Source organism: Pleurodeles waltl, chromosome 6, assembly GCF_031143425.1.
Source record: "Pleurodeles waltl isolate 20211129_DDA chromosome 6, aPleWal1.hap1.20221129, whole genome shotgun sequence".
In the NCBI taxonomy this organism is placed as follows: domain Eukaryota; kingdom Metazoa; phylum Chordata; class Amphibia; order Caudata; family Salamandridae; genus Pleurodeles; species Pleurodeles waltl.
The window spans coordinates 1,324,453,159-1,324,597,337 of record NC_090445.1 but is presented as its reverse complement, the minus strand read 5'-3'; the positions used below and the strand labels follow the sequence as shown (position 1 = coordinate 1,324,597,337).

The 144,179-nt window shown below is 43.2% G+C and overlaps 1 protein-coding gene across 1 annotated transcript; it reads right to left on the bottom strand.

Annotated features, from left to right (window-relative positions):
- Positions 1 to 26,997: 26,997 nt before the first annotated feature.
- ECHS1 (enoyl-CoA hydratase, short chain 1) lies at positions 26,998 to 137,915 on the bottom strand. The gene is made up of 8 exons (XM_069240630.1): positions 137,766 to 137,915; positions 122,060 to 122,257; positions 121,800 to 121,927; positions 86,886 to 86,985; positions 77,033 to 77,137; positions 76,330 to 76,449; positions 71,985 to 72,052; positions 26,998 to 27,167 (listed from the first exon to the last, which is right to left on the bottom strand). Exons 1-8 carry the CDS (start codon positions 137,830 to 137,832, stop codon positions 27,102 to 27,104), a joined length of 852 nt encoding a protein of 283 aa, XP_069096731.1. The 5' UTR covers positions 137,833 to 137,915; the 3' UTR covers positions 26,998 to 27,101.
- Positions 137,916 to 144,179: the final 6,264 nt, after the last annotated feature.

Sequence of the window (144,179 nt, the reverse complement as noted above, 5' to 3'; positions counted from 1 at the left end):
TGGCAGAGGTCTGGAGCACACTGGAGGAGCTCTGGACACCTCCCAGGGGAGGTGCAGGTCAGGGGAGTGGTCACTCCCCTTTCCTTTCCTTTGTCCAGTTTCGCGCCAGAGCAGGACTAAGGGGTCCCCTGAACCGGTGTAGACTGGCTTATGCAGAATTGGGCACATCTGTGCCCAAGAAAGCATTTCCAGAGGCTGGGGGAGGCTACTCCTCCCCTGCCTTCACACCATTTTCCAAAGGGAGAGGGTGTAACACCCTCTCTCAGAGGAAGTCCTTTGTTCTGCCATCCTGGGCCAGGCCTGGCTGGACCCCAGGAGGGCAGATGCCTGTCTGAGGGGTTGGCAGCAGCAGCAGCTGCAGTGAAACCCCAGGAAGGGCAGTTTGGCAGTACTGGGATCCCACTGGGATCATGGGATTGTGCCAAATATGCCAGGATGGCATAGAGGGGGCAATTCCATGATCATAGACATGTTACATGGCCATATTCGGAGTTACCATTGTGAAGCTACATATAGGTAGTGACCTATATGTAGTGCACGCGTGTAATGGTGTCCCCACACTCACAAAGTTCAGGGAATTGGCTCTGAACAATGTGGGGGCACCTTGGCTAGTGCCAGGGTGCCCTCACACTAAGTAACTTTGCACCTAACCTTTACCAGGTAAAGGTTAGACATATAGGTGACTTATAAGTTACTTAAGTGCAGTGTAAAATGGCTGTGAAATAACGTGGACGTTATTTCACTCAGGCTGCAGTGGCAGGCCTGTGTAAGAATTGTCAGAGCTCCCTATGGGTGGCAAAAGAAATGCTGCAGCCCATAGGGATCTCCTGGAACCCCAATACCCTGGGTACCTCAGTACCATATACTAGGGAATTATAAGGGTGTTCCAGTAAGCCAATGTAAATTGGTAAAAATGGTCACTAGCCTGTTAGTGACAATTTGGAAAGAAATGAGAGAGCATAACCACTGAGGTTCTGATTAGCAGAGCCTCAGTGAGACAGTTAGTCACTACACAGGTAACACATTCAGGCACACTTATGAGCACTGGGGCCCTGGGTTACCAGGGTCCCAGTGACACATACAACTAAAACAACATATATACAGTGAAAAATGGGGGTAACATGCCAGGCAAGATGGTACTTTCCTACACACTGCAGCTGCTGCCAACCCCTCAGACAGGTTTGTGCCCTCCTGGGGTCCAGCCAGGCCTGGCCCAGGAAGGCAGAACAAAGGACTTCCTCCGAGAGAGGGTGTTACACCCTCTCCCTTTGGAAAAAGGTGTCAGGGCTGGGGAGGAGTACCCTCCCCCAGCCTCTGGAAATGCTTTGATGGGCACAGATGCTGCCCATCTCTGCATAAGCCAGTCTACACCGGTTTAGGGATCCCCCAGCCCTGCTCTGGAGCGAAACTGGACAAAGGAAAGGTGAGTGACCACTCCCCTGACCTGCACCTCCCAGGGGAGGTGCCCAGAGCTCCTCCAGCGTGCCCCAGACCTCTACCATCTTGGATTCAGAGGTGTGCTGGCACACTGGACTGCTCTGAGTGGCCAGGGCCATCAGGTGACGTCAGAGACTCCTTCTGATAGGCTCTTACCTTTCTTACTAGCCTATCCTCCTTCCTAGGTAGCCAAACCTCCTTTTCTGGCTATTTAGGGTCTCTGCTTTGGGGAATTCTTCAGATACCGAATGCAAGAGCTCACCAGAGTTCCTCTGCATCTCCCTCTTCTTGTTACACACAAGCTTTATTCGGCCAGCAGGCCATCAAAGCAATCCAATGCAAGGTAAAATAATCATCATAAAAACAATACAAATCCACCATTATCCAAATATATAAAAAAAGTAAAATCCGTTCTGCCCAAACTAAAACCAGTTAAGATCATTATAGGTAAAAGTTACGTATACGCCATGCCTCTACTAAAAACTTGCTTACAGCATAAATTAACACACTTGAATTGAGACTTTTCAGAATCCTCAAAGCTAAAGCACATTTTCTTAACTTCAATTCCCGACAAATGCTACGGATCCATTTCGACCTTGGAGTTAAATAAGCAGGACAGAAAAACATAAAATGCTCTACTGTTTCCGGGGAATTGCAACACACAGGACAAATATCAGATGTTAAATTGGATCCCAATCTACTTGTCAAGGCCATTAATGGTAATGTTCCAAATCGGAATCTGGCATACAGTCCTTTGCCTAAAAGGTCAGGTATTATATCTAGATATAATTCAAATTCTGGGTACCATTTAAAGTCAATGAAAAGATTAGTTAAACGACCACTAGATTTGTGGGAAATATAATTATTCCGTACATAAGACCAGTAGGCCTCCTTCAATACTTTAACATGGGATTTCTCAAGTTGATAAGGGTTCTCCCATAAATCTCTCAGTCCCAATGTGCAAAACCAGCTGGATACATGTTTGATCCATGGGATAGAAGTAGAATTAGTACATTTTAGCAATTCTAGAAGTGAGGACCTATATACGACCAATTCTGGGACTACCCATAGCCTCACCCAATACAACAAGGGTCGTAGTATAATTAAGTCAGCCATTCGTTTTAGGCCTAGGTCTAAAAATAAAGGAATTAATGGGGTGCTGGTGGGGCATGCACATAAAGACCGAGCAAAGCTATTCTCAATTTTAGTTATTCTACTACTATCAGCCATGCCCAAAATCTCTGCACCATAGGGAGCAGCACCCTGCGCCTTAGCCACATAGATCTTTATTGCTGGAGATACAGCTTTGGCAATCGTACTCCTATAAAGGCGCAATATGGATGCTGCCCGGTGTTGCAAAAGCCCAGCGCTCTTGCTAACCTGGTCCTCCCAGTGAAGTAAATCTGTGAGCCTTACACCCAGGTAATCAATGGAGCTAACCTGGTCCAAAATTTCACCATCTATCCTTATAGTGCATCTCTTCCGAAGTCCGGAGCGGAGCACCATCAGTTTAGTTTTCTTCAGATTCAGCTCTAGGCCAGAATTCCCACAAAATAAATTGAATTTATCCACCAGAATTTGTAAACCCATCGGCGTTTTTGAAATAAGTAAGGAGTCATCCGCAAAGAGGAGAATAGGAATTTTCTGATTGACTAAAGTGGGAGCATCATTCCGACATGTCCTTAATTCTTGCACCACCTCATTAATAAATAGGGAGAACAAGAGTGGTGCTAACACACATCCCTGTCGGACGCCTCTTTTAATAGGGAATTTATTAGTCAATTCACCTTGTTTGCCCCACCTCACTTGCGCATATGTATCTTCATGCATGCGTTTCAATAGGAGAATTGTATGAGCTGGTATCCCTATTTTATATAGCACTTCCCAAAGTGTTCCCCTTGGGACCAAGTCAAAGGCGGAACGTAAGTCAACAGAGGCAACATATAAGGGTTGCTTTGCCAGAACCACGTATTTCCAATGTAACACAGCCAACCTAAATGTCTGATCTACCGTACTTATTTTAGGCCGGAACCCCGCCTGTAACGGTGAAAGAATCTGCTGCTCCGTAACCCAACTCGATAGTCTATATAGAAGCTGTTTTGCGAAGATTTTTTGCAGATTATCAATTAGACTAACCGGTCTATAGTTGGTTGGGAGATTTGGGTTACCCTTTTTAGGGTCGAGCCTGCTTTGCATGCGCTCGCGCATGCGTATGCGTATAGCAGGGAGACTCTTATGTATTTAGAAAAGGGCTCCGAGCCCTGTCAACTTCACGTCAGTGCTTTTTATTGGTTCGTGGGCTTCCCTAATTAAATCGGCTTGCTTTCATTAGTCGAGGCACGCATATGGCATGCCTTTTCCGGTGGCAAGCCCTCCTCGACCGCAGCGACCAAGTACAGAAAACATGCGAGGCTCGCTGTTTTCCATCGGGCTCTAACACGAGCAAACGCGAGACCCGATGCATTGTAAATGCTGGTTATAGATTGGGATAATTTCGGCACCCTTCCACGTTTCAGGAATCTGTCCTCCTTTCATAATTTTATTTGACAATAAGTTGATATACCAGGTCCATATAAGTGGCTCAGATTTATATAGTTCGCCTGGGATTTTATCTGGTCCTGGGGCTTTGCCAGATTTCAAAGAGTTAATAGCATCAGCAGTTTCTTCTAAGTTGAAACAAATATAACTCTCAGGGTCATTTGGTAAAGTGGGTGGGTCTAAACCCACATTTTCACAAAGGCCACATAGGAGGTAGTTTCCTCATAGAGAAGAGAAAAATGCTCCACCCAACATTCAGGTTGAATATGATTCCTTAAATTAGATCTGTCCCCTCTCTCATGTTTAGTCAACAGTTTCCAAAAAAGCTTATTTTTATTAGTTTTTGAAGCATCCAACAGCTCCTGCCAAATAGAGTCTTCCCAAGATTTCTTTGAGTGTAAAATTGTCTTTTTATACATACATCTTGCTTGTTTGATCCCCCCCCGGAGTCCCAACCTTTAAGGCCTTTTTTAGACCATACTTGGCCCTCATACATGAATCGTTAAACCATCTACTGTTGTTCAAGGCCCTGCCTTGCAGGCTTACCTTAGTCTTTTTGTAAAAAATACTTTGGAGTTTAACCATCATGTCTGCATGAATACCAAGAAGTGGAATAGCCTCAGGATCAAAATCTTCATAGGCTGACAAGTTGTCAGAAAACATTAAGTAAATTTCGCGTAACAAATAAGGATTCAACATCACTTTTGGCCAGCCTACCTTTGAATAAGCATTGTTAAAAATAGGGGGAGGGACCATTGTAAATTGCATGTTCGAGGTTCTACCAAAGATATTCCCAGAGAGGGTGAGTAACAGGGGATAATGATCGCTCTCGCACCTGGAATCCACCCTCATATCCCGCAATAGAGGCCAAAGTTGCACGTCCACTAAAAAATAATCAATAACACTAGTCAGAGAACCTCGTTGGAATGTAGGAGCAAGGTTTAAATCCGAAGGAGTGCGCCCATTACAAGCCCTGAGGCCAAATTTTAAATATAGTGAGACTAGCTGTGCTGCAACCGAGAACGTGGGCAGAGGCTATCACCATCCAGTTGTGCAATCCCCCATAATTCGTCCTCCTCCCTGGTTAAATCACTAAAGAACTCAAAGGGTTCAAAAGTACAATTTACATCCCCAGCAATAATTAAACAACATTTAGTTTGTATAGTGTCTAAAAAATCTGTAAGTAAAGTTAAAATATGTGATTCTGATCCACGTGAGACAGATCGTGCGTATACATTAATAAGAATTATGTTAAAATTCTGCTGGAAAGAAATGTGTAAACCCATCAGATCAGGACAATCGAATTTTAAAACCTTGTACTCGCATTGCAGTTTTAAATTTAAAAGAATTAAAAGTCCCCCTTTTGCTCGACCTGTTGCTTTCTCAGAGGGTAATGCAGGGACATTAAAGGAAAGGAACCCATCTATACTAGTTTGACCCTCAACCCATGTTTCTTGGAAAAGACACACATCTTGGGACTTTATGTAAGTAACCCAATCAATATCGTCCAATTTCCTAGCAAGGCCAGCAAGATTCCAAGTCATTATGGATAAACCAATAGCGTCTAATTTAGTATCATAGGTTGTGGGAAACACATCCTTGTAATTCAACTCATCAATGGTCTTATCAAATCTAATTATTTGAGCTTCCTCTATGATGTCCCTATTAAGGACTTCCTGGGCAGATGACAGTCATACAGAGTCATGTTGCATGAATTTGCCTTCCTCCCGGAAGTCTCTCCTATTAGCATAGGCATTGTGACCAGACACCGGGACCTGTTTTAAATCAACTAGTTTGGGGACTAGCATAATGCCTTCTCCTTTTAGCCCCTTGAGCTGGCATATATGCGTGCAACAAAGTCAATGAGTTGGTCTGCCATGGTTTTGTCCAAAAACACAATTGCAATTACATCAAAGCTTGACCCAGAGGGGCTCCATCTTTCGGTTTTTAGGATATCCGAGCGTATGACCGAAAGACATCCTTGTCGATGACGCAAACAATGGATAACCTTATTGGGCCTAGACTCTTGGTCCTCAGCAGACCTGTATGACAGCTTTGGAACATTAGTTAAGTAAAGAGTATTACCTCCATACCTTGAGCCTATGCTTGATAAAGGCATATCTAGGGCGCGAAGAGCTCTTTGGGAGGGAGTGATGCAGATTGAGCCTTTAATCAGAGAGTTGATAGGATATCTATCAATATTAGGAGGAGGGCAGTCCATTTTCTTTGGAATATTAGTAGTGACATTATGCCTCGTAGTAAGATGGCGATTCGGTGGAGCAAGGGAGCTACCAACAGAGTCAACACCACTCGCCGCCATAGTTCCACCAGAAGTGGAATTATTACACCCTATATAATTACTTTTAGGATTGGCTATATAAGAATTTAAATTAGCCTCTGTGGCACCCAAATAGGACCCAGAGCTTTGGGAAGAGACGGCCTGCCCCTTGCACACATTGATATTAGGTGAGACTCGTTCAACTGCCAAAATTCCACCTTCCTCGATTGTCTCTAACTTTTGGCACTTACATCTCGATTGCTGGACCATTTTTCCCTGTAAAAGTTTGGTTAGCTGAAATACTAGATTCCTAACTTCTTCAACTCTATGGAGAATTGGAGACAAGTTAACTTTGCTAGGGGATGGTTCAGAGCACGTAACAGTAATGGGGGGGGAGATGGCAGCCTTGATATCTGTCTTGGCAAAAAGGAGGTCATGGGTCTCAATCAAATCACCCTCCTCGGTCAAGAGCTCAAAACGATTTCTGCATGGTATATTAGAGACAAGCCTTATCTCAGGGCTCAAAGGTAGGGGAATACGTTCTATTTCCTCTGCATGAAATGACCCCTGAGTGTGTGGAGAATTGGGGGAGCTGCTATAAGCCACAATGCCCTGCTGAATAGAGGGAATAGTGACATTGACAATGGGCAGTTTCCCTGCACCATCGGTTGGTTCCCCGGAGACAACTGTTTGGCTCTTCTCCTTCTTGTTAAAAAAACTCCTGTATCTTTTTGGGATGGAGTGAAGGCTTCCTCTGAGGCAAGGTTTCGTGGGTGCCTAATTCACTATTAAGTATGGCCTCCACCTCCTCAAATAAGAGGTCAATCTCGTTAAGTGATTTTGGGCCACCTTGTACGGGCTTATTAGTTAATTTCCTTGGGCGCTTTTTCTGTTTTTTTTATGACATCCAGCAGTGCTGGTGGGTCAACAGCTTTCCTTTTCCCCATAGCTTTTAAATGACAGAAGTAGCCAAAAAAAGGAAAATATAGTTTTACTTGAGAGCTCCCGATGAGAAGACCGTCCTGTCCCGGCCTCGATCAAGCAATGACGGGCGAGGGTAGGTCCGTTCGACAAAACAGAGCCACTCAAGTTAAACTGTGCAATTTCTCTAGATATCAACTAGACTCTTATTGCAGATGAAAGAGAGGGGGCCCAGCCCAGCCTCCTCTGGGCACAGGACGGGCCCGCCCTTGGCCCGGGCGCCGCCCGCGAGCGGGAGCACAAGCAGAAAGTTTAAAGGGCTCCTGCCCTAATTACCCAGGTGGTGGTGATGCCGGTCTCTCCCGCGGCCCCCTGGCTGCCGCTCTGCACGTCCCGCGAGCGGGAGCGCAAGCAGAAAGTTTAAAGGGCTCCTGCCCTAATTACCCAGGTGCTGGTGATGCCGGTCTCTCCCGCGGCCCCCTGGCTGCCGCGATGCGCGTCCCGCGAGCGCAAGCAGAAAGTTTAAAGGGCTCCTGCCCTAATTACCCAGGTGGTGGTGATGCCGGTCTCTCCCGCGGCCCCCTGGCTGCCGCGATGCGCGTCCCCCTCTGCCAAAGGATCAACCGCTGACTGCTCAGGACACCTGCAAAACTGCAACAAAGTAGCAAAGACGACTACTGCAACCTTGTATCGCTTCATCCTGCCGGCTTTCTCGCCTGTTTCCTGGTGGCGCATGCTCTGGGGGTAGCCTGCCTCATTCTTGCACCAGGAGCTCTGAAGAAATCTCCAGTGGGTCTTCCCCCTGCAACCGCAGGCAACAAAAGACTGCATCACCGGTCCTCTGGGTCCCCTCTCAGCACGACGAGCTTGGTCCCTGGAACTCAGCAACTCTGTCCAAGTGACTCCCACAGTCCAGTGACTCTTCAGTCCAAGTTTGGTGGAGGTAAGTCCTTGCCTCCCCACGCTAGACTGCATTGCTGGGTACCACGTGATTTGCAGCTGCTCTGGCTCCTGTGCACTCTTCCAGGATTTCCTTCGTGCACAGCCAAGCCTGAGTCCCCGACACTCTAACCTGCAGTGCACAACCTTCTGAGTTGTCCTCCGGCGTCGTGGGACTCCCTTTTCTGACTTCGGGTGGACTCCGGTTCACTCCTCTTCCAAGTGCCTGTTCCGGTACTTCTGCGGGTGCTGCCTGCTTCTGTGAGGGCTCCCTGACTTGCTGGGCGCCCCGTCTGTCTCCTCATCCAAGTGGCGACATCCTGGTCCCTCCTGGGCCACAGCAGCATCCAAAAACCCTAACCGCGACCCTTGCAGCTAGCAAGGCTTGTTTGCGGTCTTTCTGCGTGGGAACACCTCTGCCAACTTCTTCACGACGTGGGACATCCATCCTCCAAAGGGGACGTTCCTAGTCCTCTTCGTTCTTGCAGAACACAAAGCTACTTCCATCCGGTGGCAGCTTCCTCGCACCTTCAGCTGGCATTTCCTGGGCATCTGCCCACTCTCGACACTGTTGCGACTCTTGACCTTGGTCCCCTTGTTTCACAGGTACTCAGGTCCGGAAATCCACTGTTGTTGCTTTGCTGGTGTTGGTTTTCCTTGCAGAATCCCCCTATTACGACTTCTGTGCTCTCTGGGGGTTGTAGGTGCACTTTACACCTATCTTACAGGGTCTTGGGGTGGGCTATTTTTCTAACCCTCACTGTTTTCTTACAGTCCCAGCGACCCTCTACAAGCTCACATAGGTTTGGGGTCCATTCGTGGTTCGCATTCCACTTTTGGAGTATATGGTTTGTGTTGCCCCTATACCTATGTGCTCCTATTACAATCTACTGTAACTTTACATTGCTTGCATTACTTCCTTTTGCTATTACTGCATATTTTTGGTATTGTGTACATATATCTTGTGTATATTTGGCATCCTCATACTGAGGGTACTCGCTGAGATACTTTTGGTATATTGTCATAAAAATAAAGTACCTTTATTTTTAGTTTATCTGTGTATTTTGTTTTCTTATGACATTGTGCATATGACACCAGTGGTATAGTAGGAGCTTTGCATGTCTCCTAGTTCAGCCTAAGCTGCTCTGCTATATCGACCTTCTATCAACCTAAGCTGCTAGATACACCTCTTCTACACTAATAAGGGATAACTGGACCTGGTACAAAGTGTAAGTACCCCTTGGTACCCACTACAAGCCAGGCCAGCCTCCTACACAATATAACTAAGCAGCTTCTTGTTAGACAAAGACATAACATCAGGTAAGACTTAAAAAGGGCTCCATCGCCCTTCTCCCAGATACTTACCTCAGGCCCAGGAAGTGAGGGAATGAGTGTCTATACCATATCTAATGTCCTGTCCCTCTTAGCTTCCACTCTCCAGTCCCAGTGTGCTTGATGTTTCAACGGAATCTAGACACAAAGAAAATCAACTTACATGGTTGGGGACGTCTGTCCCATGGCCCTACTGCCCCCACCCATAATCGGCAACTGAAACTGAAATGGGTCAAGGGCTAGGAGCAGAAAGGGGGCGGGGGGTCTTATTTGAAGCAGTAAACTATTGCAATTTTTTTTTTTAGAAACTCTGCTCAAAAGACAATTGTCTATAAAAACAAATGTGACAGTAAATCTACCCTGTTTACTTAATAGGTCACAAAATGGTTGTATTTAAAACATCTAACTGGGTTAAGGCACCTTGTGCAAATATCGCTATGTACCCAGCAAGGTCCAGGGTACAATAGCAGGAAGCTAACGATGGTGGTTAATGCACTAAGTAAAGAGATATGTGTGCAGTGAAGTTACAAGTTTGACCCAACATAAAACATTATGGATTGCAAATGTGCCTGATGCACAGCTAAATTTGTAAAATGTAGGTCACACATTTGTATTTTATGTAGATGGCTCAGTGGTGACAACTTGTGTTATTTGCCGGTCGCAAATTACAATCCTTCTAATAGTTGAATGCAATCTGCACGGCCTAAATTAAGAACTTTAAGACGTCAGTCTGTTTTTCCAAGATTGTGAAGAAGAGTTCCATTGCTACATTACTACTGCTTTAATACTCGTATTGCCAGAAACAGCTGACAATAATACAGTACATCCATATCTTTTACCTTAAGGGTTGGAAGAGTCAAAAAGTTACCCCAAATCATTTTTTATATCTTGAGGCCTTGTCATCGTTTTCCCAACTTTCTTTCCCTGCTTCTTTCTCCCTTTTTCCGCATTTCTCACGCGTGCTCTTGGGTCAAAGTCTGATGACGTAAAACACGTTTCAGTAAGATTTGTGTCCATCCCCACCATCACACACCACTGGCAAAAACTGACCAGGGTAGCCGAAGGCCCCATATGTATTCTGAAGCTGCCAGCCAGTTTCAGCTATAAATCCTAGAGTGGATCATGACGCGTCATTATAAATGGTTTATGTCATGATGGTTTATTTAACCTGTTTGTGTTAAAATCTGTATGTGTTTTGAAATAGGTATTTTGCCAACAGGATGCAAGTGGTTAACGTTGTGGAGTAAGATCAAATCACACTGATGAGTCCTCATGGGTGTTAAGAGACTGCCTGTGTGCAATAATTGTAACATGTAATCTGTGAGGCAGCAAATCGTGTTTTTCTCATGTCAGTTTAGCAGTTACACAGTAATACGTGACAATCGGACTTTAACATTGTAGTAATAACTGTGTGAATTTGCACTTAGTGGAGTTGCTCTAAATAAATGTATTATTGGGCATATTTACTTTTACTTTTTTACTTATGTGGCACAAAATATGTATAGGCAAAGTGTAATAGGCTACGTATTTCCATTGCTGTGTAGGGAGGGATCACAACTCCAAGAGGCAAGTCTTGAGTGGGTTACAATCCACATTTAACAATGGTACTAAATAGCATGTTACAATCTGTGCATCTGCATGTATCATTTGTGTCATGACATTATTTAAAACAAATACAAATGGAACAACAGCTCAGGTCAGTTGAGTCACGTGGAGCTCCCGTCATGCTCCGTGACTGAGCCAGTCGGAGTGTGGTAAGATGGCCGGCTCATGCTATCCGTGCGCGTCTGGCTCGATGTAAACCTCCATGAATGCCAGGCGGATATTGCTGCAAGATATAGCGGATTAGCAAAGAGCCGCTGCTAGATGGAACACAGCCCTTTGACTCCAGGACCTAATGACGATACAGCTAACCAGCAGTGCGAGGATGCCAGCCGGAGTGGATCAGGAGCAGCGGTGAGCCAGGTGTCTGCGGAAGAGAAGCGCGAGAAGGCGCAGGGCAATTAACAGCTTGATTAGCGAGCGTGGTGAGCTGTAGCTGCGCGCAAGACTGCTACTGTGCAAGACTTTGTTTAAGGAGCGTTTCAGAGCTGGAGTTTTTTTTCTTTGAGAAAGGGCCTGCTGATCGTGGACTTTTTTTTTTTTATCACTAACACGCTTCCAGTCGCTCCCAGTCATCTCGAACTGGAAACTGTTAAGGAGACTCTCGTAGTGCAACATCAAGGATTTTGGCAAATTGGCTGGGGGCAGTGGGACGAGAGAGGAGAGAAGCATGTACCATCATATGGACCAGGAACTGGACAGTGAATAGATCAGACTGCTAAGTAAAGAGGCAAGTTTAATAAATAGAGGCTGTAGGAAAATGCCACTGTTGGCATGGTTACCCCCTAACCTTTTGCCTTTTGTTGATGCTAGTTATGACTGAAAGAGTGCTAGGACCCTGCTAACCAGGCTCAAAAACCAGTGTTTTTTCCCCCTAAAACTGTACCTTTGTCTCCACAATTGGCACAGCCCTGGCACACAGATAAGTCCCTTGTAAATGGTACCCCTGGAACCAAGGGCTCTGTGGCCAGTGAAGGTCTCTAAGGGGTGCAGCATGTATTATGCCACCCTGTGGACCCCTCACTCAGCACATGCACACTGCCTCACAGCTTGTGTGTGGTGGCGGCGAGAAACAAACTAAGTCGACATGGCCCTCCTCCTCAGGGTGCCATGCCCACAAACGACTGCCTGTGACACAGGTAAGTCACCCCTCTAGCAGGCCTTACAGCCCTAGGGCAGGGTGCACTATACCACAGGTGAGGGCACAGCTGCATGAGCACTATGCCACTACAGTGTCTAAGCCAATTCTTAGACATTGTAAGCGCAGGGTAGCCAAAAATAGTATATGGTCTGGGAGTTTGTCAAACACGAACTCCACAGTTTCATAATGGCTAAACTGAATACTGGGCAGTTTGGTATCAAACTTCTCAGCACAATAAATCCACACTGATGCCAGTGGGGGATTTATTGAGAAATGCACACATAGGGCATCTTAGAGATGCCCCCTGCATGCCAGCCCAACTACTAGTGCTAGGCTGACCAGTTTCTGCCAGCCTGCCACATCCAGATGGGTTTCTGGCCACATGGGGTGAGTGCCTTTGTGCACTCTGTGACCAGGAACAAAGCCTGTACTGGGTGGAGGTGCTTCACACCGCCCCCATTAGGAACTCTAACACCTGGCGGTAAGCCTCAATGGCTTAAGCCTGGTGTTACAGCACCCCAGGGCACTCCAGCTAGTGGAGATGCCCGCCCCCGGACACAGCCCCCACTTTTGGCGGCAAGTCCAGAGGAGATAATGAGAAAAACAAGGAGGAGTCAACCTCCAGCCAGGTCAGCCCCTAAGGTGTCCTGAGATGAGGTGACCCCCTTCCTTAGAAAAACCTTCATCTTGCTTTGGAGGATTATCCCCAATAGGATTAGGTATGTGCCCCCTCCCCAAAGGAAGGAGGTACAAGGATGGTGTAGTCACCCTCAGTGACAGTACCCATTGGCTACTGCCCTCCAGCCCTAAACACGCCTCTTATTTTAGTAATTAGCGGCGACCCTGAACCCAGGAAAACAGATTTCTTGATGACCTGAACGAGAAGGACTGCTGACCAGAAAGCCCAGCAATGAGAAGACAGACAACAACTGACTTGGCCCCAGACCTACTGGCCTGTCTTCAGACTCAAAGAACCTGCAACAGCGACGCATCCAGCGGGACCAGCAACCTCTCCTGACTCAGAGGACTGCCCTGCAACCCAAGGGACCAAGAAACTCCTGTGGACAGCGGCTCCGTCTGACCTACAAAGAAGAAACGATCTTTAAACGGACTCCAGCCTCACTCCGGAAGCGTGAGTCCCCAACACTCTGCACCAGACTCACTGGCTTGTGTCCAGAGAAACCAACACTGCAGTGAAGACCCCCAGGTGACACCCACAAGGTGGACACCGTGAGATGACCTCCCTGCACCCCCACGGTGACGCCTGCAGAGAGAATCCAGAGGCTCCCCCTGACCACGACTGCCCGATAACAAAGAACCCGACACCTGGAAGAAGCATTGCACCCGCAGGCTCCAGGCCCAAGAGAAACCAACTACCAAGGCAGGAGTGACCAGCAGGCGGCCCTCATCGTTGCCCAGTCAGTGGCTGGCCCGAGAAGCCACCCTGTGCCCTGCCTGCATCGCCAGAGTGACCCCCGGGTCCCTCCCTTGATTTCAATACTAAAACTGATGCCTACATGGCACACTGCACCCAGTCGCCCCGGTGCCAATGAGGGTGTATTTTGTGTGCCTGTTTGAGACCCCCTCCAGTGCTCTACAAAACCCCCCTGGTCTGCTTCCAGAGGACGCAGGTACTTACCTGCTAGCAGACTACAACAGGAGCGCCCCTAGTCTCCATAGGCGCCTGTTATTTGGGTCCTAGTTTGATCTCTGCACCTGACCAGCCCTGTGTTGCTGGTGCTGGGTGTTTGGGGTTGCCTTTAACCCCCAATGGTGGGCTGCCTATGCCCCGGAGACTGAATTTGTATGTGCTTTACTTACCTGCTCAACTAACTTGTACTTACCTGCCCGAGGAACTGCTGATTTTTGCAGTGTCCACTTTTGAAATAGCTTATTGCCATTTTTGCCAAAACTGTGCACCTTACTGTTTTACTTCAAAGTTCCATTCTTACCTATGCCAAGTGCCTTACAATGTATGTATTTACTTGAATTCTGAATCTTATGGTTCTAAAATAAATTAAGAAAATAATATTTTCTATATAAAAATCTATTGGCCTGGAGTTAAGTCTTGAAGTGTGTGTTCTCATTTATTGCCTGTGTGTGTACAACAAATGCTTAACACTACACTCTGATAAGCCTACTGCTCAGCCATATTACCACAAAATAGAGCATTAGTATTATCTAATATTGGCACTATCAACCTCTAAGGGGAAACCTTGGACTCTGTGCACCACTACCCCTCACTTTGAGATAGTATATACTGAGTCAACTTCATACAGAGGCTTAAAAGTGGCAAGAGACCAAGGCAAAGCAAAGCAAGCACCAGCAAGGGTTTAAAAGGAGGCGAGGCATCATAAAAGTGGGACTTCGGATAGTTGTTCGACGAAATTGTAACTGCCCGGATAATAGTGGTCAGTACTACGTACAAAAGCCTTTTTTTTATGCAATAGCACAAGCGGACTGGGAGCTGCAGGCATGTTTTTTCCTCTTTCTTATTCAAGTTGTAATCATTATGAAACGCATGGCTCGAGATACTGTTTCAAAGTCATGCTTGTTTAATAGAGCTCCCAAAGTCAACAAGACACAGTTTACGCCCCTGGGATGCGAAAACAAAGACAAAGGACGGGGTCTAGCAAACAGGACCAACTACAGCGCACTCTAGGAGACTCCTTGAAGGAGCAAAAATCTATTATGCCCCTAGGCTTTCTTACTCCCCAGCATCTGCCCCAGCCAGGTCCACAAGCACAGTACTTAATCACAGTTATGGCAAGAAGTGGACCATGGTATTATGACCCTACAGCCGAGCATGGAGACTGCATTATTATCTTCTACGTCAGGGGATATTCGCTCTAGTCTAGTCCAAGACTAGAGTCCTTTCCAAGCTCTCAACATTGACATCTCTCCACCTCCTCATCCTCCACTCTCTTCTGCGGTCCTCGGCTTCATGGATGTTACAGACTCAATTATAAAGTCCCTAGAGAAACCTGTGGATCCCCTGTTTTTAACAGGCAATACTAAAGGGGGTGATAAAGAGTAAGAAAGGGAAAAAGCTAGGACAGTGCCTAACGCACTTCTTAACAGCCAATCAACACTAATTTTGGAAAACATAGGTATGGGAGCGGCTTGGGGCAGATTACAGAGACAATCTCTAGTAGCAGAGCTGGCAGCACTCTGGCTGGACTTAATAATCCAGTCAGTACTAGTCTTGTAGTCCTTTTGGGACAGTTATCAGTAGAAACAATGCTGGACCAGATTCTCAGAGAGCTACATGCTATGAAAGTCTCACAGGAGGAGGCCCACAAGGAAATTAATAAACAACTGGACCATCTAAATTCCAACTTGATCCTTCTTTCTGCATGTGCTTCTCAGGCAGAGCAGAGCGTAGGCAGGCAGAGCAGACTTGGAGGATGCTCAGACTCGCTATAGCACAACAACTTATAAAATGTAGGCTGAACTTGAAGAGCTACAGAGAAACAACTATTTTGAAAAAAGGACAAGACGCTCAAATCTGAGATTCATTGGGATCCCCGAACAGCTAGAAGAAACTTCCTCTGTAACTGAAGTGAGATCAGACCTCATTTATAAATATGTTCTTCCTGCGAAAGCTACAGCTAATATGGATCCGTCCATCATGCGGGTACACAGGGTTCCCGCGATGAGAATTTCAACAGCAAAGTATCCACAAACTATTCTGGTCAACTTTGGGGACTACAGAATTAAAGACCAGGTCTTATTGCAAGCAATCAGAGCCAAAGTGTTCAACACTACCAATTTTAGTTTCTGCGCCTTCTCCGATATGTCCGTCACAGCAGCACGCAGATGGCGCAAATTTATTACTCTCATTGATGAGTTTAAGCAATATGGGGCTCCAGCAGACATTGTGCAGCTTGCCAAACTAAAGATTTTTTCACAACAGTTGAGCTCATATTTTTCAGAACATTCAGCAGGCGAGGGATTGCTTGGGGACACTTAGAAAATAGGCTTCAACGTTTTTTTTTACATATGTGATTTCCAGGATGTACAAGTAGAGCGCAAGCAGTCTGGTTCGATCTTGCTCTATCGTAATGCGGCTCCAGAGTGCCATGTCACTGCACTCTTACCTACGGGGTTTCAAGGGGAAGAGAGGGGTGTCACGAGGATGCAAGGTCATGACGAGTTTGGCCTTATTGGGCTGGTGTGGGAGAGCACTACATGGTGAGGGTTTTTTTTCCCCACTGGGTAGCAGTAAAAAAAAAAAAAAAAAAAGCAGGGGATATCTGTGTAGTTTCATATAAGAACTGGTCTGGAACTATGGAGTTGAGACAAAAAAGGGCATTATAAGCTAGGTTGCAGGCCTCTAATAGTCTTGATTCACTCCCCTTAGGGTTAAACAAAAGCAATGGCAGGGAATAATCTAAAAATAGCATTGTGTAATGTGAATGGGGCTAACAATAATGTGAAATTTCAAGCAATACTCAATTGGTTAAAGGTATTGCAAGCTCAGGTGTTTTTTCTTCAGGAAACTCATCTAAAACTCCATAGGTAGTTGCCCAAATTCCCTAAATTCATTACCCAGTCATTTTTTGCGTCAGTTAACTCAGCAGTTCGGGGAATAGCCAATGTAATCAAACAGGACTTTCCTGGGGTGGTCAAACAGGCATTTAGGGACCCACAGGCATGATGGATAATAATCAGCTCATCAGCAGCAGACAAGGATATTCATTTCGTGAGCTTTTATCCCCCTATTGAAGACGACAACTTCTTTACAAGCAACTGTCTGTACTTTCTGGTTTTTATATTTTAGGAGGGGACTTTAATATTATACCAAACATACAGAAACGATACATCAAGCAGGAACCAAAAGCAGAATAAACCAAAAGCATCTCGGTTGCTGGTTAAGATGATGTCGGACCTAGCACTGGTAGATGTTTGGAGCGCTGACCATCTTCAGACAAGGGAATTTACCCGCTTTTCCAAAAGGTTTAATACAGCTTCAAGGATTGATTTTATTTTAGTCTCATTCGGTTTGGCAAGACAGGGGTCAGGTATTCTTGCCAATCCGTTTTCGGATCACTCAGTACACTGGGCTAGTTTTATTTCGAGTGATAATCAGACGAGTCGGCCACGTTGGAGTTTTGACAAGTCCCTTCTAGTAGACGAAGGCTGGGTTGCAACCTTAAAAACATTGGTTACTGAATTTTTGAATATTAACAAAGGCTCAGCTTTTCTCTTTAGTGTCTGGAAAGCCATCAAAGCCCAAATACGAGGGGAACCGATCTCTTACAAAGCTCATAGGGATAAAGCAGCTAGAGAGAAAAATGCTCATATTACATCAAGCATCTAGGAGTTATCAAAAACAACATAGCCAAGAGTCAGCTTCGAAACTCGAAAGGGCACAGAATAGTCTGAAAGACTTTTATATATCACAGGAAACACTTCATCGGCACACAATCTTTCAGAGGCAGAACAAGGGGAATCAGCATGTAGGGAAATTTTTGGCCTGGTCTGTAAAAAGAAATTCTAATTCTAATTTGATTAAAGCTATATGTGGTGGTGATCAAGGCGTAATCGTGCATCAGCCTAAAGACATTGAGAAGGTTTTCCTCTCCCATTATACAAATCTCTATACTGCCACACCGCATGTTAACTCATATCAGATTACGTGCTATCTAAGTTCACTGGAGCTACCAAGGCTAACTAGAGAGGCGCAAGCTCTGTTAGCAGCTCCTATCACTTATTCCAAAGTCACCAAGGCAATACGAGACTCACGGAGCGGAAAGGCCTCCGGAGAAGATGGTCTTCCAGTCGAAGTATATAAAATATTGCTGAGCCAAGTAGTTAAATCTTGGTCAATTTATTTAATGAAATACTTGAAGGAGTAGAAGTCCCCCTCTCCTTTACAAGGGCCACAGTTGTTAGTTTAAAAAAAAAAAAAAAAAAAAAAAAAAAAAAAAAAAAAAAAAAAAAAAAAAAGGATAAGCCACCTGATAATCCAGGCTCGTATTGCACGATTAGTCTGTTAAATCCTGATAAAATCTTAGAAGTCCAAACGACACAGGTAGCTCAAGGACTTATTCACGAGGACGAGTGTGGGCTTCTTCCTGGCAGGCTGTTGTCTACAAATACAAATCTTTTGGTGCAGGCGATCGATTATTTTTCGCACAATAAATATCCGGTAGCAATTATCAGGCTTGATGCAGAGAAGGCATTAGACTTGATCCAATGGGAGGTCCTGTTTACAATTTAGGAAAGATATAGATTCCCAGAGAAGTATAATCAGACCCTGCGTAGCTTATACTTCAAGGCCGAAGCCAGGGTTTTAATCAATGCGAACATAGCAGGATCAGTGTAAATACCACGGGGTACGCAGCGGGGTTGCCACCTTTCTCTAGTGCTTTTCGCACTCTTCCTTGAACCTTTGACTATTCGGCAAGATAATTTTATTAATCCACCTGTTACTCAAGCACCCAAACTCAAACTGTTCGCTGATGATATGATTCATCTTTGTGCGGTCCCGCTTAATATAGCCAGAACCTTTGCAAATATTAAGACTTTTACGGATCTTGGTGGTTATAGGATTAATCATTCAAAGTCTGAGGCTCTTTTGTATAATGCTGAAATGCTGGTTCTGCCAGCAGGAGTATGAGTCCAGTCCCAGTCCTATTAGATACTTAGGGGTATTTGTCTCACATAATGTTTCGATCTTTTTTAGCTGAATTATGGAGCAGTTCTCAAAAAAGCTCAAAATCTATTTGTGAAATGGAAAGCTTCTTCCTTGACAATCATAGGGTGAGTGGCATTATTCAAATTGATGACTCTTCCCTTGTTTCTATTTGTTTTCTTGAGTATAATCCTTAAAACGTCCCCAAAAATTATTTAAAGATATAGACTCGCTGATTAGAGAATTCGTATGGGCCAATAAAAAACCTTGATTACAGCTCAAAAAATTAGCGCTTACAGTTTAGGATGGGGAGTTGGCGCTCCCTAACCTCAAATCTTATTATGAGGCCTCCTTTCTGGACTGGGCATCAAGTGCTTCCATAGCACCTAACTCCTATTTTATCTTAAATGCATGCTAAACAGTGGCATCCAGCTTCCACGATTTCTTAAGATACCTTGTCTCCCCAAGCGTGTGAGATACAAACTGCCAGTAATTATTTGTGATATGATTGTATCAGTGCATGAGAAATATCAAATCCCGAGTTTTCATCTGACATTTAGGCTTCGAGGTTCTTGGATTTTAGGCTTAGAGATAAATCAGGCGTGTGTTCAAAATTGGGAACAGGTGGGGTTCAAGAGCCTATCAGATTTCAAATTAGGTAAATCACTTGGGCCCAAAGTTCAAATTGAGAGGGGTACGATCTCAGATGATCTTAGGTTCTCCTTCACCCAAATCCAGCATTTTCTTCTGACAGCCGAGATAGCGTCAGAGGCATCTAGCTCCAATATACTTCAGGCCTCTTATGGGAATTTACGAGTTATAGGCCAGCTGGTATAAGATTCTTTATTCTCAGCTCTTGTTGGAAATTATCTCTCAGTTTTGATGAAAATTCAACAGGGTGCAAGATCGATCTACAGCAGTGGAAAAATCATAATATCCTATCACATAAAGCGACATAAGGTGCAAACTTGAAAAAAAAAAACCTGCAGTTTATTGCAAATGGTTGTTATTTTACACCCCAGTTAAACTTAAAGAAACCTACCTGGAGACAACCACTTCGTGTCAGCGCTGCCAGGAAAGCCAGGAGGACTTGCTAGCTTCACTTGCAAATATCTGGCAGAATTTGGGGAAAAAATATTTTTTGGGGTTAGCTCTGCAATCTTGGTTACTCTTACCCCTGAGCCGTCTGGAGCACTGTTTAGTATTTCATGACTCCCAGGTCTGTCAGTCCGTGCAAAACAAATCTTGTCTATAGCATCCCTTACAGCTAAATCTTTGTTTCCTCAAGCGTGAAAATCACCTGTACCTCCTACGTACACAGCATCGGAAGCAAAATTGAAAGTCGCGCAATCGAAAGAGAAAGTATATCTTCAGCGGGTAGGTGCTATGCACAAATATGAGGGTATTTAGGGAAAAAACAGGGGTATGTGAGCAATGGAAGAGGGGGCAAGCTGGTATCATGAGCCATCGGTTCTTAAATGAATGAACCCAACTGGAGGATCTTATAAGTTGACTAAGAATTGTATGTTACTGTACAATGTTGTCAAAATGTATTCTATGTCAATGCATCTCCTAAATTAAGAAATAAACACTTAAAAAAATACAAATATGAAAATAAGGTATTTAAGTAAAACCAGGAAGCAAAGGGTTGCATTCCTACAGCAAGGTAAAATCAAATTTAAAAGGCCTCATGACAATTAGTGATGTTTCCCTGTACAAAGTAATTGTAACACACAGTCTTCTGAGGAAGGGACAGTGAATTTCTACTGTTAAGTTCACACCTTCTCTGGTAATGATTTTCACTTTTACTTTTCTACTGTTACAATAAATGTGTGAATATGCATTTATTCTTCGCCTGTTATTGAGTTGCAAGTTTTTGCATTATATATATATATATATATATATATATATATATATATATATATATATGGAAAATGTCACTTACCCAGTGTACATCTGTTTGTGGCATGAGTCGCTGCAGATTCATATGCTTTGCACATCCCGCCATCTAGTGTTGGGCTCGGAGTGTTACAAGTTGTTTTTCTTCGAAGAAGTCTTTCGAGTCACGAGATAGAGGGACTCCTCCCATTTCGGCTCCATTGCGCATGGGCGTCGACTCCATCTTAGATTGTTTTCTTTCCGCCATCGGGTTCGGACGTGTTCCTTTTCGCTCCGCGTTTCGGTTTGGAAAGATAGATAGATATATAATGTCACTTGCCCAGTGTAAACTTGTTCGTGGCATGTTCCGCCGCAGATTCACATGCTGTGCATTTTCCTGCCATCTAGTGTTGGACTAGCAGTGTTACAAGTTGTTTTTCTTTGCACAAGTGTTTTCGAGTCACAGGATCAAGTAACGACTCCTCTTCGGTTCCATTGCGCATGGGCATTGACTCCATTGTTAGATTGTTTTCCCGCAGAGGGTAAAGGAATGAGTGATAGAGTATATAGATACAAAGTAAGAGATGTCCATGCTAATGTAAATGTAAACACATATGTACAAATGTTTGTAACTTTAACGACTACAGGCTTCCGGGGAAGAGGGAGGGTGCATGTGAATCTGCAGCGGAACATGCCACAAACAGATGTACACTGGGTAAGTGACATTTTCCGTTCGATGGCATTGGTGTCTCTGCAGATACACATACTGTGCATAGACTACAAAGCAGTTTGCCCTCCCATAAATGAGTAGTGGTTAGCCTGTAGGAGTTAAGTTGTTTGAAATAATGTTCTTAGTACAGCTTGGCCTACTGTGGCTTGTTGTCATGCTAACACGTCTACACAGTAGTGTTTCGTGAATGTATGTGGTGTTGACCAAGTGGCAGCTTTACATATCTCAGCCATTGGTATATTCCCTAATATTCCCTAAAAAAGCCTTTGTTAGCACCTTTTTTCCTTGTGGAGTGTGCTTTTGGAGTAACTAAAAGCTGTCTGTTTAGTCTTTCTAAACGGTTTAGTTCTAGGTATATAGTACATTAAAGCTCTTTTGATGTCTAATGTATGTAGAGCTCTTTCTGCCACAGAACACAGAATCTGGCTGTGGGAAGAAGACTGGCAGTTCCACTGTTTGATTTATATGAAATGGTGATACAACCTTTCGGAGAAATTTTGGGTTTGTTCTTAGTACAACTTTATGCTTGTGTACTTGGAAGAAAGATTCTTCGAGAGAAAAGGCTTGGATTTCACTTACTCTTCTTAAAGAAGTAATTGCCACTAGGAAGGCAACTTTCCATGTTAGAAATTGAATTTGGCACGAGTGCATAGGCTCAAATGGTGGTCCCATAAGTTGTGTAAGCACTAGATTTAGATTCCAAGAAGGAACTGGTAGTGTTCTGGGTGGAATGATGCATTTTAAACCTCCCATGAAAGCTTTAATGACAGTAACTCTAAATAAAGAGCTATGTTGTATATTTTTTAAATATGCTGAAATTGCAGTAAGATGAATTTTTATTGAAGAGAATGCTAAATTAGATTTTTGTAAATGAAATAAACAACATACAATATCTTCTATTGATGCTGTAAGAGGGTCTATATTTTTGGTTTGACAGTAACATACAAATCTTTTCCATTTGTTTGCATAGCACTGCCTAGTAGTGGGTTTTCTTGCTTGCTTAATCACTTCCATACATTCTGACGGGAGTCGTAAATATCCAAACTCTATGACCTCAGGAGCCAAATTGCTAGATTGAGTGTGTTGGGATTTGGATGCCTGATTTGACCTTTGTTTTGTGTCAACAGATCTGGTCGGGAGTTTGGAGTGTGGTAGTACTGACAGGTCTAATAATGCTGTGTACCACGGGTGACATGCCCATGTTGGTGCTATGAGTATCATGTTGACTAGAAACTGAAGGAGTGGGAGAGGGGGGAAAAGCATATGCAAATATCCCTGACCGATTGATCCATAGAGCATTGCCCTTGGATAGGGGATGCGGGTGTCTGGATGCAAAGTTTTGGCATTTTGTGTTTTCGCTTATAGCGAACAGGTCTATGTTTGGTGTTCCCCACTTTTGAAAGTATTTTTGAGGTACTTGAGGATGAATCTTCCATTTGTGAGTTTGTTGGTGATTTCTGCTGAGGATATCTGCCAATTGATTGTCTATCCCTGGAATGTATTGTGCTAATAGATAAATTTGGTTGTGGATTGCCCATTTCCAAATTTTCTGGGCTAAAGGGACAGTTTGGATGAATGTGTCCTTCCCTGTTTGTTGAGATAATACATGGCTGTCATGTTGTCTGTTTTGATAAGAACATTCTTCTGTGTGAGAAGAGGTTGAAAAGCTTTGAGTGCTAGAAAAACAGCTAATAACAAGTAGTTTATGTGTAGCTGTTTGCCCTTGAATGTTGTGATTGTTTAGGTGAGCTCCCCAACCAATCACTGATGTGTCTGTTGTGATTATGGTCTGAGGCACAGGGTCTTCAAATGGCCGCCCTTTTTTTAGATTTGTGGAATTCCACCACTGAAGGGACATGTACGTTTGGCGGTCTATCAATACTAGATCTTGAATTTGACCGTGTGCCTGTGATCATTGTTGTGCAAGGCACTGTTGTAAGGGCCGCATGTTTTATCTTGCTTGTGGCACAACTGCAATGCATGATGCCATAATTCCTAAATTTTCATGACAAATCTGACAGTGTATTGTTGATTTGTTTGTATTTGTGTGATTATATTTTGGAAAGCTCGAATCCTTTGTGTATTTGGATATTCTAGAGCTTGCAGAGTTCTAATATTGCGCCCAAGTATTGTTGTATTTGTGCTGGTTGAAGGTGTGATTTTTGGTAGTTTATTGAGAACCCTAGTGTGTGCAAAGTTTGTGTTACATAATGCATATGATTTTGGCATTGTGTATGACTGTTTGATTTTATTAGCCAATCGTCTAGATATGGAAAGATATGTATATGTTGTCTTCTTTTTAGGCTGCCACTACCGCTAAGCACTTTGTGAATACCCTTGGAGCTGTTGTTATTCCAAAGGGCAACACTTTGAACTGGTAGTGTTTTCCCTGAATGACAAACCTGAGATATTTGTGTGCAGGATGGATGGGCATATGAAAATACGCATCTATGAGGTCTAAGGCTGTCATGAAATCTTGTTTTTGTAGTAGTGGGATGACATCCTGTAAAGTTACCATGTGAAAATGTTCTGACAGGATGTAAAGACTGAGGGGCCTGAGGTCTAATATTGGTCTGAGGGTGCCATCTTTTTTGGGAATTAGAAAATATAGTGAGTAAACTCCGGTCCCTATTTGAGACTGTGGCACCAATTCTATTGCTTGTTTGAGTAGTAAAAATTGGACTTCTTCTTGTAACAGAATGGTGTGTTCTGTGGATAGTTTGTGTGACCTTGGTGGGATATCTGGAGGAGTGTTTATTAATTCTAGGCAATAGCAATTGCGGATAATTGATAGCACCCAATTGTCTGTGGTTATATTTTGGCAATTTGTGTGAGACTGTTGTAGTCTTCCTCCCACAGGAGATGTGTGGAGTGGAAGGGAATGAGAGAAGTCACTGTTTTGGGTGCTGTGGAGGCTGCTTAGAGGCCTGAAATGTTCCTCTATTTCTAGGGTACTGTCCTCTATATTTGCCCCTAACACCACCCTGTTGGAAGTGCGGTTTGTAGGCTGGCTTTGCCTGTGAGGTGGATGCCTCAGTGGGCTGTGGTCTGAATCCACCTCGAAACTGAGGTTTTCGAAAGGACCCCCTGTATGGTGCAGAGTAGAGTGCACCCATTGCTTTTGCTGTGTCAGTCCTTTCTCAATTCTTCTATGGCTGTATCTACTTCTGGCCCAAAAAGATGTTTTTTTATTGAACGGCATATTTAATACAGCCTGCTATATTTCTGGTGTGAATCCAGAAGATCTGAGCCATGCATGCCTGCGTATAGTGACCGCAGTAATGACACTTCTAGCAGCAGTGTCTGCTGCATCTAGAGCAGATCATATTTGATTGTTAGTAATGGCTTTCCCTTCCTCCATTACTTGTTGTGCCCTTTTTGGTGTTCTTTGGGGAGATGCTGGATTATGTTGTGCATCTCGTCCCAATGGGCTCTGTCATAGCAAGCTAATAGTGCTTGCGAGTTGGCTATCCGCCACTGATTTGATGCCTGGGACGCAACTCTTTTCCCTGCAGCATCGAATTTCCTACTCTCTTTATCAGGAGGGGGTGCATCTCCTGATGACTGACTATTTGCTCTCTTCCTGGCAGCGCTAACTACCACTGAATCAGGAGGTACCTGATGGGTGATATAATCAGGGTAAGAGGGTGTAGGTTGATATTTTGTCTCTATCCTAGGTGTTATGTTATGTGCTTTAACAGGTTCACTAAATATCTGATCAGCATGTTTTACCATGCCTGGGAGCATCGGAAGACATTGATATCTAGAATGAGTTGAGGATAGAGTCTTAAATAAGAAATCCTCTTCTAGGGGTTCTGTATGCATGGTGACACCATGATATGCTTCAGCCCTAGCAATAACTTGGTTATAGACAGTACTATCCTCAGGTGGTGATGGTTTAGAAGGATAGCTATCTGGATCATTACTAGGAATGGGATCTGGGTCATAAAGGTCCCATGGATCCACACTGTCTTGTTGTGAATCATAAGAGTGACTGGGTGACTGCACTGGTGTAGGACTATTAGGAGGAGAGGTAGGTGTGGAGAATGAGGAGAAGATTGAGGAGGTGGTAGTTTCTCCTTCTGCTTTGGCACTTTTGCTGGAGGCTGCATAGTGTCCAATTCGTCCTGAAAATCTAGCTTCCTTTTTGTTTTTAAAGGAGGTGCTGTCAGAATTCTCCTGGTTTCCTTATGGATGTGGATCCTGGATTGCCTTTTATCCATAACCTCTTGTATTTGTTGTATCTCTAACTCCTCTTCAGAGGTTTTGTGGCTTTCCTTAAGTCTGTTTGAAAGTCCAAGTTCCTCTGTGTAAGTTGGCCTTCTCGGCGCCGAAGTATGCTTTTTCGGGATCGAAAAAGATGATGAAGACGAGGGTTTCGGCTCCGAAAGTGGTTTTCTAATTTTCAACTCCAAAAAATCGTGTCTACTGGAGTCTGACACAGAGCTTTTTGTTGTCTCCGATGTTTTCGGAGGAGTGGCCTTTTTCGGTGCCGAACTGGTAAGCTGGGCACCGCCAGTCTTATTTCAGGCCGAGCCGTGGCCTTCTGGCAGTGGCGTACCCTAGGCCTTGTGTTTTTTCTTTTGTGAGGGTACAGGGGCAGACGTACTCACATGTTGTCCTGCTGTGACCGGTCTGTGTTCTTCTGATTCCTGTTCAGACTCGGAATCTCAAACCGAGACTGTGGACTGTATCAGTTCTTCTTCCTCTATGTAGAGATGTTCGCCGCTTCTCGACGCCATTTTAAGTCTTCAAGCCCTCCTGTTTCAAAGAGTCTTTTTCGATCAGAAGGATCGACAGGTCTCACAGTTTTCTTCCCAATGATCTGGGGAAAGGCAAAGGTTGCAAACCAGATGCTGGTCTTTGTACGGGTACTTTGCGTGGCTCCGAGGAATGGTAGTCCGATCCATGAGGCTTCCACGCGGTCGGCCAGCAGAGGTCCGAGATGGGCGCGCGCACGCGCCACGAAGGGCAAATAAAGTTGTTTTCCAGACGCTACTGCTGTGTCGATGGAAGGATATAAACCCGATCTATACAATACCTACGAAAAGAAAGTTTTACACCGTCCGAACCTGATGGCGGAAAGAAAACAATCTAACAATGGAGTCGATGCCCATGCGCAATGGAACCAAAGAGGAGTCACTCGATTCCTTGACTCGAAAACACTTCTTCGAAGAAAAACAGCTTGTAACACTCCGAGCCCAACACTAGATGGCAGGATAATGCACAGCTAGTGTATCTGCAGCTACACATGCCATTGAACACCCACACATATATATATAACCAACATCTCTTAAGAAATTGCATCCATTGTCTCTCAAAGAAAAAATTAACTATTTTCTCACTGTTGCAAGGTCCCTCATATTTATCGCATATTTTCTATACAATGGAATCAAAGTTTCATTAACCAGTGGCAAACTCAGATTCTCCAATTCTCACCAGACTGCTGCCCCTCCAGCATCACTAGTACTCCCACCAGCCTCTTATTTGATTACTCAAAGCATTTTCCAGATCAGTACCTAATTTCTCTCCTTTTAGCAGAAACAGGCAGCAACTCCATGTACAGAAAAAGCAAATTTATTAAGTGAACCTTTCATTTTCTATTTGATATACTCCAGTTATATTCAATATTATCATTCTTCATGGGTAAGGTGTATGTTTATAATCATTTATCAGTAAAGTTGGGTTTCCTCTTCTCCACAAAGGCAGTCATTCCTTCTTTGCGATCATCCTTAAAGTAGAGAAAAAGAACAATTCAGCATTTTGAAGATACTTTGCATTCCATTCACTCACTAGACACATAATGAACCCTCCAGCAGATGACATTCAAATACTCTCATTACTGATCCTCTCCAGGGACATCCATGCTTGGACAAAACTTAAGAGGACAGACAGCCCTCCCCATCTCATTTAAGTGTCTATGTTAAAAAAGGTCAGAAACTGTCACAATCTGCGAAGGCAGCTCATAACCCAGCTGTACTTTTACCACAAAACTGCTTCTACATTCCAACTTCTTTCTTTGTGCTCTGCATTACTGTAAGCTATTTAAACTTACAAATGTTATTCCCAAAGCACTCAGTGATGATGATAGTTCAGAGTGAATACAGTCACTAATCACACATGAATGCTCTTTCAAGTCAGCACTCAGATCATTCTGAGAACAAATGTAAAAGCAAGGGTATTTTGGTCTCTGATGAGCAAAAACTCCTGGCAGAAGGCTGCCACTCTCATGAGTACTTTAGGACCTAGGTTTATGCATATTGTTTTGAACAGCACACACCTATGAATTAAAGTACTTTTAGGTTCTTCTAAGAGAAATTCTTTAGATGGAATGGAATAAGGGTTGTCAGTTATTCTAAGCCCTCAGCATGACATTAAATGATCGGCCAATAGAGGGCCTGAGGCAATATGAACGTCTCATAACTGTGACGCAGTATATCCACTTTCAAACATTTCAATTGTAGTACGTAGTGACTGGAAGGGAGAGCAATCCTCCCTGGCCATATAAGGAGAGAGACATTGTAAGCATTTGTATATGAGACAGAATATACTAAATAAGATTCTGGTAAGCATGAAGAGCCACTGAAGGCTACTTACTTGGTTAATTAGTGGTTGGTGTTTTTTCAGCCTACCACAATGGGGATTTAGGTTAGAAAGTCTTCAGGAGCCAGTCTGGGCAGTAACAGCAAACAATGGTTACTTATTTTGAAGAAGTCTCAAGACAGTTTCTATATTCATCTATCATGCTACATAAAGTATACATTCTCCCTTTGGTAACTTCTTCAGAGACAGGGCTTAACATAGTATCTCAGTTTAATTTTGCCTTTGGAAGGCACAATGAAACTCGCTCTACTCCTATCTTCAATAAGGTCATTCCCCTTTCTAAAGAGGGATTTAGACAGCAATGATCTACATCTCCTTCACTTCTACTGAAGTGAGAGGATATAGTGGATCTACTAAGCAACTATGGTCCGTATTAGGCGTGCAGAGTAAATGGTCTGGATTTTCCCCACATCTGACATTACCAATGCCTTGGTACCATTAACTACACCGTGGGGAATGCCCAGCCAACTACAAGCCCGGCCCTAAGGGTCCACAAAGAATTGAGGAATTCCAAATGGCATAAGTAATTCCACATCCAATTCCTCCAGTATTTTTTCGTTTTGTGCTGCTTTTAGCAACCGAAATTAGAGTTAAAGTTAAGTGATCTGCAGTGTTTCTGTAGATCTCATGATTTGAATGGGGATCATAACTGCTTTTACTGGCCCCAAGGAATTATGAGGCTCCTCAGAATGAGGAACCATGATAAGAAAATCATACCAAACAAACCCAAACAGACCATGCCTACCCACGTTTGGGACAGAAAAAAAGAGCAAAGCAAACAAAGGTGCTACAGTTAACCCCTGCTATGAGATCAAAATGAATACCACTTTACACAACACATCACATTCTTTCTTCAGGGGCCCCTTATACAACTGCAGATCAGCTCCAAAACAGTCTTGAGGTCTCACATTAAATTAGAACCTACAAACCTGATGCCCTGTTACCCAGAGAAACATGTTTGAATGATATATACCAAACAACACAGAACTTCTTTGTTCCAAATAATTACTCCAGGATATGCCTGGATCAGAAAGAAAAAATAGGAGGGGTAGCATTTATTCACAACAACTCAATTTGATGCCTGACTCTAAATAACCACTGATATCCATTTTTTCTAATGGCCTCATTATCAATAAAAACAACTGATCTGACTCCTACAAAAGCGCATGTCATCTATAATCTGCCGAAAGACAGCATACCCTTTATGGAACAGTTAATCAAGTCCATGACTGGTAACCTGATCTCACATGGGAACAATATTTTTCTATGAGATTTCAAATGGCACAGGGGAAGACCTTAATGAGACGGCAGTAACAAAACTGGTTAGAAGACCCCGTTATCCCCTTCACTCTTCTTTCCTCTAAAACCCTAACATCAGGTCAATCTAGAACTAAACAATGGGTTAGACTTTTTAATCACATCTATGAGGCTGATAAAGTTACATCTGTGAATTTCATCCCATTCCAACAGGAGTCATTTAATATTAGTTTCCCCAGTCTACTGAAACTCTGACAACAATCATGGGGAATTATCCACCAAAAAAAACTAAAATGAAGGAAAGAAAAAAAGAAATCAGCTCAATCGTTCTTTAAATACTTAAATGAAGAAAGGAAGAATCTTATAGCTATGACCATCAACGATGTAGGAATCCTGCCTCCAAGGATGCTGGTTAAACAGACACTCCTCAAAAGAATAGTAAACACATTTTTGAAGCTTCATATTCCTCAGTCAGAAAAAAAATGTTACGGGCAAAAAAAGGCAAAGAAAACATTTTTAAATAGACAGCAAATTCAATCAGCCTCAAAATGAGGGAATCACATACTATTACATGGATGAGTCTGAGAAATCCTTTGCTTTGTTGATGTCTGACAAAACATTTTTTTATACTTTGGTAGTCACCCTTTGTCCCATGTATTTCATCCCCCATTGCTAGATCGCAATAGGGGTTGGTAAGATATCATTATTAAGAAATGTACTGCCTTGGATCCTTTCAAGCACACTGAATTTTCTTGGATTCAGTCTCACTCTCCACTTTCTCCTCTTAATTTAGTTTATTGGTTTACCGTCCTCCTGATCTAGCATCACAGTTCACCTCTCCCTTCTTTCATCATTTAACTCCCTTGCTTCTTAGTCACTATCAACACCCCTTACTATTAGGGATTTTAATTTGTGGATGGAGTCTTACTTTTAAATTCAGCCAGTTTCACTGATTCTTGCTGTCCTTTTGATCTTTCCTAATTAGTAATGTGTCTGAGAACTAGCTGGATTTGATCCTGGCTTTGAGTTCTCATTCCTTTCCTCCATTCAAGTCCACTAGCTTGGTATAATCATCTTGACATATGTTTTAGCTGGGTTCTACCAATTTCTGTCCATCCAGACGCCTCTGCTCCGCTTCGTATAGTCAAAAGGCCATGGCTCAAGTGAAACCACTATGACTTCTGTTCAGAGCAAGTTCCTCCCTTTATGCCTTTGTTTAGGTAGAGGTCAGAGAGTTCAACTCTTGGCTCACTAGTTCTCTTGACTCTGTTAGCCCTTTAAAATCTGTCAACACTTCTACACACAACACTGGCAGCTTGGTTTAGTCCGGAACTTTGTGGGCTTAAATTCAATGCAGAAGGATCAAAGATTCCTGGAATAAAGCCTATTACCCTTCTGGCCACGCTATTTATGGAACGTCATAAACATATCCGACCAAACAGCTTTGCTTTTAATGCCAATCAGATCACTGGTGCATTCATTAATCGTAAAGAGAATTTCAAAACTGTTGACACCTAGTGCTGCTTCCCAGTCTTTAGTCCCCTCCTGATCTTTGTTCTGACAGTTTCCCTTTTTCAAATGACAAGTTCAGTATCAGCCAAACATTACCTCCTAAGTCTCCACCCCTTTTCACCTGCACAGTCTGGCACAGCAAACATTCAATCTTCTCAATGGTAGTAAATATTTTCCCAATGATTCTTGTGCTGCCAGATATTTTTTTTTACTCTTTTGCTAACACTATCTGCCCCCAGTCACAGGATTTCTGCAATCTTTCCCTTTAATTCGGGACGCTGCGCTTACAACATTTGCTAGTCTCGGAGGTGAGAACTTACCACCGTCCTCTGCGGGGTCAGTCTTGTGACATTTTGGGACCCCCCTCTAACTTTTTGGGATTTTGTGTGTGTGAACACTATTATTTATACGGTTAGCTCTGGTAATTAAGCCTTTTCAAAGAAGTTCCTCCAACAGCTCTTGTACAGCCAGGCACCCGTTTGAAGCAAACTTTAGCCAACTCATTTGGCCGTCTATCACGTTCCTTGAATATCTTTAACTTTAGTCCTTATACAGGTTTTTGGTGACTTCCTTTTGCTCTGTGACTCTTCCTAAAGAAGACATTTGTTGATTTTATTTAAGACACTTCATGACTGACTACATTCAAATCACTAGTTTGTTGCTTTCTTGGACGTCTTTGCGGTTATTCTACTTTAATTGGGAACACTTCTTGTAAATACTAGCCTTGAAAAAGTCACGAGGGTGAAGAAACATGAGTTGGCTGTTGAAGTCCTATAGAATTTGCTTTGTGAAGAACGGATGCTTCCGCATACTAACAAATGAGTTGAAATTGACCTGCTGTCATCGGACCCTTACTCTGAGGACTTACCAGAATTGTGGAATTATCTTGAGTGCTGTGGTAAATTTCTGTTTGTGTGTACACAGTGGAGCTGTTTCACCCATCACTGTTTATACCTTATGGTAGAAGGGCATATTATACCAAATAGCACCACTCAAACATATCTGTTCAGATTAATTTTACCCACGTAGACTAGGATCACTTGAAGGTGCGATCGCCTTACTGACACATTTTTCCCTTTCTAGTTCTTCGATACCTCTTACCAGGGTCTTCATGTTTCACTATTAAAAAAAAACTAAAGCTGACCCCACTATCAAGTAATTTCACTTCTGCTACCAATCAACATTTTAGAGAAGGAAATTAATAACAATCACCTGTATTTAGAAACCAAAGGTCTCTTGGTAGGTTTCTATTCCTTTCCTAGCACGAAAATTGCTCTGTTGTGTTTTCGGAATCATCAGCTTATTGTTGATCAAGGCGGCACTGCTGTTTTGATTCTTTTAGACTTACCTGCTTTTGGCATGGTACCCAATTCTTTTGGCTTGTTCCTTTCATCTTCCTTGAGTCATTGACCAAGTTTTGTCTTATATTTCTTCTTCACAGGACATTCACCTTCCACCTTTTAGATCATTGTTTAAGCCACCCTCTCACATGGTTCCTCTCAGAGTCCTACACTTTTAGGTTATGCTCTTTCTGTCCCTTGGATTTGCCTTTATGACACATGCTTCCAACACCCAACTACATATACAACCCAATTCTTCTTTTCCACCCCTCACCAAAAAAACTGTTTTCCTGCCTTTGGGGGTTGTTGGCTAGATGTGCAATAACTCATTAATGATCATCCCAGATGAACCTAAGATTTTAATGGCCGACAGAGAAGTATCCAACTAGTCTTATGACTGGTGCCTGTCTAAACTTGCACGCCTTCTCATTTATCAGTTAATTCAGTTAGAAACTGAGGTTTCTAGTCTGATCAACCACTCTCTCCGTCTACTCAATTTGCTAAAGTCTTTTCTTCATGCGTTTATCATGTGTGGATACTCATAAAAATCCTTTCTTTCTGCTCAAAACACTGAGGTACAAGCAGCTATTTGATCTCAGCTTGACTATTGTTATTCCCTGAATCTCTGTATCCCATCTTCTTCTCTCAGCAGGCTGACAAGGTTTAAAAATGCTGCTGCCCAGGTAGTCTATCAATTTCATCACCATTTTAATTTATTTCCCCACTATGCTATACTCTTTTGGTCTGTTTTTAGTTGAATTTAATTCAAGGCACTCAGCTTGGTCCACAGTGCCTTTCATGGTTCTGGTCCTGACCACCTTAAATCTTGCCTAGTTCATTCCAGAATTTCCAGAGTTCTTCGTTCCTCCTCACAAAGACGTCTTTCCTTTCTATCCCCAAAATGTTTCTAGCCCGCACTGGAGGCAGATGTTTATCCTTCCTGGAAACTAAAGCCTGAAACATTTTTTCTCTTACGATGCAGCTGATAGATGACCATCTTACTTTTGGCAAGTCTTTAAAACTCCAGCTTCTATTAGTTTCTTCCTTAAACCTACTTCCGCTGGAATTCCATTACTTTATTTAGCTCCCTGATGCCCTTCTTGGGTGTCAACGTGCTCTATAAGTTTCAAATAAATCATTCAAGCTCCCTGAGACAGTCTATTAGCGCAAGGACATAGTCCAGCAATTCTTGACCGCTTTATCCTCTTTTAGAGCCGAACGTTTGCTTGGGGCATCAAGGACTTTGTTTCCCAGTAGCACTTTGGCCAATAGGAGGTCCATCGACACCTGCACACCTGGGAGCACTATTAAACATGTTGCCTGTCCCCATGGCGCAGGAGCCTGAACTTTAGCTTAGGGCAGCAGGGACTTCATGTCCCAATAGCACTTGGGCCAGGAGGTGGCCCCATCAACACTTGCACACTTGAGAATCGCTAGTAAGTGCCTTTCTCGTCCCTGTGGCGTGTGAGCCTGTACTTTTGCTTGGGGGAGCAGAGACTGTGTCCCAGGAGCACTTGGACCAGGAGGTGGCCCCATCGACACCTGCACACCTGGGAGCGCTATCAAGCGTGCTGCCCATCCCTGTGGATCGGGACGCCCCTGAGCAAGGGCGGGCCCCACGTGCCCGTCAGTGGCAGGGCAACCCCTCTTGGTTTTGAGGTACTATTTTATTTTTTATTTTATTCATAAGTGTGCTGCCCTTATTACTATCTGCTGATTTTCAGCTTTGACTGGGCTATCAGGACTTGCCCTTGATGCTCATTCTTTGAGCACAAGACAGTCCTCTTGGGGAGGCTGCACAATCTAAAATCTCGAAAGCATCCCACAAACTTACTCGCAGGACATCAAACTGCGTCTCTACGGAAACTGACACATTCATTGAAGAGGTGGAAACTATTCTCAAAGGAGAGGACATGGGTTTGGGGAAGTGGCCCAAGAGTGGTACCATGACAGCTTTTTTCAAAACAAAACCATCTAACAAAGGGGCATCAGATAATGTTACCATTGTTCCCTTGCCGTCTGGGGCCCAAGAGTATGCCTGCGTAGCAATGAACAATTCGAGTTCTGCCCAGGATGTTGCTACCAGCTCTCTCCATGACAGGCACATAGTAGTGCATGAGATGCCTTGTTCTAACCATTTTACAGTACAAGAAAGTATGGATCTCCCAGAAAACAACACTGTTGCTGCAGTCAACCCCACAATTTCTATTTTTAAGGATAACAAAGCCATCTCTTGGAAAAGGGCTGTTGGCCACAATATCGAGTTAAAGAATGAGGTTACTGTGATGAAAAACATTATCAGAGGTTGTCAGTTTACTGCGCACAGCGGCTGAGGCTCCAAATGTGGGGAAAGAAGACCTAGAAAAAAACTTTTGCTAGGGACACTAACCTTACTCTGCGCACTCCTTTGAAATCAACGCGGCCTCAGGGCACTAGTATTCAGCAATTCGTTAATGCCAAAAGTATGATTTTGGAAAATCGAATAATGAGGAAAAAAAGGGAAGATAGGCCAAGTCAGCCTCGGGCAGGACCTACAGTACTCCTGTGCTAGTCCCAAATTTTATGGAAAGATAAAGACATATGCAACATGCCTAAATTACCAACAAATTCCCTTGACGGCAGCATGTTGTTAAAAAACAAGGTCACTTACTGGATAAGACAATGTCGATCGATTGTTGATTCAGACATATTATTTGCAAAGCACCACTCAGTGAGAACAGTACAATGGGACATGATTGAGATAAAGCTGTCTAGCCTGGATTTGGTGGAAGGCTGATTATCCATGGATGCCCGTTCCTTGCCCCCTAACAGCTCAAACATTGCTTTTAAAAGACAGTGGCTGAATGTCAGCTGCCAGTGCAGAAGAACAAAATGATAATTAGCACAGGGTCAGCACGAGAAGATGAGACCAGGAGCTCGGGGCAAATTCCAAATATCAATGATTATTGGATGTTGATTGACTACTTAAAATGCACATTCTACATGAGGATGTGAATGCATTATTTCAATGGGTGGATGCCCGAGCCCAAATGACTAGGTGTCCGTCATATATACGTGAAAGTGAGTTCCACTATTATATTGCTGCAAACGACACACCAAAAGACAACTTGAGGAGACCAGATATTCAGCTGGACACTAACTCCTAGGGTCTGTGGACTTTCTACATTGTCCATAGAAAAGCATTTTTTACCTTCTCTATAATCTCATGGAATATTGCAGGTATAAGGAGCAAGGCTGACTATGTGGACTTGGGTTTGTATATTGATAACTTTGACATATGTTTATTTCAGGAGACTTGGGCTACCACAAATGTGTTTAAGAAGGGCTTTAATTCCTATTGGAATGAAGCTTTTCCATCTAAAGCAGGAAGGGCAGTGTGGGGGCGGGGGCTTATCTTATGGATAAAACATTTTTTAGGCTGCACTGTAAAGGAAGTTAATATTGATTAGTCTGACATTCTAGCACTTAGTATTAGACCAAAACAGGCCCCTCGCTTTTGCTTGGTAATCTTTATAATAGACCTAGTCCCTTTCATCAGATCTCTAAAATCTTTAGACTCAAACACATTTTTGGCAGAGTTATCTTTTAAGCACCATGGTATTATTGCAGGAGATTTTAACATGTCATTGGAACCGTTACCCTCCATATTTAGATTTCATACAGGTAGAAGATCTATTATGGGGTATTCCACCCTTCTCTACAACTTGCAAGCCATTAAAAATCAGTGATACCCATTCCAAGTTATAGACTTAATAGACTTGTATGGTTTGTGACAGGGATTGGATGCTTCCTTTGGATAATCCTTCCAAGTCCACCTTTACTCAGGGGAATTATAGTAGTTTTAGTGACTACTTTCTCATTGATTTAAGGATATGGCATAAGACTATTTATCTGAGGATAGGTAATCGCCAAGATAGTGGCCACTTTAATATCATGGTGAACTGGGACATGTCATCCTGTAACAAGGGGCAAGGTCTGGGTGAGCTTGATTCCATGCTTCCAGTAGTGGTGTCTAGCGAAAAGGAGTTCGACAAGGATGTGTTTTGGCGGCCACACTCTTTCTTTTATACATTAATGCCTGTATACCTTATATGTATGATTGAAAAAATTACTTCCCCAAAATAGGCGAATCCAAAACACCATGCTTATTATTTTCCGATGACAACTTACTTTTATCCAAAACAGTGACTGGCTTATCCAAGCTTTTGGAAAATGTTTTGGAGTTTTGTAAAATTCACAGCCTTCAAATAAATAGTTCAAAAACCATATACATGGTGTTTGGACACTGAACAAAAAGTGAAAAAAGCTATACCTTTGGATGGAGAGGTCCTTAAGAGTCCTTGAGTTAGATTACTTTGGCATTCGACTAGAGAACTCGCAAAGGTGGGCAGGCCATTTAGCAAAATGCACCATGCCCTAAAACAGCGAGCAGGGGGAATTTTAAGCGTTGCCAGCAGAACACCTGCTTTCCCTACTTCTCCTGCTATGGAGATTTATAAAAGCAAAGCCCTTGGCGCAGCTGTCTATGGTGCTGAACTCTGGGGGCATTGCAATTTTGATTCTATGGAAAAAGCTGAGAATCTTTTTGTAAAAATGTTATCTAAGATTCCTCAGAGTTCACCAACTCTCCCTATCTGCTTTGAGTTAAACATAATATTAATTAATAGCGGATATTGCTGCCCTAAGGTCCCTGCAATATAGGATAAGAGTTTGGTCCACAGAGGAACTAGAGGCTTACAGGGCATGGCTGAGGGGCTTATGGAAAAGTTAATTTGCTGATAAAAGTCTTTGGTGCCTTTATGTGAAGAACTCCTTTTTCAAGTTAGGTTTGGGTACTTCCTGGTCAGACTCCTTGACTCTTCCCAGTGATGCACTCCAGAAACTTAAGGATATTTTTTAGGCAAGAGTCCAAGGCGAGGAATTAGCATTTGTGCCCTCGGGCAGTGTGACTGATAGTTTTCTGTCTACAAAATGTTTTTATGAATTTGTACTTTTTTTTTTTTTTTGCATTGTTCTTCAGCCTTTTACACCAGCACTTTATGTGAGATTCAGAATAGGGTCCATGCTTTACCAGTAGATGGAAAATAAATCTTTGAGCATCGGACTCTTGCTCTGTGGGATGTGGGACTCAGGAGAACGTTGAACATTTCTTGTTTTTTTGTATAGCTTACAAGAAACAGAGGGCACGCTGGGACTTATTGATTGTCATTCTGCTTTGCAGATATGTAGAACCAGCACACATGGTCCTGTTGTGTTTGCTGTAGGGAGATTTCTAACAGCTTTTTGCCATATTAGGATGAAGAAACGAAGTGCCAAGGAGAACAGTTAACAATGGCTGAATCAATGAGAAAAATCTGAGTTTGTGTTTTTGTATTTTCAATGTATTTTGAATAAGCCTACAATTAATTTTAATGAGTTTTATTCTGGTTCAGTACTATATTTTAATTATATGCATGTTTCTTTTTTCTGATAGCTTCTTCTATAACTCTAATGAAATGAAATAAAAGAAATGATTATGATAACAAATCATCTCAATCACTGCCAGGACCAAACCATCACGCCACTTCTTGAAGCCTAAACCTTCATCACACATTACTTAAACATAATCAACACCTCCACATCAAAGAGCAAAGTTCCCAACTGCTTAAAAATTGGTCAGACTTTCTTCCAAAAGGAAAAAAAAAACAGTACTAACATTAATGTTCTGAACAACTTCTGCCCTATCTCTAACCTACTCTCCTTATAAACGTCTCGGAAAACTGAAAGGAAACTCAGCTTAACGTTTCACACAAAACAACACTCTTGTGAACTATAGTAAGCCCTAGAGAACGTCCCAATACAGAAATAGCAATTCTAATAATAACAGGTGATTTACGAATTTTAGATCAAAGTGACCCTGTCACTTAACCCTCTTAGCCCTGTTGACAGCTTCTGACAGAGTAAATTAATCAACCAGCTGGAAGTTTTATAGACAGAATTGCAGATTCTGTTCTGAGCTGGTTTTCTACCTACTTGGGAGATAGCTGCCAATAATCAAAACTGGGGAACCTTCTACTCAACCATTTAATGTTAAAATAATGTGTTCTGGTAGGTTCCATCCTTTCTCCCACCCTAATCAACATATACACTCAGTCCTCAGCCTTCTCATTCAAACAGTCTCAGAGTATCTACCAAGTTTATGCAGAAGGCACGATAACAGAATATGAAAATCACTGGAACTTAAAACAGCAACAAGGCTTCTCAACATGTTGTCAGAAATCTAGCAGAAAATGAAATAACCTTAACGAAGGCTCAACACACTGCAAATAGAATTCCAACCCATCATGCAACCATAAAGCACTACCCCAGAAACGTTTTTGTTCGAATCTTTCTCTGCGTTGAATTGATAGCCTGCCACAGTGGAATGGGCAAAATCCCTACACTTTTTTCCTGGACAAAAACTTGAACATACACAATATTATAAATGCTTTTGCAATAGATCCTCAGAAGCAACTTTAAACAAGTGAACCAAGCCTTGGCACTATTAAGGCTCAACTATGGCAACTCACTTTTGGTTCCAATACCTCAGATTCATTGACGTGGCACTACAACGTGGCACTACATATACCGGTCACCAATTCAGAAAATGTGATGCCATGTTTTTAACAGGTATCTCACTTAACAGGCTTCTCACAACGCCTCAACATATCTTGAAGCAAGCCTGCATTAATCACAAGGCTGTGCAAGTTCGCTTCCCAGAAAATCGAACACAGAAACTATCTACGTATCTAAAGGTGCAAGCACCATCTGAGAAATGCAGTCTCTTTGCATTTAAAATCTGAAATACTTAAAACCTCTTTCTCTGGAAAACTCCATACTTCCAAACATCAGGTTCATCTCTTTCTGCAAAACTTATAGCAAGGAATTAAATTCTACTTTGGGAACATCAGCTCCAAGAGGAATTATTTGGGACCTTCAATTCTAAGAAAGATGCTGTACCTAGATACACTAATTCTCTATGGTAAACTAATATTGAATCACCAAATTTAGTTTCCGTCCTTACAATTACATGTGTATGGAGCTATATTATATTCTGTGTGTGGCACTGATGGAAGGGAGGACAGGTCACTAAACTGTTTTTACCACTTTTGTTATTCTCGGTTCCTTTATTGTTTCACCTCACAGTATAAGAATATCAGTAACTTGCTCTTTTGTGAAGGGCTCTGTCATCCATGATGACTAGTCCAAACTATTGAAAAACTTTACGAATTAAATACATAAAAGAGAAATAATTCACTTGTCAATGTAATCAAATGTGTCAGAGAAATAAAATGTGTGAGTGGGAAGGGGTGTGTCTTAACCTCACTAAGAATGCAAGAAGCAAGTGTTTGTCACAAGGGCTGTTTCTTTAAATAATGTTAATTTAAAATACATAAACAGTATTGGATCGAGGGAGAGGTTGGAGCTAATGGTTGTTCGGTCCAGACTTTAGAAATGAAGAGAATAATGGTGAACAATTCTAGATAGTTTGCCAATCTGAAACAATGGTGTGCCTTTAAGAACACAAAAACCAGAACACACATCTCTATGCAGTCTCCAAGGATATCAGATTGTATATCTCGGAAGCCTAAGTGAGCGAAGTTGTCATTTTAACTATTCCTTAACAGATACTAAGTTAATGTAAAAATGAATCACTCTTCTTTACTTGCACGAGCTAACCAGGAGTATTTTATTTTCTAGTCTGTATGATTAGCATTATTTTGCCCCAGAGGACGTATAGAGGAGTTGTGCGGGCCTTCACGGAATGCAAAGCGCACACAGATGCTACCCTGAAGTGAAGGACCAGTTTTGGTCATGCATCTTCTGTTTAAATTTTAGAGAGAGATCCAACTGCGGAGCCACAGGTCAAACTCTTTATGGACATTCCCAGACATCCCACCCAAGCTTGACATAGTTGTGGAAAATCATCCTGTGCTAAGACAGTGGAAAATCTAGGTGCCTTTAGTGAATGGCCTAAACTAATGTGCGATGCTTTCTATAGGTTGCTGGTGCAGCTATGAAAAGGAGCAGTAACTGATATATAAAATTCACAGGCCACTATCACCAGGACTGGTGAAGTCCGCCGCTGCAGAAAAACTTTTATTACCTGTGGTACTATTTCACTATGGAACTTCTAAACAAGATGATCTGAAGGCATTAGTGAGGTATCAGTTATCAGCTAAAACTAAATTTTGCAGAAAACGTTGGTGCTTTCACAAGTTATTTTTTCAACACACTAGAGGAATTAACAAGGGTCTCATATATTTAATTTGAGATAACTGTGATGCCTCTATTTCTGCAACAATTCTTTGTATTATGATCTTTTCTTTTTGGACCCTGTAATTTTCTTCCCCAGCCTGTCCAAAATAAGCTATGCTGTCTGTACAACTGTACAGAAATTTACAACAACTATTTTCATTTTTATTCTGACTTAAAACAAGTCTGTTTAAATGTCACCATACTGTTCAATCTCATCACTTTCAGTGCCATTATTTAGAAAATAAAGAAACTACTGCTTATCGTTAGGTGTGTGCCCCTGCCTCAAGTTCATCATAGCAATGCGTAGATATCTGACCACCACCTCAGCACACACAACAATCGTGTGCACTCGAGGGATTTGCTACATGGACTTAGATTAATAATGGGGCTTTGTTGTCTGGAGGGTCATTCCATGTGAACTCCTCGTTAGTGGAAAGCGCATCAGCTCACAGGGCTGTACAGAATTGCCAATGGTAGTAGCCACAAGACGCATTATAGTGGTAGTTGAGGCCTTTTAACCAGATCATACTTGAGAATAATCCCCACATGTGCTGCATTTGAAAGTGGTCTGCCAGACCACTGCAATGAGGTAATTCGCCCATGCATGGTAAACATGGACATCATGTTTGCATACTCATCTGTAATTGCAGAAGATGCTTGTCTAGCAGATGATACATGTAACCCTAGCCACACAGAAATATAGTATTTGTTATATTCAAGTAGTACCTTAGATGGAAGGTTGAAGAGAGCCCACAGAGTGGATATGAACTGTAGTGCTCCTCCAGGCCATTCCAGTAATACAGGGTAGTGGGTCAGACTCCTGGACAAGAAGAGGAGACCGAGGACCAGCTGAAGCTTAGGGAGTGCCCCATCTTTCCTGGCCCTTTGTTAATGGAAGAGGCTACCCACCACATACTAACTGGCAGTGAAGTGAGACAGCCTACCTTTCTTTTGTATCCTCGTTTTAGGTTTCTCCTGACAGCAGACTTACACGGTCCACCCCATCTTGCTGTTAAAACCTTGTACCAAAGATTTAGCCAGGGCCTGTCTGAGCGGAACAAGCAAAGGAAGAGAACTGCCTAGTTAGAACAGACTGTTGGAATTTACAACGATTGTGTGCAACTTTTCCAGCCAGTGTGCGATATTTTCTCCTCCAGACCCAGGATCCCACACCAGCAGCAACCCAGGAAATCTTCTGTGCTTCAGTTCTGGTGTATCCAGCTACCAACTCCCATTACTAGGATGGGAACCAGAAGCTGTGAAAATTAGACAGCTTACAAGTTGCCTTTGAGATAGCACTGAAGGAAGGAGCTGACCAACTGCTGAGGACAGTGACTAGAGATGGCCTTGCAAGGCACTGTCTAGAAAAGGGAAGGCAGCGAAGGAGCTGAGATGGGCACAGTGCACCACTGTAACAGGGAAGGCTATGCACTGTTACAACAATGGGTTAAGTCAGTGGTTCCCAAACATTTTCGACCCACGGCTCCCTTGATCTATTGGCCACTGGCTGCGGCTCCCCATTATGTTACTTTTTGTTGGCGGGTGGGGGATGTAAGCCTGGCCTAGGGAGTACATCCATTTTTCTCCCTGAAAAGAATTGGGATGACGCCAATGAAGGTATTGTAATTCTATATATAACTGTAAAAAATAAAAATGTAACAGTTGTTTAATTACAGCATGCATAGGGTTTTTTAGTAAGGGGAAAATATTGGTTGACGGTAACCCTAGTAAAATGGGCAGGTCTCATTTTTATGTAGTTATAACATAACTGTTTAAATATTGTGAAATGTAGAATCCCTTTAGTTGTGTTTAACCACCAGAGGGCGCTCAGGGACAAAATTAAAAAAGAACTGCTACAACTGAGTAGTTTTATTTTGTACGAACTGGCCCAAGGGCTATAAATAGCTCAGTGGTTCCCAAACTGTGTGCGGCGCCCCTGGCTAGTTCTGATGGCGCACCAGCGAGCCGCGGCGCACAGATTGGGAACCACTGGGTTAAGTCATTGGCTGTCCTATTGAAGCGTCCAAGAACGAGGACCCTTCCTGGAGATCCATGAAGTGTTAGTAGGCGATTCCATTACTATAAGCTACCGCACAGAAACAAAAGATGCTCATCAAGTCACAACTGCAGTCGGCAGTTGCACCAGACTGAGCTGTGCCAAAAAGGAAGGCGGGCCCATGTTCATAGATGAGAACACTGGATGTCGCCTAACTCACTTCTGCAACACCGGCTGGCTCCTAGTTCTGTTTCTGAATAGCTGTAGCCTCGGCCCGAGGAAGCACCAGAGGAGCAGGACTCACCTGACCATGAGCGGAGTGACTGCTGCACAGCAGATTTACTTTTCACTAGTCAAACCCGCCTCCAAAACTAACAACTGATGTTCTCCTTATCCATTTTCCTTTCAGATCTCAAGAATCTACAACTAATGGAAAACCAAGCCAAGAGATTTACTTAACCCCAATACAAGAAAATCTTTTAAGTCACACATGTTAACTTACGGTGTCTGTCAAGTGCAAGCAAGAATTATCATGAAATTTCTTTACATTACTCGGAGCTTTCAAAACCAAAATGTCACATTGGGTATGTTCTTTCAGTATCCATCAAAAGATCTTAGAGGAGGTTCAGTTAATAGGTCTTTATTGTTCTATGTCAGTATTCCTTAAGAAGGCTACACATCCTGGCACAATTGCTTATAGAGGGGCAGCTTATTACCTTATCTTATTAACAGCAGATACATCCCTAATCATGCTATAAATATATGCAGTTTGCTGCTGGAAGATAAATCGGACTTTATGAACTTTACGGAATTCTGGCTGAAAGATACATCTTCCCCAGATACTGCATTAGCTGTCCCCCTTAGCGTTTCTATTTCAACATATAAATCGGGAAGGCAAAAATTGCAACGGAATTGCTGTCATCTATCAATTGAACTTCTCCTGTTCTACGACGAAAATGTATGGAGCTGGGAAAACAGAGGGGGTGACTTTTACAACTATATTTGAGCCATCTTTTTTTTTTTCCTGGGGCCATAATCTACAGACCTCTAGATTGTTACAATGACTCCTTGCAACAACATGCTAATGTAATTGGTCAGTTTTCTCTTCACTATTCTCACTTCACCGTCTTAGGTGATTTTAACTTACACATGAATGATCTTAAATGTTTTGCAACCAATAACTAAAGTAGATGTAGAAAGCGCCCATCTAAGACAATTAGTTTCTGGCCCTAAACAGAAGGCAGACCACACCTTTGATATTATTTTGTTTCCAAGGTCTTCAATTTTCTAGTTAAACTTGCTTTTAAAAATGTTTGGTCAGACCATTTTTTGGTGCCTTTCAATTTTTACATTACAATGAATCACAAACTTAATGAGGTGAGACAACCTTTCAAAGGCCTGGCATAAAAACTCTTAACCTTTTGTAATTGATATCCTTCAGTCCATTTCGATATCTCTAATGGGCACTATCGATGCTGACGAGGACAGCTTCAATAATTGGTTAGCTAAGGAATTTAGTAATGAATCTGCCTTATTAAAAGTCACTGAATTTATTAACATTAATTAAAAACAATCTAGATCAGGACTTCTCTGCTAAGGTGGTCTACCTTAACCTATTTTATCTGCATTTGACACAGTATCTCATCAAATTTTACTAGAAAGGCTAAGAAAAACTGAGATCCAAGGACAAGCTTCGGCTAAAATGGTTCCTGGAGAATAGAACTTATGCAGTTTATCCCCCGCCGTTTATATCTACTACAAAACCTCTTCCACAGGACTCCACTTTAAGCTCTTCCTCTAACATATTTTACAATATGTAATATAGTTAACATTAACGTATTTAACATATACTTAAAGCCTTTGGACAACCTTATTGAATCAGGAGTCATTCAAGTTATTTCATATGCAGATGACTCCAACGCCTTATGTTCTTTCAGCACACTGTTTGAGAGGAGTAGCTAAGTGGATGGACAACAATTGTCTCAAATCAAATTCAGATAAAATGGAAATTCTTTTATTTGGGACAAAATGCTTTCCGGATCTCAGTAGACGGTGGCCATGTGAGCCTGGGCTTCTGCAACACCTGCCTCTTCTGTAAAGATATCGGGGCATCAAATTTGATATCAATCTTTCATTTGAACCCTAAGTTCAGAATATCTACACTAAATTTTTGACAATGAGCTTTTCGTTTCTGAATATACTCCTAAAATGATTGTCCATACTACTGTAACATCTAGACTGGACTACACCAGCAGTCTGTATTTGGGCTTTCCAGCCTATTGAATCCAGCAGTTCCAGATTACTTAAAATGCAGCTGAGAGGGTGAGCTTGAAAATACCTTCTCTGCAATCGGTCCCTGCTCATTTAAAACCTTTGTACTGGTTGCCAATGTGTAAGCGTATTTGATTTAAAGTGCCTACCCTAGCGAACCTTAGCCCAGAAAGGCCCTCTGTATTTAAGAAAGTTACCTTGAACTGTTACAATTCCCCATGGCGTGTAAAGCCAGAAAAGTGGGGCAGATCATTTTCATATCTTACATCCAAACCGTGGAACACTCTTCCCATCACATACCTATGGCACCTTCAGAAACTATGGCCCTCATTCTGACCTTGGCGGGCGGCGGAGGAAGACCGCAGCGGTAATTCTGACTTTCCCGCTGTGCCCAGTGGCATGGGCACTGCAGGGGCCCCCAGGGGCCCCGCGACCCCCCCTACCGCCATCCGGATCCCAGCGGTCGGACCGCCGGGATCTGGATGGCGGTAGGGGGGGTCGGAATCCCCGCGGCGGTGCAGCAAGCTGCGCCGCCGTGGAGGATTCAATGGGGCGGCGGTACACTGGCGGGAGCCCGCCAGTGGTGCCGGTCCGACCGCGGCTTTACCGCCGCGGTCGGAATCCCCATTGGAGCACCGCCGGCCTGTCGGCGGTGCTCCCGCGGTCCTCCGCCCTGGCGGTCTTTGACCGCCAGGGTCAGAATGAGGGCCTATCTTTTAAAAAAAAAACGAAAAGACCTTTCTTTTTAACTAACAGCTGTGATTTCTCACAGTATGTAGCACCAGATGATCAGTATGCTGCTAGCATTGGGATGCTTCCTTAGAAGCAACTATGTGCTGTACAAATTGATTTTTATTTATATTATTATAGGATTTTCTGAAAGCCATACATTATTTGCATACTAATCCTAAAGAAACATGGAATAAACCATAAACTTTCCCAAAGCTGATATTTCCTGTCAATCCTCGCCTGTTCCAGTAGCAACAAGTGGTGATGGTGTTACTCTTAAAGAACTCAATGAAGTTACCAGTGTATCTACAAGAAGAATTCAATGAACACCACTTCAGTGCCTTTTACATCGTGCAGCATAGAAAGTGTAGCAGTTTTGCAGTATGAAGGAAGAATCCAGAGAAACCTTTTTCAAAGCAGCCGTTACAGAGAAACAAGGTTTGAAATGCTATGTGGTATTGGTTCAGCATATGGAGGAGCTGTGGCCCACATCCAATCAGGGTACTTTCTCAGAAGCATCAACAGAGAGCTGGTGGGTCTGACTAACTTATAGAGGGCAAGGCAAAAAAAACTGTTGTGCTAAATCCATTGATTGATTTGTGTAGACAGGCATGGTCACTCATGTCTGTGAACTGGGACATACTCTGAATCATCAAATTGTGACCCAAAGCAAGAAAGGGAAAGGCAGAAAAGGAGACATGAGGAAGAGAAAGATAGAGAAACAGTGACAAAGTCAGCGAGAATGTCGAAAAAAAACTGATATAATGAGACAAGAAGATTAGGTTCATGGAAAAAGAGGAATGGAAAAAGAGGAATACAGTGTTAAAAAGTGTAGGAAGGACTTCCTAACCTCTGCGGATTTTACACTTAACTGCACCTAGAAAGTGTTTGGTTTTGACGTGACACCACTAAATACTTATTGTAGCACCTTCTGTAGCCCAGAGTTTGGGTGTGAGAAATGCACCTAATGCATTGATCAAAACGTTCCCAGGATCCATGAGCTTCCTGGCTCTCCACACCTCCTTCTGCAAGTGAGCTATTCATCAGATTCAGGGACTAAATACACACAAAGCCTGCCAGGGTGATTGCTTTCACATTCAGAAAGTTTTAAGCTACTAGAAGCACAGCTGAAAAGCACTTGACATGGATGTGACTGGACTTACCTTGAGAAAGGGAAGTGTCCATGAAACACGTGTTGGCTGAGCTTTATCAAGTTTTTTTTAGATGTGTTTGGAGAAAAAATGATTTGAAGAACTTTAGATTTGAAAATAAAGAAATCAAATAAAGAGGAACATATATCGAATGGGCCTACTCATTTTGAGATTACCTTCTGGTTGACTTCAGGATTGGTATTTGGCAACCTTGGCATTAATCGGCAAACAGGCAGCAATCTCATAGGAAAAACTATGTACCACTGCACTTCTTAGGTTGAAGCCTACCAGTCACGGCAACAATCTGGTTGCAAACACATATTGGGGACGTGCTAAAAGCTTCACTGGGAATGCATTCTGCTTACCACTGACTTTGTAACTAACACTTGCTTGCTTTCTATTTGCTGGCTTTATTTATTTTAGGCATCCAGCATGTCTTTCCCGCCCTATGGAGCACAGCCTGTTTACGACCTCCCTGCCTGGCTCCTTGCACTCTTCCATGAGTGCTCGCTATCTGGGAACTCTTTCTTTTTCATAAGGCACTCCACAAGAGTACATGTTTCCAGTTGTCTCTTGTATGCTAGTTCACAGCAGTAAACATGCTGTATTTCTTTGAAAAGCTTTCCTGCTTCGTAGGTTTTTGCTTGACTGTTTATCCTTATCTCTGCCACTCCCAGTTCATCAAGCTCGCATGCCTGTGAGGAACAATGTTCTGTCTTCAAGCTTGTTTTTTTTGTCATTTTCTAACAGCATAACTTAAAAATTCCTCTTGATAAATATCATGACCATACCATGGAAGCTATAAGTATGGGAATAGTGGGTGCTGAAGCAACCCCAATATAACCATGCTGGAGTTATGAAGTGAATGAGCAATAAATAGGCCTTTAAATTCTGGTTTTATCTTGTCACATTTGCTGTACATTCAAAGAAAGAGGGCAAATGATAGGCTCGGTCTTCAAAGGGAGGCTACTATTTATTTTTATTTGTCGGACTACAAAGTGAGAGGATTTATGTGACAATCTTGCTGTGTACCAGAGGTTGAAAGGAAAGCATGTAGGATTAATTTTTTTCTGACACAACAAAATTTAAATTCAAGCCAATGAATTCTACAATTCTTATTGAATATATCAGAATTAGGAAAGCAGAAATGAAGCTCATTTTCTTGTAACTCTGACGGGTGGTGAAAACAAATATTTTAATACAATCCAAATATTGGATGCTATCATTTGTGTGCTCTATAGTTTTATGTCTGCACAAATATAACAGTAGTTTCAGTAGAAAAAGTGTTGTCTGTAATGACAGTGCGCCACTGCACCATGCATACTCCACTCTACAAGACTCCATTCTACAAAACCTCTCCACTTTACAGAACTCCACAACACTTTACTCCACTCTATGCCACTCCACAGCACTATACAACACTCCACTCTATGACCCTACTCTATTCTAAACCACTCCACTCTATTCCTCGTCACTCTATGCAACTCCAGTCCACTGAACTTTACTCCACTCTACTCCATGCCACTCCACTCTAGTCTACTCCACACTATGCCATCCACAGAACTTTACTCCACTCTATGCCACTCCACGCAACTCTACACCACTTCACTCTACTCCACTTAAAGCTACTCAACTCAATGATATGGCACTCCACAACACTACTCAACATCCTTCCACCCCACTCCTCTCTTTGACACACTACTCCACAACACTCTTCTCCACTCCTCTCTATGACTACCTTACTCCACACCACTCTATTCTAAGACACAACACTCCATGACACTCTACGCCACTAACCTTTAGCCATGCTCAACAGCAGTCATGCTGGTTTACAACACAGCTAGAACACAATGGCTAAACCAATAGCTCTCACTTAGATGAAAGCTATTGGCTTTGTCAATGCTTGCTATTAACAAGCTAACCACTGGCTACTTATGTTTTGATCTCTTGCGTACAGTGGGGTGGTACTCAGGGTAAATACTGCAAGCGCAGAGGGGGATGAGCCACGACCTTGTTTTTTTTCACTTTGATGAATTACGGTCATGGTTTCACGAAGCTCCAGTGAGTCTGTCAGCATTTCAGCTTCCTCAATGATTGCTTTACAACTTTTGTGGAAATGGAAGTAAGACTTTCTTTGGCAACAGTAATCTAGGAAAGACTCTTTTTGATGGCATCACAAAGAAGGGAGAGCTGTTTTACCACGTTTTCTGTAGACCTGGGTTTAGATTTCAGCAATGTATACCATACCTCAACTGTGTTTTAATGTAAGGGTATACATAAGTTTTTCTGAGGAGGAGAATGTATACAGTTATGTGTCCTTGCCCATATGGTAATACTTAATGGGATGACATTATTTGACTTGCATTTAAGTTTCTTTCACAGGTGGTCACCATCATCTTTCTACAAGTAATTTTTATGGATGCATTTGTGAAGAAGAAGAAAGATTGCGCTGTTATGATGGTGCATGTGGATTGTGCATATGTTTTACATACAGTGAGTGACAGCTGTGTGTTCTGTGGAATTGTTTGTGGAGCCATCCTGGTTGTGCACCACTTAGTGCGGCTATTACAGCTGACCATACTTCGGTACCAATGATTATTCTTGGACAGCTTTTTCAAATTAAGCTATTCTGATGCAGGTGTGTTTACAATTATCACAAGGTACCAAAAAATATCCTTATAATGCACCACTTTGGGTGGATGTCACAGAACAACCGACCTCAGGAGGTAGTGTGTATTCTGCAGTATGGAAGGAGAATAAACTGTTGTGATGCTACAACATTTTGTATCAGTGTTCATTACTAAAACTTCATAGTGAACCATTTTGGTGAGTGGCACTGGGCACCCTGCTTTTGAGCAGCAGTGCGTGCTTGGGAACACTATAAATCTAGGTAGAAAGATATCATATGTTCTTAAAAACTGGGTGACATTATTTTGCTGTTTCATGGTAAACGTTGTACTATCATGGATGGTTGCATCCTGAACACCACTTTGGGTGAGTTAGGTGTTTTTCACGTTTTCTGGCTTGTCTTTCATTTTTGTAGTTACATGCAATTTCCATGACTATATTGGCCAGTCATGCCCTATTCATATGGATCACATGCTCCTACTAGTCGGTTATGTGATAGTTTAGTGGTGGGCCAAAATGTGTGGCAATTCGTTTAATTTCTTCTTGTTCATGTTGGTTGTAATATACACCAGCGTGCTTCGATATGCTAAATTCTGCTGCTTCCAGTGCAAGTGCTCATGTGTAGCAGTGTTTCAATGTGCTTTGGCCTCCATGTTATTATACAATGCATGGAGTAGAACTATGTCTAAAATCAATACATATGTTCTTGCTATGCAGATGGTGCTGTTTCATGGTGCAGTGTGCATTTGGTCTATAATGGCACTATGGGACCTCGGTTACCGATATCATGTCTTTCCATTATAATGGAGGAAAGTGTGGTGTGTCTCATGTATGATACACCTTATTTTCCCCACTGTGTTGCTGTCTTTGTGAGCGAGGAGCTGCATCCTATTTTCTCTGTTCTTGCTGCATCTGCCTTGGATCCTGGTGAAGGGACCATTTACAAACTGTGTAATGTTTTATGTGGAAGAAGTCTCAGAATCACTTGGGAGGCATCTCAGAGAGGGCTGAGCATCTAGACACCATTGTACCTCACCTTAGAATATTCCCCAGGCAACAGAATGGATCTGGATTTATTTTTTTAAGCAGTCCCCTTGAGCATATAGGTGCAGTTGTTTGGCTCCGCGTGGAGTAATCCATGCCAAAGTGATATGCTTCTGCCACCCCAGTACACGGACCTCAGTTCATGACTGTTTTCTCCATCAGAAGCACAAAGCCAAATTGAGGTGGATTGTCCAGTGCACCAAGGTGAGGTCCTGAAGGATTTCTGTGATGCCAAAATAGTTCACACAATGAGGGAGGGAAAGTCAGTAAGGAGTCTACGGGTTGGCAGTCTCTACTGATATCAGCTGCCATAGCGCTAGGGGTGGTGCCCGAGAGCCCCATGACCGGCACAGGAATATAAGCGCGGAAAGCACTTCCCGCTGCATGGGACGTGCTCAGGAGAACCTGGGCCAAAGGCAGACCCGCCTGTGCCTGTCAGCAGCAGGATGGAGGAAAGGGGCAAACCCATGGGCTCAATCTTTCTGGAAATTTGTGGATGAGGCGCATTCTGTGGCAAACAGTGAGTACGTTTGTGGGATAAATCACCACAATAATGGGCAAAAGGAAGGCTGCGGACAATTAATTGGGTGCTGGGCCAGAGGTAAAATCTGCATAAAGACACGCAGCTGAAAGCTTTACTGTTGGACTTTTGGCCTTACGCAGGGTCACCCCCAGTCTTTTTGCCTCCTTCCTCCTGGTTTTTCTGACCTCTCGCTGTTGGCTCTAGGACTCTGAGCACTTTATCACTGCTGACCAGTGCTAAAGTGCAGGTGCTCTCCCATCTAAAGTTGGTATGATTGGCTTATACCTAATTGGCATATTTAATTCACCTACAGGGAGTGCAGAATTATTAGGCAAGTTGTATTTTTGAGGATTAATTTTATTATTGAACAACAACCATGTTCTCAATGAACCCAATAAACTCATTAATATCAAAGCTGAATATTTGTGGAAGTAGTTTTTAGTTTGTTTTTAGTTTTAGCTATGTTAGGGGGATATCTGTGTGTGCAGGTGACTATTACTGTGCATAATTATTAGGCAACTTAACAAAAAACAAATATATACCCATTTCAATTATTTATTATTACCAGTGAAACCAATATAACATCTCAACATTCACAAATATACATTTCTGACATTCAAAAACAAAACAAAAACAAATCAGTGACCAATATAGCCACCTTTCTTTGCAAGGACACTCAAAAGCCTGCCATCCATGGATTCTGTCAGTGTTTTGATCTGTTCACCATCAACATTGCGTGCAGCAGCAACCACAGCCTCCCAGACACTGTTCAGAGAGGTGTACTGTTTTCCCTCCTTGTAAATCTCACATTTGATGATGGACCACAGGTTCTCAATGGGGTTCAGATCAGGTGAACAAGGAGGCCATGTCATTAGATTTCCTTCTTTTATACCCTTTCTTGCCAGCCACGCTGTGGAGTACTTGGACGCGTGTGATGAAGCATTGTCCTGCATGAAAATCATGTTTTTCTTGAAGGATACAGACTTCTTCCTGTACCACTGCTTGAAGAAGGTGTCTTCCAGGAACTGGCAGTAGGACTGGGAGTTGAGCTTGACTCCATCCTCAACCCGAAAAGGCCCCACAAGCTCATCTTTGATGATACCAGCCCAAACCAGTACTCCACCTCCACCTTGCTGGCGTCTGAGTCGGACTGGAGCTCTCTGCCCTTTACCAATCCAGCCACGGGCCCATCCATCTGGCCCATCAAGACTCACTCTCATTTCATCAGTCCATAAAACCTTAGAAAAATCAGTCTTGAGATATTTCTTGGCCCAGTCTTGACGTTTCAGCTTGTGTGTCTTGTTCAGTGGTGGTCGTCTTTCAGCCTTTCTTACCTTGGCCATGTCTCTGAGTATTGCACACCTTGTGCTTTTGGGCACTCCAGTGATGTTGCAGCTCTGAAATATGGCCAAACTGGTGGCAAGTGGCATCGTGGCAGCTGCACGCTTGACTTTTCTCAGTTCATGGGCAGTTATTTTGCGCCTTGGTTTTTCCACACGCTTCTTGCGACCCTGTTGACTATTTTGAATGAAACGCTTGATTGTTCGATGATCACGCTTCAGAAGCTTTGCAATTTTAAGAGTGCTGCATCCCTCTGCAAGATATCTCACTATTTTTGACTTTTCTGAGCCTGTCAAGTCCTTCTTTTGACCCATTTTGCCAAAGGAAAGGAAGTTGCCTAATAATTATGCACACCTGATATAGGGTGTTGATGTCATTAGACCACACCCCTTCTCATTACAGAGATGCACATCACCTAATATGCTTAATTGGTAGTAGGCTTTCGAGCCTATACAGCTTGGAGTAAGATAACATGCATAAAGAGGATGATGTGGTCAAAATACTCATTTGCCTAATAATTCTGCACTCCCTGTATAAGTCCCTGGTACGGTGGTATTTCTATACCCAGGGCCTGTAAATTAAATACTACTAGTGGGCCTGCAGCGCTGCTTGCGCCACCCACTGAAGTAGACTTTCAAACCTGTCTCAGGCCTGCTAGCGCAGGGCCTGTGTGCACAGTTTTCTGCCACAGGGACCTGGCACCTAAACTTACTTGTCAGGCCCAGAACTCCCCTTTCCCTACATGTAAGTCACCCCTAAGGTAGGCCCTAGCTATCCCTATGGGCAGGGTGCCATGTATGTAGAAAGGCAGGACATGTGCCATATTGCAAGGCCTGTCCTGGTAGTGACAAACAGCCTAACTTGGTGTCTCACTGCTGTGAGTGCTGCCTTCTCATAGGATTGCATTAGAAATGCCCTGCCTTATGTGTAAGGGGTATTGTCTGATTAATGAGGGGTAGCGTAGGCGTGTTTGGTATGGTTGTGATGGTGATAATAAATACTGCTTACTGGCGTGGGAGTATTTTTTATTACTATCACAGAAATGCCACTTCTAGAAAGTGCGCATTTATCTGTACTTATGACTCTGGTGTTTTGCAGCTTGACTCCAATCCACGTCTGGGCAGAGTGACAGTTGGGCTTTGTGCATACTTTTCAGACAGCCTGTACACAGGGAGGGTGGAGGTGTCACAGAGGTGCATCTGCATACTAAATAGTCTTCCTGGGCTGAGAGAAGGGAGAGGCGGGGCACACCTGCATTTGTAAAGACTGTGCCCTGGCCTCACACAATATGGTCGTTAACCCCCCACTGATGTTTGGAGCCTGTGCTGAAAGGAGAGAGGGGGCACTCCCAGAACCAGTTGTAACTGGCTGGAACCTCCTCTCCCTACCATGGTAAAACACTGTAAGAACTGACTAAGTACAGGGGAATTTTCCCCACAATTTGGAGACTCTTGGAATCATCTTGGAACTGGACACCAAAGGCTGAAAGGACTCACCAGGAACCGCCATGGACTGCTGCTGCTGTGCTGACCTGTGATCTGCCTGGTCACTGTGAAGGACTTGCCACTTGCTGCCTTTCCCTTGTGCTGGCCTGTAGCTGGGCCCTCCACCTGAGGACCTTGTCTTAAGATTCTGCTCCCCAGGGGCAGGGTGCTGTGGCCCCTGACCCCTGCATCCATTTCTTCACGAGGGGTGCTTTTCCGTGGTTCCGGCTGCCATAGCGCTGATTGCAGCGCGCTTATGGAGCCTTGGGAGCTCGTAGGCTCCTTACTGCATTGTGCCCCTTTAAATAAGATCACCTCAGCGGCCCGGGAAGCTGGAAGAACAATCGTGCACCGCATCGGGTGCAGGCGAGTGTCTTCTCGGGCCCCAGGAGGGGTCCGATCTTCTTGTGGCTTCACGGCAGGACCAGGGGAAGGCGCGGGGAGTGCCCCCTTCCCCCTGGCCTCTGCGTTAGGAGCAGGACGCTCCTTTTCTGCTGTTAGGTAAAACGGGCATTATTGTGGGGGCCCCCCAGAGATCGCAAGCTCCCAGGAGGGGCCTGTCATTAAACCGGAGGGGGTGCGTGGTGCCCCCCTCCTGCCCTCAGTAGTTTTTGCTGGCTTTGGCCCCCCCGAGAGGGCCGGTTGAGGCCCTGGGGGCCCCCCAGTAGTCACAGTCCCCGGAGGGGCCTGTCTATAAAAGAGAGGAGGTGCATGTCGCCCTCCTCTGACTCTAGAGTATAAGGGAGGCCCCCGTTTTGCGCATAGGAGCGCCGGAGGCCCCATTGTTCGCCTTCTAGGCACTGGAGGTGCCTTCATCCAACCAGGTACTGTTTAAAGGACCAATATAGTTGCAATCCCAAAGTTCTTTCTACAGAATTTTGTTTGATTCATATATTACCTACCTGCGTTTTATGTTTTTACATATGTGTATGCAAATGTTCCTTTTATGGACATGCTGGCTAATATGTTTTTCTAACTTGCCATATGTTTTCTAATGTTCCTACTATGGGCATTTTATGATATTCCTATGACAAGTGCTGTGATGTAATAACGTGTTTTCCTGACTACTGCTTATGTTGCAGAATACTGAGTAACCTGTGTGTTATATGTGACTACTCCTAGTTTGCAGAGTAACTAATGTGTAACGTTCTGACAACTGCTAAGGTAGCAGGATAGTACTGATATGTGATGTTTGGTCTGATAATTGCGTTGTGTACAATACAGTATATTTTCATATAATCTGGTGTTGTGTTTCCTTTGTGGTGGGGATATAGCGTCACATGTGTTGTGTGTGTTGTGCAAATGCTTTACACATTGCCTCCGGGTTAAGCCTGACTGCTCGTGCCAAGCTACCAAGGGGGTGAGCAGGGGTTATCTTGGACGTGTAACTCCCTTGCCCTGACTAGAGTGGGTAAGTTCTGCCTGGCTGAGGTGCATACCCTAGCCAACCAGAAACCCCATTTCTAACATTTACATTAGATGATAATAACTTGAAGGTGGAGGTAGAGGAGACATTGAATAAAGGGAAAACTAAGAACTAAGCTAAAAATTACCCATTTTCTTTAAAGTAAGGGTCAACAAGGGTGCCTCTAGTCTGAAAACACTTCACCCGTTTGCCACCTTGGATCCTAAAGCCTCCACCAAAACAAAGGCACACTGTCTAAATAGGTATTTCACTGATTCACAAATGGCTGCTATTAGTCAGCCTTAACTTACAGCTTCTTTGAGTACCCACTCACCTATTACGCCTAGTATAATCTGCACAAACCCTTATGCTTCACTTGCCAGCCTGCTAAGAGAAATATATGAGCCAGTTGACTCTGGAATAGTGTGAGAAAGGCCTCTTTTTGCATTGTTAAGACTCCCACGTATTGCCCGGAAAATGATGTGCTTTCATAAAGGGCCAGATCCCTTTCCCCAAAATTGTACTATGTATTGGCACGTCAGTGACACCTGTAGGTCCCTAGTAAATGGTTCCCCCTGGTACACAGGGAATGGGTGCTGAAGAGGGCCCCCCAAAGCTTCAGCACCAATTGTGCCACTCAGAGGCCCCACACCAGCCTCATGTGGACTGTCATTGCAAGTGCATGACAAGGTGTGTTAAAAAATTGCAAATTCGACATGACACTCACCAAGAGTGCCCTGTCCACTAACACTGCATGCACTATAGGTAAATCACCCCTCTGGCAGGCCTTACACCCCCTAAGGTAGGGAGCAGGATAATGCATGTGAGAGCATATAGTTGCATGAGCAAATATCCCTCCATTGTGTCTTTACAAAAACGTAAGGCATAGTAAGTGTACGGGGGAGCCATAGCAAGTACATGTGCTGGACACTGGTCATTACGAATTTCCCAGCTACATGACGGCTACTGTGAACCCTTGGTTGTTTGGTATCAAACAACTCAGAGTGATAAATCCTCACTGGTACTGGTGTTGGATTTCTTATAAAATGTATCTAGGGGCCACCTTAGAGGCATCTCTGCAAAACCTACACCACCCTGGCACAGTTGCTGGCTAGTTCAAACCAGCCTGCCACCACCAGACAGGAGTCTGGATCCATGTGAAGAGAGCCTCTGCTCTTGGACCAGAAAACAAGGTCCTTCCTGGGCAAAGGTGTTACACCTCCTCCCCTAGGAATGTGCACTGCCCAGCCAGCGGAGCTTCAAAGGGCTTGCCGTCCTTGAAACTCAACCTACAGCCCTGCTACTAGCAGAAGATGACCACCTTTATTTCAAACCACATCTGGCAGGAGAAACGGCGGGAAAACGCACAAATACTAGGAGGATTGGCCACCCTCAGCCTGCACCACCCCTCAGGTGTGGCTTAAGATGACCATTTCATTTTCCTCCATCTTGGATGGCAGGAAAATAGCCTATAAGGGTAAGGGATGTGACCCCTTCCCACACGAAGTGGTCACAAAGTGGATGTAGCCACCCTACGATAATTGGCCCATTGGCCACTACCAGGTACTCCCCTAAATGCCCACTAAATGCAATATTTAGTGGGCATCCCTAGACCTGTAGATCAGATTTAACGGACACAAGAAGGCCAGTGACAAAGAGGACCCAAAACGCAAGAACAGAAGACCTGCTGCACAAAGAAAAAGGCACCAATCGCTGCCTGCTGCACCCTGGACTCGGCCATTGCCGTTGAGGGGCCGACTGGACATCAGACAGCCTAAGAAACTCCATAGGACCTCCACTCTTCTAAAAGTTGTCAAGAACCTCCCTCCAGAGTGAAGGTATCACTCCCTGAACTCGGCAGGCAAGCCTCAGTGAAGTCCAGTTCACTGTCTGGCCACTGACCAATGAACCTGAAACAGCAGCCGGACCACATTTCACCTGACGGACCCGGAGGACAAACCCTGCAAGTGTATAATGTTTGGTGGCACTGTGACCTCCAGTAGCTAAACCAAGTTATTCGTTCAAGTGTGTGTCCATATTTATTGATACTGTGAGTATAACAAATGCTTGGCACATCTTCTGGGTTGGCTTACACTGCTCGACCCAGCCACCGCAAAAATTAAGCATTTGGTAATCTATTTTTGCCTCTTGATACCAAAGTGTGGTTGCCCAGACTTTCTGCATAGTGTACATCGTTTTTGCACACTTTATAGAGACCTAGCCTCCAACAAACATTACTGGCTACTTACTACAAGCCCTAAGGATATGGGTTCATTAATTGCCAAATTAAGGAGCAAACTTGACTCTGTGAAACTAACAGTGTAGTCTTTGAAACAAAGGGTGTCGGAGTTTTCAGAGATTAATGCCAACTTATCCTAAGACCTGGTGGCATATTTGTCTGAGTGTCGAGAGGAGCAAACTAGCTGCTGCCCAGGTCACCTGAAACCTGAGGGCAAAAACTCTGGGTGGAACATAAGCTCTGGCAGTACTACCATTCATCGTACGACACTTAAGTTCATCGCTCATCCCAGCACTGGCAATAATTACCATCAGTCAAAGGTGGTGGGGGGGATAAGAGCTGCACAACGCCTGTACATAATAAATGCAAGACCTATAAGATCATTGAGTGGCTCCAACACCACCAGAGCATATCCCTCATTTTCATCTTCTCCATCTAAACCCTTTTCTTCCTTAGAAAACTGAAAATTGGGGCATGCAACGCCCCCAGAGTCCCAAACATATTTATTGAACCAATACATCTGTTGCTCCCAATAGGAAACTAGTCTCTCAACTCACAGGATAAAGGAAGCTCTTATCGTTGTGGCAAATGTTTCCAAGTTGCAAGAGGGTCACTGATCAACAAGGTGACGGACTGGATTTGGCACCAGCACCACTGATATTTACTGATGGACTCTGACAATGTTTTCACACAACGCTTATCCAACATAGCTTATGCCTTTGACACCAAAAAGTTTACTCTGAGAAACTACATGAAAACTGATGGCCTATTAGCACTGGGTGCCCAAACATTTCCTTCTCCTGATTCCAACACAATTCAAGAGCAAACCACGTTTATATTTTAATCGTGCAAATAGTTGTGATAGCTCTCAACTGCTTCAGAACCATGGTCTAATATTTGTTCATATTGTGCACATGAGGACATGGGTAAAATTAATGCAACTGTAGAACTAGGGTTGCACAATGCAAAGGGCCCTGTTGCATCCCTCCTTAAAGAAGTTGATTGACTGCATACTGCTGTGCCAGCAAACATCGGTATGGAAGATCCCTGTACCCTAAGACTGTTTAGAAACCGAATGTTTATTATCCACTGCACTTGTTCCTTACGATACAATTTCATGGTCCTGTGTAACACATGACATGATTACTCAACCAACGCTGATAGGAGACAAATTATAAACTGTATAATTCAGCCTGTAACCTTCTTTGGCTGGAAGTGAAAACCTCCATGACCAAGATCATGGTGTTCAATCCCCACAGTTCATAAAAAGGAGGGTTTACAAAGAAAGGGAGGACACTGCAATTCGTTCACAACTGTGACTATTTAGAAGTAAGGTTAGATAAATTATGTACCAGGCAATCCCAAATCCAAAAATGTGAAATGACTCTGCTTCATACCGCATTTGCAGGTATCAAGAAGTATAAAGTCACCATGCCTAGATCGGTCTCACCAGCCATAAAGGATTACAGGGCAAAAGCTTAAGCAGTGGTCCTTTTTGGGGTAAACATTTGGGTAGTAGGAAACAACAGTGGTTTGACATCCAAAGAGACTAACTTTTAAGATCATTATTTAGCTTACCCAAGAGTACCCAGATTGTGCCTTTGTTTTTTGATGCAGGGCATAAAGGGACTGGCAATTTAACCATACTAAACCCCTCCTCTTCTGGATAAAACTTTGGCCAACCCCAGAATCATTCACTTACAGGCATGACCTGACAGAAATATTGAACCTAGGGAAATGTAACCTTATCCCATGTCTCTCTTACATCAAATCACAATTTAGTGGCCTTGGCCTGAGCATGTCCTGAAGCAATCCCTAACTGATAAACAACAACATAAAACCCGTAGTCAGAGGCATTTTGGAAAAGTACAATACATTCTTGTCATCACAGTGCTAAACCAGATGGATTGGTAGATGAGTTTTTAACCATCAAACCAGTTACGGTCTTGGAACCATATATGGATGTATAGTTACCACCACGGGCACGCAAGTTGTATATAAAATTTAGGATAGGCACTTTGCAAGTAAGTTTACTTGCAAGTGGAAATCAAATTTAGACAAATTCATACACTGTTCACTATGCAATTAAGCAAATGAGGATGTAGAACACCTATTGTTTTTTTGTACCATATATGCAAGGCTCAGGAGGTCTGGGTGCGAGACATTTCAAAACGGGCTATCAAATTTTCCAGACTGACAGCAATCCCCACATAGTTTTAAGGCTTAGCAGTTATTTGCATGCATTCTGGTTGTTGAGAAAATATATGGATATTTTACTGTAGCTCATGTATGAACTGTTTTTTAACTTTTTACGTGGCATTGTGCATGTTAGTACGTAATTATAATGTGAATCAAGTGCACATTGCTTTTACCAATCAATCAAATTTATTAAATATCTTTTCTAGTCTTCTTTTGTATTTGATTTTAGTCGTTAATCAAATAATGCACACAGATTTAGCTAACAGTTTTAGGTTTTGATCATGTATATTTAATTGTGAATGATTTTGCTGAATGGTTGTTTTATGGGCTAGTTCCCGAATTAAATAGAACAATAAATAGAGTCTATACTGGATAAGGCATTAGCAAATGTAAGTAACTTGTTTATCTGATACAGACTTCTGATTCCATACCTTATAAAATATACCAAAGCAATCTCTCCCCAGAGGTGGGTCTGTGAACTGTTTACACTAATTAGTCCTCTAATTAGTCCTAGAAGACTAAACATCGAAACGCTCATCATGCCAGACTTGACCATCTAGACAGTAGTGTTTGGTAAATGTGTGCAGTGATGCCCACGTAGCTGCCTGACAGATATCCAGAACTGGACCTCCTCTAGCTGATGGCATGGTTGCAGCTTTAGCTCTGGTGGAATGAGCTCAAGCCATCACGAGGTTGTTTCTTGGCCACTGCAAGGCAGATGTTTAAACAGAGGAGAGTCCATCTGGAGATGGTTCTGTGTGGCACTACCTTTCCGTTCTTCACTCTTATAAAACCCACGTTGAAGTCTTTTGAATGATCGATGTATAATGACAAGGGTCCAGGCTGTGGAGTCTCTCCTTTTCTATGGTAGGATGAGGTGGGGCGAAGAAAGTAGCTGCTTAACGTGAAAGGGTGTAACCACCTTCGGTAGGATGGAGGCACAGGTTACAAGGACCAACTTATCCAGGGAAAAGGTTGTGAACTGGGTGTGAATCTAGGGCGCCTGTAATTTGCTAACCCTCATGGCAGATGTTATAGCCACAGGAAAGACTATTTTGATGATAAGCAGTCTCAGAGGGCAGCTATGTAAGGGTTCAAAAGGAGAGCCAGACGAGAAAAGTGAGAAAGACGTAATCATTTTGTGGAGGGATGCCTGGCTGCCAGAATGACATGATATACTATGAGCGGGGCAGTGGGGGAAATCAAATACCCTCAACTGTGGCCCCTCATTCTCCACACATGCAGATGGAAAGGATGCAGGTTTGGGTGCACGACCCTGTCCTGCTGCTGAGACAGGAGAGCCTCCCAAAGGGGAAGCCTGATCGGAGGACAGATGTTCATGCTCAGACGTTTAGGATACCAGACTCTCCTTGCCCAGTATGCGGCCTCTAAGAAGACTTGGGCCCAGTCATTCTTGATCGTCTTAAGAACTGTGGGCAGGAGTGGTATTGGCAGAAAGACGTGCAGGAGGCTTGAGCTTCACTCGAACCGAAATACATCTCCAAGAGACAGCCACCTTGGAAACTCCAGCACAAAGAAGTGCTCACATTGATCGTTCTCTGTGGTGGCGAATAGATCTCACCATGGTTCTCCTCAATCTCCCAAGAGACCTTGCACTACCTCTAGATGGAGATGCCAATTGTGATCTGCAAGGCGTTGATGGCTGAGTTTGTCTGCTTTGCAGTTCAGAAACCCTGCCATATGTTGAACCACCACGAAAATACCCTGACGTTCCAGTCATGTCCACAGACATAAGGCCTCTTGACATAGGGTCTACGACCCCACCCGCCCTGCTTGTGTTGCAATACCACATGGTGATGGTGTTGTCGGTGAAAACCTGATGCAGACTTGCCCTGATGGAAGAAAAGTCTTCTATGCCAAGCTAACCACTCTCAGTTGCAACATGCTGAAGGGGAGCTGAGATTCTGCCGGAGACCAGAGTCCTCCGATCTCCACCTCTCTCAGATGGCTGCCCTATACCATAAGTGACAGATCTGTCACTACTGTGGACTCTAGATGAGGAAGACAGAGGGGTCTGCCGCCGACTCAATCGCAGTCCATAAGCCACCATGGCTGATCCTTTGCCATTACCTCCAATATCTGGACTATGTTGGAGAGATTACCCTGATGCTCTGTCCACTGGGACTTCCGTTCCCACTGCAGGGCCCACATATGCCAACAGGCATGTTTTACTAGAAGGAGGCTAAGAGACCCAGCAGCCTCAGGGTCAGTTTTAGCACAATTCAGGATAGGGGCTAAAACATCAGAATCATAGCCCAAATATCCAGAACTTGCTTCTGTGAAGGATAAGCTCAAAACTGCACTGTGTTCAGAATAGCTCAGATGAAACAGAGCTTCTGAGAGGGAGTCAGGTGTGACTTTGGGTTGGTAGTGAACCCCAGCAAATGCAAGAGGTCCACCATAGGCTGAAGGTGGGAGACAACTGCCTGGGGCAATTCAGACTTCAGACAGTCGAGTTAGGGGGAAGATTGGAACCCCTAACTCGCAGTTAGGGGTTCTCTGCAGATGTACTGCAGCCATCACCTTGGTGAAAACCCATGGGGTGCTGGTAAGGCCAAAGTGGAGCACAACAAACTAATAATGCTCTTAGTTTACCGTGAACCGTGGGCAATGCCTGTGGGCAGGCGGGATGTGGATAAGGATGTCGGGGTCCTACAAGTCCAGAGCTACCATCCAGGCTCCAGGGACGAAGGCAGACAGTACCCGAGCCAAAGTGACCATTTTGGATTTTTCCTTTTTCAGGAAGTAGTTGACAAGGTTGGAGATAGGATGAAGGCCTTGGTCCTTTTTCAGCTCCAGAATGTAGCAGGAATAGCAACCACAACCTACTATTGATGCCAGTGCCCTCTTAATGGCTCCTTTGACCAGAAGAGCCTGGAGCTCCTGTTGCAAAAGCGAGACGTGGTCCTCCATCAGCCGATCAGTGGCAAAGGTGGCAGGGTGTTATGGAAAGATCAGGCACAACCCTGCTGGACAATCTGAAGCACCCATTTGTCAGAAGTGATTTCCCACCATTGGGGCAGGAGGGGCCGAATTCTGACACCAACCGGGTCCCATGATGGTAGGGAGGGCAAACTAAAGAGGCCTGACATTTCAGCTGCCAGGGGGTTGGGCAGACTGGGTCAAGACTTATGGGATCCACATCCACCATCCACAGCAATCTAAAGTACTGTGGTGCCTTCTGCTGGGAATGGTGGCACGGGGAAATGGACACAGTTGACAGCCCATACCATAGCCATTGAAGAAATTGAAGGCAGAATACAGCAGTTGTGGGGCCATGGTGAGCCCCAACTGCCCAGCAGTGGTCTTGGAAACGCTCAAGCGCTGAATCTGCTAAGCTGCCAAAAAGTCAAGTCCCATTGAAGTACATGTACACACAGGATGCCTCGAGATCCCCTGAATATCTAGTTGTCCTCTGCCAGGTGTGACGTTGGAGTGTCAGTATGGAAGCAATGGCTCTCCCTAGTGAGTCAGTTGTATCCAATCCTCATCTGATCATGAACTTTGCTGCATCACTCTACCTGCAATAGCTTTGGAGGCTATGGCTCAGGCCTCTTCTGAGACCACAGGCAGCACTTGTGCAACTGTATCCTACACAGTATTGGAATAACCGCTCAGTAAGCACATGGTGTGTACGGAACACAATGCCATGCTGGTGGGAGAAAAATGAAAATGTCACTTACCCAGTGTACATCTGTTCGTGGCATCAGTCGCTGAAGATTCACATGTTGTGCATAGCCCGCCATCTGGTGTTGGGTCGGAGTGTTACAAGTTGTTTTTCTTCGAAGAAGTCTTTCGAGTCACAGGACCGAGGGACTCCTCCTCCTTGTCTCCAATGCGCATGGGCGTCGACTCCATCTTCGATTGTTTTCCCCGCAGAGGGTGAGGTAGGAGTTGTGTTGTAGTAATAGTGCCCATGCAATGGAGTGAATAAGTATGTACCTATTTAAGGTTTAAATAATATATTTACAAATGTACAAAGCTTAAGCTAACTTCCGAACGGCTACAGGCTCCCGGGGAGGCGGGTGGGCACAAGTGAATCTTCAGAGACTGATGCCACGAACAGATGTACACTGGGTAAGTGACATTTTCAGTTCGATGGCATCTGTCGCTGTAGATACACATGTTGTGCATAGACTAGTAAGCAGTTATCTCCCCAAAAGCGGTGGCTCAGCCTGTAGGAGTGGAAGTATTTTGAAATAAGGTTCTTAACACGGCTTGACCTACTGTGGCTTGTTGTGCGGATAGCACGTCTACACAGTAGTGCTTGGTGAACGTGTGAGGCGTAGACCATGTGGCTGCCTTACATATTTCGTGCATTGGAATATTTCCTAGAAAGGCCATGGTAGCGCCTTTCTTTCTGGTTGAGTGTGCCCTTGGTGTAATGGGCAGCTGTCTTTTTGCTTTAAGGTAGCAGATTTGGATGCACTTAACTATCCATCTGGCTATACCTTGTTTTGATATTGGGTTTCCTGCATGAGGTTTTTGGAATGCAATAAATAGTTGTTTAGTCTTTCTGATGTTTTTTGTTCTGTCAATGTAGTACATTAGTGCTCTTTTGACATCTAATGTATGTAGTGCCCTCTCAGCTACGGAATCTGGCTGTGGGAAGAACACTGGTAGTTCTACAGTTTGATTTAGGTGGAACGGTGAAATAACCTTTGGTAAAAATTTAGGATTGGTCCTTAGGACTACCTTATTTTTGTGTATTTGGATAAAAGGTTCTTGTATTGTAAACGCTTGAATTTCGCTTACTCTCCGTAGAGATGTGATGGCGATGAGAAATGCAACTTTCCAGGTTAGGAACTGTATTGCGCAAGAGTGCATGGGTTCAAAAGGTGGACCCATGAGTCTTGTTAAGACAACATTGAGGTTCCATGAAGGAACGGGTGGTGTCCTTGGTGGTATAATTCTTTTAAGGCCTTCCATAAATGCTTTAATGACCGGTATCCTAAATAGTGAAGTTGAATAGGTAATCTGCAGGTATGCAGATATTGCCGCAAGGTGTATTTTAATGGAAGAGAAAGCTAGATTGGATTTTTGTAAGTGTAGCAAGTAACCCACTACATCCTTTGGAGATGCGTGTAATGGTTGGATTTGATTATGATGGCAGTAGCAAACAAACCTTTTCCATTTGCTTGCATAGCAGTGCCTAGTAGATGGTCTTCTAGCTTGCTTTATGACTTCCATACATTCTTGTGTAAGGTCTAAGTGTCCGAATTCTAGGATTTCAGGAGCCAGATTGCTAGATTCAGCGATGCTGGATCTGGATGCCTGATCTGTTGTTTGTGTTGTGTTAACAGATCTGGCCAGTTGGGCAATTTGATGTGGGGTACTACTGATAGGTCTAGCAGTGTTGTGTACCAGGGTTGCCTTGCCCATGTTGGTGCTATCAGTATGAGTTTGAGTTTGTTTTGACTCAATTTGTTTACTAGATATGGAAGGAGAGGGAGAGGGGGAAAAGCGTATGCAAATATCCCTGACCAGTTTATCCTTAGGGCATTGCCTTGGGACTGCCTGTGTGGGTATCTGGATGCGAAGTTTTGGCATTTTGCGTTCTCTTTTGTTGCAAATAAGTCTATTTGAGGTGCTCCCCAGAGTTTGAAGTAAGTGTTTAGAATTTGGGGGTGAATTTCCCATTCGTGGACTTGTTGGTGATCGAGAGAGATTGTCTGCAAGTTGATTCTGGATCCCTGGAATAAACTGTGCTATTAGGCGAATGTGGTTGTGAATTGCCCATCGCCATATCTTTTGTGCTAGAAGGCTCAGCTGCGTTGAGTGTGTCCCCCCCTTGTTTGTTTAGATAATACATTGTTGTCATGTTGTCTGTTTTGACAAGAATGTATTTGTGAGTTATGATTGGTTGGAATACTTTTAGTGCGTGAAAAACTGCTAGCAGTTCTAGGTGATTTATGTGCAGTTTTGTTTGATGTACGTCCCATTGTCCTTGTATGCTGTGTTGATCGAGGTGTGCTCCCCACCCCGTCATGGAAGCATCTGTTGTTATTACGTATTGTGGCACTGGGTCTTGGAAAGGCCGCCCTTTGTTTAAATTTATACTGTTCCACCATAGAAGCGAGAGGTATGTTTGGCGGTCTATCAACACCAGATCTAGAAGGTGACCCTGTGCTTGTGACCATTGTGATGCTAGGCACTGTTGTAAGGGCCTCATGCGCAGTCTTGCGTTCGGGACAATGGCTATGCATGAGGACATCATGCCTAGGAGTTGTAATATCATTTTTGCCTGTATTCTCTGTGTTGGATACATGCGTTGTATGATTTTGTTGAAATTTTGAATTCTTTGTGGACTTGGAGTGGCTAATCCTTTTGTTGTGTCTATTATGGCTCCTAGGTATTGTTGTACTTTGCACGGCAGAATGTGTGATTTTGCATAGTTGATGGTGAAACCGAGTTTGTAGAGGTTTTGTATGACCTGATTTGTGTGGTGTGAGCACCTTGTCAGTGAGTTGTTCTTGATTAGCCAGTCGTCTAGATACGGGAATACGTGTATTTGCTGCCTTCTGATGTGTGCAGCCACTAGTGCTAGACATTTTGTAAAGACTCTTGGTGCGGTTGTTAAACCAAACGGCAATACTCTGAATTGGTAATGTATTCCTTTGAATACAAACCTGAGGTATTTCCTGTGCGACTGATGTATTGGTATGTGGAAATACGCGTCTTTGAGATCTAAGGTTGTCATGTAGTCCTGTTGCTTTAGCAATGGTAACACTTCTTGTAGCGTGACCATGTGAAAGTGTTCTGATTTGATGTAGGTGTTTAGTGTTCTGAGGTCTAGGATTGGTCTCAGTGTTTTGTCCTTTTTTGGTATTAGGAAGTACAGTGAATAAACTCTTGTGTTTATTTGTGTCCTTGGTACTAGTTCTATTGCGTTCTTTTGCAATAATGCTTGAACTTCTATTTCCAGAAGGTCTGAATGTTGTTTTGATAAATACTGTGCTTTTGGTGGTATGTTTGGAGGGATTTGTAGAAATTCTATGCAATAACCATGTTGGATAATTGCTAAGACCCAAGTGTCTGTAGTTATTTCCTCCCATGCTTGGTAATACTGACCTATTCTTCCCCCCACTGGTGTTGTGTGGAGGGGATGAGTGACATGTGAGTCACTGTTTGGTTGTAGGGGTTTTGGGGCTTTGAAATTTTCCCCTATTCCTAGGGAATTGTCCTCTGTATTGGCCCCGAAAGCCTCCCCTCTGGTACTGTCCCTGGTAGCTGGACGGTGTTGTCTGTGAAGTGCTGGCTTGTGTGGCCTGACCCCGAAACCCCCCTCTAAAGGTTGTCTTGCGGAAGGTGCTGTAAGTGCCTCTGCTCTGCGGGGAGTAGAGTGCGCCCATGGCTTTAGCAGTGTCAGTGTCCTTTTTGAGTTTCTCAATTGCCGTGTCCACTTCTGGTCCGAACAGTTGTTTCTCATTGAATGGCATATTGAGCACTGCCTGCTGTATTTCTGGTTTAAAACCAGACGTTCGTAGCCATGCGTGCCTTCTTATAGTCACAGATGTGTTAATTGTTCTTGCAGCTGTGTCCGCTGCATCCATAGAGGAGCGTATCTGATTATTAGATATGTTCGGTCCTTCCTCAACCACCTGTTCCGCCCTTTTTTGTAGCTCTTTGGGTAGATGCTCAATGAGGTGTTGCATCTCGTCCCAATGGGCTCTGTCATAGCGCGCAAGTAGTGCTTGAGAGTTAGCGATGCGCCACTGGTTTGCAGCTTGTACTGCGACTCTCTTTCCGGCTGCATCGAACTTGCGGCTCTCTTTATCTGGGGGTGGTGCATCCCCAGATGTGTGGGAGTTGGCTCTCTTGCGAGCTGCTCCTACTACGACAGAATCTGGTGGCAGCTGTGAGGTGATGAAAACAGGGTCTGTGGGAGGTGCTTTATATTTCTTTTCCACTCTTGGTGTTATTGCTATACTCTTGACCGGCTCCTTGAAGATTTCCTTTGCGTGCCGAAGCATTCCTGGGAGCATAGGCAGGCTTTGGTAGGAGCTATGGGTGGAGGAGAGGGTGTTGAATAAGAAGTCATCCTCAACTGGTTCCGAGTGTAGGGACACGTTGTGGAACTCTGCTGCTCTAGCCACCACTTGTGAGTATGCTGTGCTATCTTCCGGTGGTGAGGGCTTTGTAGGATACGCCTCTGGACTGTTGTCCGACACTGGGGCGTCGTATAAGTCCCAAGCGTCTTGGTCCTGGTCACCTTGGCTCATGGTGGTGTGAGCCGGGGAATGTGATGGAGTTTGTGCCGGTGAAACGTTAGTTACAGGTGGAGGAGAGGGTGGCGGAGTTACCTTTTTCACCATTTTTGTTTGTGGTGCTTGGTCTGACAAACTCCAGTTTCCTTTTTCTCCTAATAGGGGGAAGGGTGCTTATTTTCCCTGTTCCTTCCTGTATAAAAATACGTTTCTGTGTGTGGTCCACTTCGGTGGATTGCAACTCTTCCTCAAATCTATGCTTTCGCATCTGAGAGGACAGTGATTGCTCCTCTGAATAGGAACCGGTAGTTGGGTCGGTTGCAGGTCGTTTTGGCACCGAAACCCTGTCTGTACTCTTTTTCGGCTCCGAGGTGACCTTCTTCTTTTTCGGAGTCGAACCCTCTCGGCGTCGATCTTCCTCGGTGCCGCTGTCTCTGCGTCGATCTTTTTCAGCAGCACTTTCTCGGTCCCGAGAAGGCTGCGTGCCGGTGTCTCGACCGGAGTCGGACGATCTCAGCACTATTTCGGCCTATTTCGGTGCCGATGGTCGGTCACCGAATTTATGGGTCGAGCCATGGCCTGGTGGCAGTGGCGTCCCCTGGGCCTTGTCACTTTTCTTGTGTGCTGGCTTCGACGTCTTACTCACAGTTTTTTGGTCGTCGAATTCCTCGGAGTCCGATTCATGGATCGAGAAGGTTTCTTCTTCCTCTTGTTCCTCGAACTCTCGGTGAGCTGTCGGCGTGGACGCCATCTGCAGTCTTCTGGCTCGACGGTCACGGAGTGTTTTTCGGGACCGGAACGCACGACAGGCCTCGCAAGTCTCTTCACTGTGCTCAGGCGACATGCACAGGTTACAGACCAAATGTTGGTCTGTATACGGGTATTTGTTGTGGCATTTAGGACAGAAACGGAACGGGGTCCGTTCCATCAGCGTTGTTTTACACGCGGTCGGGCCGACCACGCCCCGACGGGGGATCGAAAACTACCCCAAAGGGTACCGGAGCTCTTCACTCTTCGATTCGGTGTCGATTCTATCTAAGCCGATCCCGAACGCAACAATACCAACGTAATTTTTCCGATATTTAGCTAACTTTCCGTTCCGAAACCCGGAGCGAAAGGAACACGTCCGAACCCGATGGCGGAAAGAAAACAATCGAAGATGGAGTCGACGCCCATGCGCAATGGAGACAAGGAGGAGGAGTCCCTCGGTCCCGTGACTCGAAAGACTTCTTCGAAGAAAAACAACTTGTAACACTCCGACCCAACACCAGATGGCGGGCTATGCACAACATGTGTATCTACAGCGACAGATGCCATCGAACATTATCTTTCTTAAGGTATCCAGCTTCTTGGATTCCCTATCTGGCGGTGTGGTAGGGAACACACCAAAGTTTTTGTAGGAAGTTGAGGCCTGGGCCACAAGGCTCTCGGGATGGGATGCTGGGAGAGTAGGGCTGGGTCCCCAGGAAAGGGACAATGGTGGCTGAAGAAAGTCCAGTGCACAGGAATGTCTGGGCAAAGCTTGGCCCAAGCCCTGAGAGGGACATCAGTGAGGGCTTCATTAAAGGTTGTAGAGGTTCTGAGGGGGACACTCCAGGCTGTCAATTAGTACCTCTGTAGAAGTTCCTCTGTCAAGACTGATCTGGACCTCAACTGTGGGCTTCTGACGGCTTAGGTCCTCAGCCACCCTCTGAACCACCATCACAAAGGAAACCCCTGCCTCCGTAGCAACTGTGGAATCAAAGACGAGACCAGTGTCTGGTAAACTACAGGCACCAACCAGGTCATCATACTAGGTGTCATCGGACATGGACTCTGCTAGGTTGTCGGAGTAGCCATAGGGATCCTCAGATCCCCTCCATTTGTGTGTGCTCCTCAGAGGCCCCTTCAGGGAAACAGGGCTCCGTTCTCCAGTTCAGACTGTGTGGGCCTGGTCGATGCTCGGGCCGGCATCAAGCAACGCCAGTCAAACTCTGTATCAGACTCGGAAATCACAAAAGGTTCTGGAGCAGCGCCACTGGAATGGTCCATGGAGGAGATGGCGAACTTGCGCCAGGGACAATCTGGACCCACCAATCCAGAACGAAATCTGAGGGCTCGACTGTCACAGAGGGATGACCTGCTGGCGAAACCCCAATCGGTGTGTATTCCAAATCCATGGGGCCTGAAGGCACTCCATAGGGGGACTGACCACACTAAAATGAGGCTCATGGCTTCATTAAGCTCATGCAGTTGGGTAGAGGTCGCTCTGGCTCTGATAAACTCAGGGAAGCTTGGAGGGGACCAAGAGCCAGACACTGGCTCCACAGGATTAACTTGGGAGTGGGAAATATATTTTTTAGTGTCATTTCCTTGCATTATTCGATGAATGGGACCAATGCGGAGAAGTCAAAGAGCGCTTTAACTTCTTAGACTACTTCTTGTGAGTCTTACCTGAAGAAATCCGGGATTGCGACAATGACCAGAATGAGCAACTCAGGAAGCGTCCCAAGACCTCCTTCTTCAACAGGACGTAGAGTAACACAGTCATGTGACAAGCAGCCACAAGCTTTATGGCCCGCTCGCAGGTGGACTTCTAACCTGAAATCTGTGGATACTGTGGCGTTGTGGTCATGTTCCAGGCATAACAGAAACACCAAGTGGGAGATCTGTCACAAACATTTGCCTTTGACAGGCACCACAAGGCTTGAAACTGATGAGTTTCTTCGGGGACATTGTCTAAAAAGAAGAAAAAAAGGCACACTAGTCAAAACTGAAAATATGGTCGTAGGAATTCAGTCAAAAATTGTCCAGATCCGCGGATGCTGAGGTTGTGCCAATACAGGCACCGTGCACATCACTTCGGCACGGACGATGACACTTGGAGCCAAACAAAGCTCAAAAAATGTTGCCTGAGGAAAATTCTGTGGTAATTAATCTGCAGCTAGAATTTTCTTTCATTTAAGGGTTTACTCATGGACATAAATTACTTGTAGACTAATCTAAAAAAAACTAGAATAAACAATAATTGACATGAAATAGTTGGCTTTAATTGTTCATTAATAGTCTAAATTCTTCAGTTAGAGCAAAAAGACTGTATAATCTTGAAAGCAATATACAGAGGTATATCTCAGGTAGAACAGTAGATCTCTTAGTTACAAACGACATCAAGAAAGGCAAGACTTATGTTTGGAAGCTTTACCTTGCTTAGTCTTACATTCTGGAATGTCCTTGAAATCTTTTTTTCTTTAGCATGTTTATATTAACATTTTTCTCAAAAACCGTATAGTACAAATATAAACCAACTTCCCCATGCACGCGTTGGGGCGGCCACGCCCAGCAGCGACATTAACTGAGATAAAGGAAATACAACCAGTGATACTCCACACCACCTCCCCAGGGAGCACCGGTCCTTGAAATATTAAACAAAATTGCATGTTGTTGTACTTTTGGGAAAGAAAAAATAATCTTGTTTCCCAATGGAGCTACTCTCCCATGTCAGGGCAAGACAAGATAGGATTTTTATTTCCAGGAACTCAACTTGAAATTGAGCTATATACTCTTCCCCTTCAATCTCTTCTACTGTAAATTGTATATTACCTTTTTATCATACTGTCAGTTCTTTGGGCCTTATACATGCACAATGAGGCTTGTATTTGTTTTCTTACTTTCACAAACGTACATAATCAGTGGCAATTTTATTAGATAACTGAGGATCATATACAACTTGTAATCACCATCAATTATGATACCTCTGTGGGGTATAATGCTGTAAAAGTTTATACTAGGATGATTGCTACATCACAGTTATCTCCCTCAGAAAACGTAATTTAAAATCTGTAACATCTTCTTCCCCAGTAGATTGCACCGTTGGTCTCGAAATTGTAGAAAAGCAATTAACAGCTACTTACTGAAGTAAATGCAATGCTCAAGCTCACAAACCCCACTAACACACTTGACATGTTCATTAAAGAAGCAGGCCCTCACTTTTCAGCTTTGGAGCTATGAGAGAACTAGGATGGCCTGCTTTCACCCTCTGAGACAAAATGTAGCCTTGCACAAACCATCACATCAACAAAAACCGAAACAAGTACAGACCAACCACAGACTTGCAGTCCTCCCTCGCCCCACAGCCGAGAGCTTTACGGAAGAGCTGCCTCTTGTCCAAGTTGCATAGTCTCATTATCCCTCTACTGTGGAAACATATGATTAACATTCGTTACCACAGCCTTTACTAAACTCCTTGCTTCTCAAGCTCCACAGTCCCACAACAACATGTCCCACCAATTTATTGTGAAGGATTATTAGTCCAACATGAATGGCAAAAAGTATTTGTACTCACGGTAGCAAATGTGGCATAAAACAATCTCTTCTCCAAGCGAGCTCCTTCTGCCAATGTCAGCTCAAATGCTGAGGGGAAAACACAAATTAAGTTGTGTAAGTCTTCAAAGATTCTTTAAAATAAAAAAATAATTAACAAATGAGAAATAGATCCAAGTTGCATAGGCTGGGAAAACAATTGTGTGCCTGTCGGAAAAGACAGTATTAAAAAGGACAACAGAATGAGGGCTCCCAAAATGCTAATCTCATGAGGTCTTCAGAGGATGTGAAGATAACAGAGGACGAAGACAGGTGCAGCCTCAAAAAGTAGAAGAAGTAGAGAAAGGTTCAGAGTAAAAAGGAAAAGGGAAGCAAACGCTTGCAGAACATGGATACATTAGAGGGAGGACAAATATGCAGAAAAGAAAGGAGTACTCACGATAAAAAGCTTTAGAAATATTAATTTAATTGGAGGAAGCCATAGGGAGGACACAAATAGATCAGAACGCAGGTATTAACCTAAAAGACTTTAGAAAGATCAAGATTTGTAAATGAAGACACAAGGAGAACAGAATCTGGAAGGTAAAAAAGCCATCACTTAAAAGACAGAGAAGGAATACTAAAGAGAAGTGGGAGTCACCTGCCTCCAACAGCTTACCTAAGAAGCATTTCTAGGCTAAAAGGAAAACCTTTGTGTAGGGCAGTGGCGGATACACATTTTTTGGGCTAATTCAAGCTACTGCAGATAGAATTATACATCGATAATACATGTACTGTTATTGATGTAAAACCAGCTATAATAATCAATGTTTTGTTCTCCTGCTGCCTTTGAATACATGGGAGCATATTCAGAACCATGTCTTATTCAACTGAGTTTCTCTTGCCTCATCCAAACATGATTATTAACCATATTTTGAGGCTACACAAACATGATTATTAACCATGTTTTGAAGCTACACAATATGATTATTAACCATATTTTGAGGCTACAGAGATGGGGGCACGTAGACGTCTAGCTAATGCATCTAAAACTCAAGCCTGCTCTGCCGTGACTGATGCCGGGATTGCAGACCACTTTCACTTCCAACAGCAGAGATTAGTGGTCTTATCTAACGAGCCTTGTCTGGGGGCTTTGCAAGAGAAATGGAATTTTGTATATGTTTTGAACACGAATGAGATCTGGCTCCACTTGGTAATTATATGAAAAGGTTTGCCACCCCCTTACATGCAGGATGTCCAGCTACCACCGAAGGAGTATTTTTCCCATCTCCGCATTTTGTGCACTTATCGGATCTCCTAAATGTAAGGCCTCTTCTCAAGACTTCTTGTGCCACACCCGTCCCACGTGCTCATTCTGGTGCAAATTGGTTGGAATTTACAGGTTCATTAATTAGATGTGCCCCTTTCACTTAAAAAATGGCTCATATTCATGTCTGTGAAACAAGGCAGGCTGAAGTCCATCAAATAATACTTGGTCTAGAAAATGGTCCCATGCATTCCGTGCTCTGAGTGACTGAAATGTTGACTTTTATTGGTGATTTTGCGACAATAATGGTCTACTGTTGGACGTGGACCCTTTTGCAGGAATATCCCCAAAATGTTTACCTTTACCCTCCTGTTTTCAGAACGCATTTGGTTGGCTTTCAGGATACTGCACACTTTACCACTGCTACCCAGTGATAAAGTGCTCTCCTTTTAACATGGTGAAACTGGCTTACACTCAACTGGCACATTTAAATTACTCAGGTCTGCCATTACAGCCTGTGTGTGCAGTTTAAACTGCCCTTAAGACCTGGGAAAATAAACCTTTACCCCGGCCTAAACCTTCCTTTTTAATACTTATGTCTCCCCTAGGGTAGGTCCTAAGCAGCCCAGAGTGCTGTGTATTTAAAAAGTTGAACCTGTACATTTAACTTTTGCATGTCCTTGTAGTGAAAAACTCATAAAATTGTTTTTCACTACTGCAAGACCCATCTCTTTCATGTACATCTAATAAATAATAACTTTCGAATGGGAGCAGGTAGGAATGGCAAGTCTGGCATCTAAATAACTGGAATTTTAAACCCTCTTTATTAGTAAAGTCGGATTTTAAGTTACAATTCTGAATATGCTACTTTCAAGAAGTTGGCATTTTCTTGAACACCATTTTGTGCCTGCAGCCTGTTTCCAGGGTCACTTGACTAGGTGTAGCTAGCAGCCGGCCTTTGTGTATTGCTCCCAGACAGCGAGATAAAGAAGCATAGGTGTTAGCAGGATGGGACACCTCTGACTTGAGGGGAGAAGCTGTCACCTACCACACTTGCATATCACAAAAGCTCTGTCTGAGGACACTCATGAGGGTTTGCCACTAGTTTATCGTGACCCTAGGCAAGCTAGAGCCAGGACAGGGAGGCAGAAAATTCCAAACACATGGTGGAAACCTACAGAACCTTATTTCAAAGCTGACACCAGATATAAATATTGGACCTTCAGACCCAACTCTTTAGTACATCTTTGGACCTGTGGGAGACTCAGAAGGACTGCTGTGCTGCTCTGAAAGAAGCAGTGCTACTCTCCGGTCTGAGAGGAAATAGCTGAGCCTACATTTTGATCCCAGGACCACCAAAGTGATCCTGATCAGAGCCTCAAAACAGAAAACTACTCAAAACGCCTTGAACCCAAACCTTCACAGCACCTCAGAACTGTTGTTGCTTGACGCATCCCAACATGAGTCTTCATACTGCACCCTCCCGGAACCACTGCCGCGTGACGCATCTCAGTGCACATCTCCGCATTTCAAACCTGCTGCTCCCCTGAACCACCACTCTGCAATACATCCTTTATGAGGGACCTCGCAACGCTCAGCAAACCAAGATTCAAGGTACTTTCTTCAGCAGGACTAAATGGTCCCTGTATCCAGCCCATGCTCCATTGTTGTCAGCTGGAACTTGGGACTTCGTCCTGGTTTGGCATGACCAGATAACCACAGTTGGTGCATTAGGTACTATTTTCACTTAATTTTTCAAAGTGCATGTGTCTTATTCTACTGTTTTGATGTTTATTGTTTTGGTGTCAATTTATTTTACTCTCTTTCTAAACTGGAGTGAGATTCTTCATGTGCTGTGTTTTCACACTGAAGGTCCATAAATATGAATATATACTTTACACATTGCCTCTAACCTGAACCTGGCTGCTTCGTGCCAAGCTACCAGAGGGTTAAACATAGGTTTTTTGGGGATTAGTTGTGACTTACCCCCGAGGTAAATTGTGGTCACTGCTTAAGTAGAGTCTAACTCCCCTCAAATCAGTAATCCAATTTCCAAAATAAATGAAGCGCTGAATTCCTTTGGGTATATATATTGTTTTATTTTATTGTCACTTTGATTGTTTTCACCTGTGATGGTGGTCCCTGGCCCTTGTTTTCTGTATTTTTAGTATCTCTGATATCATTTATGCCAAATTCACTTCAAACACACATCATATTTCTTATTTCTAATCTTTCACTCTGAATGTATTTCTCAGTCAAATTGTTCAATAATATTTTTATAACTTGTACATATAGTAGAATAACAGGTCTAGAAAAAGAGAGAATAACATTTTTAACTACATTTTCACAACTGATAATTGGAATGTCTTTGAACCCAAATTCCCACAAAGCTAAAGAGCTGCCTTAATATTTGCAAGAAGTCGCTGTACAGATCACAGCTATCTGGTCCATGGACATGCATGTCAGCACAGTGCAATCCTATGAAATATCCGTCAGTGAAAGTACATGCATTCACTCATCCCTTTGATCCTGTGCTTTGTTACACCATTTTGGACAAAGAGGCAGCTCTGAGGTAATTCAGTAAAATCCAATACTGAATAGATGGTACACAAGTAGATATACCAATGGACCTAAAGACTGCATGGTGTGTATATGCTATTGAACAGCAACACTGCATGGAGTAGATGTGTCACTAGTACAGAAGTATAGTAAGCATCAGACTCACCAGCACTGAGTAAAGTGGCAACGTTTAGGTACACCAATAACCAACTACTGCAGTATCTCAAATCAGCTTGGGTGTACCCTTATTCCCAGATGGCAACGCAAATTCTTTGACAAAGTAAGGAGGAGCACTAAGAGAAAGGTCTAATGTTGGAGCTTACAGCAGGAGTAGAGGGCTGCCCCATTGATATTAAAATAGTAAATATATTTAGCTACCTTAAAAAGTAGCTATTTGAGTAGGATGTACTCGTTGAGTGGCTGTACTCTCTGAGCAGACACCAAAAGACTCAGTAGTGCAAAATACTCTAAATGCAAGAATGGTGAAAGTACTGCATATGTGATTTTTTTTTCAAGAACCTGAAGCCTCCTAAAAAGAGCAGCGGTCTGCTACTTTACTCACATCCATTCACAGACTCCTTGGCCATTGCCACCACCAGCTTGGAGTGACTGGCAATCTTCTCCCCACAGCTCACAGCTTCTTCAACCAGCTTTTCAATAGGGAACACTTTACTAACAAGACCTGGCAAGAAATAATGCAACACAATGGTTACACCTCAGGAAGATGTCAAGCAGCTTTTGTAACTCCATAGTCTCCATGCTTTGATCAAAGGTGAGTAAATACCAGTTATGATGTGACAAGTGTAGGATTACATGTGCTCCAGCTAAACCTAGAAAGCATAGTATAGCAGTAATCACATACTAAGGGTAGGTCACACTGATGAAACAGCAGGAGTTTCGATTAAATCATGATAGGTGCACTGCTGGAGCTCTATGTGGGTCTCAGTACTGGATCACCCGCAGACAGTGCAAGTACAGAATCAGTTGGATTAAAATGTGGGTTGGAATGAGTTGCTGAATAGTGAGCATTCCAGATGAGGACTGAAATGCTTCTAGAAAACCCATGTATGTGAGTCACATTAATGGAATAGCATGAGGTGCTGCAGGTCCTGATTGAGGAGCAATGACCGAGCAGTATGCGGGTCTTGGTACGGATAAGCAAGGGTTGCTTCAAGCTACATTTAAGTTCTGAATATATAACCACTACCTCACCTCTCTCCTAGAATTTCTGGCTAGAGAAATGAATAAGGTCATTGTTCACTTACCAGCTTGCTTGGCTTCCTGAGCAGAGATTCGATCACCAGTGAGCACCATCTCCATTGCAAGAGACTTCCCCACTGCTCTGGTTAGCCGCTGAGTGCCACCAGCCCCTGAAATCACAATATAGTTTTCCAAGGTCTTTTTTTAAATCTATTTTATTGAATTTCAACAGGGACAGAATAGCAGTACATATCAAACCTCTACCACAAAATATCAAGAGATATGAGGTCCCCAATTCTCGTGTGTGTGGGGGTGGGGAGCACACATACAGGTAAGGAAACAGAAAACGGCAAAATTACATACAGAGGATTCAATATAGCATTCATGCACGGTCCCGATAACAGTGCAAGCTCTAGGCAAGTAAAAAAAAAGCAAAAGGTGATATGGGTGACTGGCAGTGCAAATATAACAACAAGACACTCTTAGCAGGCTAAGTGGCAGTTTTCACATAAGTGACAATGATTATGTATTTCCTCCCACCAATTTCCCATATACATGGGTCATCATGTTGTAGCGGGACAAATACATCCATCTCTTTGCAGGTTGTCATACAGGTAATTGCCTGCCATCTAGCCATCCCCCTTATTCTCCTGTCACTCCACTCATGTGGGTACTCAGTGCAATCTTCCCAAATCTTCCCAATATACCCGTCCCAACAGTTTCCTCCCCTTGCAGCGCCGCCCTGGAAAGTGTATTCATGCAAGTGCTTTAGACTCAGTTTGAGCCCATGTCAGTAGAGTCCCCAGACACCCCTTAATGTCTAATGTCGTGGTTGCCTTCCATGTCCTAGCAATTTGGCATCTAAAAAGGATAAGCACCAGGTCTATTAATAAAGTTTTACAAGGTCTTAATATGCTTTTATGAACAGAAGCAAGATATTGTTTAACTGAACCCAGTTTGATCACCAGTCTTTGCCACTTCAAAGGCGCCCATAACAATTTTAAAAGTGCGAACCATCTCACCACTGTGAGTGATCATATGGTGTTGTGCCAGAGGAAGGTTGCCCATGAAGACAGAAATGGTGAAGGAAGTTTTAAAGGAAAAATGGAAAGGGGGAGTGGTTCGTGAGAGGATGCCGGAAGGGGCGAGAACAGAGGCATGAACAGACCGAGCTCTTGTTTTGTGAAAGCTTCTGCTTAGTAAAATAAATACTTGGATAAAGCTGCTGATCGTTGTGCATTAACACACTTGTGATTGACTGCAGTACAGCCTTGCAGCCTGCAACTGGAGGTTATACCAGACATTAATGGCTCACTCTTCTATTATTGCCATGTGTTAAAGGCCAAGGCTAAGAACCTAGGAGCGGGACTTTAATGGCCATTCCACCAAAGAGAGAAGGTCCTTATTAAAACAAGGCTCCTGGGGGAGGCAGAAAGTATAAAAACGCTTTCGTCTCTTCAAGGCTTCACCCTCCCCCTGTGGTTTTTCAAACTCTCTACTCATGTCACTTATTGCTGGGGCTGCACTCATCACTGCAGGTAACCTAGGTAGTAAATGAAACGGATAGGCAGAAGGGAGACGTGGAAGATGGCAGTGGCACAGTCCTAAAGCCCCCTGTTAATCTAGTTATTTTCATATATTTAAAAAGGGTAAAAAAAAAGAGGCAAGCTGCAGACACTCACTACTTCTAAATGAGATTTGTTAAGTTTAATGAAGGGCTTAGCATAATTCAACTTACTGTACAGTACAAAAACAAAAAGATGCAAGATGAGTTGTGATCAGCCAAACTTCTTAGTTATGGGAATCTTGTACTAGCCCTAAGAAGGATGAGTAATATTTGGAAAGTATGACATAAAAGTGGAAAAAAAACTACAAGCAAAAAGTAATGTCATTTTTACATCAGACAAGAAACAAAGTGAAATAAAGGAACAGAAAACTACACAAAAAAGCTCAACATTAATCCACTGGGCTATATGACCAAAAGTAGACTGTGTTAAAGTTGTAAGAGCTAAAGGTTTTGTGAATTTTAGGAGGGGCCATTCCCTGAAAAGAGAGCATAAGTTCTGTTATAAGAAGAGGCATTTACTCAAAGTGTGCAGGTAAAACGTTTAGAATTAGAAATGCAGCAGTGAACACAGAGAAGTATGGCTATGTAATGAATACCCTGGTGCTGCTGGGTAAAGGAAAACAGCCGTTGGGAAAAATCAGAAATAGACAAACTGACTGTATTATTCATTATGGGTACAACAATGGAATTGGTAGTGGTTGCATTTACCATACTTTATTAAGCTAGTGTGAGTTTTTAACAAATATTTTGAAAACAAAGTAGGGATGTAAGGAGACTACAGAAGCAGTACACTCTGGTCACATGGCTAAATTTGAGTAACAATTATAGGAAACGTGTTTAGGAAACTTATTATGTAGGAATGTTTTACATCAAACACTTAGGGGTCAATTACGACTTCGGTGGCTGGAAAGGGCCATCCGCTGAAGACCCGACGAGCAGATTGCCGCCAGTGTGGCAGGCTCGCCGCAGGCCCCGTTAAGTTTCCCGCTGAGTCAGCAGGCGGAAACAGTGATTCTGCTTGTTGGCCCAGCGGAAACAGCCTACAGCATTGTCTCCAGCTCATGACAGAGCCAGCGGCAATGCTGTAGTGCATAGGGTGCAGGAGCACCTGTCACGATGTTCATTGTCTGCAAAGCAGACAGTAAACATCGCAACCTAGCAGGCCAGGAGGGGCCCTGCACTGCCCATGCGAAGTGCATGGGCAGTACAGGGGTCCCGCTGGGGCATCCTGCACCCTGTCTCCACCAGCCTTTTCATGGCGGTGCTACTGCCACGTAATGCTACTGCCATGTAACTGCCATGTAACTGCTGGCAGATAGGGGGGGTCGTAAACCCACGGATGGCGCTGCTTGCAGCGCTGCCCTGGCAGATTAGGACCGTCAGCACTGCAAGACCCTCCTGTGGAGGAAAACTGGCAGTCCGACCATGGCGCTACCGACCGCCACCGCGGCCTATCTGAGTATACAACACAGGTGACAAAATGGAGGGGCAGGAGGACAAGGATAAGTATGTTACACTACATTTTTCAGGCACCGTCTTATATTTCTTTACATACAGCAAACAAGTATTTACAATGTTCTGGTGGAAGGGCGATTAGGTAAAAGACTTTGGGTAGGTGGAGAGAGTTCTTAGGGCAAAGCCTCCTGATGAAGGAGTTGGTTCTTGAGGTCCCAAAAAAGTATGCAGGAAAGTTTTAAAATCTGAATTTATCCTGTAAAAGGCTACATCACCACTGCAGAAAAAACTAGAATAGTTACTAAACAACCTGAAACAAAGTTAGAGGTTAACTGCATGTCAAGAATAACAATGTTTAGAGAAGTTATGAGTGTGCTTCATTAAAACTAGTTAGAACAGCTCCGTGTTCAGAGGTTTTCTTAAGTCTGGGTGGCTGAGTTCAGCCACACAAATTGAACTGAGATGTTTCCAATGTTTAGGGCCTTGAAAAACCCAAGGACCATCCACCATAACTTAAAAATATATTTTTGTTATTTTCAGTTTAAACAGCAGTTTTCGTCAAGTCAGTCCACTGTATAAATTCACTGGTGACATATTCATGCTATTACTTCTGCTAGCCATACAAGTATCTTTTCCATTAAATTTTATGTTCCCCATGGGTCACCTCATTATCTTAATGTCTACCCCTCCCTCTCTGTCCATACAATGTGGGCATGTAAGAGTCCAATCTTATTCATTCAGCTTATAGAGGCCTCTCTATCAATCACACATTTTCGCAAACTTCTACAGGCAGCCACTGCATCCAAGCACCACTTTTTCAGCCTCCTTGTACATATCCTCCCACATTAGTCATCTTGGTTTTGTCTGGCTTTGTTGTGTGGCCTATTCCCTAGCAATGTCTCTTTTGCATGTTACTTCACATTGATGATCGCTGTTAGTTCAGCTACTATTTCCCTTCAATACGTTTATACTGTACTACACTCCCAGGATGTCTGCAGGGTTGAGCTCTCTTCTAAACTGCTCCTTATGCGTGTAGTTTAGGCCAGAGCCGTACTGTAAAGTTTGCTTTTACTGTAGCAAGCAATGCAGAATTATTAACTTAATCACAGTCTTTGATGGCCGTTTCTCAAGGATGCATGAATGCCACCTCCTAGTCAATGGCTTCTAACATATGTAGGTCACTTTACAATGTTTTCCTTTTGTGTTTATGGAAATCTGGCTTATTGTTAATAAGGGATTTGTAAACTGATGGTATCGCCACTCTACCCAATTCTTCATTAAGATCTTATTTTCAAGTGGGGTGTGATCTGGTATTTCTTTCCAGTCAACTGCCTCAGGGCCTATAGGGCATGTCTAAATTGAGAGCATTTATATAGCTGGGTTTTTGCCAATTTATATGCTTTTTGTAGTCCTGAGAACGCTTTCATTTTGCTCTCTTCTAACATGTCTCCTACCCTGGATATCCCAAGGAGATCCCACCGCTGCAAGCTGTTAAATTTATGAAGCTCTTTTATTAGGTTCCCTTTCCATAACAGGGTCACTCTTGCAAACCTTCTGTTCAATCCCAGTTTAGTAGTGACTATCTCAGGCTGCTAGTACTGCCTATGTGGGAATCATAAGATTCATCCTCCCTCTTCTTCAGACAAACCCTCCCATCCCCCGGAATAGGTAGACCTTGAATGTGGGTGTTTCCTTTACCAGTCAAACTTTGTTGAAGGTAATCTCTCAGGGCATATGTTCAGACATTTATGACCCTGAACTGGGGCAGCACAGTAAAGGCCCTTCCATCTGACAATGTTAGACGGTCACTGTTCACGGAGCTACACAATATATTCAACGCTATCCTAGGGGTTCCTCTCTCGCACAGTAATGTTCATAGTATCTTTACTACTTCTGCGAAGGATTCTAGGATTATGAGCATTGTTTTCCATCACATAGAGCAACTCTGGTAATGTGAACACATTAAACTTCACAGCCCTTCCTATTATTGTACGTGCCAAGTTTTGACTACTTCATACATACATCCAAAATACAGTTATTAGGAGCTTAACATTTCTTTTGAAGAACAATGCTTTTTTTTGGGATTACGTTTATTACTAAGTACCTGAAACCGTCTTGTGTTAATTTAACATACTGGAGCCGGACCTCTTTACATATTCAATCAATAATTTCAAATTTAATGGCATACTGTTAGTGGGGTTTGCTACACACAGGAGAATATATTTAGCACACAATGAGATCTTTTCCGGTATGCCAGCTCATGTCGGAAATCCCGCAATGTGGCCACATGCCCTGAACCAAGTAGGCCAAATGTTCTCTACTCAAGGCAAAAAAGAGCAGGCACCCTCGTCTAGTCGCCTGCTCTACAGCAAATAATAATGACATGACTCCATTTACTCTTACTGCAGCCGTCGGGCATTATATAAGAGGGCAACCCACTTGCAGAAGCCCGCGCTGAACCTGAAGTGTTTCAATGTTTGGAATAACTGGCTCCAATCGATGGAGACAAAATGCCTTTTATGCACTCGCTAAGGGCACTTTATGCCCCAGGGACCACCACCTCCTTGGGGCTTTATTCTAAAATAAAAAGAGAGGGGCTGCGCGGACCTCCTCTATAGGCCTTTAAAGGACCTGGGGACCACCACCTCCCCACTGCTAGGCTTATATATTAGAAGGGGTCAAGCAGACTCCCTCTTTACAGGGCATTTGCCCTGGGGACCGCCAACTCCCCGAGCAAAAGGTGAGGGGACCGTGAGTTCCCTCCACCCCCGGGCCTTTTACATCCCAAGGACCACCACCTCCCATGGCTGGCCCGGTGCATACAAAAAGGAGGGGGCCGCGTGGTCCCCGTCCTTGGAGCCACTATTAGCTCTGGGGACAGCCACTCCTCAGGTCCAGCTCCCTATCTCCTGAGGTGCCCACCCTGGGGGGGTGGGGAGATAGTTTGCTTTTGCTTGGCGGGAGCTTTGACAGCTCCGACCAAGCAAGAGCGAACTGTACGTCCACACCCAGAGGGCAAGAGCAGGAAAACATTTCCCGCTTGCTGGGAGCAGAGTTGTTATCTGCAGGACAACAGATGAAAGTATTCTCCTACACACAGGAAGCAGCATTTTTACTTGCTTCCTGCTTGCGGGAGCAATGCTGGTGGGACATTGTCCCCACCATTTACACCTTACTAGTATGCAACTTCTGTCCATCTTTTACCAGGATGATGGACAGCTTACTAAAAAGCACCCAGAGCGCGTTTCCTGTTGATTTTGGAGACACATTTTTGAAGCAGAGGAATATGAGCACATCTCTACCAAACAAAGAAGCACTTACCACATTTAATTAAGAGTAAGTACCTTTGTTTGGTTTAGATTCAAGTCTCTGTAGTCTCAATGTCTTCTCCACACCAGTATTCATGTAATCAGTTTGAAGAAGCTTGAGGAACAATCACATTTTCAAGATTACAGACACACAAGGTCACTGGAGACATTACCTCGGGTTATTTAAGCAGCAGTTATATATTTACTCTACGAGTTGGCACTTACTAATTAGATGGTAGAAAGTACTCCAGTCAGACATTTTGCGCAAAACTGTGGCCTCATCTTGGATAAATAAGCAGGTCAGGATGCATTCTGGCACAGATGCTCATTTTACAGAAATTATACCTCAACCCATCACCCCGCCCCCTTCCAGGGTGTCTGGGAGGGGTTGGTCACGGGGCCTGGCCGCAGGCTTGTTTTGCTTCTGAAGATGGGCTATCTGTATGCAGGCTGCAGGTAGTATGCTCTCTAGCAACTTCAGACCTCGGTTATTTTAAGTGAATATCCACTCTCTGGACAAAGTTTGCATAGAGTGTACTATGTGCATAGTAGATACTTTGTAATTCTCCACGCTGTATTCCTCATGTGAGTTTCACTGTCTGCAAACAGTGTGGTACAGAGTAAACAGTGTTAAGAGCACACACTTTTCTATTTATATGCACTTCATTTCTCAATGTAGGTTCAGTAACTGTCGGGGGTTTGATGAAGATGGGACCCCATCCCCCAGAGTCCAGTGTCACTATTAGGGGGGTGAGGGGTGGAACACAGCCCCCCTCCCTCTGCCAATTTCGGCCCAGGGGACTCCATCTCATGGGGCCCTCAAACTTAATGGTAGGTGTCCTGTTACTCACCTAGGGCACCCACTATAGTCTTGTCGTGGCTGCAGGGGGGAGCACAAGGTCCATGCAATCCCAGCTGGCTCCCTACATAAGCGGGAGCGGAGCAGCTACTAATGCTGCTCCCTGGGGGTATGAGTAACATTTTGATCTGATTCCCTGCCTGCAACACTGTGGGCAGGTCAGCAGATCAAAAGTCTGCATTTTTGAAGCTCCTACTAGCTGGAAGCCGGCTTTGTTTTTCCTCCTGCTTGGCGAGAGTTTTGACAACGTTCCTGCCAAGTGAGTGTAAATACAGGTTTTCCTGTCTGTGCTGCTGTGGGCAGGAAAACTGCTATGTTCCAGGGATTGGCTCCCTGGGACATAGCTTGTGAGCCGGCCCCAGAGGATGGGGTCCCCAGAAGCAATTAATGGCTCAGAGAGGGTGGGGGCATACAGTGCCTTCCCTTCAGGTACTCAGCCCCGGGAGTGAGCTCCCCAGGGGTTTTCAGGCTCAAGGAGGAGGGCCACGCAGAACCCCTTCCCATTTTCCTAAATATCAGTCCCAGTGCCTTTTGAGGCACAGGGAGTGGGCTGCCCAGCTTCTCTCCCCATTAAAAGTAGGGTGGGCTCCCCTGGGCATCGCAAGGCTGGGTAAGGGGGGGGTATGTGGCCCCTCTACCCAGAAAAAGTAATATTGTCCCAGAGGTGGGCTCCCCCAAGTCTTTGGAGGCTCAGAGAGCAAAGCCACGCAGCCCCTTCCCCTTTTTTAAATCAGCCCCGGATGTAGGCTCTCCGAGACATAAGCTAATGAAATGAAGCCCGACCACCATTTCAGTTTTTTTCGTTTTCACAAGAGTCATTTTTGCCAATTTTGTTTGTCCTTTGGCCCTTCCCTATGGGGCCTAGGGATTCAAGGTATCTCTATATGCCCCTTTATAATATTCTTTTATTTTCATTTTCAGGGCAGTGGAAAAAGTTTCTGAGCCCTGTAATGGATCCCACCAACATTTTTTTAATTTTGCTTGAAGCCAATCAGAGCGCTCACTCTTGAGGGATTCTGACGCCTGTGGGAGCGAGATGGCCCAAGGGAAATAAAGCTAGCTCCCTAGGCCAATCAGAATACTCAATTTTTAAATTCGAGTCTTAATTCCCCAAAACCTACCTGCCGAATTTTGTGTAATTCTGTTCAGCAGTTTTGCTGTAGCCCATCTTAAATAAGTCTATGGAAAATGAATGAGGATCTTGCGTTTTAGGACCCTCCCTTTTTGTTTGACCCCGGCTTGACAGATCACCCAAAACATTTTCAAGGAAGGAGCTAACATGAATTAACTTTTTGTTTGGAAAGTTTTGTGAAGATTAGTCACATGGGGCCAACATTATTAGCAAACCAAGAAATAAACATTGTGTGAAAAAGCAGACCTAACTAGAACTACCCAGTGACAGCCGCTACTAGGTAATATATAAATTGATAGATAATTATGTAGATATATAGATAAAGGCAGACTGTGTAGTTAGGAGATTTCTTATATTTTTTGTTACTCGGAGATTGAGCCTAATAATTTGCTATGGCATAAAACTCAACTGGTATTTGTGATTAAGAAAGTCTGAATGCCCTTAAGTCTTCCTGTTAGTATTGGACTAGCATTTTAGTCTCTATATTTAGTAGCAATAATCAGCAGTATGAAGGATAGGCTCTCTGCTTACCCCTCTTATGTATCACCTTTTCTATTGCAGTGCGTTTTGGCTAAACTCTTTTTCAGAAATCAGTTGAGTGTGGATGATCGAAACTGGGGTGTAATTTAGAACCAATTTTTGGAGATAGCTTGGGTTGTTACTTCCATCCGCCTTAAGGTGCATAAGATCTAGAATTTATGAGAGCCCTGAGGTTTCATTGAGTTGTTTCAGTTCTGGTTATATGATCTTGTTTCCTGACCTTGTGCAAAAGTATTGAGGTCTGATGTTGTGCTATCTGCCGTCTACATAGGAATTTCTTTGAAAAATCAATGTACATGATTTTGCAGTAATCAAGATCCACAACTATCCTGATTCAACCTAGCTATAGTATATGCTGAATCTGAAGGAAGGAAGGATTTATCACAGAAATGCAAGATGGAAGTTGATGCTTTTGAGTACTGTTTTTATCCAGGGACCAAACTAGGGGCCAGCTGTGAACCTCTTTTTTCCATCCTTGTTGTAGAAGTTGCTTTTAAACAAGTTCACTCCAATCTTGCCTCCCCTGTACTTCTTCCTCAAAAATTATTCTCCAGATGTAGCATGCCTCACGCTGGGTTTTGTTGTCTTCATAAACAAAGTACAAAAAACACAACATTTCTAAAATGTGAAACAATAAACTAGCTTATAGGAACAAGCAACATTTACCTTAATTCTATAACATAATTGAGCATTAAATGCTTCTTTGATTCTCATTCCAGGCCTTCTGTGAGCTTTACTTCTCATTTTCCTGCGACAACTTATAACTAATGACTTTACTACGCCCTAACTTCGCTCACTTCCACTTCACCTTTTCACTCCACCAAACAGCACTACATATTACCTCCCTTGGTGCGGGAATGCAAACAGAGTCAACAAGCACAGATAGGATACCTACTCACAACCAAGAGAACCTATTGAATTCCACAAGCTATGTCTCTCGGACTACCATAGTTCAACTATACATGTTTTCACAGGTACAAATGTTTGGGGAGGTCTTAGGCTATCTGTGGCGACAAGTGGGTCCCAATCACCATCAAGAGGTGGCATTAAATATTACCTGGGATGGTCCCTAGTAGGATCTCAGGCTGTCCAAACTGTGCCTTCTCACCAGCGTAGATGATGTCACACATCATGGCCAATTCACATCCCCCGCCGAGCTAAAGAGAAAGAAGAAAGAGCAACTCAGCCACAGGTTTCACTAGAAGCTGCATAAACCCCTGGACTGCACAGATCCAGTTAATTAAGAAAAGCGCTAGAGGCTCGTCAGAGCAACATCTGTTTTTTCCATTAATGTATCACCAAACAAACGGAAACAAATATTTAGATGTCTGTAAAAAGCACACATTTCACAAGTGCTGCCTGTTTGTTGCTAAGTCCTCAAATAGAGAGAAATCCCTTAAGTCAGTTCACAACTATTAACGAGTTCAGAGGGATATAAAATAAAAAACACAGGAAAATCCTCTTTGTGAGTCCAAGCAGGTCACACTGTAGCAACCTTAATGTACTGATCTGTACAACACAATACTAACCCTGAAGACCAGCTACACATTACACCTTACGATTCTCAATGTCTTGCCCTGCAGTATTACCTGGCTCAGTCCTACAGGTTCCCTAATGCCTCGTGTCAGGCCAGTGCTCCAGAGCACGTATTTACAGGGTCAGAAGGCTCTCTAAATGAGAGACAGAAATAGAGAAAGAGAGATAAACAGACAGAGTGTGAGTGCAGGGTCCCTAGATGTCAGCACTCAAGGTATGCAGTCCATAGCAGAATAACTTAATTAAGCATCCTTGACTCTGTGGGTTGACACAGGAGAGCAGACTTAGGCTCAACTCAAGGGAGGGAGTTTAGGGTGAATGTAGGTACAGTGAAATACAATTATCAAATTAACAAATAAGTATGCAACTCCATCCAAAGCTGTATGTTGTCAACAGGTTTAAAAAACGTTTATATCTACAGTAATAAATAAGTCAAATCAATAAAACACACAAAAAAAGATAATACTGAACAGGATAACATCTGTAGCTAAGTTATAACTGCATGTATATCTATACTTAGCGGTTCACCATTGTTGGATTTCATTTTTTTCATGTGGCCTCTTCCAAATAGATTCTCATTCATAACATGGTTGGAAACCACTTGAAAGGTGCAAGGTAGGAAAATGAAAAAGATGCACAAACCTCCAGCTTGCAAGAAAGGGGGGAACAGAGCTGCATGCATGACAGACCGATCACACACTCAAGCATCAAAGCTAAAGCTAAGGTACAGACACCGTACAGGTTCACACAGTAGACTAATCAGCTATATTACATATAGTTTACAGTCTCTAGCATGAGACAGACTTAAAACATACCAGTCAATAATCCAAACAGAAGGAGTGCGGCTACCATTTTCAAATATATTAATACACTGCCAAGTTTGAGTTTATAAGTTTGTAAAGCACATAGCTACCTTGGGGCATCCCAGCGCAGAAATCAAAGACATAAGGTGCACGCAATTACAAACCAAAAGGAAGGAGTTGCAGCCCAGGAAGCAGCCATGCAAACATCCACAATGGAAACTCCAGCCCACTCTGCCTAAGAGGTGGAAATGCCCCAGAAGACCAAGCTTGTATTGACTTGGGGAAATCCTTCTGCTTAGGAGACAACTGACTTAGTCCAACTACCTAAAGTAGCTCTGGAAGACTTACAACCCCCCCCCTCTAGGTGTCCCAAAATTTACAAGTAAGTTCTCAGATTGGCTGAATTCAGCTGTTCTCAAAGCATCAACGCTCTAACTAAATTCTAAAGGTGAAAAAACATATCAAGTTTGGAAGAAGAGTAGGCATCTAAAGTATGAAGTATTCTTTTGATCACGGTAAAAAGCGGAATTTATTTTGGGTAGGAAACTCAGCCCCAGAGGTAGGACAATTCTATCATCATAAATACTTTAGTAGGGATAACTACAAAGCAGGGAACCCAATTATGAATTCTTCTTGGCCTAGTTTAGCAACCAAGAAAAAAAAAAACTTTAAAAGTCATAAAAATCTCTCAGATCTGCTCCAGAGGTTAAAAAGGTGGTCACTGTAAAGAAGATAAAACCAAATGCAGGCTGAGGAAAGATATTGAATTTCTATTTTTGCCAGATCAAATTTCTCAAAACCTAAGACCTCAACTGAAGGAAGGTTACACCACGAGTATGTGAATATCCTGATTGCTGACTCCTCAAGTCTCAAGGTAGCCATGAACAGATTTGGATCAAACCTATTCTGTAAAAACTGAAGAATATTTTCTAGTGAGCATTTAACTGGAGAAAGATTATTAATACCACGCCCTCAGTCAAAATAAGACCAGTGGTGACTCCAGGCTTTTTTTGCAGCACATCCTCAATAGACTTGGCAACGGAGCTTGAAAACCCCTCTTTAAGAGCCTCCTCCTCTTAACCTCTAAACCGACAGATTCAAGCAACGGAGGGCGGCTAGATCAAGAGACGGCTGAAACAAGAGAGACTGAGACTGAGACAAAGTTATAGTGTCTTGATTAGGCTGACATACCTCTCATACAGATGTCTTTAAAAAAAACTGCAATATCATCTGGAGCAGAGAGTTCTAAGAATGGCAGTTGAACGTTGGGTGTTGGTGGATGAGGTCTAATAAAGGTCTCTCCCTACCTGTACCTGTCACCTGGCATGTCACTTCTCTTTCCATGTAACACTGGAGACTATCTACATGAGAAAATAGTAACCACAACACTAGATGAAATCTGGAGTTATTGGAGGACACCTGTGAAGCAGTGGAATCTGGGCATTCGTCATCTGAGGCATTCTCTGTGTGAGAAGAGGAATTGAATGTGCCATACGTCTGCGTTCCAACCTGTATTAGAACATTGGAATGCTGGAAGCTCCATTGAAAATAATGGAGTGCTGCGGGCTTTTACTGGCCGGTAAAAGCCTGCAGCGCCAACATTCCAATGTTCGCTTTGTTCACAGCAACAGCTGTGAACAAAGCCTCACGGAGCCCGAGGGGATTTTAATCCCCTCGGGCTCCGTGAACATTATTTTTTTTTAATAGAACATTCTGCCCTGAGTGGCAGAATGTTCTAATAGCCTTAGAACCCGCCGTAGCGGGCTCTACCGGCTATTAAACTCCCTCTCCCTTGTTAAATGCCCTCGCCTTTGGCTCGGGCATTTAACGCAGGGTGCGGGCCTTTAATAGCCGGTAGAGCCCGCTACGGCAGGTTCTAAGGCTATATTACATGAACTTTTTTCACACTGCAGAGACTTAGAACGAAATGTAACTAAGGTAGTAGGAGCCAGGTTTCACTGGAACGCCTGATCTGTGCATTCCAGGTGGAGCTGTGTGCCTTAACACAGTGCATTTCTTGGTTTGGAATGTAATGTGGTCACACAGAGGCCTGTGAGTGGAGTTGGAGTGATCTACGAAATGCATCACAGAGAATGCAGTGTTGATGATTGTGCTGTTTAGACTACTGCGCATACACTACACTTTTTTTTTTTTTTTTTTACAGCATCTGTGGCTGCACTGGCTGTGTTATATAGATACAATGTCTGAGTTAGGCAATGCACACAACAAAAAACATGTTAACTTTCTGAGGCACAGTAGGTGATCATGCATTAAGATAATGTGCAAGCTGAGTCTCATATACTGAAAATACTGTGTATCTTGATTCGACAATAACTCTAAAGCCAGCAGGGAGTGTTGTGTATAGTGATGAATCAAACTATCTCACCCTTTCACTGGAGTGAATTTGTACACTTTTTTTTGTTAAGGCCGTCCTGCTCTTTACTGTTCAAAAGTGCAATTTCATGGACGTCATTTTTTAAATCATATGGAACTGAAATAGATTAGCTGCTACGAAGCATCATTAATCACCACTGCAGTTTTTAGAGTGAAATGCAAGCTTTTCAGCATCTTAAGTTAGCCTTCGCACTCAGCTATGCAGGCAGGAAGCATATCTGTAGGGATTCTGTGAAGTGCGGTATAATTTGCAATTACTAGATTTGGGAATGCAGAACGTAACTCCACCTCCATTTTATCGGTCACATCCTGGGGAACCTTTACTGCAATGGGGAAAGCGGGGAGACGCATTTTAAAATTATGCCAGTGTTTGTGGAGCTAATCTCACAGCTGAATGAAAACAGGGTCTTTTAACACAATGCCTGGGTCCTACGAGGCAGTAGTTTTAAGAAAATCTGTTGGATCTTAGTACGGAAGAGAGCCATTGTTTGAAAGAATTTTAAATAGTAATTAATAAGGTTGATTAACTTTATCTTCTGAGGGTCAGCACTATCCTTGAATGATTTCACTTTGGCAGAAGGGTGCAAAAGGAGAGTGAAACAGTGGGCAAATAAATCACAGCATTGATGAATATTCTTGTCTTGTGCAAGTTTTTTCAAGAACGGATGGAAGTCAAAAAATTAATGAGTTAATTAAATTGAAAATGGGGGTGAAACAACTTCCTTGATTCCAATGTAACTGTCACAAATGTCTATTGCCTATGCATAAGGACTCTGAACTCAAAGCTGTCAAATGTGGTATAAAAAGCCATTTTGTGAAATACTGCTGGAGCGGGGTCAAGATGAAAGAGGGTAAGGAGGTAAGGGAGAAAGTTGTGCTTCAATTAGAGGCTGTGTATTATGGAAATCCATCAGATAAGGTGAAAGGTGAAGATAATGTTTGAGTATCATAAAGATAGATTCATTTCTACTAAATTGGACATTAAGGGGGTCATTCTGACTCCCGCCGGCCGCGGTAACCGCAGGGCCGGCGGAAGCCGCCAGAATACCGCTGCGCGGTCAGAAGACCGCCGCGGTTATTCTGAGTTTCCCGCTGGGCGGGCGACCGCCAGAAGGCCGCCCGCCCGCCCAGCGGGAAACCCCCTTCCACGAGGATGCCGGCTCCGAATGGAGCCGGCGGAGTGGAAAGGGTGCGACGGGTGCAGTGGCACCCGTCGCGATTTTCAGTGTCTGCAAAGCAGACACTGAAAATCTTTGTGGGGCCCTGTTAGGGGGCCCCTGCAGTGCCCATGCCATTGGCCCCACGACACCCCTTACCGCCATGAACAGGATGGCGGTAAGGGGGTTGGAATCCCCAAGATGCGCCGCCGTGGAGGATTCCCCAGGGCAGCGGGAAACCGGCGGTATACCGCTGTTTCCCGTTTCTGACCGCGGCTGTACCGCTGCGGTCAGAATGCCCAGGGATGCACCGCCAGGGTCTGAACGACCCCCTAAATCTTGAGGGTACGATGGCCAATTGGGTATTTTCAAGCCCTCATTGAGTACAAAGAGGTCTTTGCTGAAGGGAAATGTTATGAGGTCATCACATGTGACAACATTCTGGAATGGATGCATCAGAAAGTTTTTTGAGTTTTTCTCGATCCAAACTTGAACCATCAAGTGTGAATGTCAAGTAGTTGACTGCTGTTAAGATTTCACAAATCCACATTCAAAAGCGTTTTTTGTTCTAAACTGACGTCTGAGAAAGTAATGAAAAAAGAAAAAAGGGGCCTTTTCTGTAGTGGCTAAAGTCAGGAGGATACCGTTGATTATGCAGGAAGACGTAAAAATGTCAATTGACAAGTCTGTGATGAGTACATGCCTCTAGAGGTGATAGAATGGTGGCCCATGTCATGGTGACATTCAAGGCAAGTGAGAACATTAGATTGCGTGTGGGTCTCAGGGGACTAAACAGGGAGATTGTGGTGGACAGATTCCCTTTTACCTAACCTCATGGAAATGCAGTCAACTGCGTTGGAAAACAGTTATTTTCCCCTACTATACTAGACCTGGCATCTGCATACTACCACATTAGACTCCATGACTTGTCAAGATGTTACTGAGTTCATTATCCTCCCTCACTGCAGGATATTTTAAAAAGCCTCAGTATGCCATTTGGGGCTTCTCTATGCATTATCTTTTGTTTTTTTTCAGAGGGCGATACACATTCTGTTAGGTGATCTTGTAGGTATTGGATGTTTCTAGGATAACATCATCATTTATGTTAGATCTTTGGATGAGCACAAATCGTAGGGTGCACCAGGTTCTGGAATGTTTGAGTGGAGAACGTATGGCACAGAAGGTCGACAAGTGAGAATTGGAAAAGAAGAGATTAGGTTCATGGGGCATTCCGTTCCCCACAAAGGTATGAGATCAAGAAAGGAGTTAGCCAATACTATCTATGGTTAGGCACTCCTCCGAACAAGGAGGAAGTGATGCTCTTTTTGGGTATCGTGAAACCTGGCAGCAGGTTCATACACAATGTTTCATCAAAACTGTTACTGTTAGATATGTACAAATGTACTGTAATTGTGTGGGACAATGCGTATGGAGGGGCATATAAATCTTTGCAGCTGCACCCATTTCATTGCTAGAAGAGATGCCATTGTGGAATCAAAGGCCAGTTGAAAAAGGCTAGGTTTGGTCCTGCTACAGAGGCATGGGGAGAGTTAAAAAGTAATCATGTGTCTGTCAAGGATACTGAAAGGCGTTGAACATAACTACTCTGTAATTGAAAAGGATGCTTTGGCAGTAACCTAGGCATTAAAGAAGTTTGTGTTTTTTTTTTTGTGGGGTAAATGTTTTCACAGTGACATCCGACAAAAAGAAAAAACACCTTTGAAAGACATTTTCACCAGGATTGGCGTTTATTTTACTTTCAGTTCACATCCTGGGGTGGGTGTTGGTGCGTCAGGAATAAACATTTGTCATAGAATACATACCAGGGGCATGTAATAGTGCTAGGAAGGTTAGAAGCTCCTCACTCTGCCATGAAATGTGATGAAGAAGAGGATAATGTGTCGGCCAAGGTCAGTGCATATCTCATTACACAAGGTGCAGTTCTGAAGGGAGGAATAGGAGGAGAAAGTAGCATGTCATTCTATTTTCAAAAACGTTTTGTGAGCACATTGTTGAGGGTGGCATGAGAAGAAAATTATTGTGTCAGTGCAGCATCCTTTTTTTAAGTGAAGGATGATATAGGAGTGAGAGCATTCAGATTAACCAGGTTGAATGTACTAAAGGACCTTAGGAGTAGGATAATGGATATTACCCACAAGGGTATTATTGGCAAGACAAAAGAACGTCTTCAAGAAGATTTCTGATAGCTGAGCCTTGATCCGAAGATGTAGAAAGCCATGAGAAGATGTAGGGAGTGTGATGCAAGGGATATAGTATGAAGGCTGCGTATATCCTCCAAACGTGTACAAAGAACTACCAACTAGTCAGTGGGAGGGCAGAGCGGTTGATATTGGTGGGGGTTCAGGGGGCGAAGGAGCCACTTCTTATCTTAATGTTGTCATAGATGTATTTTCTTAGATATGTGTGATGTAACCTCAATATCAGTCAAAGTGTTTGGAGAATCTGTTTTTTCTGGGAAGGTTTTCCTAGAATGTAGTTGCTAGACGGTGAGGTTCAATTGTAATCAAAGGTGGTGGAATAATGTTTGTACTGTTGTAAATATAAGTGATGCTCTCTCTGCCATCCAGAGACCAAGGGAATGATAGAGCACTTTACCAGACGTTAAAAAAGGGTATCCAAATGGTCAGAACGAAAAGGTTTAGGGAGATAAAAAGTATGGCTATGTAGAGACTCTTACAGCATTCCAAAACTAAGTCACTTTATGGTTCGAAGAATTCAAAGAAAGGTTGGATGCATGTTTCCGTGAATGATGACTGGAGGGTGAGGTGAGCAAGGGAAAGGTGAAATAAAAAAAATAAAAAATCACAGTTCCATGTGAAGTAAAGTATGGGAAATATTGGGGTGAAAGTGAGAATTGGTGAGAATATGAGCTCATGTGGATGGAAAGGAGTGGTGAAAGTACACAGAACCCAGAGTCAACAAAGTTATTCAACAATGCTGTTAAGATGAACGATTGGTGTATTTGGAACTAGGGCACAGTCTCTTTGTATTGTGGGTAAACGTCAGAGAAGTGTGCCTCGGGATTCAGCTGTTGCTTTTCAGGATTGCATGGTGTCAGACACTTTAAAGAACAGTAAGGGGGCTCACTACAGCGTGATAAGACAAAAGACCAAATTACTTGAATGACTAAGCAGTCTAGCAGCTAGGCTGTCCTTGAGGTTTCTAAAATCTGATTTTTCTTTTTTTTTCTTTTATTTATTGGTGCTGGTGCAGTTTATGAAAGAGGACTGGGTCGGGTTTGTTCTTTGCGGAGTCTAATTTCTTTTTCAGTTTTCTTTTTTTGTCTTTTTCCTTGCACTGTTAGAATGGACAGCCTATGTAACCAGCTTATATGTGGTCAATTCTATGCCAGTGCAACCTTGGGAATCCTCAAAGGATTTACAATTGGGAGTATTGACTTCCAACCAAAATCATAAAACTAGAGCTGAAGTTGAGGTTATCATTAAATCCTCTTGACGGAAAGTGGCCCTGGGTCCCAATGGCATTACTCCAGCCATTTTTAAGTTTCAGGAGCTACAACACTCTGCTCTTTTGGCCCTTCTATGTAGTCACCACTTAGTTACATGTTCCTTCCCAGATAGCTAGTGGGGCTCACTTAAGGCCCCCAGCCATATTTAAAAAAAAAAAAAAAAAAGAAGACACCACATAAAAATCTGGCTAATTACTACCTAATCACACTCCTAGATGACAATGGGAAATACTATGCATAACTCCTACCCAAAGACCTGGAGTGTTAGGTGGTGAAAAAACATCTAATCCAGGCAGTGCAAACTGAGTTCCACAAAGGAAGTAAAATAGATGTCAGACTGCTCGCCCTAGCAATCCTGGTGCTGCATTTGAGTTATAGCCACATATGACAATGTGAATTGAGGTACAATGAATGAATTTGGCATCTGTAAAGCGGACAGCTGTCTAAAAGACATCCCGGTGCTACAAGCTCATTATAGATAAGAGGAGAAAAAAGAGATAAAACTGACTGAAACAACCACGTTTCTAAAAGCTTTTATTGGGTGCAGCATGAATATTGGTTGGAAGAGCATTCCAAAGCTTAGGAGGCTAGAAAAAGAAGAAAAAAAAACATTTATTTAACCTATATCTGTCAGACATACCTGAGACCTTTACATCCTCGAGTGTGTGTCCTACGAAGCTGTCTGGAAACAGCATGAAATATTCATACAACACTTGCATATTAGATCAGTCTTCAGTAGGGTTACAATGCTCAATGGATGATTTAACTGGCTATCGTATCAGGAACTCTATCAAGTTTAATTCAGATAAAGCCACAATAATTTAATTTGGAAGGAAGCTCACTAAACCAGGACAGTTGCAAATAGATAATAAAGCCATTGAAAAAGTGATATCCTGCAAAAATAAGTTTCTCGTTTGAGGAAAGGGGCAACCCTGCACTGCAGAAACTGGCAATCAAGGATATTACTTTGTCATTGAACACATCCTTCATGAGATTGCTAAAACAGCTAAACAGGCCGATCTTGCAAAATAGTGCTAGGTTATTGACTGTAAATCAACTCCAACCTTGCTGTATGGAAGGGTAGCATTCAGACATACCCTTACACAGTGGCTTGATACTATCCAGTGTTGGTCAAATCGCTTTATATGTCATCTACCTGATCCAACAACAGCGCACTTCATTTAGAGTTTAATCTTACTAAATGCCAGTTGATGTTCGAATACAGATTCTTTTGTAGTGCTTAAATTCAAACTCATTACAGCAACTAGAAGCGAAGATCTTCCGAACGGTGCCCTGCCAGGTAATCCATTAAGTAAACTTTTGAATAAACAAACAAAACAGATCTGATATTCAGGGTAGGAAAGAACTCAGCAATAAATCGCACTGTAATCTTGCACTTACTCTATATGAGTCCACGTATATTACAGACTATTTTAAACAGCCTGTGTCTTGTAGACATAAAAGGAAGCTGATGAGCTATACATTTGGCCGAAATCCTCTAAGGGCCTACTGGTATAGTAGATTGGAAACAAGTCCGGAGAGAAATTGTCAGGTATGTGGGTGCAGAATCAAAATCATAAATCCACATTGCATCTACTCCAACCTCCAGGTGACAAAAAGTTTGTCTCAAGCCCATATTCAGATTTTGAAGTATCCATACATGTTCTGTGGCAGTGAAATCCTGCCCGTCAGGATCCTTAAGTCAACTCACAGAACGATTCCTAAAGTTCAAGAAACAGGAAAATCAAAGCACAGCATATGCATGCTCCCCCAAATTGCTTAGTGATTACAATATCAGGATGAGTGGTCTGAGCAATGAGTGAGGTCGCATAAAATCAATCAGTAAGGCAGCACGGTCAGATGTTTTTATTTAACTGCTTCATGTAGATAGTATAAAGTATCTAGATTGGTGTGAGCACAGTCACAAAAGCAGTTAACTGGCGTTTATGTAGAGACAACAATGAGGGTAAACTAACCACAGTGCAGTCTACACTGGGGAGTAGAGTATCTTATTTTAGCAACAAATGAAGAGATTGCATAAACAACAAAGTGTGATAATGTATGTGCAGGCAGAGCTGTAGACTTATAAACTAAAACTGGAATACGTTTATGAATAAGTGGGTCAGATGCTCTGCACCCACATTTTATCAAAAAAAGGCTTAACTGCAAAAGTGATTTTCCCTCTTACGTGTCTAAGATCAGCAAAATGGCAAATCCAATTTACTCTATTTTTTATGGTTACACCCAAATACGGCTAAATAGTGACATGTTCTAAAGTTGTGTGATCAATTTTCCATGAAAACCAAGTTTTGCACAACCAAAACATATGACCTTTTTCCAACAATTATTATGAGACTACTTAGTTGCTTGCATTGCTCTAATCTACACAGTTGACACTGAAGCCCAATCTGGGTTACTGACAGAACTGCTAAATCATCAGCGATTATTTACTCTTTTGCTTCCCAGTGTGCGATCCTCAGGATCCAAGATTTCCTGGAGGTCTGCAATACGAAGAGAAAACGGGAGAGGGGCTAAAATGCAGTCCTGTTCCAGGTCTTTAGCTGTGCTGCTCTTATGGGATAAAATCTCTATCATTAGGTAATTATATTAGTACCCAAGTAGTCATGTGAAACTCAATCCACAAGTGTAACAGAGCATTGCCAGTCACCCAGGACTTCAATTTGAGCCATAGATGATTTCATCTACCTTGTCAAAAGCCAAAAAGTAATTGACAAAGCAAGCAAAAAAGTTAACTCCTGCTTGACTGGTATGGTAATCCGTACGTTTAGTGCCACTTGTTATCAATGGAGAAACAACAGTTTCCAAAGCAAGTCTCTGGTAACTTCTACAGACCCCTTTCATATGCCTATTCTGTAATTTTCCCATTAGAAATTTGGCAAACCGTTTGCCGTCAAAATCTAAAAGTGCAATCAAACGATGGCTTTTTTGATCTGATCACAAGTCATACTTGGAGTGGCTGAAAAACTGAGCCTTTCCAAGAAGCAGAGATATTCCCATTGTTGGATATTGTTTTATACAACGTGCTTAAAATGTGGGCTACTCCATAATATAGGGTTATCCTTAGGTATGGCAATTGGAATGCCATAAGGCAGGGGCCCTTAACAAATGGCTATGTTTTAATAATGGCAAGACATCATTCAGATATAGATATTTGATTATTATCTCACGAGGCACACAACAAATTACTAATCTGAAGAGCAGAATACAGTTCTGATACATAAGGCTCCCAGTCATTGAAGTTGATGTGTAAGTATAATTAATGGAGTAACAATTCATGTCAAAACTTATTAACAGCCAAAAGTGTCTTGAAGCTCTGTTTTTTTATGCTTTCTATCAACGAAATGCAGAAAAATTCATGCATATGTTTGCTAATATCGTGCACTTGCTGTCAGTACTCCGATTTAGTTCTTTTTCACAACAGTGTCACCAACTGAAGAGACCGGCGACTTTGTGATGCTGTTGAATGACTACCTGTATTTTTGTTTTACATCAGAGAATAACGATCACATTTTGATTTTTATTGCAAACCTTTGTGGTTGATTGGTGGACTTTTCTTTAAAAGTTAAATATTGAGAAAGAATTACAACAGATTTCCCCCATATTTGACGAACATCCTTTTTAAAGGTTGGGGAGTCGATTAATTACAACGATGTTCAACTTACTTACCTTCAACTGAAGCTCTTTCTAATGGATTATCCATCTAATAGCAGATTACCCACCTTTAAAACATTCCCAGGCACCAGACTAGATCCAGAAAGTGTAGGTAGGTGGCGCCATTCGGCTCTGCTTTGAATTCGTACTGCCCCAAAAATGACAATGGAACCTCATATAAATGCCATCTCCGCACTCTGTCCATGTCTTTGTACATGGAGCCGAACAACATTCCCAGGTGTGCAGCTCTCTAACAGAGTTTAGGAACTTTTTAGATGGAAAGAGAGACCACTGCATACAATGGGAGATTGGAGGGCAGACAGAAATGTGTGATTAGGTAAAGAACCCAACTGAAAGAGTATTACCAGAGGTAAGGTGATCTGTTCTTGTGATGGAAAATTCTAGCTGCAGATTCATCATCTTTAGAGCAGTACCCCCCAGGATCCGTTTAATGGTTCAGACCAAAATATTCTGCTACACCAAAAGTGCAAAATACCATTCTTGTTGGCCTGCAAGTAAGGCAACAGAGCATCATGAACACATGTACTGACACGCGGCATGACAGATGTCAAGAACAGGCATTCTGCATGCCAGCACAGTGGTAGCAGCCTTGGCCCTGGTGGAATGAGCCCTTTCCTTCTAGAGGCTGTTTATTGGTAGTGAATACCAGATGCTAATTTGCGGGATTATCCACCTTGACAGAGTCCTTAGCTTTCTTCACACCAAAGACCCACACAGAGTTTGTCCATTTGATGGTCTTTGGTAAGATAGATGTAAAAGCTCAAAGCTCTTAAGGGCCCAACCAATATAGACTCTCCTCCTCTTTCGAGGAGTAAGGAGGAGGAAAGATGTTGGAGAAGTGATAGATTGTCCAACATGGAGTGTAGTCAAAACTTTTGGAAAAAAGGATGCCTTGGTGCTCAACACCATTATTAAAGGAAAAAGGTGTTTAAGGCTCATGCACCAAGAGAGCTTGGAGTTCACTCATGTTACAAGCAGAAGTTATAGTGACCAAGAACAGAGTCTTCTGAATCTGGAGAAGTAGTGGACAACTGAACATCGGTTCGATGGGAGTGCACATGTAGAAAGTGAGAACCAAACTGAGATCTCACTTTGGCATCACCAAGCATTTGGGAAGAAACATAAGTCAAGCATTTTAGAAACCTCATCTCAACAGGTAATTTGAACAAGAATGGCTGTGCAGACAAAAGTAAAAAGGTCAACAAATAACCTTAATCAGTGCCCACATCAAATCCTTAGATACAAACAAAATATCAGACTCTTTGGCCTGTAATGAGTCTGTATTGTAGCTGGCACACCAGGTCACAAACTTGTTCCAGCGCCTGGCATAGACAAACTTTGTCGAGGGACTCCTGGCAGCTAGGATGATATCCTCCCAAAGCTGTGGCAAACTGAATGTAGTCAACTGCCGTCATTTCACAAATGGAAGTGCAGGACCCTGTCCTGCTACTGCAACAGGAGATCCTACTAAAATGGTAGCCTGATCGGAGGGCAGATGCTCAGGCCCAGAATTGCCACACCCTTCCTGCCCAATTTGGAGACAGTGGGATTACTTGGGCCTAGTAATTCCTGATCATCTCAAGAAAACAGGGGCAGGAAATACAGCAAATGAAATGTGTATATCACTCCTACGCTCCACTCTATTCAGAATGCATCTCCGAAGGAAAGCCCTTTTGCAATCTCCAGCATACATATTTTTTTGACACTGCACATTCTCAGCAATGGCAAAAAGAGCTAGCCAGGGTTCTCCCAAATGCTTGACGATACCTTGTACCACCTAAGGATGTATCCACCATTTGTGATCTGCCATGTGCCGCTGCCTGAATTAGTCCGCCCAGGAATTCAAGATCCCTCCAAGTGACTCACAACCATGGAAATGTCCTGATGCCCTAGCATGCTCCAAAAATGAAGTGCCGCTTGGGACAGGACCCAGGACTCCACCCCACTCTGATTGTTGGGAATGACATATGTCCATGATGTTTTCCTTGGCAACCTGAACCAGTCTCCTTAGAATAAATGGCAGGGAGGTTTCCTGCACCAGGGAAATGGCCTGCAACTCCTACAAATAGGTCTCCACCGGAGACAAGAGTTCTCTGATCTTTATATCTCCCAGATGATCTGCCCAACTCAGCAATAGCACATCCATCACCACTAGGAGTACTGGGTAGAGAAGGGAGAAGGGTCTGTAGCCAGTTCAACTGCAGTTGAACAGCCACCACTGCCTCACTGAATGATGTTAAGGACTCACCTTTTGGATGTTCTACCATGCTACATTTGGAGGAAATGTCTGATACTGCCTCCCACAGCATAGTCATGTGCCACTTAATGGCTGATGCAGCAAGGGTGGGGGGACTGGCAGGGTCACAGTCACTGGTGGTCTGGATGTTGTCTGCTTGGACCCCATCCTGCCCCTGGAACAGATGAGGTACCTATTATGGAGGCAGTGGCCCTTGGAGTCGCAGGTAGGTCAAATCTCAGAAGAAGCTTTGAAAGGGTCGAACTTGCTGAGGGTGCTGTCTTGCCAGTGTGGAAAGACTCCAGGGATGTGCTCTGGCCTGACTGTCATTGAAACATTCAACACTAAATTCCGCTTTCTCCCCAAACAAGTGAGACCCGTCAAATGGCATATCCATCAAACAGCCCTGCATTTCACCAAAGAAGTCAGTCCACCTCATTCAAATAGGATGCCAAAGCACTTTGCAAATGCCAACTGCTCTGCTAAGTCAGTAGTGTCCAATCCACATTGTTTGATATATAGTTGGCTGCATCCTGGATGGTTTGAGGTAGGCTGGACTGAAATTTCGCAGGGACTGCTGGCAAGATCTCAGCAATAATGCACAATAAGCATATTAATATTACCCCAGCAAACAGCCAGCACCAAAGGGCTAGTATGGCTGAGGAAAAATCAATTTTCCAAATGCTACAATTACTTTTGCCTTTCTGTCTGGGGGAGTTGTACTGATTGAATTGAGGTTCATCCTGCTGGTAAAACCATCACTTTCTGGCATAGGGTGCTATCTTAAGTCAGGGTCACCTTGTGCTCGCCTGTGGCACCTGGCAACCTGCCTGTTCACTAGTGCAAAGGAACAAGGCTTAGATCAGGTGTATGTCAAGGATTCATTGAATGGTGGCAAGCCCTCAGAGGATGTCTGTCCAGGTCCCAAAACATTTGTTAACACATTAGTTTTTCCTTTTTTTTTTTTACCCAGCAGAGTAAAGAAGGAACTCTCTTTCGTTGATGACGAAAGGAAAAAAAAAAAAACCAGTATCCTGGCAAGAGTACAACCCACTGGCCTCCTGCAAGTCCACGTACAGATTGTCATCATCATAGTGTTGTGAAAAGTTACCTCCATCATCTCTACTAACATTTTCAAAGGCTGGTTCACTCTGATCAGAGTAGCAACGGAAATGCTGGATAGGGTGCAGCTCAGAGGCAAAGGCATAGTTGAGTAGGATTCGGATTGAAAAAGGGCCAGGTGCATTGGTATGGCTGTGGGGCGCAACCTCAAGAGAAGAATTTTGGCAGGCCGACCATTTAAACAGCAGAAAGACATGACATTTATGGTCCAAACTATAGGATTGTCAGTAGCTGATTAGGTTAATCAGTGAACAGTGGCTGTAGTATACTGTACTGATAATAAATTAATTCTGAAGAGAATATGTCAAGGTAATGTTTGCCTAGTAAATCTGCATCAAAATCACCAGTAATTATTATTAAAATGTTAAATACTTCTCTTTCAGAAATTCAATATAATAAAAAAAATGGATATTGAGGTAGTCATTTTTTACACTGTGATGGAGGAAAATAAACATTAAGAATTAGTATTTTATGTTTAGGCAATGGATTCAAACATGACATAGTATAGATCTGGACTTGATACTTAATTTTGACCTCTGCATGCTTAATGCAGAATTAGCTATGGTAAGGAGGCTCCGGTATTTCACACATCTGAGCAAAGGTTTCAAATGCTGAAAACCTATTAAATGAGAAAATAGACAATTTCCATGATTGTTGGAAACAGATGCTAGAAAAGGAGTTTAAAAAGTGTTTCATGTTTTCATCCCCTGTTTAATTTTCTTTTAATGCCAGCAATATTCCAGAAGCAGATTCTGAGAAAAGAATTCACGAGAGTATATTTCAGTATTAATGTCTCCGGAGCTTTGAGGCGAGTTAGCTAGTGAGAGTGGGTTCAAAATTGTTTTGTTTCATAGAGTTGATATTAATATGCACATATCTTTTGGTTTAGCTGGCTCTAGTCACACTAGCCCCTGTAAGCTAGCTCCATTTGTTCGTTTCCATTTGTTCTTCTGTTTGGCAACACAAGACTGGGATGAACGCGGTAATCTGGTTTTATTGTTTGTTGATGACTGACTTGTTATAAAATTACTCTTTAGTAGATCTACTGATTTATTTTATTTGAACTTAGAATATTAAGACAGCAGACTTGGGATGTTACATCTGTTTAGGTCATCATGTGTTCCTAAAGACGAATACAAAGGAGTGAGGTTGGTTAGAGTGTCTACCCGATCTCAAACCACACTAATGTTGAAAGTTAAAGCATCGGGATCCAAGATGGTTTCATTGGTATATTGGGTGGTCAAGCACGTAGTAGAAATGGAGAAAGTCCCAAGGACGGTGGAATGAAGTTGTTTACCGTGGCTAAGGGGGTCAATCTTTTCAGAAATGGTTGTAGCTGCTGCTGTTAAATCGTCATAATTAGGTGACGTTATTATTAGGTAAGGTAATCAGGTTCAGAAGAAGCAATATATTGGGGATTATTCCCACGATCTGGTTAAAAATTGGATAAGAGTTAATAGTTGAAGTAGAGGTGAAAAGTTTTGCGTTCATATGCATTATTACCTTAGTTTGCTGCATATTTTTGGTTAATTCTCTAAGCCTTTTAAATATTTTTTTTTATGTACGACTGAAAAGTACCATCTACTTCTTCACCTTCAGGGAATGTCTGTGCTACCAATGCCAAGTCCTGATGCATGGCTGCCGGAGGTTTCGTGATTCAAGGTGAAACTTAAAAGGTTATTTATGTTATATACTAATATTTTGGTTTGATGCATTAACTTTGTAGGTAACGCTCCCTACAGACCGGGATGCTTTTGTACACTTGTTGGCTCCGTCAGAGGAACAAGGTTTGATTGTTGTTTACCATGAGTCTCCAGGGCTAGAGAACTCGGGAGCACCTCTGTGTGTTTGGTCTTGCTTCGCTGGGCTCTGGAGAGAACGTCTCCTTAAGCAGGACAAAGCAGGCAAAGTCCCTCTCTTCTCTAGCCACTAGGAGTAGCAGGTGCAGTCTTCGACTGTGCAGCTTCGCTTTGCTGGTCCATTGGCGTAGCAGGGCAATCCTTCTTTGGTCTCCTTCCAGGTTAATTGAGATCAAAGGTCGGGGTGCCCGGTTTATGCTTGGAAAATGCCACCTGGATAGGATTGTTGGTAGCCAATGTGCTACCAGGTTTTCTCCCACCTGTTGACCACTTCCTGTGGCATACGGCCATCTCACAATGCCCTATTTTGCCCACTCTCAAGATGTCAAGGTCCCTCTCCTGCTGTGTGGACCTCACTAGCTCACCCCTGGGGTATGACTACCATAGGGATACATGCCCCTGGGGAAAACTGGTTTGGCAACAGGTTTACCCTCTCTGCTCGCCGTGACAGCCTGTCTGCCTAAACAATGGGGCAGCCCTCCACTCTAGAGTTTAAACATTGGCCTTTAAAAGGCAGCTTCCCTTTGAAGGAGGGAGCTAACACCTCCTCGGTCTGCAATCCCTCATTATTACCCTTCCTGAGAGTCATTGGCATGTTTCCGCAGGGTGGCGGCAAGCGGTCTTGTGAAACAGGCGCCATGTATGCCTGGAAAGACACAGAATTTTAAAGGCAACAGAGTGGCAGCATTGTAAAAACTGCACCCAGCAACTATTTACATTAACTTCGATTTGAGATTCAAGTCGAGTTTAATGTGATGAGCTGTTTGATATCTTGGAGTGCCATATCTTACACCATTCAGGAGTTAGCATGGCTGAAGGCTTGAAATACACTTTACGGTCAAGGCACTGCCACAAAGGCCTAGTTAGCAGGCCACAGGGCACTCTTAACAGTTGAAAAACCTCCAGCATCAGTCCACAAACTTGGGGTGACCACACAAACTGAGTCATTTCCTTGCAGCCAGTAAGGAGTTTTCGGCTAGATAGAGTCCCTAATAGAAAAGGTGCTACCGAAGGTAAGTAACGTTTTCATCTCATAGACTTCTAGCCACAGATTCCTTACCTGAGAATATACACCCAAGCAATATTTCCCTTAAGGTGGAGCTGCAAAGCCAATTTAAATCAGAAAGAACTGCAGGACAGAAGAGGCAAAGCGCACGTCATGAAGGACATGACTGTCCAGACAGTGGTGTTTTGTAAACATGTGAAAAGATAAACACATTGCTCCCTGACAGTTATCCAGGAGAGAGACTCTACAGGCTACCCCAGTGGTCGAAGCCTAAGTTTTGGTGGAGTTATCAGAAAACCCTTATTGTGTAGTAATTCTACGTGTAGAGCACTACGCATCTTGAGACGGTCCGGTTCTGCATAGCCTTCCCTTTCTTAGCTCCTATGTATCCCAAAAGAGTTGATCCACCACCCAAGTCTCTTTTGTGATATCAAAGTAGAATGACAACACAGTTCTTTGGTTCTAGACAATGGAGTTTCTCCTCCTCCTTGGAGAGATGAGGGGGATCAAAGAAGGTAGGCAGGGTGATGTTCTGGCCTACAAGGAAGGGAGTCACAACCTTCGGAAAGATGGAGGCACATGTCAGGAGGACCAGTTTGTGCAGAGAGAAGGTAGTGTAGGGAGGGTGTGCCAAGAGTGCCTGCAATACACGGATGTTAGACCTGGCATCCTCTGTGTGGTTTCACCTGTCTTTTTTGCCTCTCCTTCCCATGTTTTGACTGTGTGCTGGACTCTGTTTTTCCTGTTTTTGGTACTCTGGGCACTTTACCACTGCTGGCCAGAGCTAAAGTGCAAGTGCTCCTTGTGTAAAATGTATGTGTGATTGGTTTATCCATGATTGGTATAATTGATTTACTAGTCTGTCCCTAGTAAGAGTGCAATAGAGGTGCCCAGGGCCTGTAAGTTAAGTCAAATGCTACTAGTGGGCCTCAGCACTGGTTGTGCTACCCACCTGAGTAGCCCTGTAAACATTGGCTCAGACCTGCCACTGCAGTGTCTGTGTGTAGTTTTAAACTGCCAATTTGCCCTGGCAAGTTTATAGACTTGCCAGGCCCAAACCTTCCCTTTTTATATATGAAGGCACTCCTAAGGTATGCCCTAGGCAGTCCCATGGCCAGGGCGCAATGTATGTTAAAGGTGGGATATGTACTGATGTGTTTTACATGTCCTAACAGTGAAATGCTGCCTAATTCGGTTTTCACTGTTGCAAGGCTTATCTCTCATAGGTTAACATGGGGGCTGCCTTTAAATAACTTAAGTGCAGATTCCCTTTGGGAGCAGACAGAAATTTGAAGTTTGGTGTCTCTGCACTCACAATTTAAAAATACATATTTTGGTAAAGTTGTTTTTTAAATTGTCAGTTTGAAAATGTCACTTTTAGAAAGTGGGCATTTTCCTGCTTACACCATTCTGCGACTTTGCCTGTTTGTGGATTCCTCTCTTGGTCAGACTAACAGTCGGGCTGATTGTCAGAGGAGAGTCCAGCTGGGCCGACAATAGAGCAATGAGAAGAACCTTAAAGAGAGGTGCAGAAAGATCTGGTTGATGTGAGAATCACACCATAGTGGAGGGACACCTGGCTGCCAGATTAACATCATAGATTTTGGAATAAAGATTGAAAGCGGTCAACTGTCGCTGCTCAAACATCATGCATGAATTTGAAGGGTGCCCCTTTTGTAGCCACAGAAGATCTTCTCAAAGAGGCAGCCTGACTGAGGCACTGATGGTCATGCTCAAATAGCTCAGGATACCAGACTCTCTGTGTCTAATCCAGAGCCACAGGAATAACTTGGGCCTGGTGGTTCCTGATCTTCCTGAGAACTCTGGGCAGGACTGGTATCGGCGGAATGGCATACTGGAGGCCGGAGCTCCACTTGAGACAAAAACCTGTTTCCGAGCGATAGTCGCCTTGTAAACTCCAGCACGCAAAACTACAGATATTGCTTGTTTTCAGTGGCGGTGAACAGATCTAACTAAGGCTCTTCCCATTGCTGAAAGAGGTCTTGAACTACCTCCAGGTGGATACACTATTTGAGAGCCGCTATACATCTTTGACTGAGTTTGTTTGCCCTGGCGTTCAGAGAGCCTGCCGGGTGTTAAACCACCAGGGAAATGCCCTGGTGTTACAGCCATTCCAGTGACGCACAGCCTCTTGACACAGGGTCCATGACCCCACCCTCCCTGTTTGTTACAATACCACCTGATGGTGGTGTTTTGTCCATGCACACCTGCACCAGCCCTCCCTTTATCAAAGAAATAAAGACTTTCAATGCCACTTGAATTGCCCGAAACTCCGACAGGTTAATGGAGACCAGACTTCACTGTTGACCTGGACATTCTGATCTCCAACTCTGCCTGATGGCCCCCCATCCCAGAAGTGATGCATTTGTCACAACAGTTAGCTCTGGATGGGGAAAGTGGAGGGGTCTGCAACTGACCAAATCACAGTTCATCGGCCACCAATGCAGATCTTTTGCAGTTCCTTCCCAGATCTGGATCATGTTGGAGAGATTTCATTGATCCTGCGCCCCCCTGGGACTTCAGGAACCACTGCAGGGCCCGCATACACCAACGGGCATAAGATACAAGCAGGGTGCCATGAGCCCAACACAATCTCACGGCCATTCTCACCGAAATCGAGGCTATAGCCTGAATAGTTGCAAAGGAGGATAGGCCCGAAACTGCACTGTGTCCAGAACAGCTCCGCAACACGTGCAGAAGGTTTGTCATAGTCTGGAGTTGGGAGATGACTGCCTCGGGGGAGCGCACCTTCAAAAGCCAATTGTCGGCAGAGAAGCGTGGAATCCCTGAACTCTGCAGATAAGCTGCATTCCAGACATCATTTTCATGAACTGGCCTGAACTCTAGCTACTTGTCTAATGTAATCTATGAATCAAATCTACTTATCAAATGTATCAATGAAAAGCCTGTTGGTCATGGGAGCTGGGATGATATGGATGCGGTTGGGGCCCACTTCCATGGCTACGCAAGGGATTGACAGTGACGCAGGACACTAAAACAGGCATAGTATGAAGGTGCATGATCCAACCCTCTCTATAGTGCTCCCTGCATTGGAAAACTCCACAACCTGAAGACAGTCTGTAGCTCCTGCCTCTCCATTTGAGTTGAGAGAGACCAGTAAATAGGTGAAAGCAGTGTTACGAAAAATGCTATAAATTGTGTTTTTCAAAAACAAGGCTTTTGTGCATTTTAAAATGTGCAGTACTTGAATAGAATCAAAGAAAAAAACTTTCATACTTCAAGTCTGTCACCAATGACAGAGCATCGGCACAACACCTGGCTAACAACTGGTGTACTGCCCATGGGAAACTACTTTTTTCTTCACTTTGAAGCAACATCTCAAATTCTGGAAGCTGCACTCTTGCTCTAATGAACCTGCACTTTCTCACTACTGCAAAAGCTTTCATGAAATATAAAAATCAGTACATTCAATTAATCTGAACAAATGAATCTAGGAGTAGTCAAAGCTGCCCTTTATGAATTGTGCATTCATTTTAAACTTTGCATGAACTGTTTTGCTTGATTTGCTTAACTGCTAATGTTAACACATTCTTTAAATCTTGACTCATCATAAATGTTTCTGTTCTAACCTTTGCAAGGCCTATGCATGATACAAACTTCTACTTTTCATAATAAAGAGGGCTGTATTATATTATCCTTTTCTGTCTTACTGACTTATTTTCAAATGCACAAATGTATCTATAAAATTACATCTTTATGAATGGGTTTACAGTGTGGAAGATCTGTGAGAAGGATGTGACGAGTAAGTATTTGTTGTTCGGAAGCAAAAACAAATGGGAACTTTATTGTATGTTGCAATTTCACCCTCTACAAAAGCCATTTGTGTTAAGTCTGAATCACACTTTGTTGAGAAAAGCTACAGCGACAGAATGTTTGGGACACACTGTTGAAAAGGGAACAAGCATGGAGTCAAGAGACAGTTTTGAAAACGAATCCCCCAAGAACAGAGACCGAAGTCAGAATGTTTTTGAGATTGGCTGGCTATTGTAGGCAGTGGATACCCAACTTGTCCTTAGTGGTGAAACCTTTACTGAGGTTGACACACAAACATGTACCAGATCTGATTACATGAGACAATAAGTGCATGAAAGCGTCCCTAGAGATGAGAGAAAGTCTTTGTTGTGCCCCAGCACTGGGAATGCTGTAGTATACTAAATAATTTATCCTGTTTCGCAGTTTGAGGGAGGGCTGTGCTCTCTCAGTGCTACCCCAAATTCATAGATTCTAAAAGGCCCATTACATATTTTTCAGTGAATCTTGATTCTGTAGCTGCTGCTTTGCCTGGCTGAAAATGGAGGCCGCAGGGAGAGAGAGTCTGGAGAAATGCAAAAACACTGCATGGGATTTCCCTTAACAGTTATGGTCCCGCATTCTGCTGAGGTGTTACTAACAAAAAACTAAAACACAGCACCTCAGAAATTTGAGGCTGACCCTATACAAGCAACAAATTTGGGCAGGAAGCAACGTTCTGCTGTGAAGATGTCAAGCACTGAATCCAAGCACACTGTTACCCATGCCTAAAGAAACTGAATCTGATCAATATGAACATGATTGTCTTGATGTCACAGACTTATGCATCAAACCCAGACCAGATATAAAAGATGAACCTTTAATAAGTCACGATTATCTTCTATTTGTGGATGGCTCATCTTTGAGAATAAACGAAGGATGCTTGAGAACAGCATATACAGTATGTACAATTCAAGAAATAGTTGAAGCTTTGATGCTTCAAGGTATTTCTTCAGCACAAGTTGCAGAACTAACTGCCCTTACTGGAGCTTGCAGCTTGACAACCGAAAGGAGAGTGACTATTTTTAGATAGCCGATTCAGTGTTTTCCATGATTATGGGCAAATCTGGTCACAATGAGATTTTATGACCTCTGCCGATTCGCCCTTCAGAACTGGGCAACAAGCTAAAAATCACTGGGAGCTTAGTAACTACTCACTGAAATTGCTGCTGTAAAATGTGCGGCACATAGGAGCGACAATATCGATCTCTTAATCGGAAACACATATGCTGATGAAGTGCCACATTACGGTGGAACTATGTCATGCACTTACAATGGATCGTTCAATACTGGAAGTCAAGAATGAAGCATTCTTGCAATGATATTGAGAGTGGCTTGCAATTTGGATGAGTTGAGACAAATGCAAGAGAATGTACCAGAAGAAGAAAAGCAAGTTTGGCTCAGAGCAGGTAGAAGGATTGTTTAAAACAATCTGTGGGTTTCAATGGATGGAATTCCAGTTTCACCAGATAGTCTGCTTATTCCCAAGGCAAAACATTTTAATGTCCCAGCTCATCTGGGTAGAGACCTTCCCAAGTTCAGAGCTCAAGCAGAGAAACTATCACAAATCTGTGACAGGTCACCAAATGAATGCAGGCAAGAGAACACACGTCACATTGAGTCAAGTAGGGAGATCAGGAGGTCCTCTCAACCGGATGCAAATGGATTTAATTGAAATGCCCATTTGCGATGGTTTGAGGTATGTCCGTGTGACTGTTTGCATTTTCTTCCGATGGATGGAAACTTACCCGGCTAGGAGAAATGATAGCCATATTTTAGAGGAGTTACTATTGAGGGGGTTGGTGCCTAGGTACAGTATATGCCTGTCTCGCTAAAGTCAGGTCAAGATACTCACTTTAACAGTGAGATTATTAACATATTGTGTTCAGCATTACAAGCTGACCAGAAGCTACATTACAGTTATCAAGCAGAGCCTTCAGGAATAGTGTAACAAATGAATAGTACCATCAAATCAAGATTGGTAAAAGTCATCTTAAACTTTGCATGACCTACGCTGCTTGATTTGGTCAATTGCTAATGTTAATACATCCTTTAAAACTTGCATCATCGTAAATGTTTCTGTTCTGATCTTTGCATGGCCTATGCATGAAACAAACTTCTTTCTGTCATAACAAAGATGGCTATATTAAAATCTTCTTTTCTGACTTACTCACTTGCTTCGGAATGCACAAATTCGCTACAATAATCTATAAAACTGCATCTTTATGAATGGGTTTACATTGTGGAAGAGGAGTGTGAAGGATGTGAGAAGAGTAAACTTACGCAAGTATTTGTTTTTCATAAGCAAAAGTGCATGGGAACTTTCTTGTATATTGCAAAATCACCTTCTACGAAAGCTATTCATGTTACCAGTCTGAAACACTCTGATCAAATAAGCTACATCGATAGAATGCCTTCCAATATCATTAAGAAAGAGAACATGGAAGATTTACATTGTATTGAAATTGTTTCTTTTGCAAATTGTTATAAAAATGTCCTAGGGAAAGAGAAGGAGCAAAAGCAAGTCAGAGCAGAGCTCAGCTGCTGTGGGAGTTTTGTCAGAGTAGAAGAGGAGAAATCAGTAGAGACTATTACACTGTTGTGAGGCTGAGTAAGAGAGCGATAGTGTAGAGAATAACCAATTTGTTTTCTTTCGAAAATTAACATTCTCAGACTTTCTTCCAGCAGGCTAGATTATTTCTATCAAAGTCTGTTACTGTATTCTTTATGAGTACTGATATCTTTTCTGACTAGACTGAATTAATAAACTTTTAGAATAGGAATATGTGTCAGGACATGCTTTATGAAATTGTTGGAAAGTGGGTTATTGGTAAGGTCAGGTAGGTACCTACACTTAGCAATAGGCCATAAGCCCCCATTAAGTCCTGCCAAGGTCTCACTAAACTAATCCTTGGTAGCTTGGCCCAGGAGCAGTTAGGCTTAACTTAGAAGACAGGTGAGTAAAGCACTTAATATTAAACAAATAGTTCATGAGTAAAACAACACACAAAACTCCAACACCAATTCATACAAATAGAAAATAATTTTATTTTTAAAACAACATCAAAACAACAAAAATCCAATATAGGGAACCGGAGATATGAATTTTTAAAGATTAAATGGAAAAAACAATTGCTTTCTAGTGCCTAAAAACCAAAAGCTACAACAGGGGACATCTGCTCGCACTCAACTGGGGAACAGTCAAACTCTGAAGGCGACCGCAATGGAGCCCTGCTCAGCCACACTGAGCGGGAGGCCTCAGCCAAAATTTTACTTTCGGACTTAGTCACTTTTTTGGAGCTTTTCTTCCTTGACGTCGTGCGGCCCTCCTCAGCAAGCCAATTTTGTCGTGAGGTTGTCGGATTGCCTTTCCGCAAGCCTTCCTGTCAAATCCTGTAAACCTGGAGCTGCAGAGCTTCTCAGCAGGACACACCTATGTGTCCTGAGTGCAGTGTCCAGGTGTATCTGAGGGCTACAGCAGGACAGTCCTTCTTCTAGTATCTTCTTCTATCAGGGATCTGAACTGACAGGCAGCTCTGCCATATTTATCCTTGCTCTGGCAGGTGGAAAGCTCCTGTCCAATGGGGTGCAGGCCAACACCCTCTGGGGTGACCACTTCCTGTGAAGTGTGGCAAAAATCAATCCTAGAAAACAACATTCTTTTAAAATCCATCATGGAGGATACCTCTCCTTGAAGGTTACATCTGGCTGAGCCCACCCACTTGTGTGATGAAGGTCCCCTACCACACCTATTCCAGCCCTTCTCCTAATCTAATCAGTGGGGCTCCTAGCTGTCTGGGGGTGTAGGAAATGGGGGTGGTCCAGTTTCTGTCCTAAGTGTCTTTCCCTCCTTTGAAGTCCAGTTTGGATACTCTTTCCTCATCCCGTTCTGCAATCTGCTGTGGTAGTTCTCCAACCCCCCCCACCAGATGATTCCTTTGTGTCAGCCCAGACCACTGCACACCTCAATAAAGGCAGCCTGGCTCAGCCTGTCAGAGGCTCACCAATCAGGAAAGGGCACTACAGGGCTGAATTTGGTAACTTTCATAAAGAGTTCTAAAACTCTTGCTCTGTGCTAGTTATATTAAACTCAACATTGGCAAGTTGTTGGATATATTATATTATAAATTGTAGTTAAGTACCAAACCTGATATATTTAGCTCATGTCTATTGAAAATAATGATTTGTTGTTTTAAAATAAAATCTCCAATATTAGTCTATGTGGCCCAATGACTACAATTGGGAGAAAACCAATGTGGCTGTTTTTCACTCACCAGGGCTTATAAAACATCTCTTAGAAAGTCCCTGCTTATATTTAGACTTCACCCAACCTTGGGGGCATTTAGGGCAGACCTTAGGTGTGACATATGTAAAATTAAGGTAGTTTAGGACTTTGCAAGTACTTGTAATGCCTAAGTCGCACTTGGGGTTAACTTTAACTTAAAAACAGCCAGTAATGTCGACCTGCCTTTACAATGACACTGGACACCACAATAGTGCACCTCTGGGTGCACTATCTAAACTGCGGTCCCTAAACATACATGCCCTACCATATACTGGGGACTTACAGGTAGGTTGTCAGAGCCAATCATAATTAGGTCTCATTTGTATATGGCATTTTACACAGAGCACTGGCCCTAGGACGGGTTAGTAGTGCCCAGGGAAGAGAGTCAGTAACCATCAGTATCAGTTCAAAAGTTTGGGGGGTGATCAGGGCAAAAAGGATGACTTTCCCAAAGCAATGTTCTGTACACTTATTTGACAAATAAAACTATTTTAATTTTCATTTTAAACAAACATTTTAAACCACTTTGACTTATTATTCATTATATTACAAATATGCATAATAAGAGTTGGTATTGCAGGCATTTTAACCTATAAGCCATTCACATGGTTCATTGCCCTTAAGAGCCTCACGCAGCATGAAGTGTTTAATGAATTTGGTACTTTGCGCTGCCCCAATACCAAATCCTTATATTTCCTTGCATCTTGATGGTCTAGGTTAGCTGGTATCAGACACTGATTCGCGGGGTTTCCAGGGACAACAGGCCATTTCTCTCCCCAAGTTGAGGGACTATCTTATGTCTGTGACAACAAAAGACACATCAGCTGCGGTTAAATCTCTAAGAACACACCATCTTTTAGAAGGTTTTACCTTACTCTAAAAATACATTTCATACTCTGAACTGGACTGAAAGATGGCATTTTGAGATTAAAGTGAAATGCGCTTCAATAAATAATGCTGAAAAATAACGAATACTGAATGATGCGTTTTATTCACACTATCTGTGCCCCACCTTTCCTGCAGATAAACCTTTTACTGACGCCAGAGTAAAATCCCATGTTTTCCTGAATGCTTAAGGACACAAACAATGTAGCATCCAGTAGGCTTTCCAGGACACACAGTTAACATATTTATAAACTACAAAAAATGTTATAGTAATGTAATTGTGACATTTTATGGAGGTTGAGGAATGGTGTTTACAGCAGTTGCATTTTCTAAATACCACTGTACTTAGGGACCTCTAAACCGATTATTCTACAGTGCAGTCTTACCTGAGCAGGAACAGTAAGAATACTTTTGTCATTAAAGTAGGTAACCCACAGTGCTTTAAACTGACACGTACTCACTGGTACTAAGTACCAGCACTTCAGAATGTTCTCCCTTTGAGTACCAGAACTTCTCCTCAGCCATGGAGAGTCAGAGTACTCATAGGGGCAGGCCTGGTGGAACTGATATTTTCAGAAGCAAAGGTGCTGCTCAACTTTTATAAATTGAGGCTATCAGAATGGAGCGTTTAGGTGTGCCACTGGCACCCAAGAGTCATGATTGCCTTACAGACTAATGGTGCACACCTCATTTACCACATTTCCCTCGCAGATTCTTCCATTCTGTCATTATTATTTGTGCCAGCAACCAGTGCTTCCGGTCACCAATATGGATGTAGAAAATGCAGCTGCTGAAGAAATTTAATTATGCACCTATGCCTTACTGACTCTGCAGTGTAGGTGTGCAGTGCAATGCCTTTTGAAGCATCCAGCTGCCGCTCCAGTCACTCAACCTGTCGTGCTCAAATTAAAGTGCTTAGCAAGGCTTTGGTACGGCTGTCGGCCTGGTCTTGTTCATTAAGTCGAGTTGGACTCCAGATCGGGTGGTTCTTAACCATTTTACTTCTTTAAACCCCAACTTAATAATTACTGGAACGCGGAGACCCACACTGAATTATTATTGAAAGCATGGGAACCCAACTTAGTCTTTACTGGAAGACAGGGATCCCCGCCTAAGCATTTTTTTATGATTTGAGCCACAAAAAATACTGAAGCAAGCACCCAAACACATACACAAATAATGACATTTTATTTCATTCACAAATCTATAGAAAACAAAAAAAGTCAACGTATTCATTTTAATGGGAAAGCTGGAGCTTATCTAAGTTCAACTGAGATCGCTCACTGTCCATACTGCAATCTGTTTGATGCACTTGTACTGCTCCAATGAATCAATCTTAGGATACAAACTTAACTTTTACCCTCCAAATCTAAATCCCTTCACATGTACATTACATTTTAAAATGTTCGAGTTTACATTTTGCTTCTTAAATTATAGAGTTTATTAATCTGTTAATATTGTTTAATGTTCTAAGCAATCTCAACCCCATTGATTAGGTTTTTTATTTTGACTCTCAAGAGTCCCTGGACCATAGGTTAAGAACCACTGCTCTAGCTTACAAGATCAACCTAAACTGGTCTTTGGAGGCAGACTAATGGATTCATGCAGTCACTGCACCATGCAGTCCTCTGAAGTACCTCAGACACCCTTGTTGCATCCATTAGGTACACTCTCCAGTGGCGTACTTGCTATTGTTGATGAAGAGTCAGTCATGATTCTTTGACCACCCATGTAGGTGAGGGTTGGTGGGACAAGCTGGCCCAATCTGGGTGAGGTGGAGGCCCAAGCTTGAGGTGCCATGGTCAATGTATTGGCTGCTGATCTGTGCTGTACCAAGGTGCCCTCTATAGGGTTCTAGAGTAAGGACCTGCATGGCATTTACTCAGAAGCATCTATGCACACACAATTATCTTGCCCATTCTTTTGTTTATAGCACAAGCTAGGCCACTAGATTTTGAGAGTAAGCAGTCAGCAAATTTAGTTGTTAAAGCTGCCATCTAATCCACCGGTATCCCATTGCTGTTTCTGCTTGATGTTCCCCTCGGCCACTGGTGCTGCTTGTGAGTCTGGGGATCAATATCCTCAAGATGGAAGAATAGAGACAGAAGGAGAGAAGCAAATATGAGAAAGAAGAGCTGTGGCTGGGTGGGACCATGGTTGTGCCGAGGTCTTGTTGCAGAATGCCAAACTGAAGGTTTTGGGTGTGGAGCGTAAATGCAGCACACCCAGATGCAACAATTGTTATTCCCAGAAACGGCAGGTACACAGCCAATCTCCACCTTAAAATGAGGTGGGTGACGTGGAAGTGCCCCAAATACTGACATGGAAATGAAAAATGCCCTGCACAGCTCTCAGCCTGCTTTCTCCTTAACCGCAACCGAGAGCAGAGACTGGTGGAGCTACCGATCCAGACCACAGAAAGTCCTACTTGGCTTTGGGCAGAATGATAACCAATAATCCTTTCCTATTCTCATTGGCTTTTCAGGCCAACAAGCCTAATGGCCCTTCCCCAGTGCCAGATACATAGGCCAGTCCTCCTGTGGGAAAGAAGAGATGGTTCAATGCAGGGTGACAGGTGAGGAACATAAGGTGGGAGGGCAAGGACAAGAGGGCACAGCAACATTGGGAACACTAAAAAGACACAAGTAAATAGGATGGGGTAACCTTTGGATAGGAAGAAGGGAAATTAGAAACTGGGGAAAGAGTGTAAGGTCTAAGGATGCACATAGGTGGGATGAGAGGTAGTGATTGAGATACATAAAGAAGAAAAGGTGAAAAGAGCGAAAGGAGAGCTGATAAAAGGGGAAGGAGAAAAAAATGGGCAAATGGACAGACAACAGGGATGAAGGTAGAGGCAAAGAAAAGGTGAGCAAGGCAATGAGAATGGGAAAGAAGAGGTGAGGAAAGAACAGAGGGAATGTACAGGTAGAGGACAAGGGTAGAAAGAAAAATAAAAGAGGGCATCACCTAGAGCTTGAAATACCTTCTTTTTTTGTCTTAAATTACTCCTCCAAACACTTTTTATATTCTGCTTCAGCTGTTGCTCTTCTTTGTATGTGGGTTTGCCTTAAGAGTATTGTCGTTTATTAACTTCTTTCATTTCATCCTATGTTCCGTCATACTCTTCGCGCTGGCTCTGCATGTTTGTTATCCTCACCCATCTCTGCAAGCTCTCTGTGATTTTCATTAATTTAAGTTACTGGCTCCTTTGCAGTGGAATGAGTTTCCTTTAGCAGTAAGACGTGCCTCTGCTTTGCTACCGTTTTGAGCTTTGTTAAAATAACACCTATTGACTACCTGTTCTATCGCTAAGCCTGACTGTGACTTGATTGTGTTTTCTCCAATTGCACTGCTCCCTCATCTCGAGCACAATAGCCTATCGACAGAATGTCTAATCACCCCTTACCCACTCTCCAGTATCCTCCAACGACAGTGAAGGGATGCATAGTGATAGAGATGGACGGGAAGCGAGACAGCATGAAGGAGGAGAGAACCACCAATCATTCCCTTCGCCTGTTAAGTCAGAATGAACGAGATAGCGTTGTTCTCATCACCAGGACCATGAACATGTCTATCACGAGGACCATGAACATGTCTTTACCACTGGTGACCCAAAAAACAGACAGAGGATGCAAAGAAAGGGCTATAGAGAGATAAAAGAGATAGGGACAGACCCTCTGTCTTTCGGTCTGTCTTTCAGACAAACAAAGAGAAATAAGGGTGGACTCACAGAGAGAGGCAAGCACGTAGTTTGAGAGAAAGGCAGATAGCAAGAACTTTGAATAGGGATTGCTCTTTAGGAAACTTTTGATGGCATTTCTGCAAGGCCAGTGGGATCACAACAGAGCACAGCAGATGTCAGGCATGCTCCTCAAAACTTAGATGGGAGAGATGTCTCTGTATTATCACACAAATTGCACTGTACAATTTTTGACTGCTTTAAACGATTGCCTCCTACACTTACTTTTCTCTTTTAAAGGACTGACTGCAAGCAGGTATGTCATTAAGTTAATGGGCAAACAAATGGTGGGTGTGCAGCAGGACAGAGCGAAATATTACACAACACATTTTCCCCAAAGGATAATTTATGTTCAAGTCTCAGTCAACAAATATGCACATGCCTGTGGCTGCCTTTGACTGCCTTTTTAGCATGCAGGCAGTGTTTATATTCCTCTATATTCACTGTGGGATCAAAGAGCATAAGTTCTAGGAAGAACAAATACAAAACGTTGGATCTAAACACATGTTGTGCTAAAATGGAAAGAGGTTGTAAACAACTCCCTGAGATACAAAGTGGTTTCAGAGAAAATACTTGTCAAATGCATGTCTTTTACAGCACCACACAATATACCTTTGACTTCTTACCCACACTTTTTTTTTTTAATTTATCATCAACTTTAAACCACTCTGCACTACTTTTAACATCCACAGCAAGCCTGGACTCGTTCAACTACTGTGGCTACCAATACCGCTAAAACATATTTGGTTTCCAAATTTAAGGAGTTCTCAGTTGTTATTTTAATGCAGAAAATCTGGAACTTCCATTTTCTGGACCGCCCGACAAAATAACTCTCATTTGGTAAGAAATTGTCCATCGTTTAATGGGAAGATGGTACTTTTCTTAAACAGTGAAAATTAATAATGTGGTTCTGCTCAGTAAGTCACAGAACCAATAGAGACGAGCAAAAAAGAAGACACATTATCAAAGAAAAATCACAACTGAAAGGATATCAATCCACAGATAATCACTAATTGCTTCAGAGCAACAGTCAATGAGGACCACTATTCAGATCATGGCCAGAAACCTCTAAAAACCACATAGAATCATTCATTTAATGCAAAACAGCAAGCTACAGACAATTATGAACACAGTCATGGCACGACAAACCAGAGAGAAAGATGACATCACACAAGGCTGCAGAGCAATGCTAATAGCATTACTGGGAAGAAGGCGTCAATGACAGCATGGAGAGCTACACAGAAAGCTAATTTCCTGAGCAGCAAGTCAGAAAACCAATGGCGACAAAAAGAGCAAACAAGAGTATAATTAATATTTACGGCCCTGCAAGCCAGAGATCTAGTTACGTTACCCCGATCCAACAACAGAGAATCTTTGATGAGAACAGAGCAAGTTAATCATCAGTGGCATCATAGCACAGCAGGCCATCATGAACCACTAAATAATCAGAAATAGGTGCACTGTTGTAAACAATGGTACTATGGAGTTTCTAAGCATAGTATTATCCAGACCTTCAGGCTTTCCTTCTCCTATTAAGATCCCCCCTTTGAAATCAACTGTTCTGCAAAAAAATGGATTAAGGAAAGTTATGTAATTCTTAAGAAATCCTTTGTTCCCACAATGTAGGCCTAATCTACACAAATCGAACACAGGGATGTAGCGTAGTCAGTTGAATTCAGGGGATGTGAATCTCACATTTCCCAACTGAAAAAGCAGTGGACTGCAGGATGGAAGGGTGAGATTACCAAAGTTCAGGATGGACTTTTTCCATCAGAAGCAGTGTCAGTACTGACTTGCATTTGGTGGGTCTCTGTTTCACGTGGCACAGTGGATGAAAAATTATGGATTGGAATGCTACCCCGAGTGACTGCCACTGGGAAGAACATTTGTTTGCCAGTGGTATGCCTGGAAACTTAAGACTGGCAGAGCTTTCCGAACCTACTAATGCCAAAGTTTATAAATTGCAAAAAAAAAAAAAATATGCACCTATTTTAGTACTTCTGAGGGTACAGATTTATTAATTTTTTGGTAAACAGGTTGCTACATATATATTTAAGATCCTGATCCAAAAAATGAACAAGTTAAAATCTCTTAGTGCAATGAGAATAATGAGAAAAACTGAGAGACATAGCACAACGGACTCTGTGCCACCAACCCAACTACTAAGCCAAAAATGCTTTTGAGGGGCATTACACCCCAAACACCCACCACTGAAGCTACCCCCTGCCTGTCCCACCAGGGCCTGGTTGTCCTCCCTGGGACCTCATGGCTACGGGCACGTACAACAAAACACCCAGGAGACCCTGCCCTTGGATCACCTATTTCAAATGTATTTTCACTACATACACTATTCTTTGTCTCCGATACAAGACACCTTGATGGTAGAGTTGTCACATCAGTACATGTAGGCAGGGCTCCATGTGTTTAGCCCTCAACTCTAACAAATTATTTTATCAAGTGACTGATGGCCCCACGTACTAAGCCAGAGTTGTGGATGCACAGGTAAATTAATAGGCCAAAACATGGGCCTGGCTTGGCTCTAAGATTCTGTGCACAAGCTGAGCCATGAAAATGCTTAGCATGTATATTGTGCAATAAACATAATGTAAAAATATTATATATTTGCTTTAAAAATAAAAAATAAAGTGTATTTCTTTAACATGTGGAAGCATTTCACCTTACTATATCAGAGTGTATCACTACAAAGACAGACATTCATTTAAGTGATAGTTTTTAAACATGAACTTACAAACATTTATATCTTGCCCCCCAATGACAATAATGTTAGTAAACTAAGAGGCAAGTTAGTAGTCATGTAAACTCTAAATGTGGCCTGGATTCCAATTACTGATGGAGCAACATTACAGTTGTTTAAATCAAGCATTAGAGGTGCTTGTTCAACGTACATCGTGATCTTAAATATTTAAAAGTTCATTCATATGTGATAATAAAGAAAACGGAGACTCTGTGAAATAAAATATTTGCATAGGTTAACACAACTTGGACAAGCAAGGAAGTCAGTAATGATTCTAGACTGTCTGGTTTCACATTCCGAAATTCAATCAACAGATGGTTATCTGTCTCTGTCTCTTCCATTTACAAAAAATTGTCACTGTTTTGTCTTTCACACTTGGCTCACAAACCAGATGTACCAGACCCGACTCACGGTCCCCAGACTCAACTACCAAGCCAAGAATACATTTATTTGGGGGCTGTCATATCGAAAATACCCCCTAACTCTTGTACCAAGGCCCACACTAAAGATAATACTAGAAGGGTGAATGACTAACAGCCAGAGAACATGTATGAGTAGGATAGGGAGATGCAGGAAGCACATGCATGTGCTTTCTGGCTTCAAGATACAGCGCTACTGAATGCAACGGTGACACCATTTCACAACTTTGTGGTGGAGAGAACTTAGGAACAAGGGTCCCACAGCCCAATAATCCTTCTGGGGCATACTCCCAAATAATGTGACCAGGCAGACGTTATAGTTCCACAAGTGATACACGCAACACTACTAGAACCAATCCAAAAGTAACAACGCTTCACTTATACTGTTTACAGTTTCTCCAGGTCAGCAGTTGGTATGATGATGATGGTAGGTTCCATCTTGATGAGTTTTATATGCAGGCAAATTGTCAATGGCCAGCTTATGAACCCACTCATTAAGATGGAGCACAACAAGAAACTTCAAGCAAACACCAACTCTTAAGCGTACCCACATAGCTTCCTTCTATTGAAAGATTGGAAACATTTGAAAATGTTGCATGAGAGATTTGACTGGAGATAAAAAAAAAATACATTTGGGTTGAGGTTGCTGTGTAAAACAAAGGGGGAAGATGGCATAACAAACAAAAGCAATCTGACAACATGTATGGAGGTAATTTCTGGTAATGTAGAGTGATGTACAGATCTTATGGAAGAACACTCACAGCATATCCATTGACAGCGGCAATGACAGGCTTCTTCACAGAGCAGATTCGGTCCCAACGAGAGAGGAAGTTTTCACTGTAGCAATCTTGGAAGGTTCTATTCTGCATCTCTTTTATGTCAGCTCCAGCTAGAAGGGAGGGGATATTTTAATAACAACCAAAAAATGTGTGAAGGATAGAGAAACACAAGATAGCAAACCGACTACTATGGGGACTCGTGCCCAATAGGGGTACTGTCTCTCACACTCCAGTACTGTTACCTGCAAATGCCTTCTCACTGCCCGTGAGGACTATGGCTCCGATCTGGGGATCATTCTCAAAAGTATCCAGCGCCTGGTTCACCTCAGTCATGAGATCATTGCACAGTGCGTTTAAAGCCTTTGGCCGGTTCAGCTGTATCAGACCTACATTCTGCTTCTCTCCCTTTTTCTCCACAATGATGTGCTGATAGGAAAAAGCTGTGCAAAATAAGATCACAATAGATTACATAGCACTCGTCGACTTTGTACACAAGCACTCAAATATTTTGGCACAGATACTCTGAGTTATCAATGAGAAAGTACAGCTAGACAGCCTCCTCTAATTCACTTACAGGTGGAATTAAATTCAACACGTAGAACTCACAGCCAAGGAAAGGCTGAGACATGTATGCATGAGAACTGGAAACGAGGATGAGGGCAAATAAATAAACGTTTCAAAAGTTCATTATCTGATAACAGTCAGAATACGAAAAAGGTACATATCACCTGTTCTTCCAATTTAATTTCTTCTAAGCAGCTCTCAGAGACAGACTGCCTAACCGTACACATTCAAGTCCCAAGAGGAATACTTAAACTTTACAACAAGGAGAACAACTACTAACCTTGGCACAGACATACTGGTCCACGCAGAAGATGGCGATTAGAGGTGACACCTGCTTACTCAAAGTGTAGTAAAAGGCATGCTTCTTCTAAATTTGGAGGATTCCACTCCCAAGTAACATTGAAAATAACACACTGCCTTGCCACTCAACGGATTCAGTGTGGAATTAAAGAGGATCGTATACACGTATCTAACTTTTCTGTATCTGGGTCAGTGTTGTCCTAAATGACACAAGATTGATTACTTACTGCAGCAAAAAGAACTCAGTTGTTGAGCACAAGATGTTAATCTTTGTGAAGGTTAAGAACTATTTCACAGATGTTGGTGTATGGATAATAACCATAAAAATTGACCTTAAATAAATAACTAAATCATTCACCAAAAAAGGATATGTTCATGGATTCAGCCAGCAAAGCAGCTTGCAGATACAATTAAAAATAGATTTAGTGTAAAATATATATGCTAGGTGTAAGAACACAAGCGCAGTCTTCAAAGGAGACATGCAGCTGAAACTGGATAGTGGTAGAGGGTTACTGGGATCATGGCATATTGACAACTGAGATTCAAGGCGTAAAAGACGCCATTACTCAACAGAAGTAGATATGAGGTTAGAGGAATTGCTTTAATGTTACATAGGAAATCAAACATATGTAGTGGGCCAATAACCTGGAAAGAGCAATGTTGCAGGTAATGCAAGTCCCGTCTTGGAAGCAAGAGCTGACTTTTGCTGTGAGAATGTAAGTAATATGATGAGGCAAGGCGATGAAGTCACCTCGGAAGTATTAAATCTTTGCCAACCGGTGATACATTTAGAGGTTAAAAAGTAAAACTTATTTATGTTAATGCATTTTCAAGTTGTAGGAAGGGGTTGTGAAGTGTCTTAGGTTTGGAATGCATTTATGTAACTGAACCTCACATCATTGCCCTGCAGGAGTGTGTATGGGGCTGTCGTACAGTTATATGTGTGTTCTCTGAAGATCCCAAAAATCACTGGGGTTTGTTCCATTCAAATTTTCTCGCCCATTCCTCTTGATAATTACTTCCTGGGCCCAATAAACATGATGCGTACTAGCTTTAAATATAAGCACATCATATATCTAAAGGAAGCTCCAAACTCATCTTAGTCAATTTATCCAGACAAATACTGCCCTTGCCACAAACCTATGATTGAGTCAAGCCAGGCGGCAGGCTATCCAGACAATGGACTGTGCAACTTCTACTAGAACCATCAATCTAGCTCAGAGACCGTTGTATCCACTTCACCACATGTATCTTAAAAATACACAGCTCCTTCATAAACCAATTCCTCAAACGTAGAAAAGATAAAGTAACACTTAACTTCAAAGTCACAAACAAGAAAAAAGCAATGGGGCAAACGGAAACAACATAAGGTAACCCGACAGAGGGCCGTAACTACAGAAAGATATCAATATCAAGCAAAACTTTATTAGGACAAGAAACTACCACGATTGGAGCGATAAAACCAAATGTTGGCCAAGGAAAATCTTTTAAATTCTCTTCACACTTACTACCTGATTACATTCACCATCACCACTACCCAAACATTGCGTCGCAGCTCACAGACTGAGAACGCTCTGAAGCTATTTCTTGACAAATAGTCTTCACCTAATTCAGGTTGCTTGGAAAGTGGGGGTAGCACTGCAGTGATCAGGCAATATGATGCTGTGATACAAAAGCAGAGAAAGCTATAGTATTGTGGAAGTGTGCCTGCACTATATGCTGATTCGCATCACCCATTTTCTGCCACAATAGCATACTAAATTTCACTTAAGTAAACTGCTTCAGGTGGAAACGTTAGATAAACTGGCTATAATATATAACTAGTTGTTGGTCTTACCCACAGGGTTCACCTTACAGCTTTGTGGGGAAGCCATAATGGAGCTGGGAAATAGACCCTTATATGCTTGTGCCAAGGAAGCGGATCACAAAATGGGCATAAAATCAAGCGAAAGGTGTCGGGCATCACAGAGGATTTGAACAAAATACACTTTTAAGCATCGAGGTACCCTCCATGAGGAACACATTTCTCAAACTGTTAAAGAAATTACCAAAAAGACTAGCTTATTTATTATGTATATTTGCAACGTACTACGCGACACCACTCTGCTGTCCCGGAGCACCAACCAAGATGATACACTGGCTAAACGTCCACATTGCAAAAATCACAATATGTGCCTAAATTCCGTCCTCGGTAGATTAAAGTGGATATAGAATTCAGTTTACCCGTATTATTTTTTCACTATCCTAGAAAAATTGACACTATGGTTGAAGTCCACAAGTGTTTCAGCCAAGCATGTAAATAAGGCAACCAGGCAAACTGACAAAGGGGCAGCTGTACGAAGCATTTTTGCAGTCGCAGAAGCCTGATTCACAAAAATCGGCCTGTTTGTGATCGCAAAAATGCTTTTTCTCATATTCAAACACCAACTTGTGGTTTGGTAACTTGTTACAGAATCACAATTTTGGTTTGCCACCAAATTTTGATTCAGTATTTGGAAGGAGCAGGTTTAGGGCATCTATTCCAAATACTGAATCAGAATGGTTTGTATTAATGTTTTGCAACCGTAATCCAGTGGCAAAACATTAAAAAACTTTACGCACTACAGAATTGTAAGGGTAATGCATTCGCAAACAGAATGGGGTCCCCAAGGGACCCCTTCTCTTATTTTTTTTATTTATTTCTGTTTACTCGTACAGGTAGAAAGGTAAATCACAATACATCTTCATATTTCATAATAGCGATTAAAATGATCACCATAATTAGTTTAAACTCCCTACCTCCTATTGATTCTTCCGGCCTATACTGTTAACCATACTACGTTGCATTAGGTTCATATTCCCAAACAGACTGATATTTCTGGATCGCCCAACTCTTTAAGCAGAAAGTTTCTCTCTTGATTCGACCTTTCCCATTTTACTCAACCAGGATTCAACGAGGGTACCTTCGCTGATTTCCACTTTTGTAGAAGCAATTACTTGGCTAATAAGGATGCTATAAAGAGAATTTGTTGCAGTCTGGCTCATGGAGTCAGAGTTGTGGGAATCCCGAACAGTGTCCCATAGTGGTCCGGGGTAATAGGTACTTGGAGTTTCTTGCTGACCGACTGAAAAAGTGTTTGACCAAATTGACTTATGGTGGGGTAGGCAAACCGATCTGCAGCCGGTCACCAGGGATGTCACCATGCCTGAAACACTCCCCAGTTGTTAGTGGGAACCATTTATGTATGTGGGCTGGTGTATAATAGAGCATCCATTTGGAAAAGAAAGTACTTCTTCTAAACTTAGGCCCCCTAACAGATTTATGATTCAGGAGGCTGTAGAAATGCCAAGTCTGTGGTGCGAACTTGCATCCAATAGCTGCTTAGATTTTTGCTAATGCGGCAGGGACCTGAGCTGTCAAAATTTGTAGCAGTAATATACGATATCAGTTGCCGATACTGATAAATTTGCTTATGAAATAGGCCTGGGCAATATTGTCAGCCATGTCATCACTTACTGACAGTGTACTTTCGATAAAATGCTCCATCTGTTTACATGAAAAATACATTGATAGTGGGATCTCGGCATTCGCCCCCACTACCTGCTCCCAGGTTTTCAAATCCCTTGCCTCTATAAAGTCAACAACTAGGTTAAGTCCTGTCTTTTCCTACTGCTTAATGATCTTGGTAGCTAGTGATAGACCTATCAGCCCAGACTCCCTTGATAACATGGAGAGGTGCCAGTGAGGAAAGTGATATTCCTCCTTCAGTTGGGTGTGTCGGAAAGTTATATGGGGAAGCTTATAGCTCATCCGTTCCTGAAGTCTGGCAATCTTCAGGAAGGAGGAAAGTTGAACATTTTCTTGGAAGAGTCGGAAAACCTAGCCACTTGAATACTTGAATCATAGAGTTAAGAAATGCAGCCTGGTAGGATTTTTTATTTTTTATTTTTTTTAAATCGGGTAGTACTAATCCCCCATCTTGGATATTTGATTATAAAATCTGGAGTTTTGCACATGCTCTCTTTCCTTGCCATATAAAACAGTTTAGTCTATTTCTATTTCTTTAAAATATTTCTGGGGAGCATTAATGACGGCATTCGCAATGACAAAAAGAAAAAGTGGAAGGATCATTATTTTGAGTAGAGCTATATGCCCCATAATTGTATGGGTTGATCATGCCGCTCGTTAAGGCACCCCCAAGCTTGTGCAGTCTTTTCATAGTTTAGCTGAAACATATCCGAGAGACTATGAGTGACAAACACACCCAATTATCTAATCACCTGTGAGTCTGAATAATTATTTTGAATTGGACTGGGAAGAACGGACACAGAGCTATTAAACAGCAGCGCTTCTGATTTTGTGTGATTAACTCTGTATCTCCCAAGTCCTGTAAAGCTTTGGATTACAGCGATAGCTCTAGCTCTGTTTTGCTCTTCTGCTAACAAATAGAGTACCATACTGTCTGCAAATGATTTGACCTTAGGTCATTTTTTGTATAGGGACTTTGTTTGAGAGTCTTGCCTTAAGGCGGAAGCCAATGGTTCAATAAACAGAGCAAACAAAACCGGTGACATAGGGCAGCCTTGGCAGGTGCCTCTACTGATTGATTTATTTCCTGCCCTGCTTCCACTGACTACCACTTTAGCCACTGCACTGGAATATAGGTTCTGTAACAAGTAGCCAGGTTTCAAGGGGAAGTTAAACCGAAGTAGAATTGCGAAAAGAACTTCCCATTGCACCAGGTCAAACACTTTTTCGGCATCCAACATAATTATGGCCGCCTTAGTTCCGTTATTTGAGAAATAATCGATGGCCTGGAGTAAACAATTCGTGTTAGATGTGATATTCCTCCCCGGAAGGAAACCAGACTGATCTGGATGGATCACTGTTTGTGTCAGGGGAATTAGCCTAGAGGCTAAAATCGTTGTGAAAATTTTATAACCCCTGCCCTTTGCGCAATCAGAACGGCCTTGCCACATACCACTGTGTCAGCTGAGGCAAAGTATGAATGGGAAATTAAACTGAGTAGCTTAGCACAGGCCTTGAGGTGTGTTTCCTTAAGCAAGATAATTTGAGCACCTGACTCTTAACCACTGGAGTGCTGATCTGAGCTTAGTTTTATTATTTGCCTCAATAATAGTGCACAAAGCAACCTTTATCATTTGTGCGAGGGCGCCATGCCGAGGTCGGTTCTGGTTCTTATCCATGACTTAGCCTTGCTGCCCAAGATTTTGGATCCAAAGCTTAACCTTTCTACCGGATTTTGTATTCAACTTCCCCTACCCCTGCATGACCCTTTAGTCCTGCCCGTGGGTGCCCCTTGAACACCACCCATCATGGGCCCTCTCCCTCACACAACTACCCCCCTCTAGTGCCCTTACCCACTCTCCCACCACCCTGAACAAGTGACCTGGCATGGCACTTGTGAACCTGCATTAGAAGAGCAGTATGAGCAAGACTACATAAACATAGATGACCTAATACCTGTGCAAGAAAGGGTGGGGGGAAAAAAGGAGAAACACAAAAGGAACCTGAAAAAAGGAAAAAGCCCCTCAGTGAGCATTCCAGCAAGGTTCTCATAGACAATAAAATCAAAGCCTGCTGTTGAAAGATCTTGTTTGCCCCCCTCCGTCCTCCTTCATATTTTGAAGGAACCCTTTCGCCTGGTCCACTGAATGAAATATGTGGGTTAGTCCTTTGAAGAAAACCTTTAATTTGGATTGCTGAATTAGGCCGGCTGGTGCCCCCTGGCTTTTGAAGCTGTTGATGAGGCCAATAAAATCGCTGACCTGTCCTGCTGCCGCAGCTGACATGTCAGAGAATATACGGAATGTGAAATTACCTGAAGTGGCAAATGTTTTAGTTCTAATTGCTCGAGTTAAAATCTGTTCTTTGATCCTGTGCTCCCCGAAGTTCACCAGGATAGATAGTGAGTATCTTGCATTTGTAGCCCCGACAAGTGGGACATTATGTGCTTGCGTAATTGTCAGCTCAGAACCAACTAGCATGTGGTCGTGGAGGAAATACTCATTCACCAGGTCCGATATCAGTTTAGTTAAGGTTCCTCCTACTTCCTCGTCCTCAGGAATGCCCACAAAATCAAATATTTGTGCGGCAAGAACTGCTCTCGACATCACTGAGTTTCATGTGTAGGTCCTCTAGCTCCCCTAGAATTTTGAGGTTCCTGAGCCCTGGTTGCTAAGTGAGTCCTCCAGATCACTGACTCTTTGTTCAACCTGGGAAACCCAGGAGGCAAGGTATTGGATGTTATTATTGATTTGAATTAAGTGTTCACTAGTTTTCCTATGAGCCTCTGTGGGAGTTTCAAATCCTGCAGCTCTTTTAGGATCGGATTAAGAGTTGTTTCAATTGATGGACCTGATGGGGAGCCCAAGGGGAATGACCCCTCACGGTTTGGGTTAGGATTGTCCCTGCTTGACTGACTATCGATTATATCCATACTTCGACTTGTCATTACAGTGGTTGAGGTACTGCCTGGAGGACCGAGACTAAGATACCACTACCACTGACCTGGTCAGTGAACTGCTCTGCCTCCCGTAGGTCCACCTGTAAGTAGAGCCCTCGTTCCTCTGAACTCCTAACCCCTGTCAGGAGTTTGAAGCCCTCCTCCACCCGCAGGCTTCTGCTCGAGTCTCATCCCTGGTGTCTAGTGGGAGAGCTCTGCTTTCCTACTAGGCTGCCCTCTGCCTCTCTCCTCCTTTTTGCTGCTTCGCTCTCTATGTGCTCTCTCCTCTGTGTCTGCCCCCCTTTTGTGCCCCTTTTGCCGTTCGTGCTCCTTTTCTGACTTCTGATTTTCACTCTACACCAGTGGTTCCCAACCTGTGGTCCGGGGACCCATGGGGGTCCGCGAAGCCTTCTCAGGGGGTCCGCGACTGCTTACAAAATAAAAAAATATGAACAAATATTGACACATTAGGTCTCATGCTTCCAGTAATGACTCAGTGGGGGTCCCTGGATTCCAATGATGATTCACTGGGGGTCCCTGAGTTCCATTAATGATAAAGTGGGGGTCCACAGAAGTCAAAAGGTTGGGAATCACTGCTCTACACTCTTTCTTCGCTTTTCCCTCCACTCTGCTCTCTCTCTCTCGCTCATCCCCGCTCTCTACCCCCCCGCCACTGCCCGCCACATCCTCTCTCATTGACCTCCCAGCTGTCCTCTCCTCCCTACTTAATGGCAGCCGTGCACAGCGGGCGCGCCGCTGGAGCGCCTAAGGCAAGGTCGTCTGCGCGCATCCGTTCCTGGACCGCGCCCAGCCCCGGAACCACTGGTTCTCACCACCCACCCCCGCCACACCAGATTGTTAGACCACCACCCCCCACGCATTCAACACCGGCCGCTCATCCACCTGCCATCAAGCCACCCCGCAACTCCCCCGCGGACCCTTCTCCTGCCAGAGCTGTACCTTCACCAGCCTCCACGACAACGACCCACCCACCAAGGCAGGACGCAACCATCTCAGATGCATTCTACTCAACACCTGCTCCATCCACAAACACGCCATCGAACTCTGCAATTTACTCGACTCAGCCTCCCCAGATGTCGCCTTCCTGACCGAGACCTAGATGACCCTTCCTCAGCAACCAACATCACAAGAGCCATCCCGGACGGCTACAAGATCACCCGCAAGGACCGCACCAACAGACCAGGAGGAGGCATCGCCCTGGTCTACAAGAATACCCTCAGAATCTCGACCAGCACCAAAGACACTCTCAGCACCGCCAAACACCTGCACTTCCAGATCCACACCGACCCAAACACCACCCTCAGAGGGGCCCTTGTTTACAGACCCACCGATCCCCGACAGCAGTTCAGCAACTCCATCACCGACGTCATCAGCATGCACGCTCTTGAATCCACAGACTACATACTCCTCAGGGACTCAAACTTCCACCTCAAGAACACCAACGACAACAACTCGACCACCCATCTCACCAAACTCAAGCAGCTTGTCACAACACCCACCCACTCCGCAAGACACACGCTCGAACCCATTTTCTCTGCCAGCAAACATCTCCTTCAGCCACTCCACTGGACCGACCACCGCTGCATCCACTTCTCCTTCGAGAAACCCACAACACACTATCACCCACAACGAATTCCCCACCGCAGATGGAACAAGGTCACTGAAGACCAACTGATCACTACCCTCTCCCGGAACCCACTTATTGACACCACTGACACAGCAGCCCGCAACCTCAGGCAATGGATCGATGACTGTGACAACACTCTCGCCCCAATCAAGAAACCTTCTAACAGACAAAAAGGCCTTCTGGTTCACCGCCGACCTCCAAGAACCAAGCAAACATGCCGAAGACTTGAAAAGAAATGGTGCCAAGGTCAGATACCGGACAACCACAGCCTTCAAGAATGCCATCCGCAGACACCACCAACTCATCCGAACCACCTTCAAAGAACGCATCGACAACACACACAGCTACAAGTAGCTTTTCAACATTGTGAAGGAGCTCTCCAACCCAGGCACCAACATCAACGACATCCAGCCATCACAAGACCTCTGCGACTCCCTAGCCACCTTTTTTTAACCGCAAGATCGCAGACATCCATGACAGCTTCAGTACACAGACCCCCCCCCCCTCGCCAACCACCGACACCACAGACTCACCACCAACCAGCCTCCTACTCTGCTGGACCCACGCCAACGACACCATCAAAATCATGAACACCATCCACTCCGGCTCACCATCCGACCCCTCCCTTCAGGACATCATCAACAAAACAAGCCCCATGATCTCACCACAACTCCGGATGATCATCAACAGTTTGTTAGAGACCGCCACCTTCCAGGAGAGCTATAAACACGCCAAGATCAACGCCCTCCTCAAGAAACACAAGGCGGACCCAAAGGACCTTAAAAACTTCCTGCCCATCTCCCTGCTCCCCTTCCCGGCAAAAGTCATAGAGAAAATTGTCAGACACAGGACCTACTTACCTTCAGGAGACATCTCAAGACATGGCTTTTCGAGTTGAGCAGTAGCAGCGCCCCCTCCCCTCAGCGCATTGAGACCCTCACAGGTGAATAGTGCGCTTTCCAAATACTCTGAATGATTGATTAAGATGCTTCACTGGGGCTTGACCGCAACGCTTCTTCCTGCCCTGCTATAGCTGTGAACTTATCCATCACGAAACCCCTTAATGGTTCTTTGGAGTTGCCCTTCTTGAACAATGGGTGTGTTGGCCTAAGATTGGAGCAGTCTTTCCAACCATAAAGGCTGTGAGGAATAGATTCTGGTAAGCCCTCTCCTTCAGGTTCCTGTATTGTCCTCAGGCTACCTCTTGGGGACAGAGGGGGAGGGAGGATAACTTCTCCCTTTTCCGACCGTCCATGGGGCGCTCTAGCTGCATGGAGATTGTTATCTCTGAAGGCCGCGGCTCTATACTTGAGGGCACTTCTTGTCCTCCCCTTTCTATCCAGGATGCCTTATTTAGCTCCTTAACCGCATGGACCTTAGACCTTATGTTTCCAGCAACAGGTTGGCTCCGGGTCTGGCTAGGCCTAACCGTTTTCCATGGGGCGCGCATTCGCATTGAAGCGTCTCGGGAGATCCACTTCATCTGCTATCCAGTGAACTTCTCACTTCCTTGTTTTCCACACTTGATTGTACTTAGTGGGACACTGGAGGTTTCATAGTAGGGCCACAAGCCGTATTTATGCTACATAAACCACTTCCGCCACACCTTCTGATCCATTCCCCTCTAGAGGGAACTTGAGTCCTCTCCTCTGGTTGCTTCAACCCCTTACGATTGCAGCGAGCTATAGTGGGTTATGTCAATATACAAGCTTATTTGTGTGGCCTGGTTTATGTGCTGCATCGGAAGCCGTATGATAGAGAGTTTGATGTAGAGGGTGCTGCATATGATAAAGAACTGGAGACTTGCTGAACTCTTTAATTAGATGGTGCCTTCTGCATTCTGTCACTGCTATTAAGGCAAGCTCCTTGAGTACAGCTGCGCCCCTTGCTCTCCTACAAAAAGCCTGGTAAAATGGTAAGGTCAGGGAGTGGGTACTAGAAGCATTAGAAAGGGGAAGAGAAACGTCGGTTGATGCAAGAAGGATGGTAGCATGTAGCTCCTATTTTATATAAAACTCATCCAGGCTGTGTGGTGAAATGTTGAAAATCCTGAAGCACGCAAACAATAACCTTGTACGTCAGCAATCATCAGATTAGCAGGGCGAGGGTCACTATTGCCCACACTATGGCATACACCAGCGTAGCAACTGAGGTGGTGGCGCGAACAGAGGACAGCGAAAAAACTGTGGGAGAGCAGCATAATGAGGATGAAAGGTGAGACAAGGCGTTCTGGCTCCTTCCCAGTCAAGCTTGTAATGAGTGCGCATACCACTTACCGAGTACTCTGCATTGCACAACAGTCAGGGGAAGTGATAATGTTACCTGTTGGCCCAGATTTGGTGTCAACACTTCCTGGAATCCTCCCTGGAACGTAACAATGGTATGTATGAGGAGCAGGGCAAAGCCATCAATGTCCACCACTGCACCTCTCTGTCAGGCGGTTGATGCTCACAGGGCGCCCTCCTCTCAAGTGCTCGTCCTCCAATGTAGTCTAATATCAGGTGCCTCATCCCCTTTTCAGCTCGCCTTGATGGTCTTTGTTTGCCCACCGCTGCCACTGCGAAATCGCGTCCCCACACCTCACCCCTTTACTGAATTTGTGGCAGTGATCACCGCCTACTAGCCACCTTGGAAGGCGTACATGGCGCTGATCCTCTGTGCAGATTCAGCCGCGGGGCATGATGGCCCTGCTGTGACCAATTTTCCCAAGGGACCCCTTCTCCTTTGAGAATGTTAGAAAATGTTTTTCCAATGCATTCTGTATTCCTTGAAGAAAACGGGTTGCGTTTCAAAAAAAGAAAAAGATTACTCTATTTAAAAGCAATCAGAGGCAAGGTGGTCTGCTGACCCCTGCAGAGCATTGTCCCGGTGTTGGATGTGGTTCCCAGTGGGCTGCAAATTGCGACATACCTTATTAATATGTATGAGGTAGGTCGATTTTCAACCCACTAGGAATCAATAATTTGCAGATTGACATATTAATACACAGGTCAGTTCACAAAATAACTCTCTGGTCACAAAAATACTAGTTACAAATTGTGACTGGTGTTTTACGATCAGAGTATAGTACATCTGTCCCAAATGGTTCATCCTACTCCACCTCAAATGGGTTGTGGTCTTACCTCAAATGGTTTTCCAGCAGATAAAAGTCTTGTGTTGGCACAATGCATATATAAACACAAACCCTTCATTCCAACTGCATCACATTGATGCTTATGTCGCGTTCAGTGCTCTGCTAACATATGGTGTAGGAAGGAAATCTGTTTTTTCGTTGTAGTTCCCTGGACTTTTTGCTGAACCCTATATTTCTGATGGCTTTAGAACTCTGTGCACTTTATTGCTGCTAACCAACACTAAGGAGCCTTGCTCCCCCTTTAAAACGTGGCTGAATTGGCATATTTCTAACTGATATATTTAACGTACCTTTAAGTCCCTAGTATATGATAGAAGATGTAGACAGGGCATATAAATTGAATGCCAATAGAGAACTGCAGCATAATGGATTGTGCCCTCCACTACAGTTAAAATATAAAACAGTGCTTCAGCGCTATCATTAAAGCCTGACTGTAGCAGTTTAAACACTGCGATTTGCCTTGTCAAAATAATCCCTTTTGATATGTGGAAACTTAACATTAACATGCCCTTTCAGTGACTGGCACTGTGGCAGTTCTGGCTGTCCATGTAGAAAACCAGAGTTCAGATTAAAATCTTGAAGCTGTATCTCAGGGGTGGCACTAACTAGAAAAATAAATACACAGCTATTTTTAATAGTTATTACAAATCCAATCCAATAATGAATTCTATTCTCTGATAAAGATTAAGGGAAAGTAAATTTCAGAAAGTTATCTTTGCCCTGCCTGATTTTCCTGGAGGCTACATTGGCCTTTGCTCGCCCACTTCTGCAAGCCACTAATTAGCATTTGAAAAGGTACGAAGAATGTGTGAAGTGCTTCCCAGGAACAAATAATAGACTGACCAAAATGGGCAGAGAGACCCCTCTTAACCTGACAGAACATGCAAGGTGGGGGTGTGAGTATCTGTTTGACATTACAGTGTCAAAACCTGCTTGAATGTCAAATCCTGCTTGACAGGTATGGGATTGTTTTTTAAATGTATATTTTTGTTAAGTAATAATGAATAATATGCAATTTTACATATGATTCTATATATATAGACTGAATTTCTAAAGTTGTGATTGAAACAAGTTTCTTATGATGAACAGAAGTGAAGTTATTCAAATGTTCTAGTTATGCCATGTCTGTATAAATCTCCATTTTAAACCAGATTAATGCCATCTCTTTCACTCACTCCTGCTTCTGCACCCCCGCCGCACACTTCCTCTCCCACGAGCTTCCCAGATAGCACATAATTTGTGCTAACGACATCATGAATTATTTTCACTGCAGTAGTTGCCTTGCTCGTGTTGAACTTGCCATGGTGCAGGTGTAAGATGGCAACAGGTATCTGTTCTCATTTGGTTCAATCATTAGGAGAATGTCTTATTGTCTAAATGTTTCATATTTGTTAGAACATCTCCAGGTGACATTAGCATAGAGGATGTTGAATAGGTTATTTAGAATTAAGATGGTGCTTATGTGTTAGGGTAATGATATGTATTATTCTAGTCTTATGATTTACTAAAGAAATTACACTTTGCTCACACCACAATGATTATGCAGTTTTTCCAATTTACTATGCAAGAATTGAATGTAAGAACCCTTTGGTTTGGGGGTTAAGCCAGAGATGTCCTAAGTTTTCCTATGCTGCTAGGGATACTGCCCAATTTTCTTATGATTTTGCTGCTCATTGAGACTTAGAATATTGTGATGTATACATATTCTGTATAACTTTGCATCTAAAAGCCTTCATGGCATTGACTAAGTATCACTTATTTTTAACTTTTTCTATTAATACCCTTCAGTTTTCATTGATCTAGTGCTCAATTATTGAGGTTACTACATTATCTCTATATGATGAACTTTTTTTACTCAGCTAATTGATGCTTGGAGAGGTGACTTAACACAGGACACACTACCTTATAAAAATGATGTTTAAAACCATCTCCGATCCAGTAAACTGGGAGAACCAAGGTAAATTGTAGGGTGCCCAAAGTTTGAGGTACAGTTTTACTCCCACACAGATCTGCTGTGTTTTTTTACACATACCAACCACTGGGGTGCCCTTGAAAAGAAGGGGAACAGGATACTAAAACAATGCCTGTGTATCCACTGTATGGCTGCTGGATAACCCTGCTTTGTTGTACCAAACTTCTATCTCTGGGTTTTTTGTGAGAACAGTGGCTGCCCCAAACTGGATTTTAGTGTTGAATGTGGAAGGACACTAAGCTTATCATAGTGCAAACACACTCTGCCCTCAGAGCCAAGGTAAGTGCAGCTGAAGACCGTTGCTACTTTTAAAATGCCCAATGTGCGTAGGGTTTGTCCCAGGAACTTTTACCCCATCGGTTAGGGCATGTCCAGGAGTCAGCCCCACCCACAAGCCTGTGCCAGGGATATATGTAGCACCTCCAGGCACCCACTTTAGAACACTCCTGAGTTTGAAGATCAGAAGAGGACTGACAATGTCTGTGAGCTGAGAAGAACCCAGAAGGCCTAGACTGTCTTGCTCTTGTACCAAAGACAAAAACAGTGGACTCCAGGGGTCATTTGGCTGAACTCCTGTTAAAGTTACAGGGACACAACAAGCTACAAGAGGTCTTTTCCTGCAACTGCTCAGCTGATCAGCAGCAACTAGGCCTGGACTAGACCCTGCTAATTGGCCTCCACCTGAAACTCTGTGAGTCTCTAAGTGCCTCCCCTAATGAGCTGGGGGGCTTTAGAAGTGTACTCCTCTGTTGGACTGGGAATTAAAGGACTAAATTTGGAAGGCTAAACCTCTGATCAAGATTAACATTATTGGTGTATCTGACCCTTGCGCCATCAAGGTCCCTGTATGCTTACTGGCTGTATTTATGCTAAAAAAACTTCATACCTCCGGTTCACCTTATTTTACTTTTGTCAATTTGTTCATTTACTTTTATGCTACTTTTCCAATTAGCTTGGTATTTTTGTTCTTAGCATTTCAACTTTCTCTACTGTTTTGGAACTGCATAAATACTTAAACATAGCCCTAAGTTAAGCTTGTCTGTTTTGTAGCACAGCTACCAGGGATCTGAGCTCAGGTTAATTTAGGGACTGTGAAAATTCTCACAAGAAAAGGGTTATTATTCCTGAAAGTGGGTAGTCACACCCTTGCCCCCAAAATAATAATTCAAATTCTTACAGGGTATATACACAATCCTTTCCTCTTTTAGTAGTGAACTATCATTTGCCACAAGCACTTTGTGTGTTTGGTTTCGTCAGGCAACTTCACTACACCCATGCATCAATAAAATTGTTTTTGACAGATTGGAATTTTGTTTGACTTTTCACTCCCCAATGGGAGTTCTTCTATTGTAATTGCGGCAGTTCCCATGATAAAAGCAATACAATTTACTGCACATCTGCAACATTATACAATTCAGTTCTGCTTTAACCTCGATCCAATATTCTAACTTTTTAAAGATATTCTGTGCCCCGTATTTTTATACTAAAATGTTTGAGTAACGGGTTGATTAGCCGGAGAAAACCTTAGTTAGCAACTGAGCCCATCACATGTGAGACACATCAGCCAGTGAAGGTAAAAATGTTTTCACTCAATGCACAGAAGCCTGAGGCAGGCAATACATTACAACGCTCAAGACTGCAAGTACAGGTCCCATTATGCAATATGTTGTGTTGGTTTAAGAGCAAGAACCAGATGCGTATACCACACAGAAACTGTAATCCTCTCTCAATGTGCTCACCCTCGCGGACTTCATTTGTACCCCACTGAACCTGCCGCGCTCACCTATATGAGCCCCCCATATGCCCTAACATTCCTCCTCTCACGAATGTGGACTACAAAAGTTCCCTCAATCCTCCACAGTAAGGCCAAAATACAATCCCTCACCCCGCGCACCACACCTCCGCCACGTCCCGGACAGGGTACTGGAGAGGGATCTGTACACCACCGCCATTGTACGAGCAGATGGGCAGCGACAAAAACAACGGACTTTGGCGCTGTCAGGGTACAAATCTAGAGCGCGCAGCCCCGCCCACGATGGACCGCCCCTCCAAATAGAGGCAAGCTCTTCCAAGGTCATTCTCCAGTGACGGATCCTGTGTGCGCTGCCACGCCCCCTTCTCTTCGGAAGAGTTGTCTCCGTGGCTCTCAGCTCTGCCTTGCGCTGATACTGCTGTGATTGTGAGGTTATTTATTGTATTACAGACTTTAGCCTTTGCTATTATACATTTTGTACGCCAAAAAGATAAAAGCTGAGACGATTTAAGTCTGCGATCGCCTGGATTTGAATATAAAACTAGAGTGCTGACTTTCCAAGGCAATCATGTATAACGCTCGATGCCATGCTGCTGGAAAGTACGTTGTTATTGGAATTCAGTGTTCAAATAAAGTGTGTTGTTAAAGTGAATACTCTTTTGATTTGTATTGTACTTTGTTTATTTAATGTATAGTTCAAAGTCTCTTCTGCCATCAGAGGGCGAGGCTTGTACAGAGAAGGCTACGGTGAAATAAAGAACCACCCAGTAGTGAGACTCCCGACTTAAAGTCAGCTATTATGCTCTGTATGTCAGCTTTTTTTTCCTGCTAAACTTCATCAACTCAAATGAAAGTCATAGGGGAAATCATAGCTCCCGGTTTTCATACAACGTATATGTAATTGTTTGCCAAGCGTTCAGGTGTGACATTCATAAGCCTTACCTGTGACTAGGGTGCCACAGTCTGGAATTTTACCGGGGTGGCCTGTGTAGATTTAGGTACATGCCAATAAAAAAGTCGGGAAAAATCATGAAAAACTATACTTTTTCTGCTTTTGAAATATAAACCTAAAACAGAAAATACAAAACGACATAACTTAAAAAGTATTTGAGAAGAACTGCCAGGATACAAAAGGGTACTGTGGATTTTACAGAAATTCTTTTTCACCTAACTCTTCTTGGACCTTACAGAAAAACACTATGTAAACAAATGGCCTTTATATTTTTCCGTGAAAGGTGGAAACCCTATGTGTGACACTTCTAGTGACTCCTCACCACAAGTGGAGAAAAGCATTAATGCATACTCAATGTGATAAATTAGCAAAATAAGACAGTGTGTGTAATGTTATAGCCTGAAATGTGTCTTAAAACAGCTGCAACGTTCCTACAGTACTTATGCAAGGTCCCAAACCTGTAATTCTTACAGGATGAGCTTGGAAATATTTGTAGCTATTTAATGGATAATGTATACACAAGTCTTCTAGGGTGTCTACTATCGTTTATTTAACTTGTATGTTATGCCAGGTAAATGCTCAAGTGGGATTAAACCACTATTAGGCAATTGCACTGTTTTTTAAATAAATAAAGCACATGGAATATCTGAGACCAGCCATGAAAGACATAAGGAAGCTGATGTGCCGCGTATTAGGGACTGGCCTCATCCGTCAAAGACAGACAACACATGGGAGCAATGATTCACATTGAAGGAAATGTGTCCGTCGCAAAACCCAGCAGAATAATGGGCACCCTTGCTGACCAATGTTTTTAATCAAATAAGTTCTCGGACCATACCCTGATCGTGGGCGAGCCCGGTAATCACACCCATTTTTAAAAAGGGAGATCGATCTAAGCCACACTGTTACCGTCCCATTTCATTGATCGAAATTCCAGCAAAAATATCAGAGAGGGTTCGCTATAAGAGAATATTGGAATGGGTGCAAGAAAATCATATCTTGAGTGTCTGTCAATATGGATTTTGTTTTGGTGTTGCTACTATTGAATTATGTTTACATTTAAAGTTAATTATTGAAAAGTATACAGTGGCCAAGAAATCCTCCATTTATTTGGCTTTTATGGACCTTTCTATGGCCTTTGATTGCATCAAACTAAGCAAACTGGGAGCTGCTTTTTGAGATGGAGCTTGACCCGAATCTGGTCTATTTGTTGATATCATTGCAGGTTAGCACGAAGGCGAGGGTCAGGTACGGTCAGATTGTCAAGGTATCAAATAAAATTCATGACAACCGGACAGGGCAAAATTGGCTAGAGCTAGTGGTTCTCTCCTTAGCCTCCCCTGCCCGCAGAGAGGGAAAGAACTTGCCCCGCTGTTGTAGATTTATGCATTGCAGTGTGTTTCAATAGCAACTTATGGTGCAGGAGTTTGGGGCTTAAAAGAATATGATGGGTTGCAAGGAAAAGATAACCATTTTCTGAGAAACATACTGGCTGTTCCCCCCTCGTGCTCCCATTTTGTTTGTCATAAGGAGTTGAGAGTTGAATATCTGAGTGAACTAATAGGTATCAAGCTTCCCCTACTGTGGCTCTCTATCTGGAAGAAGGAGAAGGCTGCATTAACTAGCGATATACTGATTGACTGCCTGGCCTGTGATAAGGGACTTACAATCCCCTGGCTGGTGTATGTCAAAAAGTTGTTTACTGAGATTGATATGCCCAGTATTTTCACCAATAAGGTATTGTGTGCTATCACAGCTGGTAAATTAGTGAAAGCTTCATGGATAGGGAGTTTACTGCATACTAGAAACCTGTACAAAATTATATGAGTTTGTTGCCGGAAGAATTCCATACTAAGGAGCTATGGACTACAAGGGACCGCTGGGCCCGTTCATTATTGTTCCAATTCAGAGCTGGCACCATTAAGTACCTGCTCTGTTTCCCTTTGCGGCACCAGCAGACATTAGAGAGTACAGTGTGCCCATGTAATGAGATTGCATGACAATTGATGGCACATTTTCTCTTTATTTGTGACTATTACAAGCTATATGCTAGGAGATACTTAATGCCATTTTTAAAACGCAGAAATCTTAGGCATTGTGATGGGGCTTATCGTTATTTTCAGCAATAAACAAATGCAGAGACTTGAATGTGTTAGCACTTTCCCCTGCTTCGCAGTATGTTCTCGACACACTACTCATTTTAAATAGGATGATTTTTAATTGTGATCTTAAAAATCATATGATTTTTTTATTTTTACATTTTAAGCATCTGGCAGGGAAAGATAGGTCGTTGTTTTATTTATATAATTTTATGTCAATACCGGAGGCTCCTCTAATGCTTATCTAATCTTGCCTTAATCATATAGCAGCAGTCAAGAAAACTACATTTCCCATGAGGCTTAGCAACAGACTAGCCAATGGGAAAGAGAAATGTATCGCAGTAATAACCAATAGTAACCCTGTGCACAGTATAATGTCCATGCTTCACTGCGAACAGCTCTCTTTTCTTGCTGCTCGCAGTTAAGATAAGTACTACTTTTTACATGTCATGTAGTTTATATATTATTATAACTATATTGCTGTATTCATATTGCATTGTTCTATTATATCTTTTGAATGCTCTTATGTTACTCTGCTTTTTCCTTTATTTTGTTGATCGCCACTCGTACTCTGTCAACGTTCTACAGCGCACGCTCCTTCACACACTTGTTTCAACGGCTTATCCATCTTCCATTAAGACTCTTCAGGTCTCCTCACACTTGCGTCGTCGGTTTACCCGAAGCTGCCCAACTGTTTTCTTGTTTTTCCCTGACGAAGATATTATTACTCATTCGTCTAGGAGAAGCAACTCTCTTCCTCCATCTGCCTCCGTATTGCTTGAAGCACAAGCGGAATGTCCTCTGCTTCACCGGATGGGAGCGGCCTACAACACCCCTCCCATTTCATTCTACTATTTCAGGCAAGCGTGTTCACGCCCCTAGGATGTGCTTAGGCCCTACTCTCCACCTCCTTACTCCTCTTACAGTATTAACCCTTTTTCTGCTTATTTTCTTTTATTTCCTGGTTTACTATGGTGATAGCTCACCTTTAATAGTGGACGATAATAACGGTGGAGAAGTCTTTAAAAAGACGAAAAATAAATCCCAAAATATTCAAAATGTGCCAAAACAAATACTTATTTTAAAATTTTTAGATACTGATGACGAAATGGGTGACATAGATAATAATTCTGATAACTTTGGTAATAACGGCCGTCCCTCTACTCCACCCATGAAGCCAAAATGTACTCCTTCCTCATCCGATTCTTTCATGGCCAAAACAATTCTAGATTCTAAAGGGACTCCTATGTTTGATCCTTCACTCATATACCACCCCAATTCTACAGAATGGTTTCCTGCTGCCAATGTTGGAGTCTATATTTCCGTCATATTACGACTTCCACTCGATAAACAAACAAGAGCCAAATTGAGGTCTGAATGCCCTAGACCTTCTTTGGCCTCCAATATTACGTCTACCCAACAATTGACCAACTTCTCCTTACTTTCTTTTCTAAATTTGGTAAAGATCAACATAAGGGAGTTGATAAAGCCTAGTCTACCTACCAGGACAAATTAGCTCACATTTTTGACATGGCTTATGCAACCAGATTGGACAATATGGAGACTGATCCTCTAGACCTCTGGCTATGGATACCGAGAGCCTTTTGATTACTTGGCAATGCCAGCGCAACTGTTACTCACGAATGCAGGAAAGGACTTTTGTTAAAGTTCAGTCCTAAACTCAAACATTTGGCAACTATTGACCCAGGGATCCAAGCATATGGGCTTCTCTTCGACGAAACCTTCATCAAAACCTTAGTAGATACATAACCACTTTTCATTGATCGACGAGGCACAACAATCTCTAAAGAAAGTATTCTCACAGCATGTTTTTGCATGGGACAGTAGAGACAGGAGCTGCTTTACTGGCCGCTCCTATTGCCAACAAGGAACCAGAGGCTACTTTAACTTGTCATACAGCTATCAGGACTGCAAGCCTCAATTCTACCCCTAAAGGAGTAGAGGATTTTGGGTTGTGGACGATGGAATTTCAAATCCAATATCCAACAAGGTAAGTCTTTCTTCTGGCCTTCCTTCAGTAGGGGGGGTCGCCTTCAGTTTTTTTCTTTCAAAATGGCAAACAATAACTGCAGATCCTTGGGTTTTGAACAGAATACAAGGTTATCTGAAAGAGTTTTATGCAGTCCGTTATCAAAATGTGCTCCCTCATCCTCCAAATGTCTCCTTAGACATGTCCAAACTAATTTCCACTGAAATTCAGTCTCTTCTGCAAAATAACACAATTCAAATAACAGTTCCATATCCTTCAGGTTTCTTCAGCTCCTTGTTTCTAGTCCAGAGGAAAAACAAAAAGGTGGGACAAGTTATCAACCTCAGAACCTTCAATCAGTTTGTCATTTACCGTCATTTCAAAATGTAAACAATCGTACATCTGAGAGATGCTCTGCTTCTATTCGACTATATAGTACTTCTAGACCTTCAAGATGCTTATTTAACAATCCCCATTCACTCAGCCCACAGAAAATTCATTCAATTTCAGTGCAGGGGAAAACTTACCAGTTTTCTTCCCTTCCCTTTCGTCTCTCATCAGCATCCTTGTGCTATACAAAAGTAATGAAACCTGTACTGGCACTTCTCAGATCGCTGGACATCGGACGAATAATTTACCTAGACCACATCCTTCTCATGAGTCATAACTCTCACACACTTCTATCCCATCTTCACCTTACTTGCTCTCTTCCATCACAGTTGGGTTTCCTAATCAACAAGGAAAAATGAATTATGACTCCCACTCAACAAATAGAGTTTCTAGGTTTCTTAGTAAATTCTTCAACCACTACTCTCTGTCTTCCTCAACAAAAAGTAAAGACGATCAAATCAGAAAGTCTTCAAACACTCCACATTTCTCAAATCTCGCTCAGATCGCTGACCAGAATAGTAGGTCTCCTCTCTTCATCCATTCAGGCCATTTTCCAAGGCCCTCTGCATTACCAGTCACTCCAACGCCTAAAGAGTCGACATTTGTGAAAAGGCCTTGCTTATTCCGATCTTATAAACATAGACCCAGAATCTCGTTTGGAAGTTCAGTGGTGAATAGACCATTTAGGCACTTGGAATGGCAGGACTAACTTCGCGTCAGCCCCAGATCTTGTGCTAGAATCCAATGCAAGTCTGATGGGCTGGGACATCCGTTGTGGTCCAATCTTGACTGGAGGTACAAGGTCCATCGAGAGTCCAGATTGCATATCAATTGTTTAGAAATGCTTGTGGGCTCCTTTGCAACCAAAAGCTTAGCAAAAGACAAAATACAATGTTCCACCCTCCTCTGGATGGACAATGTTTCGGCTGTCCATTATATCAACCACCTAGGCAGCACCAGATCAAAACTGGTAGCGGATTTGGAAAACGTCTGTGGTAATTTTATCTTCTCAACAGAATTTTACTCAGAGCAGAACACCTTTCAGGCAGTCTGAATTGAACTGCAGATTGGCACTCCCGTTACCTAGGAGACTGCAGCGATTGCCATCAATCTCT

Bases quoted from the DNA above. Each gene is read 5' to 3' on its own strand.
- ECHS1 (XM_069240630.1), bottom strand. From the start codon at position 137,832: ATGGCGGTGGTGTACAGATCCCTCTCCAGTACCCTGTCCGGGACGTGG. The intron at 122,258-137,765 runs GTGAGGGATTGT...TATTTTGCACAG, and splicing joins GCGGAGGTGTGGTGCGCGGG to CTTTTTCCTATCAGCACATC. The intron at 76,450-77,032 runs GTAAGTGAACAA...ATTTCTTGCCAG, and splicing joins TCAGGAAGCCAAGCAAGCTG to GTCTTGTTAGTAAAGTGTTC.